This window comes from Brassica rapa, chromosome A07, assembly GCF_000309985.2.
Source record: "Brassica rapa cultivar Chiifu-401-42 chromosome A07, CAAS_Brap_v3.01, whole genome shotgun sequence".
NCBI lineage: Eukaryota > Viridiplantae > Streptophyta > Magnoliopsida > Brassicales > Brassicaceae > Brassica > Brassica rapa.
In genome coordinates, this window is record NC_024801.2 from 9,853,439 (window position 1) to 9,971,747 (window position 118,309).

At 34.1% G+C, this 118,309-nt stretch overlaps 15 protein-coding genes, 1 long non-coding RNA gene and 1 pseudogene across 26 annotated transcripts; 12 read left to right on the forward strand and 5 right to left on the reverse strand.

The window, feature by feature from the left end:
• Positions 1–14,882: 14,882 nt before the first annotated feature.
• Positions 14,883–20,016, reverse strand: LOC103828764. 4 transcript variants are annotated; one of them, XM_033274242.1, is made up of 11 exons: positions 19,590–20,016; positions 17,880–18,402; positions 17,591–17,794; positions 17,430–17,519; positions 17,246–17,353; positions 16,919–17,167; positions 16,801–16,839; positions 16,420–16,719; positions 15,915–16,331; positions 15,544–15,834; positions 15,288–15,467 (listed from the first exon to the last, which is right to left on the reverse strand). In XM_033274242.1, the coding sequence occupies exons 2-10, from the start codon at positions 18,390–18,392 to the stop codon at positions 15,550–15,552; spliced, it is 2,205 nt and encodes a 734-aa protein (XP_033130133.1). In that variant the 5' UTR covers positions 18,393–18,402; positions 19,590–20,016; the 3' UTR covers positions 15,288–15,467; positions 15,544–15,549. The 4 variants fall into 4 exon arrangements, with proteins under 4 accessions (XP_033130130.1, XP_033130131.1, XP_033130133.1 ...); XM_033274241.1 differs by having other exon boundaries at positions 15,288–15,470; positions 19,590–20,014; XM_033274239.1 differs by having other exon boundaries at positions 14,883–15,834; positions 19,590–20,014.
• Positions 20,017–29,573: 9,557 nt separating this feature from the next.
• LOC103828766 (ethylene-responsive transcription factor ERF098) lies at positions 29,574–30,254 on the forward strand. The gene has a single exon (XM_009104400.3). It carries the CDS (start codon positions 29,651–29,653, stop codon positions 30,068–30,070), a length of 420 nt encoding a protein of 139 aa, XP_009102648.1. The 5' UTR covers positions 29,574–29,650; the 3' UTR covers positions 30,071–30,254.
• Positions 30,255–31,553: 1,299 nt separating this feature from the next.
• LOC103828767 (ethylene-responsive transcription factor ERF095) lies at positions 31,554–32,141 on the reverse strand. The gene has a single exon (XM_009104401.3). It carries the CDS (start codon positions 32,087–32,089, stop codon positions 31,673–31,675), a length of 417 nt encoding a protein of 138 aa, XP_009102649.1. The 5' UTR covers positions 32,090–32,141; the 3' UTR covers positions 31,554–31,672.
• Positions 32,142–46,663: 14,522 nt separating this feature from the next.
• Positions 46,664–48,398, forward strand: LOC103828768 (transcription factor bHLH34). The gene is made up of 5 exons (XM_009104402.2): positions 46,664–46,894; positions 47,053–47,367; positions 47,515–47,592; positions 47,686–47,848; positions 47,932–48,398. Exons 1-5 carry the CDS (start codon positions 46,836–46,838, stop codon positions 48,187–48,189), a joined length of 873 nt encoding a protein of 290 aa, XP_009102650.1. The 5' UTR covers positions 46,664–46,835; the 3' UTR covers positions 48,190–48,398.
• Positions 48,399–49,142: 744 nt separating this feature from the next.
• On the reverse strand, positions 49,143–50,407 carry LOC103828769 (CASP-like protein 5B3). Its single transcript, XM_009104404.3, has 3 exons — positions 50,018–50,407; positions 49,646–49,778; positions 49,143–49,561 (listed from the first exon to the last, which is right to left on the reverse strand). The coding sequence occupies exons 1-3, from the start codon at positions 50,149–50,151 to the stop codon at positions 49,364–49,366; spliced, it is 465 nt and encodes a 154-aa protein (XP_009102652.1). The 5' UTR covers positions 50,152–50,407; the 3' UTR covers positions 49,143–49,363.
• A 472-nt stretch (positions 50,408–50,879) lies between these two features.
• On the forward strand, positions 50,880–53,719 carry LOC103828770 (putative F-box protein At4g10190). The gene has a single exon (XM_009104405.3). It carries the CDS (start codon positions 52,441–52,443, stop codon positions 53,659–53,661), a length of 1,221 nt encoding a protein of 406 aa, XP_009102653.1. The 5' UTR covers positions 50,880–52,440; the 3' UTR covers positions 53,662–53,719.
• Positions 53,720–53,875: 156 nt separating this feature from the next.
• Positions 53,876–60,083, reverse strand: LOC103828771. Of its 2 annotated transcripts, none has more exons than XM_009104407.3 (6): positions 59,817–60,083; positions 59,591–59,730; positions 54,873–55,038; positions 54,546–54,644; positions 54,348–54,446; positions 53,876–54,266 (listed from the first exon to the last, which is right to left on the reverse strand). In XM_009104407.3, exons 2-6 carry the CDS (start codon positions 59,707–59,709, stop codon positions 54,096–54,098), a joined length of 654 nt encoding a protein of 217 aa, XP_009102655.1. In that variant the 5' UTR covers positions 59,710–59,730; positions 59,817–60,083; the 3' UTR covers positions 53,876–54,095. The 2 variants fall into 2 exon arrangements, with proteins under 2 accessions (XP_009102655.1, XP_009102654.1); XM_009104406.3 differs by having other exon boundaries at positions 59,591–59,743.
• A 262-nt stretch (positions 60,084–60,345) lies between these two features.
• Positions 60,346–62,530, forward strand: LOC103828772. 2 transcript variants are annotated; one of them, XM_033274244.1, is made up of 6 exons: positions 60,415–60,542; positions 61,165–61,214; positions 61,451–61,603; positions 61,683–61,902; positions 61,984–62,046; positions 62,135–62,530. In XM_033274244.1, exons 3-6 carry the CDS (start codon positions 61,491–61,493, stop codon positions 62,270–62,272), a joined length of 534 nt encoding a protein of 177 aa, XP_033130135.1. In that variant the 5' UTR covers positions 60,415–60,542; positions 61,165–61,214; positions 61,451–61,490; the 3' UTR covers positions 62,273–62,530. The 2 variants fall into 2 exon arrangements, with proteins under 2 accessions (XP_009102656.1, XP_033130135.1); XM_009104408.3 differs by lacking the exon at positions 61,165–61,214 and having other exon boundaries at positions 60,346–60,542.
• Positions 62,531–64,051: 1,521 nt separating this feature from the next.
• Positions 64,052–67,712, reverse strand: LOC103828773. 6 transcript variants are annotated; one of them, XR_625395.2, is made up of 8 exons: positions 65,737–67,709; positions 65,540–65,653; positions 65,388–65,465; positions 65,134–65,300; positions 64,971–65,039; positions 64,702–64,749; positions 64,544–64,629; positions 64,052–64,456 (listed from the first exon to the last, which is right to left on the reverse strand). It is a non-coding gene; the product is annotated as an uncharacterized LOC103828773 (long non-coding RNA). The 6 variants fall into 6 exon arrangements; XR_004448973.1 differs by having other exon boundaries at positions 64,971–65,300; XR_004448971.1 differs by having other exon boundaries at positions 64,702–65,300; positions 65,737–67,707.
• Positions 67,713–69,300: 1,588 nt separating this feature from the next.
• Positions 69,301–70,080, forward strand: LOC103828774 (uncharacterized protein At4g14450, chloroplastic). Its single transcript, XM_018652811.2, has one exon. It carries the CDS (start codon positions 69,505–69,507, stop codon positions 69,826–69,828), a length of 324 nt encoding a protein of 107 aa, XP_018508327.1. The 5' UTR covers positions 69,301–69,504; the 3' UTR covers positions 69,829–70,080.
• Positions 70,081–70,444: 364 nt separating this feature from the next.
• LOC103828776 lies at positions 70,445–76,000 on the forward strand. The gene has a single exon (XM_009104411.3). It carries the CDS (start codon positions 74,330–74,332, stop codon positions 75,812–75,814), a length of 1,485 nt encoding a protein of 494 aa, XP_009102659.1. The 5' UTR covers positions 70,445–74,329; the 3' UTR covers positions 75,815–76,000.
• Positions 76,001–76,481: 481 nt separating this feature from the next.
• LOC103828891 lies at positions 76,482–87,567 on the forward strand (annotated as a pseudogene).
• Positions 87,568–93,399: 5,832 nt separating this feature from the next.
• Positions 93,400–96,206, forward strand: LOC103828778 (bystin). The gene is made up of 11 exons (XM_009104413.3): positions 93,400–93,644; positions 94,040–94,267; positions 94,345–94,471; positions 94,547–94,598; positions 94,677–95,004; positions 95,094–95,173; positions 95,256–95,303; positions 95,374–95,520; positions 95,589–95,661; positions 95,749–95,827; positions 95,924–96,206. Exons 1-11 carry the CDS (start codon positions 93,528–93,530, stop codon positions 95,998–96,000), a joined length of 1,356 nt encoding a protein of 451 aa, XP_009102661.3. The 5' UTR covers positions 93,400–93,527; the 3' UTR covers positions 96,001–96,206.
• Positions 96,207–99,327: 3,121 nt separating this feature from the next.
• Positions 99,328–101,349, forward strand: LOC103828779 (spermidine-binding periplasmic protein SpuE). Its single transcript, XM_009104414.3, has 5 exons — positions 99,328–99,765; positions 99,839–100,081; positions 100,166–100,483; positions 100,563–100,724; positions 100,804–101,349. The coding sequence occupies exons 1-5, from the start codon at positions 99,373–99,375 to the stop codon at positions 101,236–101,238; spliced, it is 1,551 nt and encodes a 516-aa protein (XP_009102662.1). The 5' UTR covers positions 99,328–99,372; the 3' UTR covers positions 101,239–101,349.
• Positions 101,350–110,522: 9,173 nt separating this feature from the next.
• LOC103828780 (ubiquitin-NEDD8-like protein RUB1) lies at positions 110,523–111,654 on the forward strand. Its single transcript, XM_009104415.3, has 3 exons — positions 110,523–110,792; positions 110,957–111,216; positions 111,357–111,654. The coding sequence occupies exons 1-3, from the start codon at positions 110,700–110,702 to the stop codon at positions 111,472–111,474; spliced, it is 471 nt and encodes a 156-aa protein (XP_009102663.1). The 5' UTR covers positions 110,523–110,699; the 3' UTR covers positions 111,475–111,654.
• Positions 111,655–111,731: 77 nt separating this feature from the next.
• Positions 111,732–112,428, forward strand: LOC103828781. Its single transcript, XM_009104416.3, has one exon. The coding sequence runs from the start codon at positions 111,955–111,957 to the stop codon at positions 112,171–112,173; it is 219 nt and encodes a 72-aa protein (XP_009102664.1). The 5' UTR covers positions 111,732–111,954; the 3' UTR covers positions 112,174–112,428.
• A 1,071-nt stretch (positions 112,429–113,499) lies between these two features.
• On the forward strand, positions 113,500–114,460 carry LOC103828782 (photosystem I reaction center subunit III, chloroplastic). The gene is made up of 2 exons (XM_009104417.1): positions 113,500–113,916; positions 114,020–114,460. Exons 1-2 carry the CDS (start codon positions 113,573–113,575, stop codon positions 114,327–114,329), a joined length of 654 nt encoding a protein of 217 aa, XP_009102665.1. The 5' UTR covers positions 113,500–113,572; the 3' UTR covers positions 114,330–114,460.
• Positions 114,461–118,309: the final 3,849 nt, after the last annotated feature.

Here is a 118,309-nt window from a genome sequence, read left to right on the forward strand (position 1 = left end):
TGCCTACCAGAAATAGTATAAATTAAATAGATATAATTTAATGTTGTAATACTATACTTCCATATGTTAAATATTTAAATATTTATCGATCTTAACTTTTAAAATTATAAAGATTTATCTTAAAATAACAAAAATTATATTATCTAACAATGATTAATCTTTACTACCTTAAACCAATGAAAACAAATTTTAAACTATATAGTTTATTTTAAAAATTAAAAAAAAAACTAAATGCTTAATTATTTACTCGATAATATAAATCTATGAAGCGAGAAAAATTTAATTTTTTAAAAAAATTTCTAAATTTGTGAAATGTTAAAATATCTTTGAATATAACAATAAACAATATTTTACTAATCTATATATATATATATATATAGTTACGATTTTAATAATGAAATATCAATTCAAAAAAAAATATATATATATATATATAAGAAGATACAAATACATATGAAAGTTTAAAACAATCTATTCAATAAAAAAAAATATACCGTAAACTTATTGTGTTTTAAAAATTGATAGACACGTATATTATAATATATATATACCAATTTAGAATTAAAAATAAAATATTTATATAAAAATAAATGAAAATAAAAACCTGCGCGGTTGCACGGGTCGAGATCTAGTTACACCTAAACCTGATATAAATATTTGGTGTTCCAAAAATATCCAAAAGGTGAGAATAAAACAAGGTAAAATCTATTTGAGTTTTTTTGGTTTACATATGTAATCAAATCCAATTACCATGTATCACTATATTTGCCTCCACGAGCTGAAACCAATAAATATGAGAACTAGATTTTGACCCGCTTTTTCGATTAATTTTGAATTTTTTGTTTTTTTTTATAATTTTTATTTGTAATTAATATAAATATAACAGAATAAATAATTTTTGGTAACTCTATTAAATATGTCAAGTTGCATAACTATACACTTGTGCCATATGCATTTTAGAATTTTTTTTTAAAAAAAAATTCTAAAGTTTGCAACATATTATATTTTCTTAGTAATTACCTAGCATAATTAGTCAAGAATATTCGTACAAAAAAATCCGATTCGAAATCGACCCGAAGTCAAAATCACATGCTCTATTATACGTGGCCTATATACTCGTACGATTCTTAAAGTGTTGTCTCCAGAAACCAATATCAGACCAAACCCGCACATAAACCGAAAACAATTTTTAAAAATGTTTGAAAAAATTAATTTTTAATATCTGATAGGTTAATTATAAAACCCAAGACATGAAACCAAAGAACTAAATAATAGCTAGAAGTAGGGGTCAGCGTTCGGGTACCCGTTCGGGTTCGGGTCGAGTATTTTGGATTTTGGGATATTTCGGTATAGAGCTATAGAACCCGTTCGGGTATTTCTGTACTTCGGGTCGGATTCAGATATTTTTAGTTCGAGTTTGGTTATTTCGGATCGGGTGCTCCTTGTGGAAAGGATCTCATACCCTTTGAGTCTTCCCTTGCTATATCTCATTGGAATTCTAGTTCTATATCCAGATTTTATGATTTCAAGTGAAGCTTGTTCATGGGTCTGCTCTCTCATTTACCATTTCTATATATCACTATGTTTATCTCAATCCATTACACCTAAACCTGATATAAATATTTGGTGTTCCAAAAATATACAAAAGGTGAGAATAAAACAAGGTAAAATCTATTTGAGTTTTTTGGTTTACATATGTAATCAAATCCAATTACCATGTATCACTATATTTGCCTCCACGAGCTGAAATCAATAAATTCAATGAGAAACTAGATTTTGACCCGCGTTTTCAATTAATTTTGATTTTTTTTTTGTTTTTTTATAATTTTTATTTGTAATTAATATAAATATAATAGAATAGATATTTTTTGGTAACTCTATTAAATATGTCAAGTTGCATAACTATACACTTGTGCCATATGCATTTTAAAAATTATTTTAAATTTTTTTTTCTAAAGTTTGCAACATATTATATTTTCTTAGTAATTACTTAGCATAATTAGTCAAGAATATTCGTACAAAAAAAATCTGACTCGAAATCGACCCGAAGTCAAAATCACATGCTCTATTATACGTGGCCTATATACTCGTACGATTCCTAAATTGTTATCTCCAGAAACCAATATCAGACCGAACCCGCACATAAACCGAAAACAATTTTTAAAAATGTTTGAAAAAATTAATTATTAATATCTGATAAGTTAATTATAAAACCCAAGACATGAAACCAAAGAACTAAATAGCTAGAACTAGGGGTCGGCGTTCGGGTACCCATTCGGGTTCGGGTCGGGGTATTTTAGATTTTCGGGTATTTTGGTATAGAGGTATAGAACCCGTTCGGGTATTTCTGTACTTTGGGTCGGGTTCGGGTATTTTTATTTCGAGTTTGGTTATTTCTGATCGGGTGCTCCTTGTGGAAAGGATCTCATACCCTTTGAGTCTTCCCTTGCTATATCTCATTGGAATTTTAGTTCTATATCCAGATTTTATGATTTCAAGTGAAGCTTGTTCACGGGTCTGCTCTCTCATTTACCATTTCTATATATCACTATGTTTATCTCAATCCATTACACCTAAACCTGATATAAATATTTGGTGTTCCAAAAATATCCAAAAGGTGAGAATAAAACAAGGTAAAATCTATTTGAGTTTTTTGGTTTACATATGTAATCAAATCCAATTACCACGTATCACTATATTTGCCTCCACGAGCTGAAACCAATAAATTCAATGAGAACTAGATTTTGATCCGTCCTTTCAATTAATTTTGATTTGTTTTTTATTTTTTTTGTAATTTTTTTTTGTAATTAATATAAATTTAATAGAATAGATAATTTTTGGTAACTTTATTAAATATGTCGAGTTGCATAACTATACACTTGTGCCATATGCATTTCAGAAATTATTTTTAAACTTTTTTTTCTAAAGTTTGCAACATATTATATTTTCTTAGTAATTACCAAGCATAATTAGTCAAGAATACTCGTACAAAAAAATCCGACTCGAAATCGACCCGAAGTCAAAGTCACATGCTCTATTATACATGGCATATATACTCATACGATTCTTAAAGTGTTATCTCCAAAAACCAATATTAGACCGAACCCGCACGTAAAACCGAAAACAATTTTGTGAAAACGTTTAAAAAAAATAATTTTTAATATCTGATAGGTTAATTATAAAACCCAAGACATGAAACCAAAGAACTAAATAATAGCTAGAAGTAGGGGTTGGCGTCCGGGTACCCGTTCAGATCGGATTCGGGTATTTTTAGTTCGAGTTTGGTTATTTCGGATCGGGTTTGAATATTTAGATTTTGAAAAAAAAAATTAAATTTTTCATTTCTCAAATTTCTTGTATTTAAAAATATAACTTTCACTTAACTAGTTTTTATTTTATTTTTAATAGATTGAATGGTTAATAGATTGGACATAACATTTTGAAACTAAAAAATACATTAATTTGGTTATTGTTTTTAAATTTTGGATGTAACTTTTTGTTATCTTTAATTCTATGTACATCATATGAACTTAAAGTATGTGTAGTATCAATATAAATATTTTATATAAAATGAGAGCTGTAAACTAGAAATATATGGTTAATTATACATTTGTTCGGTTATCTTCGGATATCCATTCGGGTTCGGATATTACCCGTTCGGGTTCGGATATCTAATCTCTCCTATTCAATACACGTTTTGATAATTTACTACTTCGGTTTAGGTTTTTCGGATCGAGTTCAGGTGCGGTTTTGGATATAGGGTAAAGTGCTCACCCCTAGCTAGAAAATCTATATTATAATAGTTAAGTTTTTGCTCACTCCTCAGCGCGCCATGTCAGCGTTTTGTAGGCTCCACTTTTAAAAAGAGTGAAAAAATGTCAAGTCCTTGGCTCGAACCCGAGTTATTGAGATATAAACACCAACATTTATACCACTAAGCTAAATGATACTTTATACATTGATGGCCGAACCTAATATATATTAATGAAGGTCGGAAGCCCTTGATTCTTCGGCTTCCTCTGAGGGTCGGGCCTACAAGTGTGTTAAGGGTTTCATTTTTAAATGAGATTAATCACGTTATATGAAAAAAAACTCAAGTTTGCAACAATTATAGTTTTCCCATATTGTAAAATATTGTCGTTTAACATGAGTTTCAGTTATTTTCATCATTCTCTTAAACAAGTCTAAGTTACAGAGTTGCGCCGTCTGTCTGTTCGTAATCTATTTTTTTCACCGGTGAACTCTTCATGTCCACATCTTAAATCGCTTGATCATAAATGTTCATGTAGACCATAAATATATGATTCTCATCTTTGATGAATCCAATCTGCATCTCCACAAAACTCATTGATTCCTCTTAGATTTAATCATCTTCTGGAAAATATTTCTCTCTGCTTTTCCAGTTCGTCAAACCGGCATTCGTTGCTCAACCTTCGAGTCTCTCCGTCTTGGTCGTAGTAGTCAGCGCATAGCCTCTGGCTTCCTCGCTTCTGGGATTCCCTGATGTTCAAGAAAGACAGGGAGTTTGTGGGAATCACGGTTCTCTTTCTTGATGAAGGTAAGTTAATCTTCGATCTATCACACATATTTAACATATTTTTTTAATTGATTTCCTGATTCTTTGTTGAATAATATTATTTGAAGATTTTGTGATTCATGGGTTTACTCCCGTCGGACGTGCTAATCATTACATGCCATCTTTGAAAGCAGGTTCCATTGTGAAAGTCGATCGTTTTGAGGTTGTTAGGTGTTCAAGCATGTACAAGATAACTGATAATCCACTCCTCATTCGTTTCATCTCACTAACCATTACTGATGAATTCATCACGGATGCTCCTGAGATCAATCTCCAGTCAAGATTAGACTGTTCGACAATCTCCATGTGATTGCGAACACAAACCTAGAACTCTCAGTTATACTATCATACTGCATCTGGGTTTATATTATGTTTCCATATCATAACTGATACTTAAACTCGCAGATGTAGTTGGGAAAATCCGTTCTGTCCAGGGATCTGACCTGACCAAAGAAACAACTCGAGTCGTTATCTTTTTCCTCATTGATCCGTAAGAAACAATCAACACATAATTTCCTTTATATTACTGTCTATATTATGCTAACATCAATCATCAAAAATATTTTCTACCCAAGATTTGTGGTCGTCTATTTATTTCTCTTACTTATCAATCTAATTTTACACAATTCTTTATTTTACAGCTTAAAAAAACCTACAATAACCTCTCAAAAAAAGACGAATCACAAATGATCACTTCTCTTTTTGTCTAATCTTACAAAAAAACTTCAAAACAAATATACCAAACAATCAACTCAACTAAAACTCAACGATACATACATTGACCCAGCTAAACAAATACAAACTACACGGCCAACTATTTAACAATTTACAAACTTACTTTCACAAATGCTTACGAAGACGACAACAAGATCAATGAAATTACCTAAACAAAAAAACAGAGTAAGTTACAAACTCTAATAAAGACAACTAACAATAATTTTTGTTTACATATTACAACCACACAAGGAGATACAAGAGACAATCCCAACATACACAAAGGCGACAACAACATCTCCACCTACTCACTCCTCTTGTCTTATGAAAATAACTTACATGCTCAATATCAACATGCCAATGCTATTATCTTTTTATGAGAAATGCATATATTCATTTAAAATCCATTAAAGCTCAAATACTAATTGTCACTCATTTTATAGTTATTTTTACAGGTCTTCATGTATTTATTTTAAAGATCCGGTAAAAACAACAAGTTTAAAAAATAAAATAAAAACATATAACCAGCATAATAAGAATAAAAAAATTATTACTTAATACACACAACTAAACTGGAGAAAAAAATATCCAGAAACAAAAGGTACTCTCAACAACCTTAATATAATTTATGTAATCTCAACAGTACAAGTAACAAATTAAAAAGACAAACAAACAATAAGTCTCAGTGACACATCAAACAACACCACGAACTATATCAATCACATTACTAACACAGTTTAGTCTTTCATGAGTAGAGAACAGTGCATACGCATTTCATCATCACAACTCTAACCCTATAACAATAAAAAACTTGAAAAACAATGATCAACCCAAAACGCAAAATTCACAGTTACAATCCCTAACAAATATTGAGATGAAACAAAAAGTATGTCCACAACTCCGCGCTTGCGTGGAGGCAATACCCCTAGTTGGTTGTAATGTTTTGGAAAGAATAAATACTTTGGGTCTCACGTGTTGGTAAAAGATCTATAAGTGAGTGGTAAATGTATTCTAAAGAATTAATAGGGGAACTATATTTGAGTGGGTTAATATGATTACTTACCATGTTATTCGTTGTTGGTCGACTATCTTTTATTTTCTCACTTAAATACATCTTTCTTACGGTAGAGATGGTTCCGAAAATTTTGGAAGTAAAGTAAAGGTTACAAAAAAAAAATATATATATATATATATTAATAATAAATAATATATACGGCAGTTTTTATAATAATCTGGTGGTTAGTGTTTCAATAAAATTAGAAACAGTTGTATAAAGAGAGTAATAAGTTGCTATTTAAATAAAATAAAAAATAGGTGGACATAACATTTATCAATAGATCATGATCCTATTTTAATAATATAGATGTGGTCCACGTATAATAACAAAAGGTGTGGGGAAACAGAGGAATCTATAACTCACGCTATATTCGATTGCCCTCCAGCTCTGCAAGTATGGTCCTTATCGGCAACTCCTATAAACCCAAGGATATTTCCATTGTCAAGCGTCTACACAAACATGGACTATCTATTCTGGAGGAAGAATAATATCATAGAAATAGACCGAGACAAGGATCTTTATCCCTGGATAATATAGTATATTTGGAAGGCTCGCAATGATAAATTTTTCAGGGAAATAAACAGAGATCTTCTGGAACTAGTTCGATACATAGAAAGTGAATGTCAAGCCTGGTTTAATGCAAATGAGATGATACCGACAGCAGTCCAGGCTAGCAATAGTGAGGAAAACCAAGTCTTAAGCTTGGGTAATATTTGCCTATTAGATGGATCTTGGACAACTTCTGATCGCTTTAGTGGATGTGGATGAGTTTGGATGGATAGTGGGGAGAACATACAACTTATGAGAACACGGAACTTCAGTCGATGTGAATCAGCATTGCATTCGGAGGTAGAAGCACTGCCCTGGGCGATGGAGAATATGCTTCAACACTCGCCATGCAAGAGCTTTGGAACAGACTGCAGAGAGCTGATTGCAATGATAAAGAAACCCAAGGAGTGGCCAAGCTTCGCGACAGAATTGGAGAAGATAGAGACGCTGCAGATTTGTTTTCCGGACTTCAAAATCATCCATGTGCCATAAGTGCGCAATCAGTTTTCGGATTTTTTAGCTAAGACTGCTAGGACATTTCGTAGAGAGTTACTTTTTATTGGTTATTCTATTCCGATCTGGTTATCCAGATCACCTCAAGTTTGAGTAATAGAATGGCCGTTCGACGTTAAAAAAAAAAATTTCTTTCCTTGGTAAGTTTTTTTTGCTGGAAATTTCATATTTTTCTGTCTCTTAACAACCTTTCGTTCTTAAAGCGTTTAGTTTTATCAATATCTTTGATTTTTGATTTTTTTTTAAAAAGGGTGCATCTCATGCACGCACTTTCTTTCCATGTTTTTTTTATAGAAACTTTGTAAAACATTTGTTGTTATATGCACGTATTCTTTTCTTGTAGTGAAAGAGGTCGAAGGGAATGAATATATATATGTTTCTACTAGAAGGTGTTAGTTTAATTGGAAAAGATTTTGGTTATTGTTTCCACTTTATTTCCATGTTTACTCGAGTTAATTTATCTTATCAATTATATTTTGAACAATTTTTGACGTAATAATATTATATGCTCAGTTATATTAATTGTAAATATAACTTAGATCATACAAAAGATTTATTATCTCTCACACACACACACACATATATATATATATATATATATGTGGAAAAATTTCATAAAAATATTCTAACTAAATTTCGATAAATTTGTTAATACGTAAACGTTTTTGCTACTCAGTTTAATAGACCAACTAATAATTTTGCTCATTTCAATATACTAACTTTTAAAATTGTGCTTGTTTTAATACTTGAACAATGTTTATTTTGAATCAAAAATATTGTTAAGTTTATTTAAAAAAAATATTGTTAAGTTTATTTAAAAAAAATAAAAATATCTCAAATTTAAAAAAATCTGAAAATTCTAAAAACAATCCTAGTTTTGTTTTAAATTATATGAATAATAGAAACTAAATCGTGGATAACCTTACACTTTTAAATTTAGTTTTATATATTTTAAATATCAAATTTAATTTATTTTCTGAAACCTAATACTAATTTATTTTTTCATTCAAGATTAAGTTCTTCTGAATTTTAAAATTACATCCAAAATTTATGTATTTATATTTCTATATTTTAAATTAAATTAGAAATTTAAGTTTTTTTTCAATTTGAGAGATTTTTTTTAATTTTGTTTCAAACTTATCAATATTTTGATCAAAATAAACATAGCTGAGTACTAAATCAACACATTTTAAAAGTTAATGTACTAAAATGAACAAAATAATTATTTGTGTTATTAAATTGGGTAGTTAAAAAAATTCTAATATATTTAAGAATTTATCAAATTTTAGTTTGAATATTTTACATATATATAATCCTTCTAAATACACATAAACAAATAAACTTATTTTTTAACACCACAATTTTTTATCCAAATATAATTTTTAGATGCATAGCCGAATAATATCCGTATATTGCATATGCATGCTGCATTCAAATACAAAAGTGAACTAGATTTTGACCCGCGCTTTCAAAGCGCGGGTTTATTTTTGTTTTTTTTTGTTTTTTTTTTAATTGACAAATATTTAGTAAATGTCACATTTTCATATATTTTTGTTTTATTTTATAAAAGACTTAAAATTTTTATCTTTATTTATCGTATTTCATTTTAAATGACTATTTATGTTTAAAAATTAAACTTTATTTTTTTTAATGAATTAAGTTGGTATAACTCTGATAAATTAATTTTATTATGGGGTTAATATTTTAATTAAAAAATTATATACTTTTAATAAAGATTTATACTTTTCAATAAAAAAATTCAATTATTTTTATGAATGCTTAAATTATATTAAGAAAATAAAAAAATAATAATTAAGAATAGTTGAAAAAAATTATTTTAACTTGGACTCAATGGCCCAAAGGAAAAAAAAGTGAGAATTGAATCTGATTTTTTAATAGGCCCAAATGGCCCAAGAGAAATTTGATTTGGGCTGGATCCAAAAATAATGACCCAATATAGATTTGTTATTAATATTACTTAATTGTACTTAATGAAACATGCAATGTTAGTGAATGAAACATGCCCCTAAGGTAATTATGACAATAGGATCCTTTAATAGTATAGATGGCTTAAGTAAATTGCAAACAGAGTGGCTTAAAACGCATTTAGTCATAGGAAGGTAAGTTTTATAATGGCATTGTAAACACATTACAAAATCAGTACAGTGACTTTAACCAATTGGCCCCAGCCCAGCATTCTGCCAATCTATTAAAACTAATAACAAGAAATTTCCGCTAGAAAAAAAAAAACAACAAGAAATTTAAACAAATTATTCTTGAACTGCTGATGAATGCGACAGATCCAACGAGGGACGATGCCCCCCCTTTTTTTACTATCGTCAACAACGATGTCAGTTGCTTTATATTCAACGCACTTTGTTACAATGCTTTTGCGTGATGCTTTTCATCTACTTTCAGGCATTTTTATTACAATAATAATATATCCCAAAAATACCAAGGTTTATGCGTGAATAGAAAAAAATTACATTCTTCAAATAGTATTTTAAGACGTTGTGGTTGGTTATATAACTAATGAAAACAAATAATGATGCAAGGATATACGTCTGTGACAGTATATATTTATATATAATACCACTTCTTTATTTATTACTGAATATTAATATTTGTTCAACAGACGTGACGAAGTTTGGGAGCGTCTTACGCGCTTCTCAACAACAAGAAATGGACCTTGGTTCATGATTGGAGATTTTAATGAAATAATATGTCACAATGAGAAAGAAGGAGGAAGACGACGCCCTGATAGTTCATTCCTCCCTTTTAAGCAGATGCTTCATGATTGTGGGATGCTAGAGTTTCCTTTCACGGGGGACATGCTCTCTTGGGTGGGGAAGCGAGCAGGCGGATCAACTGTTCGATGTCGCTTAGACAGAGCAGTAGGAAATGCAGATTGGCATGAAAAGTTTCCTCACTCGGCGGTGAAGTATATGCGGTTATGGGGATCGGATCATCGTCCGATTCTGGCAGACATTCTTATAAAGCCGATGAGAAGATCAAAAAAGTTCAAGTTTGACAAAAGATGGCTGGATAATGAGGAGTTAAGGCAAGTTATCCTTGAGGGATGGAAATCTCCTGATCTTCCTCCCAATGCAACGATTATGGAACATATTTCCAGTTGCAGAAAAGCTTTGAGTGAGTGGCGGAACCAACATAATGTCAACTCGGCGAAATTAGTGGAGGAGCTTAAAGAAAAAGTGGAGGGTTTATATGCAGATGATAATGCCACAACTGAAGAAATTGCAGCAGCTTTGAAGGAACTCTCTGATGCTCTTAAAGCCGAAGAAATGTTCTGGAAACAGAAAAGTCGGGTGTTCTGGCTGAGAGAAGGAGATAGAAACACAAAATTCTTTCATGCCTTGACAAAGCAGAGAAGGGCAAGAAATAAGATCACACAGCTCTTAGATGAGAATGGGAATATTGTTGAGGATGAAGAAGGACTAGCTGCCATTGCTACTAGTTACTTTAGACAGATTTTTGAATCATCAAATCCAGAGGACATTGAAGAGGCACTAGCTCAAGTTCCTTCCACGATCACTGGTGCAATGAATGACAATCTTATCGCCCCGGTCACTGAATGGGAGGTCAAATTAGCGCTTTTTGCTATGCATCCAGAAAAGGCCCCTGGACCAGATGGGATGACTGCGCTTTTCTATCAAAAATTTTGGGATATAGTAAAGGAGGATTTAACTCTAATGGTTAATCAATTCCTTTTTGAGGGAACAATGGCGAGTGGACTGAATGATACAAATATATGCCTCATCCCGAAGATAACAAAGCCTAAAGCGATGGCTCAGTTCAGGCCCATTAGTTTGTGTAACGTCAGCTACAAGATAATCTCTAAGGTCTTATGTCAAAGATTAAAGAAAGTGTTACCAGGCCTGATATCGGAAACCCAGTCAGCCTTTGTTGCTGGGAGACAGATCTCAGACAACATTATGATCGCACAAGAGATGTTCCACGCTCTGAGGACTAAACCAAGTGGGCGCAATAAGAGGATGGCCATTAAAACAGACATGAGCAAAGCATATGATAGGATGGAATGGTCTTTTATTGAAGCTGTCATGCGCAAGATGGGCTTCTCAGAAATTTGGATTGCCTGGATAATGAGATGCATTTCGTCGGTGAAATATAAGGTCCTCATGAATGGAGAGCCAAGGGGAAATATTGTTCCAGGCAGAGGTCTACGTCAAGGAGATCCTTTGTCTCCTTTCATTTTTATTTTATGCACGGAAGCGCTCGCTAGCCTTCTCAATCATGCAGAGAGCCAAGGGAAGATAACGGGGATGCGTGTTACACGCGCGTGTCCATCGGTGTCCCACCTTCTTTTTGCTGATGATAGCCTTTTCTTCTGTAAGGCGGAGCCCCGTGAATGTGAAGAAGTAATGAAAGTAGTCAGGAAATATGGCAAAGCGTCAGGCCAATGTATCAACTTTGATAAATCGTCCTTACTCTTTGGTAAGCGGATTACTGCAACAAGTAGACAAGAGATTAAAGATGTGTTGGGAATTCAAAACGAAGGTGGAATGGGTACTTATCTAGGGATTCCGGAAGACATCAGTGGCTCTAAGTGCAAACTTTTTGCGTTTCTGAAGGATAAGCTGATGCATAGAGTGAACGGATGGACAGGTAGATGGCTCTCAAAAGGAGGAAAAGAAGTGTTGATTAAATCTATTCTTCTAGCTCTTCCGACATACGTAATGTCTACTTTCCTGCTCCCTTTGGAGATATGTGAAAACCTTGCAAGTGCCATTGCTAAATTCTGGTGGAGTTCAAACCCACCAAAAAGAGGGATCCACTGGGCGAAATGGGAAAAAGTCTGTTTACCAAGAGAAGAGGGTGGAATGGGATTTCGTATGATCCATGAGTTCAACTTGGCATTATTGGCAAAACAATTATGGAGACTAGTTCAATTCCCAGACTCATTGGTGGCCAGGGTTCTAAGGGGAAGATACTATAAGATGAGCTCACCTCTCAGAGTAATCTCTGCTAGTAACCCATCGTATGTGTGGTCTAGCATTAGTGCTGCGCGAAAGTTGCTTCTAACGGGAATCAGACAGAAGATACATTCAGGCTATGAAGTCAAGGTATGGGAAGATCCATGGATTCCAACGATCCCAGCAAGACCAGCTCTCCCTATAGCGCCGGTAATGCATCCTAATATGAGAGTTAGTGATTTCATTGATCCGGAAACGAAAGAGTGGGATGTTGGTCTTTTGGAGAGTTATGTCAATCCAGAGGACATACCACTTATAAGGAGTTTGGCCACAAGTTCAGCACATCGTCGTGATACATTCTGTTGGAATTACACAAGGAATGGCCAATACACGGTTAAATCTGGATATTGGGTGGCTCAGAATGTGTTAATGACAGAGGGGGAAAAGTAAGTCCTAGAACCGAGTATCACAAAGCTTCAAGCCTTTGCTTGGAAGATAAAAGCACCTTCGAAGATATGTCATCTTATATGGCAGCTATTAACTGGTTATGTGGCAGTAACGAGGAATTTAGCAAGACGTAATATGAGATGTGATAACTACTGCCCAAGATGTGGAGAGCTAGAAGAATCTGTAACACATGCTATTTTCGAGTGTCCGCCAGCTCTACAAGTCTGGTCCTTATCATCAACTCCGTCTAGCCCAGGTCTATTCCCAGTACCAAGTATTTACGCAAATATGGATTACCTATTTTGGAGAAAAAACAGCATTATCGAGCCGGAGCAGGACAGGGATCCTTATCCCTGGATAATTTGGTACATTTGGAAGGCTAGGAACGAGAAACTTTTCAGGGGAATAGACAGAGATCCTTTGGAGCTGGTTCGACATGCAGAGAGTGAATGTCAAGCCTGGTTTAATGCGAATGAAGTGGCACGAATTGTGGTACAAGAAGGCCTTCCTGAGGAGCCCCAAGTCATAAGCTTGGGTAATATTTGCTTGGTAGATGGATCTTGGACAGCCTCTGCTCAGTATAGTGGATGTGGATGGGTCTGGTTCGATAGTGGAGGAAACATTCAATTGTTGGGGACAAGAAATTTCGATCGACGGGAATCAGCTCTGCATTCGGAAGTTGAAGCACTGCGGTGGGCAATGGAGAACATGCTTCAACACTCAACTTGCCAGAATTTTGGGACAGATTGCAAGGAGCTGATAGCAATGATAAAGGATCCTCATGCCTGGCCTAGCTTTGCGACAGAATTGGAAAGGATAGAGACGCTGCTGATTTGCTTTCCGGACTTCGACATCATTCATGTTCCACGAGCGCGCAATCAGTTTTCAGATTTTTTAGCTAAGACTGCTAGATCCTTCCATAGGAAGTTACATTTTATTGGTTGTTCTGTTCCGGTCTGGTTACCCAGTCCATCTCAAGTTTGAGTAATAGAATGGCCGTTTGACGTCAAAAAAAAAAAAAAAAAAAAAAAATATTTGTTCAACAATGGCCAATCGGATACATATCTGGATTGGCAATGATAATACTGACACGAACTGGTACATAATAACTTATAAGTTCTCTTAAATCCGAATCTATTATTTGCAATATTGTATGAAACACTTGGGTTGGGGTTTTGAATTGAGGGTGGCCGTCGACGTTTCTAATAATTAAGATGGCTTTGTTTTTTAGTACCATTGGTCATAGAATGAAAAGGTTATTTGCTTGTCTAAAGAATTGAATTTAGCCCTAGAAAAGCGAGAACTGGCATCGTTTGACCAAGATTAACTTTATATCATGATGTAGGTATATCACAAAAGGCACTTTAATAACATCCACATCGACCAAGTTACCAATTCCAAGTCATGTTTAGACTTATATTAGTCGTAATCAATTTCATACTAATTGTCAATAAATTTAACTGAAACCCATGGTTAAAGAAGTCAGTATAAGATTGGAGTATTTAACTCCCCCCTCCCCTCCCCCCCCAATCCCCACCGTCGAGTCTATACTTTTCTAGCACTTTAATTACGTGACTATTTCTTAGTAAAAAATGTACATAACTATTTTCCTTCTAATACAGTAACAAACAGCAAACTAGTGATATAGAGGATTGACATCAATTGAATTATCTCCCATTTAAAAGATACGCAAAAACTTTTTTTGTTGTCAACCTAAACTAAACCCATTGTTCTAAAAACCGGTGTAGGCTGTAGTTACGCACCCGCTTAGCCAGCAACCGGGTCTTATATCCAAAACGTTTTTTTAATAAATTTGATTTATAATATTTAAATCGGTTTAAACTGTTTAATCAGTTAAAATTGGTATAAATTAGTATAAATCTGTTAAATTTAACTATAATGTTAGTATATATTCACAAGTTAGTCTAATTTCTTTTGTTTTGTATATCTAATTTTGATAATTCATCAAAATAATTGTACTGCCTAAAATTAAAATATTTTGTATAAATGCAATATATCACTACAAGAAAAATGCTCATTGTTAGCGCGGGTTATATGCTATGTTAGAGTTTTGATAGCGAATTCACAACTGCTGTGTATACGGCAGCCATCATAGGTAGGCCCCCTACAATAGCGTTTTTCTTTGATGCTACGAAATGTACGTTTACGATAGCATTAATTAGCTGATGTTATTAATGAATCTACGGCACAGTTATTTTTTGTTACAAATTGATTATGATACGTATTGTGTGCCATGGTAGCAACGTCTACAATAGCAATAGCTTATTTTGGTAATTGCTGTGGATAAGTGCTATACTAAAGTTTTTAATAGCTTAGAAATATATTATGATAGTTTACATTATATGAAATATTTAATGCTATGCTTTACAAGCATAACTGTTTTTTTTTAGCTATTGTTATTTTGTCCACGAGCTATGAATTTGCATTTTCGAAAATTTGTAATAAAAAAAGCAGAAACTTCATAACAAACTAACACAATCATAAAATAAGTTTGACATACATAAGTCATTACACATAAGTGTTACTGATGCAGTTCTAAAACACAAACCAAAGTCATAAGCAATAATATCATACATCAAGTTCATTAGCCTAGCTTAAACACTAGCTAAATCTGGACCTAAGTTCTTCATTCCCTCAGCTGCTGCAACAATGAAAACTCTGATCAGTTATGCAATTACATATGCAGGTTTAAACACACAAAACAGAATACTTACAGCAGCTTAAAATATGACCAATTTATCAATTGGCCATGCAATTGATGAACCGTGTGCATCTTTCAAACTCTCTATTTCATCTGATTTCCTCCAAACTTCGGCATCATCTACGAGCACTGCATCTACCCACACTCTAGCTGCTTTCGGACCCAAGCGCACAAAGTGGACCAGTTGAGTTGGGTCTGTTGAATGGATACGACCTTCAGCAACAACTTGTTTCCTCTCACCAATGTCCATCAATTTGCACTTCTGATTCTGTTTCATTGTCTGAGATCCATGCTTAAGCTGACACTTTACAATAGACATGCACACAATTCAAAACACAGATATTAATATGAGCAGATGATTGAACATATAAGTTAAAAATTTACCTGATCAGTTGCAGGAGACTCGTCAGTATGAATTGATGTTGTTGCTCCTGATTTTGCACCTTTTCTACCACTTGTATCAGTAGGCGACTTATAACCAACCGATGTAACTTTCATACCCGTAGGAGATTGTCCTCTTGTTGCTTCTGGTGGATTGTCAAAGACAACTTTGCTAGCAGGCCATGACATAAAAGAATGTAAGCAGTCCTCCAGGTAGGAATGATCCATCGTAGGCCTCCATAAATATGTTCCATGCTCATGTACAACATCCAAGAATACTTTAACTGCTTTAGGTCCTAGAGGAAGTCCATTAACCAATGCTTTTGGTTCTTTTGTCTGCCAACGCCCTTCACCAACAACTACACTGTCATCAGACAAATCCAGAAGTTTGCATTTGTTGAGAGAATTTGCTCTTGAGCCCTATCAAACACATTCAGAAAAAAGAAGTTATCATAGGCGAAATCATGACCTTATTAACTATGTAACTGCAAGAATGAAAAAAATTTACCAGTGGTGCAATGTCTTCATGTTCAAGCCCCAGACCTAGTTCCACGCATTTTTTCTTCGGCCATGCAATAATATGACCAACAGCTTCCTTAATTGTGCACATGTTAGTCGCAGGTCTCCAGAGGAATGCTTCAGGTTCAGTAGCTTCATCAACCAAGACTTTAACATCATTAGGACCTAATCGACTGTCATTCACTATGGCTTCAGGGTCAGAAGAAATGATACGACCCTCAGCAACGTTTCCATCTTCATCAGCCCAGTCAATGAGAAGACACTTCTTTTGTGGTATCTTGTTCACACTCTGTTAAATGTTCAGTTGTTAAAGTATAAGAGTAGTGTAAAGTAGAAAAAAAATGCCATTGATCTCATATAAATTGCTTACTCTTGCAGCCGAGTTTTCCCCCACTTCATTGTCATCTCTCTGTAACATAAACCCAACACAAAGCTTATTATTATGTGATAAGCACTTATCTTTATGTATTCTTGGAGATGTAACTAACCTGGTTTTTTACTTTCGCAAGTTCAGACTGTAGTTCATTAACCTTTTGCATAAGATGAATTTGTGTCTGTTGCATTTCAGAAATTGACTTCTGGTTGACATTGAAGCAAGCTAATTTCGTCTTACTAATATTCCTCCCCATTGCTCTCATACGACCAGGATTATCAGGTCCTAAGACCTGGATGAGCGTATCTTCATCCAGATTTTTTCTACTCTGACTACCACCCTTAACAATCTCAGCTGCCTTTTGCTGTATACCACATTACAATTAACAGAAAAAGTTATAAGATTGTTTTAATAGGAGGAACAGATTATGTTATAAACTTACAATCTTCTCGGCAGCATTTGTGTTGATGGGAGTTCCATCTTTTCTTGTACGTGACCTCACCCAGACTTTAAGTCTCGACACTTCAGATTTGTCTTCAGAACTATTTTTCTGTTGCAAAATTATATGTCAACAGCCTTGTCTACAGATAAAAAAATGAAACCAAAATCTAAGATAATATGCTTACCATCTCTTCTGCTAGTCTAACCATTCCCTTTCTACTACAAGTGTGAGGAATCTGTTTGCTTCTCCTCTCTTTGTAGCTATCACTCAGAACCTATCATTTCGTAATAACGATCTTATTAATCTAGTTAGTAATAACGATCTTATTCATTTAAGAATTTATACCTTGAATTCTTGGCTTGTTTTTAGCTTCACAAATTTGCGCCACTCAATTGGATGAACATTTTTAGGTCTGAGATTCATCCTTTGTTGGTTATTTTCAGCTTCATTGATTTGGGTAACAAGACGTGACTTGGATGATCTCCACAAGGCTCCCATCTGCTTAAGAACTGCAACCCTTTGGTGGTCCTCATCAAGTTCAAACCTTGCCTGCACACGTAGTTAGCCAACCAATAATCAATAACTTGATGTCTGTTCAGAAATATATATGCTGTTATCGTTTAGAAATTGTCACCTGGACTGATTTCCAAAGCACTGTCTTCACTTCTTCAGTAATTTTTTTCCAATTTTCAACTGTAACAGGCACGTGCTCCCTTACCAACGGACCCAAATATGAAGATAACTTGACTGAACCAGGACCATAAGCTTCTCCCATAAAAGTGAAATCGACATGAACTCTGGTATTTGGATCTTTGGCTAGGTCTCTCATCATTGTTGGACCACGCTTTCTCTTACGGGAGGTTCCACCTTCAGCCTCTTGAGTATGTTCTATCTCACCTTCAGGCTCGTCGCCATTATGTTGCTCTGGTGGACGCTCCTCTTCCTGTTGTTGTTCCTCCTCATGTTCCTCTTCCGGTTCTCGTTCCTCCACATGTTCCTCTTCCTGTTCCTGTTGCTGCCCACGTTCCTCTTCATGTTCTTCTTCATGTGTTTGGATAGTACAAACGAACTCAACTTCGTCATCATCTGCCTTTTTTGACTTCTTTGCTTGTCTCCTTCCACGTTTAGTCTGCTTTGCACGTCCCATCTTAATTCACCTGAAATATAATAAGAAATACATAGTTAACTTCATACTCAACAGAACACTGAAACAATCACACAACAAGAAACAACCAAACAAGCAGACAATGACCAAGCAAGTACCCGTGTGAACATTAGTCTTCCACCTTGATGCCTTGCATTTAGGACACTTATCGAGCTTCTTGAACCTCTTTCTGAATAGGCAGCAGTCGTTGCCACAAGCATGGATCTTCTCGTAGCCCATGTCAAATGATTTCAAGAACTTCTTCACGTCATAGAGTGATGTGTGCAAGACATTTTCTTCAGGTAACATGTCTGGCAAGGTCTCTAGCAAATCATTGAAGCTCTTGTCAGACCATCCATTCTGAGTCTTCAATCTGAACAACGAAACAATTGCAGATAACTTGCTATGGCTTGAACAGCTCGGATACAATGGTGTTTCAGCGTCAGCTAGCTTTGCCAAGAACTCATCTTCTTTCTTGTTCTCTCCCTCTGCCATATCAGATAGATTCCCCATACCAGCTAACTCTTCATCAAAACACTCAGCAGCTCTGAACAACCCATAGATCTCATCGTTCCACTCACTTCCTTTGCTTTCATCAGCAACCTCTGTGTTCAACTCTCCATGTAGATACCAATCAGCCCGCATCTTATAACCCTCCTCCATACCCCTAGTAACAAGATGATCAAGTACCACACTTGCTGAATGTCGAACTATGTTACGGCAGTCAATACACGGACATACAATAACATCAACCCCTCCCATTGCTGAAGCCACATCCCGGACAAACTTTGAAGCCCCTCTCTCATATCCAGGATCAACTCTGCCATTAACAATCAAAAGAAAAACAAAATTAAACAAGTTAAGTCAGTAATCACCAAATGAAACATGAGATACACGCTTAAGCTCATTACCTGTTTAGATGTACCCAAGCTTTGTCCATAATGCTGTGTTCGAACCTAAGTTGAAACCTTTTGTAACAAAACGAACTTATAACATAACACATAAGAGTCAGAGGATGTAATGATATAGCAAAAATATTCAGAGCATGAAACGATACCAACCAAATAAAAAGATAACTGGAATAAAACAGGAAATCAAAGCAACCAACATATCAAAGCAACCAAGAAATTAAAGCAAAAAAATAAAACTTCGATTTCAGCTTAACACTGACAGAGATATCAAAATTGTGACTTCCTATACCTAAGAGATGTAGAACAGGAGTTGAATCGGAGCTGGGAGAAGCAGCGATGAAGGAGAGTGATGGAGAATCGAGGAGGAGATGGAGAATCGAGGAGGAGATGGAGAATCAGAGATGGAGAATCAAGGCGGAGATGGAGAATCGAGGCGGAGATGGAGAACCGGAGATGGAGAATCGAGACAGAGATGGAAATAGAGAGAGAACGAGAGAGAAGGAGATGGAGAATCCAGATTGATTTCTCTTAGAGTTTTGTCGAGAAAGGGGGAAAATGAGAGAGAAGAGAGGGAACCCCGATTAGAGAGAGGGAAAACAGAAAATATTAGCTAATTTTTACTAAGTGTTTCGTGGAAAAGCTAATTTTAGCTTCCCGCTTAGCAAAACTCTATCATAGCATTAATATAATGCTAACCTATACTAAAAAAAAAATTCATTCATCAACGACAGCAGTTCAGTGAAACGTGCTATAACAATGTGCTATGAATAGCAACTTTTTTTGTAGTGTATATATATATATATATATATATATAATAAATTAATAATTTGTTAAAAGCCAAAGTCTCGCCTAATCGTCGATCCGCCTAATCAGTAGTCCTCTACAAGGTGCTTATCACCACCTATCAATTTTTTGAACATTGATAAAATGTATAAGACCATGAGTTGGCAATCCAAACCTAAAGAAAAAATAGAGTTCACTAATATAAACATTAACTGTGTCAAATAACCGATGATACAATAAATGATACATAACTATAAAGATGGTCGGCCATGAGATTTTATGGGATGTTTGCGATTTAGCGAAGATTTTAATAAATGTTTATTTCTACAAATTTAATAATTTATTATAAGTAATTTTTTTCAACATTTTTGAAAGTTATAGGTCAATATTTTACTTAGTTATGTCCACAAATGCAGAGCCGGCTCAACACTGCTAGGGATTCTAGGGCAAAAAAATTTTTTTACTCTCTAAAATTTATATAGAAATAATGTTTAAAATATTTTTAAAATTTAATCAATAATATTTTGTATATTTTGTAATGAGAATAAAACTATATATATATATCAAATAATTTTAGACTTTTTTCAATTTTATTTATTGTATTTATAATTTTTTATATATATAAAAATATAGATTTATAAAAAATTGGGCCATTTATTTATCATTATACGGAGGACACGGGCTCGGACCCATGGCGTTCGCACCACTTTTTCCCCTTGTAAACCGGCCCTGCACAAACGGTACTGATAAAATTACAACATAACTTTAGTCCCAAAATCATAACAATCGACTAATTTCCCCGATATACATGACATCATCAAAGAGGTTTCTATTATTATTTATTTATTTTTAATTAAATGTTTTTTATCAACTAAAAGGTTTTTAATTATTATTCTGTGTGAAAGTAACGTAGATAAACTTATGCTTTGGCATCTAGCCATCTACCACCTCCATAAATAAAGTATCTACATCATCCTTATAGCAAACCTATTTCAGAACCGAGCACCCATCCAAATATTTTACGACCATACTTTTGATATCTAAGTTTGGATGTCACTAGCACATATCATAGTACTTACCTCTCCGACTGACAATTGCTAGGTTTAGGAAAATTCGCCAGACAATGCTTTTTATTTTAATTTCTTTGCTGAAATGATAATTTAGTTCCTAATTACACGTGCATCAAGTTGAAGAATTATTGAACACAAAATTGTATAACAAAATGTGGATTCCTCATAAATATCAGGAATTACCAAAATTTAGTTTTATTTTTGAGAAACTACAATTTTTTTTGTTATAACTACCAATTTATTGGTGTTATTTACAATCCACTCTCAATACTTTTGTACTCCCTCCCTTTTTTAGATATTCTATATATTTCATCATTGTATTATCTTATATTATCAATCAAATACATACTTCCCATTCGAAATCATCATTTTATATATTTTCTTAGATTTATTCTTATAAATGTTATCAAAACCGTAATTCTAAGTGGATTTTGATGTCCACCAGATGTTATATTTGGGACCTAATGATTTATGTTTATAGACTTACGACAAATAGTACCAAAGGTTAGTAACTACCAATTAATACTATAAATCAACTGCAGCTTTATATTATAAACAAAATTTTGGTCAACAAGTGACACGGATTAAATATGACATTGTTGTGTATGCTGTACTATGATAGAAAAAAAACAAAGATAGGTCCGGAATCAGAACTCGTGTAACATCAACTGCAAAGTTTGAACAAAATCTAATATTCCAATTTTGGCAAATCAGAATCTCATCCCTAATTAAAAAGATTAAGGAAAAAGAGACATGTCATATATTAGGTAAAAGGAATTAAAAAGATTAAGGAAAAAAGAGACATGCCATATATTAGGTAAAAGGAATACAAACATAATCAGACATATAAACATTGATTTGACCTTTACAGATATACAGCTATATGATATACAGGGGAAATAATAAACATATCTGTAAACCAGTCGTTTGAATAGTCTAAGCATTATTTATTCTGTTATCTTCTTCTTCTTCTTCTTTTTTTTTTTTGTAATCCCAAAATTATACTGTTAGCAACGAAACCACAGCTTCCGACAGATTACATCACAAATAACTATTACACTTACAATGACTTCCGTATCTGTTTGGTTATGTTTACGAAAATACGAGCAAAGATATATTTTTATGTACAACGTTACTCATGAGTTACACCAAATTTAGTAAAAACCTGCTATTAAATCATTTATTTAATTTTATATTTATATTTAGATATACAAGTTTTTACTGCTAAGAGATTTGGAGCACAATCTCATAATACTTTCAGACCCCAAAACCATTTCATGTTATATAAGTTTCGTCACATTCATCATTCAAACCGAAGACCTCCGACACAGTAGCCAAAATATTTTCATATTATATTAATGATCTCTGGTAGATACATGTATTCATTCCTTTCACTACAAGAAGAATGCATGCATATAACAACAAAAATTATACAACAAAATTGAGGAAGAGGTGACGACGACGTTACAACGAGAAAATAGTCGTTGTAAACTCGCTGTAACTTTATGAAATATAATTTCATCGTAAAATACATGTTAGATTACGAGGAATTAACGAGTTCAAAGTCGTTATAAATTAACGAATAATTTCTGCAACATATTTTACAATTCATTAACGATGAATGAACGAGCAAAAGTAATATGGTAGGTGGAAACGTATTTGTTGTGTTCTTTACTTAACATATTTTCTAGTAAATTAGTTGTTATATAGATTTAAAAGAACGGAATTTTATTATATATATATATATATGAATAAGAAAGGAAAACACGTATAGCAATGTAGTAATTTAGGTTACATAATAAGTTTAGGTTACAAACGTGGTTTAGGTTATGAAATTAGTCTAGGTTATGGAATTAGTACAGTTAACTTGCGTAATTAGCTAGCTAATCTTTTTGCTGCCTTTTTCTTTTTTGAATTTTTTTGTAGATGACTCCTAACAAATACAGAACTGTTTGTATTCTTGTGAGACGTCAAACATGAGACATGTTGGTGCATATACTTCCTTGGGTCCTTCTTCAGCTCCAGAAGTCATCTCTGAAACTCAGTCTCATACTCAGTTTCAGACAGCTCCACAATAGAAAAAAAGCTTGTTATTTTTTTAGTCAAAGGTTTTGTTACAATCACTCTCTTATATTTGAGAGAGTGTATTTGGTTTGATCATAACCAGAAATAATAGACTCGGTTTAACATAACCGGACTATACAATCATCATATCTAATACCCCTCCTCAAGATGGCATGTATATGTTTGAAAATGCCACGCTTTAGCTCTTGGCTGGAACTTATGTCGATTTTTTGAAGAAGTAGACACGTAACAAAGACACCCAAAGTACGTATGCATGTATATTCAGGTTGCTTAGAAGTAAGCATTTGATAAGGATATTTATCTTGCAGTAAAGGTGAAGGAAGACGATTGATCAAGAAGACTGCAGTGAGAACACAATCTGACCAGTATTCAAGAAGAATCTTCACCTAAAACATCAAAGAGCAAGCTACATTCACTATATGTTGATGTTTTCTTTCAACAACTGAGTTCTGTTCTAGAGTCTCTGGACAGGAATGGAAAGATTTGATCCCTTTTTCCATGTAAAAAATAGTAAAACGCAACTCAGGTGCATTGTCAGACCTTACTCCTTTGACTGTTGTCTGATACTGTGTTTCCACCATTTTTATGAAGTCGGGAAACAAAGTAAGAACTTCATCTTTGGTATGCATAAGATAAATCCAAGCGACTCTTGTGTGATCATTCAAAATGGTCAAGAATTATCTATAGCCTTCAGTAGAGGTTACGGAGAAGGGTCCCCAAGTATCAATATGTAATAGATCAAACGGTTTGATACTCATATTATTTGTAGAAGGAAAGGAAAGATGCTTCTGTTTGGCAAAGGGGAAAATAGCACAAAGAAAAGATGTTTTATTTCTTTGAGGGATCCCTAATACATTCGAGATTGAATCAATCTTTTGAATAGCAGGATGCCCTAATCTATTATGCCACAAGCCAGAAACAAGAATAACATTAGCATAGAAACTTGACGGTCTTGTAAAGAGCTCCCCAACAGATGCTTCATCCAGAATGTATAGGTTTGAGATTTCTTCACCCTGACCAATCATCAACCCCCTGGAAAGATCCTGAATCATACAAGATCCACTGTCAAAAGTAACTCTATAACCCAAGTCTCTTGTCATTTGACTGACACTGATGAGGTTTAATCTGAAATCCGGGATATATAGGACATTATTCAAGATCAAACTCTCATTTATTTGAACTTTACCAATACCAATTATCTTGACTCCCAAACCAGTTGGTAAGGTTACTAATTGATTAAGAGTCTCAGATAAACTAAGATATTTGTTTTTGTCATGACAAACATGATGAGTTGCCTCACTATCAATAATCCAAGATTCAGAAGATAACATATTTCCAGTAGCTAGCAATACGCCCACAAACAATAGAGTGTTTGTAGAAAGAGCCATACTCGAAAGTGTAGTGATAGAACTACCAGAAGTAGAAGCCACATTTGTAGTGTCTTTAGATAGCTGTAACTGAGTATTGAAATACTCAATATCTCCCTGAATATGATCTTTAGACAATGATTTCATCATGCCCGCAGCAATAGAGTCATTAATATTATCAGATAGAGTCATGTTTGCTACCACAGGTTTCATTGGATTGGTTTGTTTCTCTGCAGCAGCCAATCGTGTAGACTTGAAACCCGGTGGGAAGCCATGAATCTTGTAAAACTTATCCATAGTGTGTCCCGAATAACCACAATGGGAATACATTGGCCTGTTGGAACGATGAGACTGTGTTGACTGAGCAGCATTGATCGAGGCAGAGGGAGTCTCAGCTGCTACATGAAACGTAGAAGCATTAGAGATGGGATTAATATTCCTCTGGCTGTGATCCTGATCAAGAAGGTTATACACTTCAGAAAGGTCAGGGACATTCTTCTTCATGGTGATCTGACTTCTGGCATTAGAATAGGAATCATTCAACCCAGCTAGAAGTTTAATGATCTTAGCATGCTCTGTCTTAGTATACATCGCTTTGCAACAATCACAGTTTTTACAAGTTTTCACACAATCTGCTCCATCAAGCTCATCCTAAAGAGTCTTCAGCTTCGTATAATAAGATGATAAATCCATAGATCCTTGATGAAGAGACAAATCTGTTGTGTGAGATGATAAGATCTTGGCAAATTTGTGATGCGAAAACGTGTTGAGAGATCTTTTCAAATTTCAGAGGCATCATTAAACCTGAGAATACTTCCATAGATTTGCTTCGTTACAGAGTTAAGGATAAGATTTAACCATACTATTCCAACGAAACCAGATTCGATAATGGGGATGATTCTCCGATGGACTTGGTAACGATCCATCAACAAATGACAACTTGTTCTTCGCATCTAAAGCAATAGTGATCGCAAGAATCCAAGTACTATAGTTGGTACCGTTGAGTACCTCAGAGATAATAGATGATCCATGATTATCGCCACTCCCACTCGTAAGAAATTATGGCGAATACTGGATCCCATCGAAGTGGAATATTCATCAGAATGGATGAAGGAGGCGGAATGATCGGATCGGGAACAGTCGGCGCCAGAACAGGTCGTCGATCAGCTCGTCGGGCCGGATTCGTCGTCTTCGTCGCTTGAGTAGAGATACGAACACCTCGACGCAAAGATTGACGAAGGGTAACCATTTTTGATGACGATAAAGCTCGATTTTGACGGAATAATCAAAACCACGAGCATAAGAAATGATCGATCGGAGGAAAACCGATGAATCAAGGTCAAAGAAGGAGATTTAGATGTATTGAACCCCGAACAAATGCCAGTCACTTTCTGGTATATTTTTTAACTGTATACAATTTATTAATAATTTGTGTAATTTCTTATATTTCTCTTCTTTTGTAGGTTTGGAGTCGACGATAGAGTGGCCGGAGCGTTTCCGTGTCCATCAAAGACTACTTTGTCGAGCCTCATTCCAATTGGAGTCTGACACTCAAGCACATTAGAACGATGTGGTTTAAATCTTTTGCAGTAAGTTATTTTTTAAAAATTAATTTAAATCTATTTTCCTAACAAGAGATAATTTTAATCTTAATTTTCTTCCAAGAAAAAATGGCAGTCCGTCGGCCTTTAATGATAAACGCGAAGACACCACCCTTAGCATACACCATCTCTTACTGAAAGTTTGTTTGGCAGTAAAAAGGCGATGACGCGAAACCCACATTCATCACGAAAGAGGTATGGGATTGCCTCATCCGCTACTGGGCCACCCCCACCCACTCGATCCGAGTGGTAGCACAGTGCTCCATTTCCTGTATGATGAGAGGTCCGGATGGACATTTTCCAATGCCTCAGACATCCGTCCAGACACACACCACACTGGTGTCTGTTTACAGATTGCAAGTGATTTAAGTGGATTTTGTTCTTAATCAGATTCTTACTTCAATTAATTTAACTTTTAATATATTTTTAGGCTGCAAAGAAATTAAAGGAGAACTACCATCTCTTTCCCCGGCTGTTCGAGGCTACACACAAGACACAGACCGAAGCTTTTGTGAATCGTAGGCCTAAAAAGATCCACAACCATGTGCATGCCGTTTCCCAAATCAAAGAACGTTAGACTGTTGCATCACGTTAGACCTAGCTGACGCAACAGTCTCTGAATGGGTTGTCCATCCGATTGTCCACACAAGAGGGGGACAAGATTTTCAAAGAGGTAAAATGCAATTTTTTTCTATCTATATTATTTATTAATTTTCATCTAGTCTTAATTTTTTTTTTCATTTTCAAGGTTTTCCGTAATAAGGATAGTTGATTGTAATAGGATCTGTAAACAATGTCCCTAGCGAAACATAATCTAATTCGCAGAGACGATATGAGGAAACCTTTAAGATCCAGGCTAGTTTGATAATGACAAAGCTTGCTTAGAATCTGTGGAGGGTCTTCTTGACTTCACCATTGGAAACCTGGAGATGCAATATATGTTTGAGCTTGAGCACCACAACTTCAAAATTTAAGATCCACCAGACCTCTCCACAGAAGAGGAGGCGGATTTTGAGTGAAAAACCGACATCACCAGCTCGGAGCTCTTCTATGACATCAACCTCAACCATTAGTTAGCTATTTTTTATTTTCATAATTATTTTTGGCTTTGTAATATAATTTCAAATAATTTTATTTTTTTGTTTTAAATTTATTTTTAATTTAAATATTATAAAAATTATTTTAATATTAATAAAATCATAATATATATTTTTTAAAAAAAGTACACATGAATCGATATAATTTTCTAGTTAGACTTACGAAAAATTAACTAGCCTAGAGATGTTAATTCCTCATAACTATTACGACGAATTAACAAGGCAGTTGTTGTTAGTTTGTGTAACATTTACGACGATTTAACAAGTCCTATGTTTTTATTTAAATTTTAACGATGACATAACAGCAATATGTGTTGTTTATTCGTCGTAAATATTATATTTACAAAATGAACAAATTAATACGATATTTACCTTTACGGTGAATATTTATATCCCTTTTACGACGAAACATTAACTCGTAAATATATGTCTACCTTACAATGAATCGGCACATGACATTTACGACGAAATTGATTCTTCTAAGTGTTATGACGAATTCACTATCAAATGATCTCTTGCGTCCACCAGTTTACAACGATCACCGTTAACGACAAATTAAGCTGTTGTTAGCCTTGTTTTTTCTTGTAGTGTTTGTTTTCTTTTTAAATAGTGTAAAAATATATTAGCTGAAATACAAGCTAATCTTCAAAATCATAGAAATTTTTTTATTTTATATAATAATCTGTAGAAATGAAAATTTTATTTCCCAAACTCCATAGTATTTCATATAAAGATTTTTAATGCTAACTTCAAACTAAGTTTATTTGTATAAAAACTTCTAATCTACAGAAATAACATAAAAACTTCCAATCTAACTTTATTTTAATGGATTAAACACTCTATCTGCAATACTTGTAAAACAAATCGCTGAGGGTAAATATTTAGTCTAAGAGTTTTTATCCAAACCAAATTTAGTTGAAAAACTTTAGCATTAAAATTAAAAATATAATAAAATTATGTAAAAATTTAATGACTCGAAATTATAAAATTCACACTTCAAAAATATTGTTCAAATAGATGAACTAGATTGATTTAAAATCCATGTTACATATAATACAATCTGATACTGTTTTCTAAATTACATGCTTTTTGAATCTGAACCGAACCCGATTTCTTATGCAAATCTAGCTCATCTATTTTCATAATCAGTTTGAAGTACTAATTTGCAATTTGAAATTGTTAACTTTTACATATTTTATTGGATTTTGGATTTTTAATGTTAAAATTCCCAACTAAATTTGGTTAAAAATCTTACCATTGCTGCAGACAGATAAACTAATCCATTAAATAAAATTAATTTGAGAGATTACGTTAAATATTTAGTTTAATAGTTTTGAATCCGAAACAAACTTATGATTTTAGCATTAAAATATTTCGTACAACTATTAAACCATCAAAAATTAATTTAATAATATGTAGTTTTGTAGCAATAAAAACTCGTTCACCTTATTTTTATCTCTTAAAATGTTAATTAAAGTTTCTTTCTACTGCAAATATTTCTAATTTTTTTTATGGTCTCTATCAAACTTGTAGCAAATTATAGCTTAAAACCATATTGGTTACATTTGTTTTAAAGCATTAAATTAGTATAAAAGCATAAATTCGAACATATATTGTTGTGTATATTTGCAAGAATTTGCGCTGTACATTTGTTATATGTTCAAGAAAATGTTAGCTTCTTTTGACATTAATCAAAATTTTAGTTTAAAATTTTCTTATAGGGATAAAGATTGTCATTTAATTTATTCATTATATTTTTTTATTGCATAACTCGTTAAAGAAATCTCGCCAGTCGTCATTGAATGCGTACGACTTACGGGCTTCGGTATATATGGTACTTACTTTGGTTAAAATAATCTGTATACTATGGACTCAGAATCTCGATGTTCGCGAACCTATTAAACCTAGCTAGCTATTGTGAAGATTTTCATTATCCTATAGTTTGGACCATCTATAGTACATAACTACGGGTATTTCTACATGAGTTTCTTCCAAGACTAACTAAATATCAGTTACATAAAAGAAATCAAATGTATCAAGAACAACCAAATATGGATCCGTCCAGCAGACGGAACCTTCCCGGAAAACAACACTTTATTATTAATCCATAAAATAGGAAAACAAGCAAATTAATAATAAAAGGGTATAAAAGGAAAGAACAGTCAACCCCAAGAATCGTCAAGCCACATGAAAACGAACGTCGATTCTGACTAGGCGAATATCCAGTCTTGTATATAAATATACACATACAATGAATCATCCATAGATCTCTTTACTAAACACATTTCTCACCCAACTCTTCAAAGCAACCAACTTGAACTACCAGAGACTACTTAGGACAAGTTTTATGGAGGGACCAAATAGGAGGAGCAACAGCCAACCACAAGATGACAAGCAAGCTCGCTTCCGAGGCGTACGGAGGAGGCCGTGGGGCAAATTTGCAGCAGAGATTCGAGACCCATCAAGGAACGGTGCCCGTCTTTGGCTCGGGACATTTGAGACCGCTGAGGATGCTGCACGGGCGTATGACAGAGCCGCCTTCAACCTTAGAGGTCATCTAGCTATACTTAACTTCCCTAATGAGTATTATTCGCGCATGGACGACTATGCGCTTCGCCCTCCTTATTCCTCTTCTTCTTCATCATCTTCGGGTTCAACTTCCACGGGCGTGAGTCGACAAAATCAAAGGGAAGTTTTTGAGTTTGAGTATTTGGACGGTAGAGTTCTTGAAGAACTTCTTGATTCAGAGGAAGGGAAGAAACGTTAGTTTTGTTTTCTTTATTTCATGTGGCGCTCTGGTGGCTTAGCAGCTTAGCTACGTGTATTATGTGCATGTATGTGCTTACTTATTACTTATTTTGGAATTTTGATAACGTGCTATACGGTCATAAATTGTAAGATAAGATGTATTTTGCGTTTCCATGAAATATGATTATTAGATGTTTAAAGTATATGCACTAGCTTATTACGTCCCTTAATTTGTAGGGGATATTGTTCTCTAATGAGATTTACATGCAGTTAATATTATATGATATATTTCAATAATATTGACGGCCCTATCGTATTACTTTATATAATTTGTAGACAGATTAGGTACAGTAATCCTATATGAAGCATTGATTAATACCTTTCAAAGAACATATCCTTCCCTTAAACACAAAATGGTCCATTAGTTTTTCGTAATTATTTAATTAGCGGGATTAACGTGATGAGATACTAGAATTGAAAGAATTTTATTTGACTAACTATATCATGAGAGTGTAATTACCTTTTTGTAACGCATTTTGAGAAATCTCTACGTTTTCATTTGTTTGATTTGGTTCAGTATAGATACTACCAACAGAAAAATAAAAGTTCGTGCTGTGTAAATGAAGAAAAAAACATGAATTGTTGATACACATACTCAATTATCAAATCTTTTGAGAATAGTGAAATAGTCAATGGATGAGTGAGTGATCTAATGAAGGTCCAGAAATAGTTAGATAGTACACCAATACAGCATGGACCATGCATATGAGAATCTAGTTCACAAACAAAATAAGTTTAACGTGACAACGTCATCAAGGAAGAAATTCTACTAAAAAGCAAGGTTAATATTCAAAGTTGCTTCTTGATTTGAAAAATTATGAATTGGTATATTTTTGTAGTTATCTTAAATCAGCATTCTTATACTGTTTTAAATATTCAGAATATCGATTTTTGAAAAAAAATAAATAAATATAAGTTCAATTCACTATCATGAATTACTGATAGTGACTACGTATTATCATCTCAATTCACACAATAGTAATATTGTAGTTTATATTAATGTGGTGAGTCCAGATGGCGATATGTAGTCGCTTAAGTTAAACCAACTAACAATTAACAAAAAAATACACAATGATGATCTACCTAGTAAAGTGGGCCAAATTTTATTTAAGTTGGTAAAACAAAATCATATTATAGATGAATAATAAAAAGCAAACAAAATTGGATTTGCTTTTTATTCAGTGGCGGAGGCAGAGAATAATATTGTTGGGGGCATCTACACTAAACTAAAATATTTACAGTGGGGGCATATGGATTGGGATTAATAACTTACACTAATTTCTTAAATTTTGTTGGGTTCAATGGCCCCCACCTTGTTCTATGTGGCTCCGCCACTGTTTTTATTATTTGTCAAACTACAATATTACTATTGTGTGAATCGAGATGATAATATTCACCATCCCAGCATATAAAATCTCTATATTATCCAAAGTCCAAACATATGATAAAACTGTTACTTATTTGGATATATTAATGTGAGTAAGTGAATATAGTATTAAGACATTGGGAAGAAGAAAACAAAAGAAGTGACAAATTGATCTAAAAAAAAAAAAAAATTGATCTAATTAACAGTTGCGTTATACCAAACATCCTGGTTATAACTCTCTCCACACTCTAGAAGCTCTTCCAACAAACTATCGTCTAAATACTCAAACTCAATCACTTCCTTCCCGCCACCACCGTCTCTTTCACTAAACTCTGACGACGAAGAAGCCACCGCATTCTCGCCACCACCACTTGGACCATCCCTCATCATTGGGTACTCATGAGGGAAATTGAGAATGGCCTTGTGGCCTCTCATAGAAAAAGCGGCTCTATCGTAGGCCCGAGCCGCATCTTCCCCTGTGTTAAACGTCCCGAGCCAGACACGAGCTCCGTGGTTAGCCGAGTCACGTATCTCCGCAGCATATTTCCCCCATGGACGCTTTCGTACACCTCTGTATTTCACCTGATTCGTGTTAGAAGCTCTGTGTTCCATAAGTTTAGTTTTAAGTTATATTTGTTTGCATGTACATGTGTTTGATGGTAGTCGATAATTTATACGTGGAGGTAACGTGACTATTGAGAATCAATTGGATTTTATTTTAAAACACGTGCGGGTGGTCAGTGGTCAAAAGCCTCCTATTAGTAAATAAAAAGTTCAATTATGGGGGTAAACTGTATCATTAAAATATGTACGTGCTATTGTCATAGTAAATTAAATTATTAAGGTTGTCAAACAAATAAAACTTTTGGGGCAGAGCTGCGTCCAGTATAGTTTCTGATAACATGAGGGGCTATAACAAAAATATTTAAATTGCGAGTGAAGTCCATTGAATCTAGATGGTCAAGGTGACGGCTAAATTGAAGAAAAAGTATTTTGTGACAACGGACCAAGATTGATTTCAGCCTCTCACTTTTTTCCGGTCACATTTGTTTATTTTTTTCATTTAATGTTCACGTGCCAACTCTGACCACACGTGTTGATGATTCTAGTTTTTTTTTTAATTTCAGTTTGACCATCACCAAATGTATAGAAAGGTATGAATCTTATCAAAATGAAACATACTAAAACATAACTATATCTAAACCCGTAGTATAATATATATATGTTTTTTACATTTTTAACTATTATTTAAAAGCAATGACGTACCCTTACATAATCTCCTTTTTAACACAACCTTATAATAAGGTTAGTCTTCTACAGAATTAAACCATGAGTTTTCTACCATTTTAGCATGAGTACTTTACCTTTTTACAATATATGATTTAATCATCTAGTAAAAGTATCTATCGCTAAAATTTAATTTTGGTGGATAACTTTGAAATCCTCTTTTGCGAGTGGAAGGTATGAAGCTCATGGGTCTCCCAAAGCATTGTCCCTTACAAACTTTTTTTTTGTGCTATGAACGTTGATATCATATTAACGAAATGTCAGGTGGATACAAAAGAGTAAACCTATTTATACATACTTCCATGGCAAAACAAGAATAAAAACATGGAAAGCCAAAATCATAGATGGCAAAAGAGTGACACAAAGATCATCTTAGCCAACTAGGCATGAGATTCTTGAAACTCCCTTACAAACTTCTCCCAGTAAGTAGGTAGATTCTTGAAACTCCATACTGTCAGTTTTGGGCTAAAAGAATCTTCAACTATTTAATTAGACATATTATTTGTTAATTTTATGTTGACTATATTAGATTCTGATAACTTTAGTCACACTTAAAATTCTGTAACAAGTGTAAGTGTGAAACAGAAAGATTTAAAATCCGTTTAGCTTTTGTGGTTACGAGTTGAAAACTCCCATACCACATTATGTATAAGATGACAAGTCCTAAATTCACGAAGAGTTGGAATTGATGGATCATATTGTGATGATAGACTAAAATTTCAATGGATTTTGCTCGTATATATATATATATATATATAGGCATAGAGCATTGTAGAGCTAGGTAATTAGAAGATGCGGCGTTTGAAAACGCCAACGAACGTTTTGTTTTTCCAAACTTCCAAGTGTCAAGAAACTTAAAAACATCAATGATTCGTTTATTCTTCCACATTGATCAGCGATGATCACATTGCTTCACTTGCCTATCCTATCTTTTGATTGGCCGTTTTCCCACTTTGTGTTTTTATTCTTCCTTTTACCAAAGTTAGATTTTTGTTCCTTGTCAAGTGGCCACTCTTTTCAAGCCTTAGACTTTAGACCAAACAAGACATTTAGTTTGGCCTTGTATGGAGTGTGTGGATATTGCTCACTCTAGAAAACAGACAAAACTAAACAAGAATAAAACTTCTTCCATTTTATGTCTTGACGTTGTTTACATTTTTACTACAATTCCTAATTTGTTTTAATTATACAGCGAAACCAGCCCTGAGTTAAATGAGGCAAAATAATACAGCGAAAATTCCATGATAACCTATGGCTGGAAACATAGTCTATAAATTTGATAGTATGTTTGAAATGGTTTAGTTTAGAATTCGAAATGATTCCAGATATTTCAATAACCTTCAGATCTAATAATCGATCTCTGTTTAAAAAAAGAAATAAACTTAGCGATCTTTTTTTTTTACTTAAGGCATATATTATAGAAGAAGAATAAAATGTTTTACAAGCATATTGCTATAGTTAATCCCACAATTAAATCCGTACTTAGTCAAAACCCATAATTAAGATCAGGTAGTTAAAAGGATAATTTGGTGAAGTTTGCTTTCCAGGAAGTCGAAGGGTCCTTATGAATGGTCCATGGTGTTTATCACCTCCGTTATAAGCCATCTCTGCATGAGGAAGGATGAGAGCGAAGGCGACGAGGAACGGAAGCTGAGGATTCTGTCCTTTATCAGTCGATTCAAGGAAGCGATGATCTCATTCTCTGTGAGAAAGCGCTGATTGTGCAATCGTTGATTTCTCTCTCGCCATAATAGGTAGATCACAGCCTGCCAGCATAATAAGATGAGGCGCTTGGCATGTCTGTTCCCTGATAAAGCCAACATTTGAGTTACCGTATCCTGCCATGATCGGGAGGGCGTAGTCGAGCACCTCCGAGAAATCTCCGACCAGATTCTATAGGAGTAAGGGCACTGGAAATACAGATGGTCTCTAGATTCTGGCCCCAAGTTACAGAGCAAGCAGGTACCATCAACAGGCAGCCCCCAAGCCAGAAGAAGATCGCGTGTAGGACATCTGTTCAACATAAACAGCCAAGCCAGAAAATTGTGCTTTGGGATTCCTCCTTTAGTCCATACCACACTCACCCAAGGTACCTGTGCTTCTGCTCCTTTAATCTCCCAATATATCTGTGCAGTTTTATATCTCTTAGACCTCACTCCATTGACAATCCACTCATAGCTGTCCTCCATCCCTTTGTGCAGCACCAGTGTTGTTAGGAATGTTTGCACCTGTACCATCGCTTCAGATCGAGCTCTTGGAAGTACCCAGGTTTCAGACCTATAGAGATCTGATAGAGTAACATCAAGGGGGATATCCTGTCTTGAAGCCCTGTCTTGTGAGAAGTAGTCTTGTAATGATCCAAAGGGGGACCAGTGGTCTGTCCAGAAGCGACAAGTTGCTCCATTGCCTACACGCATTTTGATCCAGGTATACACTTCTCCACGCATCTTGATTAGTTTATTTGCTAGCCAAGAATTATTAACACTGGTTTTCACAGTCCAGTAGTTAGATAGCGAACCTTGTAGCACCTCTGAAGTGAACCAAACCACCCACACTGACCCACCTTGAAAGAACAGCATCCAAATTAACTTGATACAGCAGGCCCGATTCCAAGCGCCTAAGTCCTTGATTCCTAGTCCTCCAGCGTCTTTGCTCCTAGTAACCACTTCCCATGATACTTTTGCAGTGTGATGCCCTTCAATAGATCCTTTCCATAAGAACATGCCACATAGAGAGTTGATTCGCGCAATGCAAGTCTTAGGAAGCAGAAAGTTTGAACACCAAAAGTTTGTGATCCCAGCAATAACCGTTTTAATTAAGAGTAGCCGTCCCGCAAAGGAGAGTGTCTTGACCGTCCAGGAGTTAAACTTAGCTTTTACTTGCTGTATCAGGATCTCGCAGTTAGCTAGTGTGAGCTTCTTTGTGCACAACGGGACTCCAAGATAACAGACAGGTAGGATCCCATTCGGCATGCCTGTAGAAGCTTTGATGGTGTCCAATTCCTGCTGAGATAGGCCAGACGCAAAGAAGGAGCTCTTTTGTATACTAACCGCAAGACCAGAACGAAGCTCAAATTCCTTTAGGACCTGGAGGACATTCTGTACAGAGTCTATAGATCCGTCAGTAAAGATCAGAAGGTCATCCGCGAAACATAAATGGGTGAGTCTTGAAGAGGAACATCTCTGGTGATATTTGATCTTTAGCTCTGAGGCTGCACGGTTGAGCATAACGGAGAGGACATTCATTGCAATAACAAACAAATACGGGGAAAGGGGATCTCCTTGACGCAGTCCACGGCTCCCTTTGAAGTATCCATGAACCATCCCATTATACCCAACAGTGAAGTTTGTGGAACACACGCATGCTTTCAGCCAGTCAATGAGGAGAGGAGGCAGGTGTAATCCGTGAAGGCAGTTGAAGAGAAACTCCCAGGAGATTGTGTCAAAAGCCTTTGCTATATCCACCTTAATGGTGATTCTTTTCGGTCCCTGTCTCCTATGGTATCCATTCACAAGTTCCCCCGCCAAGGTAGTGTTTTCCACAATCAGTCTATCTTTTACGAACGCTGTTTGGTTTGGAACAATCAGAGTAGGGAGGATGGGCTTAAGACGCCTGACTAGTAGTCTTGCGACTACTTTGTACAAGGTATTAAGACAGCTGACTGGTCGGTACTCAGAGATAAGGGATGCTCCAGGAAATTTTGGGACAAGGGTCAGAATAGATGAGTTGGTGGAAGACGGCATGAAAGAGTGACGGAAGAAATGCGATACCGCCTCTACAACTTCCTGACCGAGGAAGCTCCAAGAAGACTTGTAGAATGCTGAGGTTAGACCATCAGGGCCAGGAGCCTTATTTGGGTTCAGCTTAAACATGAGGGTGGTAATCTCTTCATAAGTCGGCAAGGCAGTAAGGGCAGGCAGCAGTGCTGAAGGAGGAGTAAAAGATAAAAGCAACCCAAACCAAGCTGGAGAGGAGTGGAGCTGCGGCACAACCAGAACATCAGGACCTAGAATGTTGCGAAAATACGATATAGCGTGAAGGCTCATCAGGTGTGGGTCCGAGAGGATAACTCCTGACGTCAGAACAAACGAACGAATGGAGTTGTAGCTGCACCGAGTCTGGAAAATCCTAAAGAAATAGGCAGTATTCTGATCCCCTTCTAACAGCCAGTTGATCCTCGATTTCTGCCTGAAGTAACTTTCTTCAATGTCCCTCAAGAACACCCAGTTCTCATGCACTCGTCGTTCTTCTTCAAAGGTAGTAGTGGAAGGATCGTTGAGAGCTTGCACCTGCACAGACTGTAACAAACTGTTAGCTTCTAAAACTCTCACTTGAATATTAGAGTAATTTTCTCTATTCAGTTGTTTTAACACTCCCTTTACACTCTTTTGCTTCCAGCTCAGTTTAGTGAGATTAAGTGCCAAGCTTCCGGTCAGACTCCATGTCTCATTTACCAGTTGGTGATAAGAGGGGTGGCGGGTGAGGTAATTGAAGAAACGGAAGGGTTTGGTACCAGCAAGGGGGAGGGGGTGAGCTAGGTCTAGAACACAAGGGCTATGGTCAGAGAAGAGAGGAGGGTGGAATGTCGCAGAACAGTTGGGGAAGAGAGAGATGACGTTGGAGTTTACTAGCAGACGGTCTAGCTTTTTGGCTATTGGGCTCTCAGGGCAGTGGTTACTCCAAGAGTACAGCGGTCCTTGGAAGCGAAGATCAAAGACTTCCATCTGCATCAAACAATCTTTAAATTCTTGCATCTGTGGAGTAGTGACACTTACTTCAGAGAGGGAGTGTTCCGAAGGGTTAAGAATCTCATTGAAGTCACCTCCAAGGATCCAAAGCTGCAGGTGTAGCTGATGAGATTGCCAAATGTACAGGAGCTCCACCCACAGATCAATCCTCTCTGCTCTTAAGTTTGAGGCATAAACTGCCGTGAAGTTGAAGGGAGGGGTAGCTGGGAGCGTGACTTCACAGGTAAGAGTTTGCCTTGATTGATGCAGTATCCTGACACGGACATCATCTTTCCAAATAACGACTATTCTACCATCCTCGTCGGAGGCATGGTTAGTTGCAAACTTCCATCCACGACAAAGTTTATCCAAGAGAGAGATAACATTCTGATCTTTAATATGGGTTTCTAATAGGATACCGAATGAAGGGTTATGAGTTTGAAGCCAATCACAAAAAGGGGTATGCTTGGCCGGGACATTTAGTCCTCGGACATTCCAAAAAAATATCTTAGTACACATTAAGAAGGGGGAGCAGACTCTCTCGTAGGTTGAGAGGAGTCCAAAAAGGCCAAAAGGGAGAAATGGTTAGAGGTTAAAGGGTAAATAGGTGGTTTTAAAGAAGAGGTTAAAAGGCTAAGAGAATTAGGTGGGGACAAAGATGGGTCAGAACGAGACCTCTTCAGTGAAGGTTGGTAAGTAGGACTAGGGATATTAAGAGAGGGTTGCTTTGTTAAGGGAGAGGTGATAGGGGATAAGGTTGCCAGGGTTTTTATCTTAGTAAATCTGGAAGGTTTAGAGGGTGAGGTAAATTTGGGAGGAGAGGCCAGGACAGTATTATTTAAGGAAAGAGGTGGGTCTAGTTCAGCGGGGGAGGAAGAGGTAGAGGGTAACGTTGGTGGAGGAACGGTTAGAGATGGAGAGAGTGGGTCTGCAAAGGGAGCCAAGGGAGTAAAGCCAGGAGAATTCACTCCAGTTGCATCTCCAGTAACTTTTATTGGGATGGTTTTTGGGCGATAATAAGGAACAGATGGTGTTTTTGAGGGATTTTTGGCTGGTGTTTTGGAGGTAGAAGTCTTGGATGGAGTTTTGGAAGGAGGAATGATTGGAGGGTTTTTTTGTGGTAAAGGGATTAGGAGGCAGTTTTTGGCTATATGACCCATCTCCTTGCAATGGGAACAGGTTGGAGGAAGCCAAGGGTAGGAGACAGTGACTTCAACAACCTCCCCTGATTGCCGAGTGAATTCAACAACGTCAGGTAAGGCCTTGGTTAAATCCACTTCAACCTTAGCATGTGAGAGGGAGAGACTAACAAGGTTTTTTGTGAAATCATCCGTTTCCTTAGGTTCACCAACAAGACCTGCTACCAAACTGAGCCCATCCTGATGCCTAAGATCCAGTGGAATGCCAGTTAAGTGAGCCCATATCTGGATCGACTTGAAGGAGGGAGATTTAGTTGAGTGAGTTGATGTCCACTGCTCGGTATGGAACATCGAATCTCCTACATACCAGTAGCCTTTTTCCAATATTTTTTCCTTCAAGTAGTCACTAGTGATGCGAACTAGGAGACTGCGGGAGGCCGGGTTGTTATGTATTTCCAGTCTAGTACCTTTGCCCCACATGTGGTTTAACACACTTTGGATTTGACTGTAGGGCGGAGGTCGACCATTGAAAATACAAACAATGAAGTCCTTGTGCAATGCGGCTCCTTTCTGAAAGACTTCATCAGGGATTAGTACCGTTGGTCTACCTGTAGCTGAGGTGGTAGCAGGTGCTAATCGTTTCAAGGATTTATCTTCAAACCTACGGATTTTTTCAACAAGAGTTGGAAAGGAATGGGCCTTGGGTTGAGTACCAGATTGAGTAGGTGCTGAGGCGGGATTGGGTTCAGCGGTTACAGGGTTTGGAGGTAAAGTGGCAGATACACGATTTGTATCTGTCGCATTTGAATGGTGGTGGTTGGACGAGTTGGCAGTGGATAAGTGAGTAGGTGAGATGGCTTTGTTGGTTTGCAAAGGAGAGCTAGTCTTGGGTGGCAAGACAGTAAGATTCACAGTAGAGTTGGAGTGAGCATCTGTTACAGATCCAGCAACAGTAGTTTCAGATCTGGGACTTGGAACAGAGCCAGAGACAATTTCCAACTCCATTTCAGTGTCAGCAGTAAGTGAAGGGCCAGCAACAGAGGGCTGTTGGGCAGTTTGGTTAGAGTGAGAGAAGGGAGAAGATTCAGTCGAGAGAACTGAACCTCTAGTTCGGTTGAGGCGCTTAGAGGAGGTGGTAGGGGAGAGGACGGGGAATAGCTCTAAGGAAAGGGTAGGGGTCGGGTCAGGCGGGTCGGGGGGGATGAGATTTCTCTTATCACCGGTGGAAGAAGACGACGGAGGCGAGGCGGAAGCGAGGCGGCTTAAATCCCACGGGTTCGACATAGGGAACTGAGCTAGAGAGCTTTTGGCTTTTGTGCTGCAATTTTTTTTTGGTTTTTTCACTGTAATATATGAATGTGTTTGATATTTTTATATCAGAAACATCTGAAGTAGAATTTCCTAATAAATGACTTAACAGACAATCAATTCATCATTTGGGGAAATAAAATTAACGTCATAACCATTCTTTATATGGTTAATTTATTGGTTGAATGGTTCATCCGATATAGTCTTATTTCCAGTTAAAAAAAAGGAGAAATTGTTTTTTTAGGCCACAAAATAATAATTATGTTCTATTAGGCAAATTTCTTTTTTGTACCATATTTTCCTCTAATATTTTTTAGTATTTTCCAAAATAAATCAAATAAATAGTTTTATAAATAATTTTAAAAAAAAAAAATAGTAACTACTGATGAAATACCTATATCAACAACATATTGGTATTTTTTCCAATTCTGAAAATGTTTAAATCATAATTTTATATTTTGTTCTACAAAAAGTAGAATTGACATTCTACATAGTAGAAAATGTAATCCACTTTTTTCATTGAATCTAATATGTTTAGAATACGTGATCTACGTAAATAATTATAATATAAAAATATTTGAAAAACACATTTCACGCTTAACTTATCGTTCTAAAATCTGTAGAATCTGGAATCTACACATTGCTATAAATCGAAAATCTGCAGAAATCAGAATCCACACATTACTATAAATCTAAAACTAGTAGAAATCAATTTTAAACATGTTTACTGTGTTCTACATATTACAAAACATATTCTATGGATAAGGATAATCAGTTCCAAAAATACAGGAAGACAATATTTGGAAATATTCAATTTTCTTAAATTTATTAAATCATTAAAAAAATCGTGATTTATAAAATCTGTTTTTAAATTAAAAAAAAAATTAAAATATCGATTTGGAAACTTTTTCTCACGTCATCTTCTTCTCCCCTTTGTTCTTCAAAGAGAAGAGAAAAAAGGGTTTGATTGATTAGAAATCGAGTTTTAAGAGTTTAGCTCATGTTTGTTCGGTTCAAATAAAGTCGGAATCAAACCGGATTTAACCGACGAAAACCATGAAATCGATTGGGAAGACTTACATGGGCACGAGATCGATCGATCCAGAAGACGCGACTGATCAATCGAAGTGGGATTGAGCTTCTGCGATCGACTGACCTGGGCTTGGTCGATCAGCATATGCTCCACATATTTTATCGTTGTTCTGGATATATTTACGAAGATCGACCGGTTCAGATCGAATGGTTTCTTATGGGATTGATCGATCCATTTGAGAAAAAAACCTTCATACTTTAGGCTTTGGGGGGGGGGGGGGGTTTAATATTTTTATAATTATTTTAGTTAAAAATTATATTTCAATTTTAAACAATTGTTTTATTAATTGTTAATTGAAATTAATGGCACTATTACCATTTTGAAAATATTTAGTCTAATAGGACATAAAGTATATGAGATTAGCCTAATAAGACATAATTATCATTTTTTGGCCTAAAAAAAATTATCTCAAAAAAAAGAATATAGCAACAATGATTTTTTTTGTAACACATATCAAAAGTGATTAAATTGGTGTTGAATGATGATAATTGTTACGTTGACCGCATTGAAACAAAAACGATAATGCATTTAACTAACACTCGGACGCACAGCTTTAAATAGTTTAAGCAACTCTACATTCATTCATTTCCACAATAGTGCATCAAAAGAGTTAGGAAAAAGAGAATCAAATGTATAAAAAAAAAACAATTGAAAAGAATAAAACTCAAATAGTGTAGAAAGAAAATCGGACCAACCTATACATCAAAACGTAATGCTATTACACCTTTTTGAATAAAGCATTCCAAGACGGAAACGATTCTCTTAACCCAACCAAATATCATTTGGCTAATGCGTGGTTTTACAAAAGCCCCTCATATATATTTTTATTTTTTTTCAATTTAATACAACTATAGTATTCTATCGTGTTGTCTTCTCATATAAACCAACGTATTTTTAAAATTCGATATGTTTTTGTTGAAGTGAACTTGAAGTAGCTTAGGAAACAAGCTACCACTTTCTTATGAGATTAGGAAAGTAATAAGTTAGAGTTATCTATAAGAGTAGTTTCCTAATGAGTTTAGGAACTTGAGTTTATATATAAGGATATGCAAGAGTGTTGCATAACTTGTGAGTTGAGAGAGCTTTAGTTTTGAGTTATTTTCTAAAGCATTGAGTGAGTTATAATAAAAGAGTTTGAGTTTGAGATTAAGTGTTTGATTCAATAATTGGTATCAGAGCCACTATTGATTCAAAACCTTACTTACGATAATGGGAGAGATTGTTGCTACCAGCAAAACAAAGATTGGATCATCGTCGATCCAATGTCCGATGCTTACTGATACAAACTACACGGTCTGGACAATGCGTATGAAGGTGGCGCTTAAAGTTCATAAGGTCTGGGAGACCATTGAACCAGGAGAAGAAGAAGGAGAGAAGAGTGATATAGCAAGAGCCCTTCTCTTTCAGTCGATACCAGAATCATTAATATTACAAGTAGGAAACCTAGATACTTCTAAAGCTGTTTGGGACGCGATAAAGTCAAGACATATAGGAGCTGACCGAGTAAAAGAGGCACGGCTACAAACCTTAATGAATGAATTCAATCGGTTGAAGATGAAGGAAACAGATTCCATTGATAGTTTTGTGGGAAAACTCTCGGAGATATCAACCAAGTCAGCCTCTCTCGGTGAGAACATTGAAGAACCAAAGCTGGTTAAGAAGTTTCTGAGTAGTCTACCTCGAAAGAAGTATATACATATTATCGCAGCACTTGAGCAAGTGCTTGACCTAAACAATACAAACTTCGAAGACATTGTGGGAAGGTTGAAAGCCTATGAAGAAAGAATTTATGATGATGAAGATGAGAAACAAGAAGACCAGGGTCAAGATAAGCTTATGTACACAGACTCACAGCCACAACATGAGAGAAACGAGTCCTGGAGAGGTAGAGGAAGAGGTGGCCGATGGGGAAATCGTGGACGAGGTCGCGGAAGGTTTGGATACCAACAGAATGGTTATCAACAAAACGGCTACCAACAGAATGGTTATGGATATTATCGACAAGAAAGAGATGCATCAAAGGTTGAATGCTTCCGGTGTGATAAAATAGGGCACTTCGCCCAAAACTGTCCTGATCGACTGTTAAAACTACAAGAGACACAAGAGGTTGAAGACAAAACTCAAGAAGCAGAAGAGTTGATGATGCAAGAAGTAGTGTTTCTCAACGAACGAAACTGCACACCAAGTAAATTCGAGTCAAACTTGGCAGTAGAGAATCAGTGGTACTTAGATAATGGGGCTAGCAATCACATGACAGGAAACCGCACCTACTTCTCAAAACTTGATCAGAGGATAACAGGAAAAGTAAAGTTCGGAGACGATTCAAAGATTGATATAAAAGGCAAAGGCTCGATACTATTTACCACAAGGAATGGTGAACGAAAGATACTATCCGACGTTTACTATATACCTGACCTTAAGAGCAACATCATAAGCTTAGGCCAAGCCACTGAATCAGGATGTGAAGTTAGGATGAAAGAAGATAAGTTATATTTATATGATCGAGACAACAAGCTGTTGATAAAGGCAAAAAGGTCAAGAAACAGGTTATACAAGGTGATTATGGAAGTTGAGAACGTCAGGTGTCTACAGACGATACAGCTTAAAGAATCAACGAAGTGGCATGCACGTTTGGGGCATATTGGTCTAAACAATATGAAGACAATGATGGCCAAGAAGCTCGTCGCAGGTTTGCCAAAATTTTCAATAGAAAAGGAAACATGTGTTTCTTGCTTGAGAGGCAAGCAAATTCGGAAATCTTTTCCGCAAGCAAGTTCTTACAGAGCAACAAGTGTATTAGAGCTTATACATGGAGATCTATGTGGTCCTATAACGCCACCTACAGCTGGAAGAAATAGATATGTGTTTGTATTAATCGATGATCACTCGAGGTATATGTGGACCATTCTAATGAGAGAAAAAAGTGAAGCTTTCACTAAGTTTCAGCGGTTTAAAAGCATAGTAGAACAAGAAGCTGGTACAACGATCAAGACATTTAGAACCGATAGAGGAGGAGAGTTCACGTCAAGAGAGTTCAACGATTTCTGCGTGGAATCAGGGATTAAACGTCATCTAACTGCACCATATTCTCCACAACAGAATGGAGTGGTCGAGAGAAGGAACAGAACGTTGCTTGAGATGACTCGGAGCATTTTAAAACACATGAACATTCCTAATTGGCTTTGGGGAGAAGCGGTTCGACACGCAACATATCTTATCAACAGAGTGTCAACGAGAACTCTAGAAGGTCTCGTACCATACGAGTGTTACAAAGGAAAGAAGCCCAACATCGATCATCTGAGAGTTTTCGGTTGCATTGGATATGTGAAGATTGACCAGGTTCACCTTAAGAAATTGGACGATCGTTCCAGAGCTCTGGTTCATTTAGGAACAGAACCCGGTTCCAAAGCGTATAGGTTACTTGATCCAGCAACACGAAGAGTAGTGGTAAGTCGTGATGAGGAAAGAGGATGGAAGTGGAGTGAAACAGAGAAAACAGGGGAAACAGAGTCGGAACTTATAGACTTTGGTTTCAAGATGCTTGGAGATCAAGCTACACAGGACGATGAAGGAGAGAATCATGAGGCAACTAAAGTCGAAGAAAACGATGAAAGTCCTATGGAGGAGAGTACAATACCATTAAGACGTTCTACTCGAATAAGTCACATACCAAAATATCTAGAGGATTATGAGCTATTATGCGAAGAGGAAGGATTCGAAACCCTATGTGAAGTTGAGTATGAGCATATGTTACTTCTTGTCAATGAAGAACCCTGGAGCTATGAAGAAGCACGTGATCTAAAGGTATGGCGAGATGCTTGTGATGACGAGATTGAATCTATTGTCAAAAACAATACTTGGACGCTAGTTGATCTTCCTCCAACATGTAAGGCAATCGGATTAAAATGGGTTTTCAAGATAAAAAAGAATTCTGATGGAAGCATAAATAAGTTTAAAGCGAGACTTGTGGCTAAGGGATACATACAGAAGCATGGCATTGATTTTGAAGAGGTTTTTGCCCCAGTAGCTAGAATAGAGACAGTACGTTTAATTATTGGAATGGCTGCATCACACAACTGGGAATTGCATCATCTAGATGTGAAAACAGCATTTCTCCACGGAGAATTGAAAGAAGAGGTTTATGTTTCACAACCGGAAGGGTATGAAATCAAGGGAAGTGAGACTAAGGTATATCGACTAAAGAAGGCACTATATGGCTTGCGACAAGCCCCAAGAGCTTGGAACGAAAAACTAAACTCCGTAATGCAGGATCTCAAGTTTGTAAGGTGTCTAAAGGAACCATCACTCTATCGGAAGGAGAAGAAAGGTGATCTATTGGTCGTAGCTGTATACGTTGATGATTTACTCATCACTGGGTCAAAGATAGAGATGATACTCGAGTTTAAAAGGGATATGGCAAAAAGATTCGAGATGAGCGATCTCGGACGTCTAAGTTACTACCTCGGAATAGAGGTGAAGCAACGAGAAGGAGGCATCGTGCTCAGTCAAGAAAGATATGCCGCTAAAATACTTGAAGAAGCCGGCTTAAAAGGATGCAATGCGGTACACATACCAATGGATGCAGGGTTAAAGCTAAGCAAAGCAGAGGAGGAACGTGGAGTTGACGAAAGAGACTATAGAAGAAATATTGGTTGCCTCCGGTATCTGATACATACGAGACCCGATCTTGCTTATAGTGTTGGTGTACTGAGTCGTTATATGCATGCACCGAAGGAGTCACACCGAGTCGCACTTAAACAAGTATTGAGGTACCTTCAAGGAACATTAGGCTATGGTCTTGAGTTTAAATCACGTTCAGAGAAAGGGCTTATAGGCTATAGTGATAGTAGCTATAACGTCGATCCAGATGACGGCAAGAGCACGACTGGACACGTTTTTTACCTTGGCGGAAACCCCATTACCTGGTGTTCTCAAAAGCAAGAGATCGTGGCCTTATCATCATGTGAGGCAGAGTACATGGCCGGAACAGAGACAGCTAAACAAGGTGTGTGGTTGCAGGAACTCCTTGAAGAGATATATGGGCGGACAGGTGATAAAGTGGTGATACGTATAGACAATAAATCTGCAATTGCGCTAGCTAAGAATCCGGTCTTTCACGGTCGCAGTAAACACATTCATACACGATTCCACTTTATAAGAGAGTGCGTTGAGAAGAATCTGGTGAGTGTTGAGCATGTAGCCGGTGTGAAGCAGAAAGCCGATATATTAACAAAAGCTCTTGGGAGAATCAAGTTTAAGGAGATGAGAGATCTAATTGGAATTCAAGATGTGTCAAATGGAGACTTCAAGATCAAGGGGGTGAATGTTGAAGTGAACTTGAAGTAGCTTAGGAAACAAGCTACCACTTTCTTATGAGATTAGGAAAGTAATAAGTTAGAGTTATCTATAAGAGTAGTTTCCTAATGAGTTTAGGAACTTGAGTTTATATATAAGGATATGCAAGAGTGTTGCATAACTTGTGAGTTGAGAGAGCTTTAGTTTTGAGTTATTTTCTAAAGCATTGAGTGAGTTATAATAAAAGAGTTTGAGTTTGAGATTAAGTGTTTGATTCAATAGTTTTTTCTTATCCCAAAGGATACGATTGGCTGAAAAATTCTTTCCATTTAAAAAAAAAATATATATATTTTCTGATAACAAAGTCAGAATATTTACACGTCACTTGAGATTTTTCTGATTTACATTTCTCTACACATATACACAGTATCATCTATCATCTCTTTAGGGATACAGTTTTGTTGTGCGTCTCTCTCCTGACTATTTGCAGATTCTGCATTCAATCTCTAATGTATCAATCAAACGAAGACGACGACGATTTCCTCGCTGCCCTTTGGTTCGATCAAAGGTTCCTCCTTTTTTTCTCATATTCAATATTTGATTGATTGTTCAATTGTGATGTGTTGGGTCTCTTAAAGTTTCCCACTTTCAAACCAATTCAGTATACACTAAGATAGTAATCACGAATATGTTTCTTAATCTGTTGTTTGCTCTTTGATTATGCAGCAACGGAGGTGAAGATCCTTACGCATTTATACAGACAGAACAGGGGAACCTCTTTCCGGAGTTCGGGTCATCATCTGGTGTGAATCTGCAGACAGAGCAAGAACAAGAACAAGTATGCAACAACAACAACATTGGAGCTCAGTTCGATTCTTTTAGTGGAAACAATGGTTTAGGCCCTTTTGGTGGAGTTCTCTATAGTAGCAGCATTGTGGAGAAGGAACAGGAGCTAGTGTGCTGCGGTGTAGTGGAAATCAATTCTTCGTCATCTGTTGGAGGTGTTAAGGAAGAGTTGGAGGAAGAATGCTCAAGAAAGAGGTAAAAGAACCTCTCTAAGATTCTGAATCCTCTGTATGGTGTTGTTTGGCAAAACTATTTGTTCAGATTGATTGTGATCTTGTTGTTTGGTTTATCTATAGGGAAAAAGTTAGTATACGTTGTCTGAATCTGATTATGTATGAACAGGGGACGAACTGGACCATGTAGCAAACCAGGAACCAAAGCCTGTCGTGAGAAAAAGAGAAGGGAAATGCTAAATGACAAGTATGTTTCATAGTTTTGCCTAATGTTTGTGTGTTTAGATGTTAGCTGCAGTCTCTGATAGAGAAGAACTTGGTTGTTTTTCTTTTTTTACAGGTTCATGGATTTGAGCTCTTTTCTGGAACCTACAAGAACTCCAAAGACTGATAAACCAGCTATACTAGATGATGCAATCCGGGTCGTGAACCAGCTCAGGGGTGAAGCTCATGAGCTTAAAGAAACCAACCAGAAGCTTCTAGAGGAGATCAAGACTCTCAAGGTTGGTTTCTCACTTTTGTCCTAAAGGCCTTATGGTCATTGAACTATGATGGACTTATCTTGTTTTAATTGTGTATGGAATAGGCGGAGAAGAATGAGCTAAGGGAAGAGAAGCTGGTGCTGAAGGCTGATAAAGAAAAGATGGAGCAACAGTTGAAATCTATGGCGGCGGTTCCATCGCCTGGGTTCATGCCTTCTCATCCAGCAGCTTTCCATCAAAACAAAATGGCCGTTTACGCGAGTTACGGTTACTATCCAAACATGCCAATGATGCCATACTTACTGCCACCCTCGCAGCGTGATACGTCTCAAGATCAGCAAAACTGCTCTTTTGCTGCTTGATCTTCTCTATGTTGGCATCATACTATGAAAATCACTTTGGAATTTTTGGTTTCATGCAGATGATTCTTTAAGTTTTTCAGTGGGGGATAGAGAATGTTATGGTTCTTTCTTCCAATTGTTACTTAGGTTCTATTTTTGAATAAAATGTCTGAGAAACTTTTTTGTACGATTATTATTGATCATTGTCAAGTATTACAAAATGGTTTTAACCGTTTTAAGAATCCAGGAATGAATGGAACAAGCCTCTATTTCCAAGTGATCTAAAGTATCTTGCACATGAGTTGCTAGATCGTCTCCTATGGGAGAATATTGTTGTTACAAAAACAAAATTGCCAATTCCTAATTGTATCAGTAAGAAGTTTGAGCTTTATGTCCCTTCTGTTGGTTGAGTAGAGTGTTTTTGTTGCATAGGATAGTGGAGCAATCTGGTAATACAGGTAGTGAAATTTTAGGAAAATTTTCTAGTCTCTTGATCAAATAAAACAAAGTTCGAAATAGATAAATAAAAAGTATGTTACCAAATGTAGAGCAATCTGATAATACAGGTAGTGGAATTAAATATGAGAAAACAGTACTACAAAGATGTGGTCCAAGTGGGTCCCACTAGACGCATCTTTGCCACTTGAGTTGTAAACTCATTTTAATTCCCAGCCGTTGGATCTTTACCATCTTTTTTAGCTTCAAAGCAAAGGCAAACGACCACAAACCAACCGCATTTGTTTTGTTTACATGTTTGTATCATACTTTTGTTTGATTCAAATGTAACCTTGTCAATATATAGCATCTTTTATGATTATGAAATTTTGGGTTTGTGGATCCATGCATCTCTTACAATAAGGTCAAAACAGGTGTTATTTTATTTTGGATAGTAGATGAACTGAACATGACTTGATCTATTTCATTACCATTATCCATAAACTTTACAGACACAACGGAAAAAGGAGAAGCATTTAAGCTCAACGAAAAAATCTGTTAATTCACATAAACGCTATATGTTTGGTAACATCAAAACTTACAATCAATCTCAAACAAATGAGAAAATAAGCTGTGACTAAAAAGACACCAGTAAATCAAGTATACACTGAAGAGTTAAGTAATCGGTTCTATTAACAATACAAAGAATCAAAAATCTAAAAAGAGTGTATTGTGTAACAAGTATATATGTGGGGTATAACTACACAGAAGAAGCAAGTAACCAAAGAGTGGTAAGTGAAGAAACGGAGATTGAGATCCAAGAAAGGAAAGCTAAAGTGACAGAGAGTTGATACCTCCAACACTCTGCTTCAAAACTGCAGCTTCCTAAATCCCCAAAGTATAAAACCATGACCCCTGCAGAGGACGAGGCTCCCGCTAGAGACAATGTCGCTGTTACCTGAAACCCGAACACAAAAGATTGTCTACAGTTTCGAATCTTTGATCATTCATTTGTAATGAGAGAAAGAGAGAGGGGCTTTACCCAATCTCCAACTACAAAGAGGCTGACGAAGACCGGGCTAAGAAGCGTTTTCTTTCTCACTAAAGCGAAGGTGTCTAGTATCGCAAGACCGAAACTCCATATGACTTGCAAACCCATTGCTGCGATTAGGTAGCTACAAACCAAAGTGTGAGAACAAAAGAAAGGGTAACGAAAAAGTTCACAGCTTAATGTAAGATCGTAACACAATCAAAGATTCAACATCTGAAAGCACACAGCTACAAGATCTTCAAGGTAGCCTAACAATGTTAGAGATTCTAAAGGAAGCAACTTTCTCAGGACCGGATCTTAAAATCTTCCCTAAAATATCAAACCCACACTAAATCAATAACTCAATAGAGTGGAGTGTTTTACCAGAAGGCAGTGTAGTTGAAGAATGAACCGGAAGAGACCATGTAAGAAATGGAGGCAGCAGCGAAAACACACTGTGAGATTCTCAAGACAAGACCAGTGAAAGTCCCTGGTGTTCCAGGGATATCTACTATCATTTCCCTCTTCCCCCCAATTCAAGACGACCCAAGTCGTCAAAATAAAGTCTTTCTTTACTTCTCCTCTGATTCTGGAAAGCTCAGGCGATTTTTCCGGCGAGACAAAATAAAAAAAGATGGAAGTTTTTTTTTTGCAGTTTTCGGGGTACGAGATTGAAGGATCAGAGGAGTAGAATCTGGGAAAATTGAAGACTTTTTTTTATTTTTTGCTGTTTTTTATTTTCAACAGAAAGGGCACATAGAGAGGTATGGCGAAGAAGAACAAATGCGCATTTATTTTTGTTTAATGGAGGGTGGAAAATTTTAATAAATAGTTTAGCTAATGGTGAAAGTGATGGACAAATTTATGGCGTTTCTTTAATTCATTCATTCATCTTTAAACTTTTGCATTGTTGCAAGTTACACTTTTTTCTTTTGAGAAAATTATATATTTTTCAAAGTTTGGTTAAGTATTTTCACTTTTTATTAAAGTTCATATTTGCACTTTACATTTCCGAATGTGATATCCTGGAAAAAAAATTGTTAGAAAAAAAAATCATGTTAGTTACGACTAATCCATAAGATTAAACTATTATAGAAACACGTTTTCTGATGTAGTTACTATAAATTATCTAGTTATAAATAAATATTGTCATATAAATAGTTATAAATCTATACTATTAAAACATAATAATTCATGTTTTTGCTTTAACCACAAATTCAATTTTATCTAAAATACCTCTATTTTTAGAAAAGGAATACTTTTATTAATATCATTTTAGTTTTTTCTTTTTCTTTTTATTTTAGGTCTATAACGACAAATATAGTCCAAACAATGAAGATTATTCACTAATTAAAATGTTCAGATTGGAAAACTCATTTATATAATTTGAAAAACATTATACACAAATGCAATTCAATCTTAAATATAGCCCACAAAATAAAAAATATATATATTTAACAGTCATACTTTATTATATTATACACATAAAATTCATTAAAACTATATCTTTTTGAAAATCCATTATAGACAAAAGATACTTTTATTATACACAAATCAGGTGAAAAGCAACTTTAACCACATGTGTTTATTTTTGAAACATAATTATTCAAAATTACAATATAACAATGTATTACAACATATCAAAGTTGTATCAAATTCAACCTATCATTTTCTGAAAAATTAGATTCACTTATTTATCGTGTGTTTGTTTATTTTAAATTTTGTTAGATTCAAATTATTTTTATAAAAATTATCTTCAACTGGTTAATAACGAATTTTGGGTTCTTACCAAATTTTATTAACTTTTAATTAACAATTTTCATTAAATATGAACTGTATTATACACAACCTGTCAGATCTACATTTTTGAAATACGGATCAAAAACTAGTTATTAACTTATTATTTGATAGAATACATAAACTAATGTAATTATTTGTGACATTTAGAATTTCTACGAAAATACGGTCAAATCACGATTTTAATAAAAATCAATAGATAAACACTAAGATTTTTTCGTTTAATTTTAAAAAAAAACATGACTCATTTAGTTTTCAAAAACAAAATGATGCAATTTAAATTGTATATTAACATTGACAGACCAATATGATGAAAAAGTTGTAAAATATTTTCTTTTGAGTATTTCTGTTTTTATTATGTCGAACAACTTTTACTCAGTTAGTATATGCCCAACTTTACTTAATAATAAATCAAGTTATAAAATGATTAGATCACCATGTTGAAACATCACTATAATTTTAGATAGTATGGCCCAGTTTCAGTCAGTTTTAATTTTGAATTCTTTATTAGCTTTGTTGAGTATGATTTATATAGCCACTGTAGAGAGAAACAATCCAACGACCAAAACAAAAAAAAAAATCCTACGACCAAATGCCTTGATGAAGCTTAAATAGTCGTTGAACCAACTACGACAATTGTGTGATATACGCAAGCTACAACCATTTTATAAATATTTGTACGATAGTTTTATGATGAATATATATATATATGTCAGTCAGTGACTGTTATTCATCATCAAACCATCGTACCCGTATTTATTCAAATGAGAATCGGCTAGATAAACATGAATAAAGATCTACACTAGGTAAATGAGAATCTGTGATATATATGTAACATGAATCGGCTAGATAAGTGAGAATCTGTGATATATATGTATCATTATCTAAACTTATAACTTGACATTATCCTAATAATACAAACACAACGCTCACTAGGTTTTCTGCAACCGATTTGAAAGTTCTGAGCCACGGTCTCATCTCCAAGTTATCTGAAAACCCTGTGCTTAAAGATGATGAGGATGATGAGACTCTGGTTAAAGATGATGACGAGGTGGGGAAGATCAGTGATGGCAGTAACAGAAAATAATAGGACAGTGTATCTTCCCGAGGACATGCTTGTGGAGATACTCTCTAGGGTTCCAGAGGCTTCTCTGGCACGGTTCCGATCTACCTCAAAAGAATGGAACGCTCTTATCAAAAAAGAAAGGAAACTTGACTACAAGTCTCTTGTTGTCATATTAATTGATCGTAGGGTTTATTTAGCTAGGCTTGATCTGCACGGCATTCAAGACGACAACGTTGTCAATCTAATAAGTCATTTCAGCTTCAATGATCCTCTTTCCACTTCTTCGAAAGAAGTCGGTATACGCCAGGTCTTCCACTGCGACGGCCTACTGCTATGCACCACCATGGACAATAGATTGGTGGTTTGGAATCCATGTTCAGGGGAAACCAGTAGGATGATCAAACCGTTAAATTCCTACTCTCGGTATGACACCTACGCTCTCGGTAAATCCTCGAACAACAAGTACAAAATCTTGAGAGTGCATCATCATGGACCTGGTTACTTGGAACCATGCCTTGTTGATTACGAAATCTATGACTTCACATCTAATTCGTGGAGGGTAGTTGGTAAGACTAGAGAGTGGTCCATTCCACATATGTGGCGAGGTGGAACGTCTGTGAATGGAAATACTTACTGGCTTACTTTTACTTTTAGGCAAAACGGTCCAAGGTCGAGGGATACGTTACGATGTTTTGATTTTTCAACAGAGAGGTTTGGACCTGTGTCTCTTCCGGGTGATCCTCGTTCTTATTATGTCTTTGCTTTATCAGTGACTAGAGAAGAGCAAAAACTTTGTCTCTTAACTTCTTCTCGTGATGAGGTATACGATATAGATGTATGGATAGGAACTAAGATTAAAAGTACCGGAGACATGTCATGGAGTAAACTCCTAACAGTGGAACGAACCCAACGCTGCCAGTTCATTACGCTTCGTACTGGGATGAGTTTCTTGGCCGATCGGGAGAATAAAGTTTTAGTGCATCCCACTAAATATAAGATCTCTAGTAACTGCTTATTACACATTTTGGGAGAGGATAAATACAGACAAGTGGACCTTCATGATGTAGGATTTAAATGCTCACTTCCTGTCCAGTATGGTCCAACTTTGGTTCAAATCCAACAAGGTTCTTTGGGGGTAGGCACATGGAAAGCACCAATAACGTGACTTGTAATTGGCAGACTAGTTTATGCATTGTTATCCAAGTTTTCATGATATTTGATAAATTATAATGTTAGTCTTCCTACTTCATAATTAGTTCCCGTACCTTTCCCAACTTTACGTACATTAGTTACCAGAAAGAAAGAAAGAAAGAAAGGATACTTTTGTATAATTTAATTATTATAATTGGTTAGCCTCGTGCATATCTTCGATCACCATGTATACTAATCACCCCTGCTTCCAAATAGATTATTACAGAATCGCTAGTCAGGAGTGAAATAAAACAAGCTGGAATAAATTCTGAAAGAGAGAGAGAGAGCTAATGTTTGTTCCTTAGCCAAAATATGACTCGATATTTAAATCAACTAATCAACACATAAAGACAAAGTGAATCACATGAAATCTGCAAAGGAAGGTAACATATAGAAATTGGAATAATTCTAGTCAGTTTTAACTTTGGATTCCTTTTTGGCTTTGCTGAGTTTGTGCTTCATTGTCACGAAAAAGAGCAATGCTCCTACTATGGCCAACGCCTTGATGAAGCTTAAGAGGCGACGAAAAAACTCGTTACCTCCGAACAAGGCAGGGTTTGTAACGGCGTGATCCGCAAGCTACACAAAACGTACATTATACTCAGTCCTCAAAAAGATCCGTAGTCTAAAATTAGTACACATGGGTCTCAAGAAACGCACCTCACGGAATTTCGATACGGCTTGCTCAATTTGCTGCTCGTCAAAGTTTGACTTGTATAAATTGTGTGCCGCATCATACGACATAGTTTCGTTTAGGACCTAAACAAAAAAACAAACCAGGAGACAAAATAAGGAAAAAAATGAGACTTGAAAGAAAAATTAATGGCTGAAAAGGAACATAAAAATGTTGTTATATACCCTTTTGAACTTGAGGTAAAACAGTCCCAACTCTTCAACGTCGATGCGATGGTTGTAGAAATCATGATGTATCATTGTTGCAATGCCTTGTTGTAAAAGCTATATAAACCACAAGGAAACGGATCAATTTGGGCATAAAATCAAGAGATCTATAACTATATAAGCGATGCAGCTCAAAATAAAAGGAACTACATAGTATTACGAGTCTTAACTATTTTTTTTTCTTTTTTTTTTAATCAAAACTGTTTTATATATTTAAGTAGTGACCTTGTTCTAGTTAGAGTTGGTTCTAGGGGTTCAAGTTTTTATTATAAGAGCAAACTGTACCAAGAGGAAAGCTCCAAAGAAGCTGCCATAGATGAAGATAAGTCCACCAAGAGTCTTCACTATGATACTAACTGCCATAAGATGCTTAATCTGATCTCCTGAATAGCCTAACTTCGGTCTCCAGTAATCCTCTGTTCCTTCCCAATTGGATCTGAGCTCCATGTAACTAAATATAACAAAGAACAAAAAGTCCCACTAATTAAGTTTAGGGTTTTTAGTAATTAAACCCCTCAACTAAAGATGAATCGTAAAAAAAACTTTCAACTAAAAATCCTGTGAAATAAACCTTCAACTTTAGTTCCGTTAATATATGTTACCCTCCGTCTAAAAAACCGTGACAGAGGGTGACATATTTTAACGGTTTATAAGTTGAGGGTTTATAATGTTGAAAACTTAGTTGAGGGTTTTTTTTACGATTCGAAAATAGTTGAGGGGTTTTATCACTAAAGGTCATTAAAAGGTTTCTAAGTTATTTATTATCCATTTATACATTGTTTTAGATTGATTTGTAAGCCTTTAAAACTAATATATATTTTTAATACATTAATATATTATAAAATTAATTTATACATCTTAAATTAATAATTTTCAACACGATTTACAACTTATTATAACTTCAAAATATTAAATTATTTGATATTTGGCAATAGTGATATAAAAAAAATTGTGTATATCATCATTTTCAAATATCAAATAATTGAAAATTTCTAAGTTATATTAAGTCTTAAGTAGTGTTGAGGATAATTCATCCATGAAGTCAATCTTTTTATTTGGAGTATGACGTACTTTTTCTTATTTTCATGATTTTCGTCATCAGGCTCATACTTTCCTATTTTCCTATATTGTTCTTGATTTATTGTATTACTTTATGTTTCAAATATATTATTGATCAAGAAAATAAAAATATAATGTAGTTATTCAGAAATCAATGAGAATAAAAATAATCATGCATTATTTTGGAGGGGGGGGGAGAAGTATGAGCCGGATGACAGAAATCATGAAAATAGGAAAAAGTGCGTCATATTCTAAATAGAAAGATTGACTTCATGGATGAATTATCTCGACACTACTTAAGACTTAATATAACTTAGAAACTATAAATTATTTCATATTTGACAATGACGATATAAACACACAAATTTTTTTATATCACTATTGCCAAATATCAAATAATTTAATATTCCAAAGTTATAATAAGTTGTAAGTAGTGTTAAAAATTATTAATTTAAGATGTATAAATTAGTATACAAATATATGAATGTATTAAAATTTATAAATTAGTTTTAAAGGCTTATAAATCTTAAAACAATGTATAAATGATAATAAATAATTTAATAACATTTAATGACTTTTAGTGATAAAACTCCTCAACTAAAGATGAATCGTAAGAAAAACCCTCAACTAAAAATCCAGTGAAATAAACCCTCAACTTATAAATCGTTAACATATGTCACCCTCTGTCACGGTTTTTTAGACGGAGGGTAACATATGTTAACGGAACTAAAGTTGAGGGTTTATTTCACAGGATTTTTAGTTGAGGGTTTTTTTTACGATTCATCTTTAGTTGAGGGATTTAATTACTAAAAACCCAAATAATCTGATACAGGGAATGCTATAAGTAAGACACGTCACTGGACACGTCAGCTAAATGAAAGAGAGCAACAAGAAGTATAAAAACAGAAGAAGCTTTTGCTTGGAGAATTATCGAAAAAGATCAAAAAGTTTGTTAGAGTCTTCTTCTTCCTTTTCTCTGTGGTTACTGTGATTTTCCTGTGAATTTTCTAGGAAAATCCCTCAATTGTTGTTCTAGAACTGTTTCTTCTTCTAAGTTCTTCACACATTGAGAGTTGGTTTGGCGTTTTATGAACGTGATTCCAAAGTTACTATTCATCATCTTCTCCAATACAGATTCTCTGTATCAGTGGTATCAGAGCCGTCGCGTGACTCGCGTCCTCGGATCGATGGTAGAGCTCGGTGATTTTGTCAAAGCTTGGTGATCGGAATCATGGCAGAGACTAGATCGCAAGAGTTGTTGGCGCCTGAGTCGGAATTGAGTCTTCAGCAACTTCTGGAAAGATTGCGCCTCCGTTACGAACGTGCAAGTTACGCTGAGCATCGTAATCTCCAACCGGCGTCTGCTGTAACTATGTTCAACAATCAAGAATCTGTTCCAGCATCGACGGTTAGCGAAGCTCCGATCAAAAAGCGAACAAAGAAGATCCGTCGGATAATATCGCGTGAAGAGATTGACGATCGAAGGTTCAAGGGGATATGTGTGTTCTGCGACAAACCGGAAACTCCGGAGCACTATCACAAGAACGCAAGACTTTTCATGATAGATGGTGATGAAGATCAACTCTCCTGTGATAAAGATTCGCACCAAGATACTGAGTCACTTGAAGTATATTCGTCGGCTTCGATTCCTGAAAGCGATTCAAACCAAGACGTTGAAGCAGATTCTGTTTCTCAGCTTGAGGAGTTCGAAAAAGAGGTATCAGCATTCTCTTTGGAACCAAGCCTTAGTGTAGATCAACGTCAGTCTATGTTGCTTCAGAACATTGGCTCTCAGCTACTAGTCAATGGTTCACACTGTGTTAGTGTTTGGCTTGCTCCAAAAATAGAAGAATCCTTCATTTTAGATGTGGAGCTGGGGGTTCAGTTGATACAAAAGGCAGTAGAAGCTACTGATTTCGTTGAGCACCACTTGTTTGATCAATTGTCTCTAAGACAGCTCAAGAGTCAAAAGGACTGGACTTTCAAGTACAAACTCAAGAAAAGAAGCCAGCATTTCAGTGACAAGGTTTGTACAGAGAAGGAAGAGCTTCAGGTGGTTGTTAGGGACAGTATCAATGATGGTTTTGGATGGGATCACTTCGGCGGTTATTATGAAGAGATGCTAAGAGTTTGTGCTACTGAAGTTGAAGAGCTTGTAACCCTGAAATATTCCAAAACATGGAGGTTTAAGTTCAGGAAGAACAAGCCAGCCATTGCTTTATGTGGAGAGCAGGAAGAAGACAAGTGGGAGCATTTAAATGGAAACATGCCTTCTGGTTTTGATTGCAGTATGTGTGTTGTGTATATGCTATCTGACTTGCAAGCTACGTTAGAAGGATGTAGGGTTACGGATAGGCTGCGGAACTTCTATACGCAGAGGTGGCAGAGGGTTGCTGTGAGAGGGAGATGTGATAGTCCGCAGAAGCTTATGGCGTTCTATGAATTGGTGCAGAGTTCTTGGTTCCCTAAAATCTTTTGTGTGTCCAATGGAACTGGTTCTTTTACAATATGGCATCGCTGGAGGTGCAAGGCAGCCTCTACTTCATATGAAACGAAAGAAGCAGAAAAGTTGAAGCCACTGACTGAGTTGATTGCAGATAAAATAAAGATAGTTTGTCCAGACGAGGGAAGAGTTGGTCGTATTGATTCAAGCGTGTGTACTACTGTGGTTGAAGAACGTGTGCTCCTGAAATTGTATAAATCTTGGCAATTCAAGTTCAGAAGCATGTTTCAAGTTCAATTCACAGACGAGATAGAGACCATCAAATGGACAGGTTGTCTACTTCGGTTGCAGCAGAAGAGAGTCTTTATTCTTTGGAACGGTCAGTTTGTGCTTACGGCCCTCCAAACAGACCATGAGGCGGTAGAATGTGTCAACGGGCGTCAACTACGTTCCTTGAATATATTGCTCGTGTTGATGTTGCTGGAAATGGAAAATGCAAAGAAGTGTGGAAGAAAAGTGCAGAGAAGAATCAAGCAAGACAAACTTCTCAAGTCTTGGAGATTCAAGTTCAGAGGCAAGATGGAGACTATCAAATGTACAGATCGTCTCATTGATCTATGGAAACTGAGCGTTTTAACTCTGTCGGCAGTCAGCTTGATCATTTTAAATGAGAGTTGTCTCATTGAGAAGCTGCTATAAGAATATTAGAAAAATTGCAGGCTGATTCTGAAAGTTGCAGTGGAATTTGATGTTTCATGGCCAGCGAAGAGAGTGTGTTCTTGAGCTTCATTTCAGGGTGTTGGCTGTGGCTAAGCTGCTGAACTTCTGTACCAAGAGGTGGCTAGTGGGTATTGTGAGATGGAGATTTCTCTGAGAACGTATTGCCATGCCACAACAAACAGTTTCTGAGTTTCAAGCTAACCTTGTGATCAAGGTTTTTTGAAGGGGAAGGATTTGATACAGGGAATGCTATAAGTAAGACACGTCACTGGACACGTCAGCTAAATGAAAGAGAGCAACAAGAAGTATAAAAACAGAAGAAGCTTTCACTTGGAGAATTATAGAAAAAGATCAAAAAGTTTGTTAGAGTCTTCTTCTTCCTTTTCTCTGTGGTTACTGTGATTTTCCTGTGAATTTTCTAGGAAAATCCCTCAATTGTTGTTCTAGAACTGTTTCTTCTTCTAAGTTCTTCACACATTGAGAGTTGGTTTGGCGTTTTATGAACGTGATTCCAAAGTTACTATTCATCATCTTCTCCAATACAGATTCTCTGTATCATAATCAATAACTGAGAGGAGCATCTGATATTACTAGGAATCTCACATAGGAAATGAGTTACGATCTAAATAATATATAAAGGACACTTGTGACCTAGTCCACCATCTATCATAAAGAAGAATAAAATTTCAAAGCATCTTGCAACGTTTCTTATGGATTCTTGAAATCCTGCGAATTATAAGTAAAGATAGTGAAAACAGAGGAGGTGGTAGATGAGTCTTACTCATGCCAAGCAGAGAAGAAGAATGATGAGGCAAAGAGAGCTCTTCCAATAGTTTCGACATAAGGGAAAGTAGCAACTTTTCCTCCTAAGTTGTTCACTTTTCTCTGCACAAAATCCATCTCCGATGCTTACTGTGTACCCTACAAAAATAAGCTGGACGAAAGAGGATGAAAATGAGGAAAAGAAGTTGGGAACGTTCGACGATTGTGTTGAAAGGAAGTCTTACTCTTTGTTCTTTAACTAGCGTATGGAGGAGGAATTTGAAGACAAAGCCAAAATAAAAATTGGTGATAAAATGATGATTTACTAGAGAAATTGCAAGTCGGTCTTCTTCTTGAGAAGAATATTAAAAAATGCACGTTCTAAGCGCTTAAAGTAAACTTAAGAATAATTAACTGTTAACACGATAACAAGAAAAAGTGAATCTTTCTTGTAGGTTTTTAATTCGGAAATTGTAAGGTGGCCAAAGAAGATACTTAAGGACCCGTGATGTGCATAGTAAAATGTATTGACAGGTGGAATTATGTTTCTACGGTGCACCATTAATCAATGCCTCATTCTTTACATTTCTATATAATTGGTGTGTTATCACGAAAAAAAGCAAGACACTATAAGAAAAAAACTATTTAAATCCAACATAGTAATTCCAATTCGAACACATACAAACAACGGCTGTAACAGCTCTCGACACTTATTTTACGTATTCGACACTTGGCTACATAGCATGCAAGACTTAAACACTGGATAGACGACACTTGTTATAACAATTCACACCAGACCAAATCATTCGCAATTCCTTACGTGCAAAAAGAGTTGATAGATGGAAACAACTCATACAAGGATTTTGTGAAAACATAAGTAGAGAGACTGCGAAGAGGTAGTCAAAGAGGAAATTAAGTTCAAGGGAGAAGAACACTGCCGGTAAAATCCACATAATCATCTATCTAAGAAGGTGATATTTACTTCTTTGATTTTTGTTTGTTATTCTTTGTTTGTTATTTTATTACAATCTTGTTTAATCTAGTTTGGTAACAAGATAGATCTCATTTAAACCCACATGATTACATTAATATCACAACTGTGCATGGTCTTCTTAATTTATCACAAGAATTATGAGTCATGGCAGACAAGACACCTACTAATCTTATTCTATCACAAACCTCTTTCGTTGAAGATGGGGTTATTGACTTATATGCGAGCAAATTAGTTGTCATGTGAATGCCAATGGATCCAATCATGTCAGTATTATATTTAAGGGTGCTATTATCCTAAACAACTGTGTTATGCAACACACATCTCTATCATATAATTATTTTTGATTAGTGTTTTTGTGTAAACGTTGACTTCAAAAACACCCAAATCATGATTCTCAATTTCTCTAAGATGTAAAACACGTGTAGATCATTTTATAATGAACATATTAGGCCTTTAATTTGTTAAAGACGAGCCGGTCTGCGTCAATAGTGGTGTTTGTTTATTACGACTTAGTAGCTAAACCAACTTCCTCGCCAATGGATGCCTCTATTTTCCATTCATCTCTATTATTCTTCTCAACTTATAAACTTTCTATTTAGTTGCTTTTTCTTCACTAAAGATTCATCAAAGCCTAGACTTTTTGGAGCAAGTAAGTATCTCTTCACCTTAATCAACACCTCAATTCTTGTTTCTTCTAGTGAAAAATAATAAATGAGAAAAAAATTACTTTTAGAAAAAATAAAACCAGTTTGTTTCTAGAGTTCTTGGCTTAACAAATGATTCTCATAAAGATTCTTATATATATATATATATATATATATATATATCCTCTCTATGATGATTTTGAAGTGTTTTTTTTCCTGTTTTTGACCGCTACTTAATCAGATTTCATAGCCAAAATTGACATCAAGAACACAATCCGAGGATGTCAAACGTCAAGAACATGATGTGCACAACCTTAACAAGGTCAATGCCAGCAATTGCATTCTTCGGTAGAATGGCATTTGCCCTTGTCTTTATCATCTCGGCTATCCAAGAGTAAGAAAATTAAAGTAATCCCTCACAATATTTGAATCAAGAAAGCTTGACCTTTATGTTACGTACCTGATGATCTCAGCTATGCTGATCATTTTGGTGGCGGTGGCGGGCCGCTAGAGAAGGCGGTGGGACCAGCAGTAAATGTGATGACCAAATATGGCTCTAAGGTTCTCACGTTTTACACGGGAATGCAAGTGGTCGCATTCGATGTAAGACTCTTAGAGTTTTCACTCATAACCGCAAAGGGAACTGCAGCTTTGTGGTTCATCTTTGGACAATCTATGCCTGCTTACTTCTTGGTAAAACCATATATTTCCATCTTGAATTTTATTTATTTTGTTTACAAGATTCTGATCTATAAAATTGTTCTATTGATTCAGCTCGCAACACAAATGCTCTCAACTGTTATTCCTTTCCCTACAAACTTGAACGACTTCACTCAGGTTAGTAATTAGATTTGACGCCTCGTAAATCCACACATATTGGTCTTATGTGATCAATTGATTAACAAATATTGTGATTGGTTTGCAGAACTTGACGTTAATGGGTGCGTTGCTCTATTACATTGGATTAAAACATAGTATCGACAACCTCGAGGAGGGAGAGAAGAGCAAGGAGAAGGAGAAAGAAGATGACAAGCCCTCCACTTCCAAATCCAAAGCAAACTAAAATGTGATTTCACAAAGTCATTTGCTTTGTTTCGGTAGTGGTTATTGCCTCTCTCTTTGGTTTCGTCATTGGCTCTCCTTTTCGTCCCCCGAGCGCGTTGTTGAATATGGTATTTTGCCTTCTTTTTTGGTTAAGCAGACGACTCTCTTTGATATCAGTTTTCGATCGAATGCTTTGTCTTTTGTTATGTTTCCTGGTTCCTGTATTGGATTGTTCAGCTATGAAACGTAGGGTTGATATGGTTATATCCATCAACGACATTTTATTGGCTATAGAAAATAGGAAATCCCACGTTCAGGGTTGAGCACAGTACCACTAATGACGTGCTTTCAAGTAAGCGTATCAAAGTCGCTGACCAATGAAAATGGTAGTAAACAATTTCACAACATCAAAATCATCCATCTTTAGACTAAAGACACTAGGAACACAAGAAGGGAGATAGAACTCTAAACAAAAGCTCTATCTCTAATCAAAACATCTAATACAAAGGTATTTGTGGATAATTGGGGTTTTTAGTATATTAGATTGGATATCAATCGTAGTCATTTAATGATTTGACTAAACGTGTTCTCTAAACCAGAAAAACGTACACGAAATATGTCGCTTTAATCAAAGAAGAATTGACATAAAGGACTGATAAATGATCACGTATACAGCTACAGGCTTACTTTCAAGAAGTTTGAAAATTTCCGTGTTGAACTTTATATAGATATACTAGGGTCGGCCCGTCCTTCGGACGGGATGTTAAAATTGAACAAATTTTGAAATGGTTATTGTTTGATTAAGATAAAATTTGTATATATTGGTTAGTTTTAACATGTTTTAGTAAATTTTTATAGAAAATGTAGTAATGATGTTGCCATAAATCCGAGTTTTTGATAAATATAAAATAAGAGTAGTATGTCCGGGAAAGATATATAATATTTTAAAAATTACATCGGATATAGCAGAAGAACTTGTCCCCTTCAATGCTTTCGATGTGTTTTCGTTCACTGAGAGAAATGAGGCAACCAAATTTGCAATGCAAAACACGACAGATAGTAACTGCAATTAGATTTGGTCTATTATGTTAAGTGTTAAGAAAATTTAAAGATAGTTCTATTGTAAATATTAAAAAATAATATAATAATAAATTCATACTTATATAAAATATTTATATATATAAATATTAATAATTTATAATTTTAATGGGATCATGTATTTACATAAAATTTTCTTAAAAAATAATATTATCTTATTATTTTATCGATTTATGTTAAATTTTACTAATCCAAAGTGGAACATGAAAAATTTATTAATTTATAAAAATTATTTATTTATATATTATTAATTTATAGAGGTTCTACTGTATTGCATATTCATTTCAAACCAACTTATCTATGTTGGAATATAACAAATTTTGCATTATTTATATAAAATATTAAAATGATGTGATATACAAATAGATGATATATTATTGTTTTTTAGAAAAAATGTATTTTATAATATAATTTAACTTATTAATTATATTATTTGCTATAAATTATGTTAAACTAATTATGATTAAAATGATATTTGAATTTAATATATATGACTGATTATAAAATATTTTAGACTATTAGCTTTATTAGTACCAAAAATATTAAAATTATTACCTACTACGAAATTACTTTGTTTTTTTTATTTAAACAGTTATAACTGAGGTGATCTAAAAATGTCACTGATTATTAAAATGTTTGTATTAAGTGTTGTATTAAAATATATGATTTAAGTAATTGGTAAATAAGAAATATGTTAAACTACAAAAAAAATAAAGATGGTGTTTTTATTCGTGGTGCTTTACTTGATTATGTGGTCTAATGAAAAGAAAGAAAACTCAACTATATACAACAAACAAAAAGAATTATGAAAAGAGGAAACGAAGAACCAGATGTATTAAATTTGAAAGAACCCAAAGTTTACAATTGCTAGATAACAAATATATGAGAATTATGTAGAATTTCCTATAAAGGTGGTAAGGAGCTTTCTCACCAGGGGTCCATCTAACCATGGTCCATTACATTTCTTGGAACTTCTGAGTTGGTTTTACTGCTCTTCCTACTCGAGTCCTTTGAGAAGGAGCATTCATCTCAAAGGTCAAACCCGAGTCTGAGACATCAAAACTACTACCAAAAAGATTCCTTTTAGCTTCATTAACCAATGAACCTGAGAGAGAAGTAAAGACGACAGCCAAATTAGTATCAGGCTCAAACATGTGAGTTGTGTTTGCGCTTTGAACAAATAAGGACTTACAGCCACACAAATCCAAGCTAAACCCTTTAGTCTTCACCATTGTGTATAGACGATGGTCTAATAGAATAGTGGAGCTTCCTGGACCACTGATAAAAGAAAGAACCATCAATATCATAAAGAAAGAACAATTGTTGTGGTTATCAACGTTGATTACTTACCTGTTCGTGTCAAGTTGCTTCAATCATCCACTGTTATGATTTGCTTGTCTAACACCAAATAAAAACAACAACAAATACTAAGATCATGTTCTTGTTAACCAAAAAATAAAACAAATCGTAGCTATTAGATAACTGAGACATCTAATATGAAATCATGCATCATTCAAATAACGGTATCTAATTGCTACCAATCAAATGTTTATAACTATAAGAAACTCATAAAACCAGTGCCTTTAAGAGGCTAGAGATGCAGAGTGGTAAATATACACCTTAAAAGCCTTCTGTTTTAGATCTGGAAGGGTAGCATTAGATTATTCATCAAGAGCATTGACAAAGCGCTAGTACCACAAAGCCAGCAACAGTAAGTTGTTTAGTGAACTACGAATCCAGAAAAATTATAATACAATCACAGATATTGGAAAATTGTAATACCTACAAAGTCAGGTGACAATTGGCTGTTCATATTCTGATTCATCACCTCTCTCCAGCCTAGGAAGAAGCACATGCCTTAACCAAACCGGAACCTCCGCTGCATCTCGCGCCGCCGCGAGAGATGTGGTCATCATCTCCAAAATTTTCACTTGTTGTCTCTACCGAGTCTGCCACAGAAAAACATTATAACCCAAATACAGAGCATATGTGTTTAAGCCACTGAAAATGAAAACCAAATCCGAAGTTTCATTTACCAGTGAACCTGAACGATCACTTTTGAACTGTTCATAGTGGTATCACGATTTGTCTTCATCACTTTCTCTCTCTTAACACTGTAAAAGTGAAACAACATCCTTCACAGGCAACATATTTCACAGTTAAAAAAAAACATGCAAAAGAGATTTACCTTGCTCTGCAGAGAAGGAGATGTTCATTTCACACGAATATCCTTCTACTTGTCCAAACACTCTTCCTGTGGGTATACATTCCTTCCATCCCCACGTATAAACTTCATGGCTCTCTATACCCAAACCAAAACAAATCAAATTTACAAAATTTGAAGCAGATCATGTGGTCAAGCTAACTAAACATCAAGAAAGCCACCTGTTACTGCCACATAATGAGCCCATCCAGCTTCAGCTTTCTGTACACAAATCTCTGGAAGCAGAGGAAACGGCTATGGAGACTCCTATAAAAGATGAACTCGACTAAAACTCATAACCATAGAACAATCAAATTAGAACACAATCATACGAAGAAAGGTTAGTGAAAAGCTTACACCGTGCTTCCCTGATGTGACATAGCTTTAACCTAGATCATCCGTCGAGCCCATGTGAAACGCAGTTAAGAATCTATCAGTTCTAACAAACGGTGTGAATTCAAACGGATTATCAGTACTATCTTTTAACAGGAAACCAAAACCTATGCTAAACAACAGGATCAATGCCATACCAAATCAATATTAATAATCACGATATGGCTCACATATAACAAAGAAGAAAAGGGAAAATTAAAATTAAAAAAAAAAAGATTAGATAAACGTGTTTAGGTCTACAGGAAACAATACCAAGAAGCATAAACAGCCTAGAGCTCATAAAAATAAGAACAATATGATGAATAAAAAATAACTCATAACGACTGATATACAAAAGAAATCAGAATGAATAACTCACGTTAACATCGACCATGAGCAGATCCATCCACATCAGCTCTCCACCACGCTTAACGTTCTTAGCCTCCCAGAATCGAAGCAGTCTCGCCTCCACAACGAATGAGCACCGCCCAGCCTTGAGATCGGAAAAAAAACCTTTGTCATAACCATTGAGAGAGGTGAGGGGTAAGATTTGAGAATGAGTGAGGTGTGAGATTACAAAAGTGTAGATAGAGCGATTCGCGTCGGTTAGATTGCTGCGTATTTATTCACGATCTAGCAGACGAACAGGCAAGAGGTAGATTCGTAGTGGGATGACGAATAAAGACGATTAAACCACAAAACACCGTTACAGAATCTGACGATCGAAGACGAACGAAGAACACGAAGGAGAATGTATCGATTGATTAGGGTTCCGTACATACTTGTGGGGTTATGGGCCGCAGAAGAAGCGTGTAACGAAGCCCACTGCGAAGGTTTAATGAAACGGTGAGGATCCGACGTGTCTACACCATAGAGCTCCTATTTCCACCCTGTCATCCGACGTGACTTCACGGGAGAGAGACAAAGCTTCTTTTATATATAAAGATAGTGCTTTGGAATTTATTTCTATATTTTTCTGAAGTAATCAAATGCAATTCCAAGTCCAAGAAAATATGTTCAACAATCTATTGCTGGAGAGGTCATATCAATGATATCGCCACATTACCTACCGACCTTATCACGTTTGACGTCAAGGATAATAGACATTAAATTTCTTGATGTTTCACTTTCATGATTTAATATTTAAGCCATAGTACTTGAGAAATCTTGAAGAATCTTGTGACTATTCTTTTCAGTACCGAGTCCGAGCCATATTGATTAATTACTCGGAAAAAATCATCTCTGTGTAAATGTTTTACTACACCTCTTGGTCTTTATCACTATTGTACCGACATTCTCTTACTGCCTTCATCTCAATTGATGCCGCGACAAAGGCGTAAATGCAAAGCTTCTCTTCTAGGTGATAAACCTAGAAGAATCTATCTCTTTTTGAAGGAGCGTAACAGCAGGATCTTCATTTCTTCTTCTATTGTCCATGTTCTCCGTTCTACTGCTGACTGAACTAGGCGCTACCGACTTCGATCATACCTATCAGTAAATGCAACGTCAATAAAAAAAAATTAAACTTTTTTTTTCATATATAAACAACAAAAAGTGAAAACTCTTTCATTTGAGAAACTTATTTGACATTTATCAAATTATTAAAAGAATAAAAATTTGTTATAAAGCAACTAATGTGGACGGCTTAATGTCTCCTTATATTTTCAGTATTTTTTTCTTTAGGGCAACATTATTGGAAGTCTCTTAAGGCATCCTTTAGGAGAAGAGGGTGAAAACCAAGGAAGAAAAAAAGAAAAAAACCTTTAATTAAAGATTATTTTTTATCTTCCAATGATCGAAAAAAAACAAAACAAGGGACTCTCTCCCTCTCTCTTTTCATCCCACCAATAATGTTGCTCTTATTACCTTCTTCTATTTCTTTGATATAATAAGTTGCTTAGTAACAACAATGTAAAACTGTTTAACTTTTAATATCACTACAAAAAAATCAGTGATAAATGTATGTACGTAGTCATTAGTCAATAAATTTGATTTTATTGATATGTTAAATAATTATTTGAATAACAATATGATAATCCATAGAAGATGAAATAATTTAGTCGATAGTGCAGTGCATAAAGTGATGCGGAAAATTTCACGAAAAAAGTCGCTTAATAACACTGTACTTCTCATGTGTGTCCACAATTGTATGGATCAAAAATGGGCCACAAGTGCAATACCTTGGCTAAATGGGAGTGAGTATATATGAATAGAATACTTTATTAAACACCAACTTGACCTATAAATAAAATAAATTAATAGTAATGAGAAACTGTCAAAATCTGGCGGTGGCATGAAGTATCAGTTAAACCAAGTCCATTTAGTGCTGGGTTCGCGGGTCAACCCGCCCCGACCCGCTCCGCCCCGCTGCGGGTTGAATCATTTTTTCGATTCAAAAACTCGACCCGCATAACCCGCAACCAAAAAATTTCATATCCGCACCCGCCCCGCCAAAACCCGCGGGTAACCCGCCAAACCTGCGGGTAATATTAATTATATTAAAAATAGTTATTTTAATTAAAAATGATTATTTTCTAATTATATAATAATTATTTTAATTAAAAATAATTACTTTTTTATTTATATAATAGTTATTTTTAAAAAATACTATTAAAATAATATATTTATAATTAAAATTATATAAATATTTATTGTATTTTTATATATTTTACGAAAAATGTTTTTTTTTTTGAAAAAAAAACTTTTTTATTTAATTTGCGGGTTAGCGGGTACCCGCGACTCAAATTCGGCTGATCCGCACCCGCCCCGCTCAAAATACTCTCGACCCGCACCCGCATCCGCGATTTCAAATTTTCAAATGGTTCGACCCGCACCCGCCCCGCGGCGGATCAAACGGGGCGGGACCCGCGGGCAATGATTAAAATTTCCAGCTCTAAGTCCATTGGATCCTAGTTACAGTGGTCCCACCTCTCAACGTCGGTTCTTTCGTTGCTTTCTCATGTTTCATCGTAATCATCCTCTTCTTTTTTTTTTCTCATGTGAATATGAGAAAAAGTCCTCAGAACAAAATAATAGTGTAAGAGTTGCACAAAAAAAAAAGTGTAATTGGTTTTACGTTAGACTTTGAGTAACAAATCAAATTTGACAAAAACAAACCTGATTGCGTTTTATCAAATCGTAAGAATCATCGAAAAATGTTACTATAAAATAAGATTATCATATTAGTAAATTAGGGGAAGAAAGTAAGAAACAAAGAATATTATTAGGTTGGAAAAATTAGAATTTAGAAGAAAGAAAAGAAACGTAGGACTGAGAAATCCAGCAAAGCCACAGAAAATAAAGTAGAAAAGTTAAACAAAACAGCTAAAGTCCTTCCTTTCATTATCTTTGACCATACCCAAACTGTGTGTACAGTCCACATAAACATACCACCTTTCTATGCATGACACACGCACACGCCTCTTTATATATATAACACACGCACACGAATCTTTAAGGCTCACATATCAAAACTCTATCTTCTCCCTCAGATCTTCACGGAAAAACCACAAATCTCATTCTAGCTTCCAAGTCGGTTATTTAGTTCTCTTCTTCAACACCCGTTTAGTTCGCTCTTTATGTCTACTACGATGAAGACACCGGTTTGCAGCTCTGGTTCTGGTAATCAGCGGCAGCCCAGTCGCTTACAAAAGCGACCTCCGGCGTTAAAGATAGTTCCTGCTCCGGCGAATAACTGGAAAACGGCTATTCCTCTCCTCTCGCCGCTAGCTCTTTCCCCAGACTCACCTGTCTACCAACCGTCGGTTGAGAATCCGACGAAAGCTGCTGCGGTTGTGCCTGCGGTAGAGAAAACGCCGGTTTTCAAGACGTGGCAGCATCCTGCGGCGCCGTTTTGTTACGAGACATCATCGACGTTTGTTCCACCGTTTGTACCTGTTTAGTTTTAGATCCAAAGGTTCAAAAAAGTACAGTTTCTTTTGGTCTTGTGTAGATCTAATGGCCCACATTTACGCGCTGTGGTTGGAACAACGCTATTTTAGTAATAGATAAATAAATTAAAAGAAATATTAAGTAACATGCGTCTGCTTATCGGCATGGTGCAACTGCAAAACGCATAGATAAGTTGGTCAAACGCATAGAAAAGTCTTATCCGTTCGTTTCCTTCTGCAATAATAGACTGTCTAATTTAATTACTGCGTATGTCTATGCGTATAAGAATACTACGTCGTTGAAATGTGCGAATACAACTAATGTGGACTGGCCGTACCTGAATATTGTGGGCCCTTAAGCAGGAATTTTTTTTTGGCCCACAAATTATTAATTTCAGGAAAAAGGTTTAAAATTCTATAGCTGGGTTTGAACCCACGACCTTAGAATAATAAAGGTCACGGTTACCAGCTGTGCTATAGGCAACTCATGCTACCAAATTGGCCCCTAAAATTATTAGTCTGAATTTTGGCCCCAAGCTGATGCTTGACCAGCCTATAGCCAGGCACTGCTCTGTGGTGGACACAATGATTTAGGTTACTAATTGTAAAATTATTTGATTGGCTAACGGTTTGGTAAAATAAACGATTTGATCGATTTACTGACTCGTGTGTGTGTAGTGTTTTGAAAATCTCACTAACACGAGCGTGCTTGGTGGGCTGGGCCTACTTTCTGAAAACCTCATTCATGGAAGTTTTTGCCAGTAGAATAAAAACTTCAGTAACAGAATTAGATCAATTAATGTTTTTTGTTGTCAAAAATAGTTCTTGAAGGAAAAACTTATCGCCCAAATCCAATTGGAATGTTGATCCAAAAAAAAACGAAGAAGAAAAAGCAAATACACAATAAAATATCTGGGCAAAAATCAATATAGTAGCCCAAAACAATGAAATAAGGTCAAAGCCCAAACCACTCAGTTGTAATAAGTCAAAACCCAAGACCAAAAAGCAATTGCTTCAATCTTCTAAATCCTTCACCAAAAACAAACTCTCATGGAAAGCTCTTTGGAGACTCATCCTTCACAGGTTATTCACTTTGCTTGTTTTTTTTCTTTGTTTCTGTTTCTATCCATTTCTCACTCTATACAGCTCACATTAAGAATAAAAAGTTATAGTTGAATAAAAATTCAGTAAAATCGATTAAATAAAGATCAATTCAGTTACAACAAAACATCAAAATTTCTACACTATGTGCTTCGGTTTTGATCTCAAATGCTCACCCTTGCATACTCTTTATACCACTCTTAACTTAATAATAAAAAAACGAGACGACAATGAAGCTTAAAATAGTTTTTATCAATCTTTTTGATATCCGTGAACCTTTTCAAGTGGATAACAAGAATATCTTGCAACTTTCATAACTCTAGCTTCTTGTTCCCTTGCTTGTGTTCTTTATAACCAGGAGACCACTACACATCAAATGACCGGAGAGGCTTTTCTGCTAAAGAAGCTTCAAAGCAAGATAACAAAGAGACTTCATTTTGCCATGTCTACCTCACCGTAAAACTTGACTTCAACCAGATCATTCAAGTAAAAGATGCCATAGCACGAAACGATTAAACATGATTATTTGATTAATAGTTTTGGGTGAAAAGTAATAATCTCATTGTCTTGACTGGACAGTAAATGTTGATGCTAAAAACACAAGCAAGCTAAACTTTTCTTCTTTTTCATTTTCAGCAAAAATCGATCAGAAAAAATGCATGCCTACTTATATATTTTCACACCGATAAGTAAGCAATCTTGGACCTCTTAGTTTAGTGATCTCCATTTGGGACGCCATATGAATTCATATTTTTAAAATAAAAAACAATCACACAAATATTAAGTCGAATTGATTCTTAATTAGGGGATTACTAGTTAGTACAAGAATATTAGTTTTGATAAAGTGGCACTCGTGGTGCATGTGACAAATGTCCAAATGGAAAACACCAAAATCTAAACCTAAAAATTGACTTATAATAATTATGTTAAGAGATGTGGGGCGAAAGTTGTTGGCTCACCACGCCCTGCAATTAGTCTTATCTATTTGTATTCTACAGTATCGCAAAAAAATGAAATCGTTATATTAAGATTATCCTATAGATTATATACTATTGCTTGTCAAGTATTGTGTGATCATCTGAAATTTCTATTCAACATCCTCATTTCAATTTACTAGGTCATATCAGGTACAATGGAACCACATAGTTTTGTCAGAAGTTTATATAAAAATCAATTTGATTAAATAACAACTTATTTGTGAGAAATTAGTGAGAAACTTAAAAACAAACAACAACAAAATATGACGTATCAATGCTTGGCGGCATGGTTAGTAACTAGTTAAAATAAAAAAAAATCAGTTTCTTCGAAATGATTCTTAATTAGTATTTTAGAACTCGACATTATTAGCCACCGAAAATTACACATAAAAAGACAAACATTTGATAGTCAAAAACATCATCGGTCTATGTCATGGAGTTATCAGATTATGGTCTATGTTTGTTGAGACTGTCATTTTCTTACTAATGGTGCGAGTTGTCAGGTATCGTGGGAGGAACGCGAGGTTGTAGTCTAGGTTCAGAAAGGTTTGCTCAAGGCTAGTTTTGAAAAGTTCATGTAAAAGAACGGAAAACTAGTTGATGATCAAAGGAGAAACTTATATGATTAATAGGTAGGTGTGTAGTTATTTGTTGTGATGGTGAATAACAATTTTAAGAAACATTATGCAAAATTGTTGCGATCGAAATGTCATCCGAAATTATTGATCAATCAAATATATTTGATGGAGAAGTATTTGATAATTAGAAAATTCCAGTGAGCTGGAAACCAATCTGTTATTTTCTCTCTTGTCTCTGTGTGCTTTGTCTCGTCTTAACATGAAGAATTTTAAGTCACCAACTCCTCCTCCACTCAACCAATCATCCTCCAAAAAACATTTATTTTTATTTCTAGTTAATTTAAATCGGAAACATCTCAAACACGATGAACATAATTTTCAAGTCCAAGAGAGCTAACACCGTGTTGAATAATGTCTCACTTTGATATGATATTAGATTTTCTTTCGCAAATTAGGTCAACTAATAAAATGGTGATGAAATGATAGAGAAAGAGTTGCGATTTTCTTTAGTTTGTGACTTGTGAGTGTCAAATTAGGTATTCTTTAGCCGACGAAAAATCTAAAGAGAACGGAGACAACAAGAAGAACATACATCGGTCAAACGTACTAGCTCTTTTGTAAATCAACTTTACAAGTGCTTTCTTGTTTCCAATGTTATGGTCTGAAGCTGTAATGATGTCACGCACACACCGCAACTATGCAAATATTCGAAAATTTTCATTCAGTTGAAAAAAAAAAAAAAAGAATAGATGTTAGAGTAAACTATTTTATCAAGATTCCATTATTCATGTTTTTGTTTTTAATTTTCATCATTTATTTTTGATTGAAGAAGAAGAATGTTCAATGCAGTCATTCCATCACTAAAGAAAGGGCCATTTCATATTTGTGTTATTAAAGAAGACGTATGAGACAGGACATAATTCAATTTATGTTAGCTCGCTGAAAAAAACAAATACAATCTTGAGAAAAAAAAACAATTTTAGTAGATAACTAATTTTTTATTAATAGTTTTATTATTATTATTATTTTTATTAATACAATATGTAATGTAGAACAATGAATGACCGATATCATTAGAAAAGGGTTGAATATCCTTTTTTGGGTCCTATCGTAATAATCACTAATCAGTACTTAAACATTTTTGTTTTGCTAATCAAGTATGTTGACTTCTTGTTTTTGTACAGTGACCAAAGAAAGTATATTGGTCGTTTGATTGATGGTCAAAACAGAGTCAATTATAATACTGTTTAGAAACTATTACAAGAGATTATCATAAACAAAATCGTAGATTGATACTCCATTAGGTTGTTGAAAAAAGATGTGAAAATCTGATATTTGAAGAAGTTGGAATTTCAGTAATTATGTAATGCCAAAACAAGAAAAACATTAGTGGAACAAGTACGACCTGCAATGCATCACTCCATTTCAAAAATAATAATAATTAATACCTCTCGTTAATAATAAAAAAAATCTCTCTCTCTATCTCTTCTACTCCACTTTTTTTCCCAGATTCAAAATCTCTCAACTTTCTCTCTCTACAAGAAGCTAGCGAGCTGGGACCAAAGTGTTAAGTTGCTCTCATTCAAGTCTCCTCCTCCTTCTTCTTCCTCATTTTTCCACTTTAGCCTCTCCAATACGCGCAAAAAGCAAATCAAAACACATCAAATGGTTGTGTCTTCCTTTTAAGCACCGCCCATAATCCCCAATGATTATCCCCTTTTCATGCGCGAATCCCCACCTCGTTTCTCGCCAAAGCTCAAACATTCCTTTTAATCTTTAACCCCTGAGAGAGAGGAAAGAAACAAACTTTATTCGATTCCCTCTCTCTCTGTTGCAAAGTCTCGATCTTTACTCGCGATGGTCGCAGAAGCTTGGCTAGTGAAGATGAGCACAAACCTCAAACACGCCCTCCTCCTCGAACCCTCCTCCAAAAAAGGAGCCCCTCCTCTCCCCAAACAAACAATCGGCATCCTTTCCTTCGAAGTAGCCAACGTCATGTCCAAAACAGTCCACCTCCACCGCTCCCTCTCCGACTCCGACCTCTCCAACCTCACATCCCACGTCTTCCCCTCCCCAGGAGTCTCAACCCTCGTCTCCTCCGACTCCAACCACCTCCTCGACCTCGCCGTCTCCGAGAAGCTCGACGACCTCAGCCGCGTGGCCAGCGTCGTCTCCAGGCTAGGCAAGAAGTGCACCGAGCCCGCTTTACAGGGCTTCGAGCACGTCTACGAGGACATAGTGAGCGGTGTTATCGATTTCAGGAAGGTGGGGTTCTTGGTCAAAGATATGGAGAGTATGGTTAAGAAGATGGAGAGGCTCGTCAACGCTACTTGTACTCTTTACTGCGAGATGGAAGTGATGAATGAGCTCGAGCAGGCGGTGGTGAAGCTTCGGAGAAGCGGACAGCATCAAGGGAGCGTTAAGGCCTTTGAGCAGAAGCTTATGTGGCAGAGACAGGACGTGAAGAGTCTTCGAGAGGCTTCTCTTTGGAACCAGACTTATGATAAGGTTGTTGAGATGTTGGCTAGGACTGTTTGCACGATCTACGGTAGGATTGAGAGTGTGTTTGGTGGGTTGGGTGTGAGAGGTAAAAAGGATTCGAGTTTGAAGAGGAGGGAAGCAGAAGGAGCGGATTTTAGTTTCCCTTGTGGGACTAATCCAGGGAGGATGTTCATGGAGTGTCTCCCTATGAATGTTTCTTCGAGGAGTCATGATGATGATGATGAAGAGGAGGAGGAGGCTCGTAGCATCACGTTTCCTAGAGGAATGAGGAGTAGTAAGTTCGGTTCCAAGAGCAGGTTAACGCAACACGCTTCACCTTCAACCGTTGGAGGATCTGCGTTATCATTACACTATGCGAATGTGGTTATAGTTGTGGAGAAGCTTCTCAAGTACCCTCATCTGATAGGAGAAGAAGCTAGAGACGATCTTTACCAAATGCTACCGACCAGTTTGAAAACATCCTTGAAGGCTAACCTCAGGTCATACTTGAAGAACGTTTCGATCTACGACGCTCCTCTAGCTCACGATTGGAAAGAGACTATAGACGGGATACTCTCCTGGCTTGCTCCGTTGGCTCACAACATGATCAGATGGCAGAGTGAGCGCAACTTTGAGCAGCATAACCAGATTGTGAAGAGGACTAATGTGCTTTTGCTTCAGACCTTGTACTTTGCTGATAGGGAGAAGACGGAAGCTGCCATTTGTAAACTTCTTGTCGGGTTGAACTACATTTGTCACTACGAACAGCAGCAGAACGCGTTGTTGGATTGTGCGAGTAGCTTTGATTATGAAGATTGTTTTGAGTGGCAGAGTCAATGCCAAGCAGCTTACTTGGACTAACATTTTGGTGTTGTTTTATAGATACATTTGTTTATGATTCAACACATTGTGAATATCTAAACTCTCTAGTCTTGTTTGCATACTTCAAAAAAAAAAAGTTTGTGGAATTGAGATTTCAGTTGTGACTTTGCTCCAATGGTTAGAATCATTGGTAAGCGATGATAAATGGATGTGAGATTCTTTGCAGATGGGGAAATAGAGCCAACTACCAAGAGAGAGAGGTTTGGTGAAGAAGGGCATTTAATCAGAGGGAGAGTGGGTAGAGAGTGTGCATTGATGATGTCTTATTGAACCACAGTTTTAAAAGCTATAACGACAGCCTCTCTTGTTTCCTTTCCTATCTTGTCAGTTGAGTTTGACAATGTAAACGCTTTTATAGTCATATATATATAAAACTGAACTCGTGTTCTGATTTCCTACAAAAGGGCACTTCCATGCTGCTGGCTAATGCATACCAGATTCTCAAGAGAGAAACAAACACACATTTGAGTGTAGGTGAAGATGTGAAATCTGAGCAGGCCTTGTACGCCTTCAAGGACTTAGAGAAAATGCTTTCAAATACGTCTTTAAGCAATTCCAAGTACTCTTTGAGGTCAACAATAATGCTCTTACAACCATTTCAAAAATGTTTGTTTAAAACTGGTCAACATAAATGCCTAAAATGAATTAATATTATCCCAGAAGACTCTTACAACCACCATTACTGACAAAAATTGATCACTTTACGGTTACTGAAGATATCTATCAAGTTGGTTAGGTACGGTCCATGAATCTTCTAAGCTCGTTTCTTGATATGTGAGAGAGTTAGATTGATCTTGTAAGTTGTAACTGTAATCTACAACGGACATGGTGAATTATTATTGCTCAAGAGGATAAAACCAAGGATTCCATAGAGTTTCACATTCCGTGAACTCACATATGTAACATCGTGAGATTCGTTTCTGAGTTAACTCGTGAGAGTCATTAGACTTTAAGGATTGATTCATTGAAGATTTTGGTGTATGATTCATCCGCAACAGGAATTGCCATATATCGAACTACGTACCAAACATATTTTCTCGATTACATATATAACAGATACCCTCGGAGTCATTCTCGAATTTAGATTTTGGTCTTTGTTATAAATGATGTTAAAGATTTTGTTACACATGCGACGTAATTTGGTTTTTAGTTAACTAGGTTTGCATAAAACCTTGCCGAATTGAACCAAAAATGCGAGTAGGTCCTATAATCAGTTAATTTGTTCTTTAGATATTTTACTGAACTGAAACAAATCGTTTGGTTAGAGCCTGGTTTAGTTTGGTTAGTTTCAGTTAAATTATAATTTTTTTTTGTGGACAACAGTTAAATTAGAATATATTCGTAAATATGACTTGAAATTTGGATATGATTTTTGGTTTTTGTTTGGTATAAACCGGTATGTTTCAGTTTGATTTTTTTTTTAAATAAAGAAAAAACTAACCGACTACAAAATCGAATCGAGAACCAATTTTTTATTTTAAAAAAAGTATGCTGATATGAACTAAAATTCTAACCGGATCTAGACCACAAATCAAAATTTTGGTTCGGCATATTCGATTTGATTTGTTAGTTTCCGAAACTTAGATGAATAGACCATCTATTTCTCCACGATAACTATCACATATCATCAGATCCCCACCAGACTATATATGTTCAACATTTTTTTCATAGAAATCTTAATCAGATTCAACCCAAATTGTCTTTTCCACCGGAAAGCATCAAATTTCTCTGCTGCATAAGCAAATATGCCAGAAACTGCAAGTCTGTGGCACATTATCCCGTCGGATCTATAATGGTGAGAGGTGTTGTCGGATTTACTACGATGGTGAGAGGCAACATGTGATGATGATTCAAGGCGACATAGCTTCCATCGGAGGAACTGGTTCCACTGTTTTTGTCCACGGCTGAGGTGGAGAGAATGTGGCATCGCCGACATGACAGAAATAGAACAGAAATGAATAGTCATAAGGAAGAGTTTGATCATGAGAGAAGATCAGTTTTCACCATCGCAATCGTTGAGAAGGAGAAGAAAGAAGCATGAGATGATCAACTTATATATATATATATATATATATTAGATTTTTGATTGGTTAAGTTTGATTTTAATTTTTTTGGTTAAGAGTAAACCGATTAAACCCTGTAAACCGATTTAAAACCACCATCCATGGGTAATTAAATTTTGAACTATTGATTCGTGGAAAAATAAGTTTGCAACTATTGAACTATAGCACGGGGTCATATATAGTTTCAGTTTCAAATGGATTGATTTTCTCGTTGTTATATATATATATATATATATATATTTGTGTGTATATATATTTTGTTTTTGGTTGGTTAAGTTGATTTTAATTTGTTTGGTTAAGAGTAAACCGATTAAACCTTGTAAACTGATTTAAAATCATCATGTATGGGTAATTAAATTTGAACTATTGATTCGTAGAGAAATAAATTTACAACTTTCAATTCATGGGGATTTAGCATGTGGTCATAGTTTGGTGGGGATTTGGTGCTATAAGATAGCGTAATCTACGAGTCTCCTGATCAATTAAAATTATTTCTGCTAAAAAGCTATGTCTATGTTGTATTAGTTGGGGATGCATTTTAACTCTATTTATTTTCCAGTTTCTTGTATTACGAGACATGGGGTTATGCAGTATGTTTGACTTCTAACGTATGAACAAAGATGACAAAACCTAGCAACTTGTGAATAATGGACCCAAGACCCTCGGTTAGGTATCTCGAGGCTACATAATTTAATTTGGGCGATGAAATGCATACAAAAACATACTTGTTTCTTACCATTTTTTGTTATATTTAATTTTTTACCATCGTTCATGTGTATATATAAGACTATACATCTAATCAATTAATTTAGAGTCTTAAATTTTATTTATTGTTGACAAGTCATAGTAAATCATAATAATCAATAAAATCTGTTCAGAAAAATTAATGATAAATAATCAAGTAAATCTGTTCATATTAATAATAAGTCATTTTAATTAGAAATTTGGTTACAACAAAATCTGTTCAGAAAAATTAATAAAACCCTATCAATTTTTTAATATTTTTATAATATAATGCATTATAATTTTCGTAATTAATAATGTAATTTTACTATAAATTAATGATAAATAAAATTTTATCATTCACCAAAATAAAATAAAAATTCTATGCTATTTTATAAATTTTATATTATAGTCTATATTATATTAAAGTAGACGTGCTCTATAATTAAATATGAAAAATATATTAAATTGGTAGATTAACATAATTTTTAAAGAAATGGTTTCATTTAAATAAATTATTATTCATCGTCAAATCGGGTTAAAATTCGTAAACTATGTAATATTGTATACAAAAACTAAAGTTATTAACATATGTTACACTTTTATATCTACAACTATATATTATCATTTTATTTTTTTTGAAATACACAGTAATATATTATCAAAAAAATAATTATATACATAATATAATACTCCCTCCGTTTCAAATTAGTTGTCGACATATACTAGAATTCTCGTTTCAAAATAAGTGTCGTTTTATAATTTAAATACAAAATTTATTGACATTATTCTCCAGTCTATTTGTTTTATAGGTTGAAATATGGTTAGGTGTATTAGTAATGATGTTTTAATTTTGAAAATATGTAAAATTAAATAGTTTATTAATCTGTGTGCATAAACCTAAAATGAAAAGTAAAATAAAACGGATGAAGTAATATATAACTAAAATTTAATTCATGTATTATTTCAAAAATATATTACTAGTAAATTTTGAATTTTTAATAATTACTTAAAAATATTAATGACAAATCTATTTTAATTATAAATTTAATACTTATTTTAACTATAACAAAATCTGTTGAGAAAATATAGAAAAGTTTATCAAAAATTCATATATATTTTAATAAAATATTGAATTAATTTTGTTTTGAAGAAATTTCAAATTTATTGATCTGATCAAAAAGCATGTTATATACATAAGTTGAATCTATGAGGTAACTAACTATACTCTATGGTTCGAATCCGTATTGTAGCCAAAATCAAAGCGTGATTTCAAACCATCTGCTAAGCATTCCTCCTAGCTTATGATCAGATGGGTATTTGAGGGATTAAATCCTATTCCTCATAGCCTTGTCCACAAGTCTTCTGATCTGATCAAAAATAATTTTGTAATTTTATAAATTTCTCTTGACCAAGTATATAGTTTTAAAAATAAATATTAAAAACTCAAAGTGAGAATATTCCAAGTTAACTCAGTTTTATGATCTTTTATTATTAAACTAAGATTTCAAAATATTATATTACTCTTGATTCTTACAACATATTCTTTTGTGTTACATTTCAAAAAAACTTATATTTTAGCATCTATGAGTTTTTCTTTTTGATTTTTTTTGGGATAATTTGAAAAATACTCTTGAAATTGTTCAAAATTTGAAAACTTCACCTTTTTTTCTGAAAACTACACTTTATTAAATGTGAAAAGACATTTTCATCCATATTATATATCTCAATAATTATAACATAATTTGAAATTAATAATGATTTTAATATTATAATTGTTTTTGTTAAATAATATTATAACTCTTTGCGTTTTATAACCAAAAGAACTCTATATAACCTTCATCAGTGAAAGCTTTTCCTAAACCAAATTAACTCGTTATATTATCTCAGAACCACCGTTTTCTTTTTATAATCAAGACACATTTTGCACTCGAGGTCTAAACCAAACTGAACAATCAAAACCAGATTCTAATTTTCTAAACCTAGGAGAACCATAAAAATCGAGATGATAAAGTTACACTGATCAACTTTATGTTTTTTCCAAAAAAAAAACAATATTCAGATATATTAAAAATATATTGTGTCGATAGTACAGAGTTTTTTTAAAAAATAAATCTTATTCTTGTTGAAATTTATTCTAAATATTAAATACTTTATGATTAAATATCAGGAGTGGATAATTTAGTATATTCATATATACAAAAGTGTATTTTAAAAAAAATACTGGTGTAATTTTCAAATTAAAATCTCGTATAGGTGTATTTCTCCAAATTTTCCAATATATTAATAATAACGAATAAGAAGCTTAAACAATAAGATTATAGAGTTATAAAATATATAACACTAAATATAAATCATATATTCCAAGTGTGTTTAATTAAAAATGTAATGTGATGGGAGTGTTCTAACTATTAAGCATTTCATGGGAACTTCAAAAAATGATTTTCCAAATTTAATAATATTGATCTAAATTAGTAGAACTAAAATCTTAAAACATATTTACATGTATATATAAATATAACACTGTTTAATTTAATTTTTCTATTACATATTGGTTAATTTATGAAATTTGGGCCTTTCTCATATTTTTTAAAAAATATTTAATAAATCAGAAAGCCCAACGTATTGTTGTTTTGCTTTCTCATACGAATATACAAATCTATTATGACCCAAATAAAATATACGCGTTTAAGTGTCTTTATTGTTCAAGTGAAACGACACAAGTCTATATAATTGTTTTTTATATGACTTTTTATTGATAGTTTTTCTAGACCCAAATATATATCTTCTTCTTCATTTCAGTCTCTCCAAATACCGGTTGTGTAAGTTGTTATGTTTTTTTTTTTTTGTATTTTCTTGAACAATACAAGTAGATCATGAAGAATAGGCTTAGATCTTATTTTGATGGAAGTTTATTTTCTATGCTTATATTTTCTAGAACATTAGGTCTAATAGATTTGTGAGATTGCAGATGATCTAACTAATGGAGACTTATTTTATTGTTATCAAATCATTTTCTTATATCTAAACATTAACTATGAAGATAGTATTATCATGTGTACTTAATACATCATCTCTTCCTGTTATCAACCAAGATTTTGATTATGAACATGCGGGAAAACAAGTGAAGGTGGCAGACAACAAAAACTTCATAACAAGTGAAGAGGCCGGGAAAATAGAAAGTCAAGAGCATTATAGGGCGATTCTCGCTATGTATAAAGAGCAGAAGAATGCCGTTGTTGCCAAGCATGATGAGGAGATTGAAATGAACCATATTCAAGCCAAATTGGAGTTACTTGACGAACTCATTGAGTTGTCAGCCCTGAAGTATGAGAAAGAATAGCTTAAAGTGAATATTAGGCTTGCACATGCGAAGGTGGATGATGTGAATGTTCCTAATATCGATTGGTTGAAGCTGGGTGAGCCAAACATGTATGCTTAACCCCTTGGCTTTCTAAATCTCTAAAACTTGGTCATCTATTTATGTTTTTGTTTATTCGACCTTAAGTTCAGAACTTATTTCGGATTTTACAACCGGTTTTACTTTAATTATATTCGGAGCTAAACCTAGACTTATTTTGTTTTTAAGTTAATTGCTTCTTTTTTTTTGCATATCTCACTTGATTTCTTTATGCTTTATTGTTGTGATTTTTGTTTGATTCGATTAGCTTGCTTGATTTATAAGTTAGTTTTAGTGTGCTATTTCAAGTAGGCAAGTACTATGAAGTCCTCGGCGAGCTGTTCTCGGGTGGACCAATATCTTTAAGAGCGGAGTCATCAGGAAGGCCAAAATTATCGGATTCCAGCTCTCGGTTTAACATGTCTTATTTTTTTGCGGCAAGCGGTCGGATGACTTGGTCAAGCCTCTGGTGAGCGATAATGGGTCTGCCGTGTCGGCCCTGTTAAGGCTTGGTAGAGTTTGTGTTTAGATTAAAATTTTTGTCTTTTCGTTTCTTGTTATTCTCTGTAATTCTGTTAAAAATTTTAAACCTTGGTAATAATATCTCTATATTTTTACTAAAAAAACTACTGGATTATATCCTTTAAATATATCCTCTATATGATAACTATAAAATGAAGTCCTAAATATATTATGTGAAACTAGCATTGACAAACTGATAAGAGCCTTGCAAAATAAACTCTTCGTTTTATTATGATTTCTTGTAAGAATATTTTCAAATTTCTATATACATAAACATGGAAATCCATGTAATATGCTCCACTGAATACTTTATTATTATCATACAATGTTAGTGTTCAACTCTTTGATATGATCATTCAACCGCAAGTACAATTTGTCACTAATCAACACACAAGGACCCACATTATAATAAAGAGATGCATTCGTAGATTGTTATTATTGATGGTTTATCCAATTTTGATGGTATGCATGATTATCTCTTGACATCTTTATGATTCCTTATACAGATCAAACCGTGATGTTAATACTCGTTCTTAGGAGTGCACTTTGGAGCAGAGCTGAGTTTGATGGGTTTGGTTTTGAGAACAGGATTTTGTTCGAAAAAGTTGGCCGGTCGGAGTTCAAAGCCGCTGGACAAGGTAGGCATTGTCGGAAAATCTTCTTGACATGGAACATGGTGGAATCCGACTGTGTACCACATCACTATATCTTTCTTCTCTATTTCCCTATTCCTGCAAAGTTTTATAAACAAAAGAATACTCATTAATTTACAAAATAATACTAAAATTTTACATAAAACTGTTATATGCATACAAGTTTGTATTGTTTTAATAAAGTAAATAAGGTATTTATGTTTCTGTAATTCCGAAAAAATAAATTATTGCATCAATCCCTTAGGATTAGGTTCGCTCTCAAGAAATGCATAGTTCGTATGTAACATGCTAATGCGTTAGCTTAGCGCATCTTTATACGAATTAAAGAGAGATGTAAGTTACCTTTGGGACCAGACGGCTAATGTGTCGTCGCCTTGGCTACGATCAGCGTAGAGACCGCTAGCCCAAACCTCCGACTTGTTATAGAGCGTGATCCACACGTTATAGTTGGTGAATGCTCCTCGAATCTGTGGGTAATCATCGTGGGCCATTAGTGTGCCTGAAACCCGCCCAGGAAATAAACGATATCCAACCTCATTGCCATGCTTCGTTAGCCGGTTAGGGTGTTAGATTCGGGTTTATTGTGGGCTTCCAACTCAAAACCAATTGGCAATTAGTGGATTGGCCCTAACCCTTTATATATTACTTAATGTCCCATTGATTTTTCAATGTGAGATATACATATCCCTTAATACCCCTCCTCGAGATGATGGCTCTTATCGGCCAGAAATCTCGGAACCTTTTTAAGACAGTTATACTCGGTCGAGCGAGTCAATTACGACCTATATACCCGGTCGGGTAGGGTTAATATTAATTAGGGGTTTAACTTATTAGGATCTGGGCTCTGATACCATGTTAGATTCGGGTTTATTATGGGCTTCCAACTCGCAGCGGAAGCGTGGTGGGCCCATAACCCACAGGTCCCAGGATCGTAACCTGGCTCTGATACCATGTTAGATTCGGGTTTATTATGGGCTTCCAACTCAAAACCAATTGGCAATTAGTGGATTGGCCCTAACCCTTTATATATTACTTAATGTCCCATTGATTTTTCAATGTGGGATATACATATCCCTTAATATACCCCTCTATGTTTTGTGAAATATCTATCTTTATAAGGACTAAAACCTTTAATCAACAAATAGACACGTTTGTTTGTTTTGCTAAATAACTATCTTTAGACACGTTTGTTTCAAGTGTAAGAGAGTGGAATTTTTGGCTATATAAAGTATAGAGAACCCTAGTCCATTAAATCACAAACAATGGCTCAACAGCCTCAACTTCACTTCCCCATCTTAATCTTTACTTCCATTTTCGTAATTTCATTTTCAAGCTTCATCCGGCCGCCTCATCCCTTTGATCCGTTAACTGAGAGCGAATTTAAACTTATCCGTAATGTCATCAAGAAAAAATACCCTGTTGGTCCGACACAGAGGTTCACCTTCCAGTACGTTGGTCTCAATGAGCCTGATAAGTCCGGAGTCTTGTCGTGGCATTTATCACTGCACCACAATGTCACACCACCGCCACGTCAGGCATTCGTCATAGCCCGAGAGAACAGAAAGACTCGAGAGATCGTCGTTGATTTTTCCGCTCGAGCCATTGTGTCGGACATAATCCGCGTAGGACATGGTAACCCTATGCTCACTATCGATGAGCAGGAAGTAGCCACCGAGCTTGTTCTAAAGTTTAAGCCGTTTCGTCAGTCCATCAGGAGACGGGGCTTGGAAGTGTCAGAGGTTGTAGTCACGTTCTCAACTATGGGATGGTTCGGTGAGAAAGACACCGACAGGCTTATAAAAATGATTCCATTTTACCTTAACGGGTCGGTGAACACGTATCTCCGACCTATTGAGGGAATGACAATAATAGTAAATCTTGAGAAAATGAAGGTAACGACGTTTAAGGACAGGTTCATGGGTCCTCTGCCGAAAGCTAATGGGACGGAATACCGATTCTCAAAGCTCAAGCCACCGTTTGGTCCGACACTTAGAAATAGCATCTTTTTGCAGCCAAACGGTCCAGGGTTCAAGATAGATGGACATGTTGTGAGGTAAATTGACTAACAACGATTTTACTAGTATTTGGCTATAAACTTATGCTATTTATAGAGAATAATAGTCAAAGATTTTCAGCTTAAATAGTAACAGCTTGTTAAAACTAGTGAAGTTACACTTATCTACTCTACTAAAATAGAGTCATTATTTTATTTTATTTTCCATCAGAATCATTATTTTATCTACCATAAAAATGAATAGACCATTAATTAAAAAAATAACAAAATATCCTAAATTTATGCATATATGATATTTTTCTAACAAAAAAAAATATAAATCCAAACAGTATCATTTCCGGTAAAGTCTAATCTATTTCCATTATGCAATTATTTTTTGATTCTTTACCATATTTTAGTCTAGGCCAGATTTTATATATTTTGGATAATTCATGTGGAAATTAAATAGTATAGCCGAGTTCTTTTAAAAATTATCATATTAAGTTTTTATAGATAACAAAATAAATAATAATTTGTTGGTTGTATCATTTCTATGCTTGATGTTTATAGTAAAAACAAAAACAAAAAACTAAAATATAATACACTAAATTAAAAATATTTTCAAAATATTATATTAGCTAATTTAAAATTTAGTCACACCAAAATATTTCAAGAATACAAACTTTTAAACAAAAAAATTAACCAATATATACAATTTTTAAAATAATGATTACATAAACAAAAATTGTTATAATATATATATATATATATATATATATATATATATATATTGGTATAATTTATTTTATATTTTAATTATTATATTAAAAACAAAAATATATTCGCACGTACGTTTTGCACTTATTACTTAGTCAAGTCGTTATAGATATATTTATAGGATGTTATGACTTTTGCTTCTTATTTGCTTTTTCGAATTATTTGCTTAGTAAATTTGATTAAAATAAATAAATATTCATTGTTATAATTTATAAACTAGTTTATATTCTTTTGAAATAGATGGGCAAACTGGGAATTTCACATATCATTCGACGTTAGAGCTGGTCTTATCATCTCTCTCGCATCAATTTTCGACATAGACATGAATAAATACAGGCAAGTCTTGTACAAAGGCCATTTGTCTGAAATGTATGTACCTTACATGGACCCAAGTGAGGATTGGTACTTCATCACTTACCTTGACTGTGGGGAATTCGGCTGCGGCCAGTCGGCAGTGTCCCTTGAGCCGTACACCGATTGTCCTGCAGATGCCGTTTTCTTTGATGGTACTTTTGCGGGTCAAGACGGAACTCCCACAAACATATCAAAAGCTATGTGCATTTTTGAAAAAATTGCTGGAGACATTATGTGGCGACATACCGAAGCAGAAGTTCCCGGCTTAGAAGTAATAATTAATATATCATTTTATGATTTATATATATATATATATATTTATAATATGAAAAGCATGATTTCTAGTTTCATAAATGTTGATGCAGATCACATAGGTAAGACCGGATGTAAGTCTTGTCGCCAGGATGGTGACGACCGTGGGGAACTATGACTACATAGTTGATTACGAGTTCAAACCTAGCGGTGCCATCAAAATGGAGGTAATGTCTTATGAAACTCTGTTTAGGTTAGGAAATACATTTTAAGTTATGAAAACTCTGGGATTTGATAACTTAGATGCTAAAGGTGAGTCACAAACACAGAAATATTCTTTGAAATAGTAATCAACAAAAATGAGTTTACCCTTTTTTATTTGATAAAACAATGTGATATATAAACGTAAACACAAAAATGTTTAAAAAATTTCAACACTGGTAAAATCAGATAATAATATTTAACTAGATTATTAGATCGATATTTCTACATTTGATATGCTCATGTGCCTAGGTTGGTTTAACCGGAGTTTTAGAAGTCAAACCGGTGGAATATGTTCACACATCGGAGATCAAAGAAGATGATATCCACGGGACAATTGTAGCGGACAACACCGTTGGAGTCAACCACGACCATTTTGTGACATACCGTCTTGATCTTGACATCGATGGTACGGAAAATTCCTTCGTCCGCACGGAACTTGTGACCAAGAGAACACCAAAATCTGTTAAGACACCGAGAAAAAGCTATTGGACAACGAATCGGAAGACTGTAAAAACCGAGGCAGAGGCTCGTGTGAAGCTAGGGCTGAGAGCGGAGGAGCTGATGGTGGTTAACCCTATGTTAGATTCGGGTTTATTATGGGCTTCCAACTCAAAACCAATTGGCAATTAGTGGATTGGCCCTAACCCTTTATATATTACTTAATGTCCCATTGATTTTTCAATGTGGGATATACATATCCCTTAATACCCCTCCTCGAGATGATGGCTCTTATCGGCCAGAAATCTCGGAACCTTTTTAAGACAGTTATACTCGGTCGAGCGAGTCAATTACGACCTATATACCCGGTCGGGTAGGGTTAATATTAATTAGGGGTTTAACTTATTAGGATCTGGGCTCTGATACCATGTTAGAATCGGGTTTATTATGGGCTTCCAACTCAAAACCAATTGGCAATTAGTGGATTGGCCCTAACCCTTTATATATTACTTAATGTCCCATTGATTTTCCAATGTGGGATACATATCCCTTAATACCCCTTCTCGAGATGATGGCTCTTATCGGCCAGAAATCTCGGAACTTTAAGACAGTTATACTCGGTCGAGCGAGTCAATTACGACCTATATACCCGGTCGGGTAGGGTTAATATTAATTAGGGGTTTAACTTATTATGATCTGGGCTCTGATACCATGTTAGATTCGGGTTTATTATGGGCTTCCAACTCAAAACCAATTGGCAATTAGTGGATTGGCCCTAACCCTTTATATATTACTTAATGTCCCATTGATTTTTCAATGTGGGATATACATATCCCTTAATAGGGTATTAGTTTTTTAGGTCTAACAAAATTAATTATATTATTTGTTTAAACATTAGTTGCTAACCACTAGAACTGACAAATATGTACGTCGATCTTGTTGAACCATGTACATGAAAGGGAACCATAAATTTTGTGCATGGGCTCTCTCAACTCACGGAAATTTCAATTTTTTTCTTATTGACAACACATGTTTGAAATGGTAACAGCATGTGTTCATTTTTTTTAATAAAGAACAGCATGTGTTCATGCACTGAATGCTTACCACAAACAGAAAGAAGTATATTGGCCTAAAAGTCGGGGTTTCGTTAAATTCCCCAGTTGCTTGGCTGGTTTAAAGGAAAATAAATTGCTTGTAGTTAAGAGCTCACTGACTTTTAAAATTTAAGTTTTTTTTTCGACGACTTTTGAGATATTTTTATGGTTATATTTGGGGTTAAAATGCGAAGTTCAAATTAATACAAATAACATTTTTACAACTAACTCAACACTAAAAGCAACATTTGAGCCGTTGGTATAGCCGAATTCTTAATGATGTGTCACATTATGCTATTGTATTCTACTATCTTTGTGTGTTTGATGGTTAAACGTCACATTTAGGCATTTACAAGATTTCTTGTATGATTTTGATTTTATAAATATTTTGAAAGTGGAATTGGAATAAGAGGAGTTTTTTGAAGTGTTTGGGAACTTTTTGTTTCTTTTTTCTTGGACCACTAAGTGTTTGGTAACTAAACGAGAATTTAAAAGGGGAGAAGAAAAGATTAGAGATGTGAATCAAATTATTGTGATAATATGAGTTATGCAGCATCATATATATGCATCTCCTTATATAAGACTTGATAACTCTTAATCCTATTAGTAATAACACTTTAGATATATCTTAATCTTTTTTGATAACCATAACTCGGTAATTCGGTAGGATTAGGATAACTTGTGTTTCAAGCTATTGTCAAATTAATCCAACATCCCCCCCCCTCCTAAGCTTGATCTGATCTTCACTCACGATATGCAATCCAAGGAAGCTCCTCATTTCCTTAAACCGAACTCTTCCCAATGCTTTTATAAGTATATCGGCCCTCTGTTCATTACCCGGAATGTGCTCGACTTCAACATGTTCATTCTCAACACATTCTCGAATAGAATGAAACTTTCGATGTATGTGGTTACTACGACAATGGAACACTGTATTCTTTGTAAGTGCAATAGCAGATTTGTTGTCAATTTTTACGGTCACCTTCTTGCTCACGACTTCACTCAAGAGTTCCTGAAGCCAAATCGCTTGTTTTGCAGCCTCCGTTGCTGCCATAAATTCAGCTTCACATGAGGATAACACCATAATCTCTTGTTTTTGAGAGCACCAGATTATTGGAATTTGAACAAGATAGAATATGTGTCCGGTCATACTATTGTCATCATCAATATCCATGTTGTGAAATCTATCACTATAGCCAACTAGTTCTCGCTTTGCTGATCGCATGAATCGCAGTCCCATAGTAGTAGTACCACATAAGTAACGTAACACTTGCTTTAAGGCCATGCCATGGGACTCTTTAGGGTCCTGCATATACCTGCTAAGTACTCTAACACTGAATGAAAGATCAGATCGTGTATTTAGTAGATAACGAATACATCATATGCTCCTTCTATAGTCTATCTTGTCAATGCTTCGCTCTTGTGATGCTTTAGACAGTCTTACACTAACGTCCATAGGTATATGAGTGAGGTTGCAGTTATGCATACCGGCTTCTTCGAGGATCTTCTGTGCGTATCTGTCTTGAGACAATACAATGCCGTCATCATGTTGAAGTACTTTGATACCTAGGTAGTATGTTAATTTATCTAAATCACTCATCTCAAACTTGCTCGCCATCTCCTTTTTGAACTCAATCGTTGATTGCAAATAAGATCTCGTAACGAGCAAGTCATCTACATATACACACACCATAAGAATACCCTTCTTATCTTCTATTTCATAAAGTGATGGTTCCTTCGAGCATCGATAGAACCCAAACTCTTGTAGAATTCGATTGAGCTTGATGTTCCATGCTCTAGAAGCATGTCTTAAACCATAAGGAGCTTTGTTCAGTTTATACACTTTATCTTCCTTTCCCTTGATGTCAAATCCTTCGGGTTGTGAAATCTAAACCTCTTCTTTTAACTCTCCATGCAGGAACGCCATTTTTACATCCAGATGGTGTATCTCCCAACCGTTCGACGCCGCAAGTGTAATGACCAATCTAATCGTTTCAACACGAGCTACCGGCATGAATACTTCATCGTACTCGATGCCATGTCATTGAATGTATCCTTTTGCTACTAGTCTCGCTTTGTATTTGCTGACACTACCATCTGTGTTCCTCTTTATCTTAACACCCACTTCAGCCTGATAGGTTTGAAACCTTTTGGTAAATCGACGAGGATCCATATTTTATTCTTTTCGATAAAAAATATCTTGTCTTTGCACGGATCAACCCAAACTTTCAGCTCTTTAGCTTCTGCAAAGTCACACGGTTAATTGTTTATAACCATCAGGGGTCTTTCACTCTTGGCTTTGGCTAGAAGGACATATTCCTCTAGATACAAAGGTTTTGTTGATACTCTGGCTGATCTTCTTAATTGTGGCTGAGTTGCTTCCTCTTCGTCTTTATCATCATCATCTTCTTTGTTTTCATTCTCATTATCATCACTGTTATTCTCGCTTTCAACTCGGGTATCTTTAAATTTTTCAGTGTTCATTAAAAACTAGTTCAATCTCGAATGAACTGGAGTTGTTGCCTTTCTCTGATTCATTTGTGGTCCAGCTCCATTGTTTCTCTTCATCGAAGTGCACATCAGGACTCATAATTATTTTCTTTCTTGAAGGATCAAGCAAACGATAAGCCTTTGTGCTCGGCTCTGTTCCTAAATATACCAAGACTTTAGATCGATAGTCAAGTTTCTTTTTTCCTGCAACCTTTGTTCTCGCGTAGCATACACAATCGAAGATCTTAAGATGTCTGAGATTTGGTCTTTTATTACGAAAGGCTTTGTACGGTGTATGTCTGATCAATGATCTGGTTGCAATCCTATTGATCAAATAGGTAGCATGCCTTACTCAGAAGTGGTGTCAAGCTTCACTTCATGTTTAAAGTGAAGTATCTGCGATGGTTCAAGACATGAGATTTGGATCTTGCTTTATAGATCCAAGCCGGAATATAGAAGAATTGGAGTTGCCATAAAGGTCAGTGTTCCAACAAGGTTCTGATCTTGTTTTATCTAAAGCTCTTCCTCGGATTTAATCCTAACAACTAGAGAACAAAATCTGGATATTGACAGCGGTTGAAGGCAAGAAGAACATATAAGCAGCCTCAATCAAATTGGGACGAAGATGGTCGGGATTCCGGTGAGTTTTTTGGCGCCACCGTTTCTTCCATGGATTATGGATTGAAGAAACGAAGCCACGCGTCGAGTACTTGTCAAACATGCTCTTCATCGCTATCTCTAAGATTACGGGTTTTGTTTGGGCTGAAATGTAATTGGGTCTGTTTGTAAAATTACTTTTTGGGCTTTTGATTTTATAAAACCAAAATCGTTGACAAAAAAAAAGCTCATTTGGTCGAAGCGGAATTGATTATCAAGTGTAGATCGCATTATCGATTCGATCGATCCCATAGATATTACGACATTTTAAAGGGTAATTGCACTGCATATCTACGTTTGAAACATTATTTAGTTGATTGGTAAGTGCACTGTTGACAAAAACATAATCCCCACCTTTACCCGTATCATTAGTATAGTTTAGGCATTTGCAGAACTTCTTAAAATTATTTATTTTTCCTGCTTCTTCTTTCTCTCCTCTTTATAAAAACTGTTTTCCTATATTAATCTGAATCTTAATTCAAGCTGGTGCATTATTTTAAATTCATTTTTTTAAAAAGATTGAATCAGATATTTAAATTTTCATGCTCATGCTTAACTAGTTTTGATTATTCTATAAAAGACTCACATTTATATAGTAACAACAATGATTTATATAGTATTATGACGAGTTTGTTTCATTATGTTTCTTATAAAAAAGTAAACATGTAACCAATAAAAGATTACCAAGTCATATTATGTTTTAGAAATAAAAAAAAGATAAAAAATAGTAATAATTAGCAAAAAAAACAGTTTTTTAGCATTGTTAAAATTGTCACTAAAATTCTAAACCCTAAATCCTAAACATTAAACCCTAAAGACCTCAACAAAATTCTAAATCCTAAACTCTAGGGTTTATGATTTACCCAAAATTTAAGGTTTATCCAATGGTTTAGGGTTTAGTATTTGGTATAGGGTTTAGGATTAGAGTTTGGTTTTAGGGTTTAAAACCTAGTGTCAAGAGTTTTAGGGTTTAGATTTAAAAGTTTTATTGACGATGTTTAGGGTTTAAGGTTTATTTACCGATGTTAACAACATAAAAAAAATCTTTTTTTCTGGCACTTAATATTGTTTTATGATTATCTATTATTTTTTACATAAATGGAATATAAATAACAATTTTTTATTGAATGTCATTTTAGAGATAAACACAAGAAAAACTCATATATTAAGGCATGACTGGTTTTCTCGTTAGTACTCACAAATGCAGTTTTTTGTGGTTGGTAGCGGTTGCTGGCATTTTACAACAATCATAGAAAACATAATAAATCGTTTCAAACAGCTCTGAACCTCTAAAATTTATAAGCTGATTTTATCTATCGTTTGCGGTTGCGGACGGTTACGGAAGAGTAAAATAATTATTTTTCAAAAAAACTATATAAATATAAAAAGAAAAATATACAATTGTAATTTTAAATTGAAATTATAGAAATACTAAAAGATATATGTATTATATTTTTATTTATATTATAAAATTTAAAACTTATATAATTTTTTAAATTAATAGTAGAATTTTATAAATATAAATTTAATATTGTTATAATAATATAGTTTTTAATGTTTTTAAAATTTATAAAATGTAAATATTTTTCATTTGTGTTTTGACCACTCAAAGCATGAATCTAAATAAGATAAAATGTCGTTTCGTCTGATAACATCTAACAGGGATATCTTCATATGAATAGCACTGCAGCCTACCTCTACACTACTCGGATATGGCAATGGGGCAAGTGCGTAATTTCACTTATCTTCCTCTGTCCAACCAGCCAATTAACTTATTTTCTGCATCGTTTCCTAATTAACTTTTGTTTTATGGTTTTCCAGCCAAATTGGCCCATTTTAAATACTCTTTTCCAATTAAACAGGGGTAAAATAGTAATTCCGTGGTCGTACTCTTACCTAACCTAATGTTTTAGAACTCGAGTTTCAGCAAAACCCCAACTGCTTCTCTATCTCGTGCCGTCTTCTGCAAAAAAAGAAAAGAAAAGAAGGGGTCCTTCTTCTCACAAGAAACAATGGCGAAGAAACGTGATAGAATAATCAACACACAGCCCTTTATCACCGATGACGCCTCCGTCGCTTCTTCCCGGAAGCGTTCAAAGGTTCCCAAAACCCATCAGCAACAGGAGAAGGTGACCGACTACAAACTTCTCACCATATCTTCGTCTTCTTATTGTATTCTCAAAGTTTAGACCTTTTTTTTAACTAAGAAGAAGCTGCTTCGATTTTTGTTGAAATATTCACTAGTCAGATTAATAAGATGGTTTACTAAAACAGAGAGACTCTTAATTAAAGTCTAGACCTTTTTTAATTAAGAAGAAGCTGCTTCTCTGTATTATTTTAGACCTTGTCTGATTTTTAAACCTTTGGTTATTGTAATAGAAGAAGCTTAGATAACTTCACAAGTAAATATGTTTCAGGTTAGATGTTGCAACGACATTGACAAGAGTTGTAAGAAGGTTTAAACATGTCTGCTTGTGTGTTTAGCAGCTTCATAGGATATAAAAATCTTTTTTTTTATCTGCAGTTGATTGAAGCTGGTATTAGCTCCAAGATCATGAAGGTCGCTCTTGCACAGCAAAAGGAGATTGCTGATGAAGAAAACGCCGAGAGGAACCCCAGTGGAGCCGTGTTTGCTGCTGCAGCCGCCAAGACTGCGGAAGAGGAGCAGAGAATCCTGGAGGAGGAGGATGAGAAAGATGATGATATCGACGCTTTTGATGGAAACTTCGAAGAAGATGATAGCTACCACCAAGTGAGCGAGAGCACCCTTTTTACTCTTCTTTTTTTTTGTTTTGAAAGTTTAAAATTCGAAATGTTTCCTTGTTTCAGGAGGAGATCAATGAGGACGACGAGAAGCTGTTTGAGTCATTCTTTGTTAAGGACGCCCCTCGTCAACGTACTCTTGCTGATATCATCATCAAGAAAATCAAAGACAACGATGCTGACTTAGCTGAAGGTTTGATACATGTCTCTTGATGTTTGACTCTATTCTTAAAGCTCATTCCTTTTTTTTTTATATCTATATATGCAGAAGAGCGTCCTGACCCTGAGTTGGACCCTAAAGTAACTAAATTATACAAAGGGTAATGTTCTCTTCTCTCCATTCCATATCTGTGTTGAAGCAGCGTTTCTCAAGATGATCTATCTGGTGATGCATGCAGTGTTGCCAAGATCATGAGTGAATACACGATTGGGAAAATGCCGAAAGCGTTTGTGCTGATTACTAAGATGGAGCGCTGGGAGGATGTGTTATACTTGACCGAGCCGGAGAAATGGTCGCCTAACGCTATGTATCAAGCAACCAGAATCTTTGCTCACCACTTGAAAAACAGCCAGATTCAGCGGTTTTACAGCTACGTGTTGCTTCCTCGAGTCAGAGAAGATATCAGAAAGAACAAGAGGCTGCATTTTGCTCTCTACCAGGCTTTGAAGAAGTCTCTCTACAAGCCTAGTGCTTTCAATAAAGGCATACTCTTCCCGCTTTGTAAGGTATGTATCTAGTCTTCCTCCTCTAGAGCAAATAATTGTTATAAAAAATGTTGCACTTCTCTTACACTTTGTTCCTTTTGAATTTGCAGTCTGGTACATGCAGTCTCAGAGAAGCTGTGATTATAGGGAGCATTCTCGAAAAGTGTTCTATCCCTATGCTTCACTCATGGTATGTGATTTTTTGCATAAATGGACCATCTTCTAAAATTTTCAGATTGTTATCACTAACGTGTGTTTTGCATTAACCACAGTGTTGCTTTGCTGAACTTGGCTGAGATGGAGTATTGTGGAACAACCAGGTAAAAAACTTGTACTACTCCTTTTAGACTTCTTCAACAGGATAGTTCTAAGAGATTTGTTATTATGCAGCTACTTTATAAAAACTCTTTTGGAGAAGAAGTATTGTATGCCGTATCGAGTACTAGATGCATTGGTTGCTCACTTCATGAGATTTGTGGATGAGATAAGAGTTATGCCTGTGATTTGGCACCAGTCTCTTCTTACTTTTGTGCAACGGTAACTTTCTTCTTTCACATAAACTTGTATACCTTTTTTTATAAGCTCATGTTTAATCTGATGTTTAGGTACAAGTATGAGCTACTAAAGGAAGACAAAGAGCATTTCCAAACTCTCCTCAAGAGGCAAAGGCACCATCTTGTAAGAACTTTTCTTCTAACTCTAAGAAAACTGAAAACCTATGTTTTGTAAATCTCTACTTAAGCAGCTTGTTAATGTTAATTGTAGGTTACTCCTGAGATCCTGAGAGAGCTTCAGGGTAGCAGAAACCGTGGAGAGAAAGAAGATGATCCTATGTTGACTAACTATATCCTTTTTTTTATATCTCTTCTTGGAAATTGCTTTTAATAGTGTGGTTAATTCATGTGATATATGCTATGTTATCTCCTTGACTGCAACTCACCTTCAGTTACAACTATCAACAACCCAATCAAAGAAGACAGGTTTGACATTCCAGAGGTGCCAATGGAAGAGGACTGATTCATTTCATTGTGTTTGGTTTTGGAAGAAAGAAAGACAACTCTAAAATTCCAGTTTTGTCATTGGTTATTTGCTTAGTTATACTGTAAGAAATGAACATCTTTCTATTAAGTGTAGTTTGAACCTTTAAACATGGTTTTACTCTTTTGTTGTAATCCAAAGTTCGTATTATTTTCTCGTCTCAGTGAGTAGTAGTATTTGGGTTATATGGCATTTGATAATTTCTTTCTCTGTAATATTCAACAAGTATTAGTCAAACGAGTTTGAAAACATATATAACCCTAGTCATAAAGAACATGTTAATACAAACTTTTAAATGGATTAACCTTCTTGATACCCATTTGATGAGCGAGACAAGAAGTAGATGTAAAGGTGGTGTTTTATTTAGGGCAATTGTCAATAATAGCACCTTTTTAAGTTTATGTCTCAAAAATAGCACTAGAAGGAGAAAGTCACAAAAATGACATTCATTAAAGGGTAAAATATCCCTAATACCCTTGGTTTAAAATTAAATAAACAAACAAAAATAAATAAAAATAAATAAAATAAAAATTAAAAAAATGAAAAAAAGATTTTTTTTTTATAGTTTCAGATTATATGTTTTCAGATTCGAAATTTTTACAATTTTTTTTTCGAATTTTTTTTTTTTTTTTTTTCAAATTTTCTTTTTATAATTTAAAAATACTTTTTAAAACTGTTTTTAAAATTTTTATTTTTTATTTTAATATTTTTTTTAAATAAAATTTTAAACCCTAATTCCAAAACCCCACCCCTTAACTCTAAACCCTAAGGTTTGGATTAATTAACCCAAGAGGTATAAATGTATATTTACCTCTTTAATGAAACTTATTTTTGTGACTTTAAACCTTGAGTGCTACTTTGGGAACATAAACTTGGTTTGGTGCTATCCTAGTCTTTTTCTCTTTTATTTATGGCCAAAGTTTGCATGGTTTCTTAATGATACATAGATTTTTGTTTTATCCTTTCTGTGACTGATGTCTCTGTCTCTGTTTAATGTAAGTTCTTCCGTCTTACCGCATTGCAATCTAAAGTTTGAAAGGTGATAATTTTTTTTTCACTCTTTTTACTTGATGTGCCTGTTAAACCGAGTCTAGATCTTTCAACTTACGTATGGAGCATTTAGCTTTTTTTTTTTTTTTGTGTGTGTAAATGACCATTAAGCATGTTAACATATCAGATCTTCCTAGGATGGCATTGTGTACCCTTTTTCTTTGAGGATTGATTGCATACAACGGCTTGGAAGATGATGCATTTTCAAACTGCTTTATCAAAGCAAAGATGTCTCCACCTCTTTTTCTTCAAAATGGTTACCGTTGAAGAATGACAGAACACAGTTGCGAGCTTTATCTTGAAGTAGGGGTGGGCACTTTACCCGATATTCAAAGTGGCACCCGAATCCGAACCGAAATTCAAACCGAAGTAGCAGAATATCCCGACGGGTATTGAATTAGGAAAAATTGGATATCCGAACCCGAACGGATAATATCTGAATCCGAATGGATATCCGAAAATAACCAAACATATGTATAATTAACCTTATATTTCTAGTTTACATCTCTCATTTTATATAGAATATTTATATTGATACTACACATATTTTAAGTTCATATGATTTACATACAATTACGGAGAAAATGATTTGCTTGCATGTCGAGCTTTTTATTCCAAGAATTAACAAAAACTTACATCAAAAATTTTAAAACAATAACCAAATTAATGTCTTTTTAGTTTCAAAATGTTATGTCGAAATCTATTTACCATTCAATCTATTAAAAATAAAAAAAATTAGTTAAGTGAAAGTTATATTTTTAAATACAAGAAACTTGAGAAATGAAAATTTAATTTTGTTTTTTCAAAATCTAAATATCTGAACCCGATCCGAAATAACCGAACCCGAACTAAAAATATCCGAACCCGACCCGAAGTACAGAAATATCCGAACGGGTTCTACACCTCTATACCGAAATACCCGAAAATCCAAAATATCTGATCCGAACCCGAACGGATACCCGAACGCCCACCCCTATGTGGAAGGTCCAAACATGTTGATGCTAAGGAGACACCAGGTTATGTGAACTGCCTTTTGGATGTGGAAGCTATAAATTAAGGAGAGATTCTCAAAGCTGTTGCTCTCGGTGAAGATGTCACAGAGGGGGAGGATGCAAGGGTATCCACATTATATTAGTATTTTACTGTAAGAAACGGCTCTCCACGTTAGAGGCTTTAACTTCCAAGGGTTGGCTGTGTGGGTTGTTCTCTCCCGTTGGCTAACGGTTTTAGCCTCTCCTTCTCTCGCAAGTGCTGGTGGTGTGGAAGTGGAACCAGTGTAGTTTCTACCGTGTTCTTTTCTCCTTCTCCGCTTGAGTTTGCGCGGTACTTTAATTAGCTTGAGAACTCTAAGAAGATTAGCTTTGGTTTTCATTGTCGAGATGTGGAGTGAAGTCTCTAGTTATGTGGTCATACAAATCAGAACCTTCATCATTGGCACCGGATCTTAGGTGCGGACCATCCCAGTGTCGCTTTTTTTTTGCCTCGTGCTTTCGGCGATAGATCTTGCCATTTATCTTCTGTGTGTATGTTTTTAATGCTTTAGGCTCGCAGAGGTAGCCTTAATGTGTGCTCTTTTTCTCGGGATTTGGTGTCGCCAACGCTAGTGTTTTTGTTTGTACCGCTTGGAAAATGAATTGCTTTTGGCGTCGAGTTTCCTTCACGATCAAGCTACATCCTTCTCAAGCTGCTACTGTGGATATCAGTTGGAATTGCAGTGTGAAGTAAAATGAACTTTGAACAAGGAGCACCCTTCAGCACCCTTCAGTGTATCTCAGAATTCCATCGAAGATTAGTATAGGTGAATTGTAATCCTAATTGTTTAACTTTGTCTTCTGTTTCCATATGTATTTTACAGATATGCTCCAAGATTTTATTAAATATCCCGAGTGTTAAAGAAAGAAAAAAGAAAACGATTCCCCACTCTATTGGAAAGTTTTAGGATGAAGTTTTTATCGTAATATAAGAACTGTTTCTTAACTTTAACTAAGAAAAACTAAGAACCGTCTAAAAAATAAATGGTCGGTTCTTAGTTTTTACTAGTTAAAAGTTAAAGGACCGTTCTTATATTATGCTAATAACCCACCCTAACAATTTCCCAATAAACATGCCGTATGCCCTTTAAGTCCCTTATACGTTCTGTCAATCCTCTTGTAATCCAAAACTTAACGAACGGTAGAAATCATGGTTGGGCCCATTTTAAGGCCCGTTAAAACTAATCCACCAAGCCTAATCGGTCAAGAATCAAGATTATAACTTATTAGAAGAAGACATTGAGTCGTTGGTTTTGTCGGAAGAGGACAAATGGCTACCGCGGCGTCTCTTTCCCTGAAACCGCCGGCGAGATTCTTATGCGGCGGAGAGCGGCGAAAGAGAACCGCAGCTGGATTCTCAGTCGCGCGAGCTTCTCAAGGAAACACGTTTCACGAGAGCATGGTTCGTCTCTCTGCCTCGACTGTGCTTATCCTCGGATTAAGCCTCCGCGTCTGCTCTCCGGCCTCCGCTAAATTACCTCCGCCAGTAATCTCGACTCATTCAGTTGCACAGGACGAAATCGACTCAGAAACTGTAGCGGTTGAAGAGGAAGAGAGAAGATTGGAAGCAGAGTTCGAAGCATACAAGGCTAAAGTCTACTCTCTGACCCTACCGCTAAAACTCATTGCCTTGCGTGGTTCCGTGCCGCCTTCATGGATCAAGGTTCATCTCTCTTCTCCCACTGTTATCATTTTGCATCTTAGCTTATTATTATAGTTTGAAATGTTTCGTTTAGGAGTTCATTAGCTCACAAGGGAAGAGAGTGAGGTTAAAGACGAGGTTCTTGGCCAATATTGAAGACATTTTCTTTGATCTATCGAAGAAGAAGCCTACTAACAAAGGGAAGTCAGTGTCTGCTGCTGATATGATCAGCCTTGGTGATTCTTGGCTTAGTTTTGCAATCAAGGAAAAGCTTATTGAGCCAATGAAAGGTGTAGAAGATCAAGATTGGTATAAAGGCTTGAGTGATAAATGGAAGGTGAGAATGTGTTTCATTGTCTCTAATCTTGGAGTGCTTTTTCTTTTTCTTTTTGGGGTTCATTCATGACTTAGAATGTCTCAGGTTTATCTCCGCAGGAACTATGCTGGAGAACAAGCTCCTGATGGTGAAACGTGGGCTGTTCCATACCGGTGGGGGAGCATGGTAATAGCATACAAGAAGAGCAAGTTTCAGCAGTATAAACTGGCTCCAATACAGGACTGGGAGGATCTGTGGCGACCTGAACTTGCAGGGAGGATCTCAATGGTGAATTCTCCTAGAGAGGTTGTTGGTGCTGTTCTCAAATACATGGGAGCATCATACAACACCACAGACCTGGATTCACAAGTTACTGGTGGAAAAATCGCTGTGGAGACAAATCTAGCATCGCTTATGAAACAGGTTTCGCAGAAACTCTTTATAATTTTTTGAGTAAAATGGAAAAAGTTTGGCTCATCTTTGCTTCACATTTTGCTCGCAGATTAGACTGTTTGACAGTAACAACTACTTAAAAGCTTTCAATGTAGGAGATGTCTGGGTCACCGTTGGTTGGAGCAGCGATGTTATCCCTGTCGCCAAACGTATGTCTAATGTTACAGTGATTGTTCCCAAGTCCGGTGCCACCTTATGGGCTGATCTATGGGTAAACATTCTTGATCTAAGTACCATATAACATATCTGGACACTAACCTGTGAAGCATCATTGTTTTTTTTTTCCAAAGGCAATTCCAGCTATACCTGACTCTGGTAAAGAAGCTGAAGCGCTAGGAGGACGAGCCCGAGGCCCATCTCCATTAATCCACCAGTGGATAGAGTTCTGCTTGCAACCCGCAAGATCATTACCCTTCACACGGGAAGTGATCCCCGGTGCGTCTCCTTCAGCTATTGAGGGTGGTCCCCTGGTTAGAGAACCCGAAGTAACAAAGAAAAGCAGAGCAAAACTGGACACGAACCTCGTCTTGGGTGTTCCTCCTCCAGAGATCTTGTCTAAGTGTGAGTTCTTGGAACCTTTACCAGAGGCTACGCTATTGGAATACAGGCTTCTGATCGATACTGTAAGGAAACAAAAACAAGGACATGGCCTTGTGGAGAAACTTGAGGACATTTTTTCGAGTTTTAGGACAAAGCTTCACTCACGGATGAAGAAAAACACTTGAAAGACTTGTCACAAAAAAAAGTGGATACATAATCATTTGTATGATTACATAGAGCAACCTCTGTCAAATTCTATTTTTATAATATAAAACCTGGTTAGTTTCTGACGTTAATAATTGTTTTAGTGAAAAAAAAAGTAAAAAGTCTCCAAACAGCTATAATGATATTATAAAAATATATATAAGCACAGATAACCAGGTACTTAAAAATTTGATGCTGAGGGCATCCCCGATCCACTCTATTTTCTCTTTTAAAATATAGTTTAAAGTAAAAATGTTTTAATAATACTCTATTTTCTACTTTATAATAGTATAAACCTATTTTTTACTTTATATATAGAGTAAATTTTTCATTTTTTGTTCATCACTCTATTTTTCACTCTTAAATAGAGTACCATTAGAGAAACATTCAACTCTATAATCTATTATAGAGTTACTCTATTTTAGAGAAAAAAATAAAATAAACCATTAGAAATTGACTTATGGCATGTTTATTGGGGGTTCTTAGCGTTATAAAAAAACCGTCTCTTAACTTTTAGCGTTATATAAGACGGTTTTTAACTTTTCTTAGAAACTCATCCTAAACCACCTCTCCCCCCCTTCCCACCAATAAACATGGCCTTACTTGGCTGGGAACATAATCGGAGCACGCACTCAGATCGGAGGCCTTCACGACCATTCTAGTTTTAGTGGACAAGTGACTTTTGAACATGAAATAACAACGAAAACTCAGGCAATGCTGCAAGTTGCACACCACTAACATTATGCAGAGTGTGGCTTCTTTTTTTAATTGCATTGTGGTTGTCTGTGTAAAGGCATAATGTGCTTACTTTTACACTTAGCATAAGATGTTTCAACGTTCTTTCCCAACCTATTATACTACTCTAAGTTGTAAATTTAGAAAGTTTCTGAAATCCTCTTTAATCAAGTGGTTTGACTAAATATTTATTAATGTTTCTACACCACCAGGTCTATGTTTCAATTTCTGAAAAAGTTAATTTATTAAACAATTATGCAGACTACGGAAGAAAAACTTATAAAGAATCTTCAACATGATACAAGTAAACCTGATCAGACGTGGATCTTCATAGGACGACTATGGTGATGCAGATAGACGTAGAAGCTAGATATGGTATTTTTGTTCCCCCAAATTTTCAACAAAAATTTGGTGCAAATTTTAGTGAACTAGATTATATTAGATTAATGATAAAGTAAGTTTTTTTTTGCTAAATGGTAAATATTCACTAATAAAGATGATAGTTTCTACAAGCTGCTTAAGCCGCAAAGAAAATAGAAAAAGACTTTTTGGAATATAATGAATGAATATCATTTTCAAGTTGCTTAAGTTTTTTTTTTTTTTTGGAAACTAAGTTGGTTCATATGTTTGAATATAACTGTTTAGGAATGGTATATGTAGTAGCCATGAATGTGAATAAGAATGGTTGGTTAATTTTCTTATGTCCAACTAAAATAGTCTTACTGAGCTTTATAAATAAAAGATAAATCTCAATGGCAAAAATTGTTAATTTAATTTGTTATGTTACTAAGGAAATGGTCCAATTATAATTTTTGTACAACAGATTCTTATGGAGCAATTATTTTTTAATTGATATAATTTATTTATAATTTTTATAAATATTTTTGACTATATGACATGTCTCAGTGACCTTCAATTTAGTTATTTTCATTTTGTTTCCTGCATTCATCGTTATTCATCTAATCATTCCAATTCCAAGAAAGAATAAATATTTGTTGAAAAAAGAAGAAGATGATTTATACAAAAAAAAAAGAAAAATTGTTTTTTAGATCAAAAAAATGATAACTATGTCCCTTTAGACTAATCTCATATATTTAGTCTCATTAGGCTAATTATTTTCAAAATGGCAATAATGCCCTTAAAATTGTAATTTTCAAATATAATAAATAATGAATTCGTTTTTTTTAAATCGATTTTTAAAAAAATATGAAAGTGAATATTCCCAAATATTTTGTTTTCATATTTTTAGGAACTGATTTTTTATCCGTAGAATACAGTTAATCTGTAGAAACCGGTTTCTACAGGTTTTAGAATTATAGAAATGTGTAGATTTTGATTTCTACATGTTTTAGATTTACAGTAAATATGTAGAAGTCGGTTTCTACGTGTTTTAAATGTATTCTAATGTGTAGATTTTGATTTCTAAAGATTTTAGATCGGTAGATTAAGCGCGGAATGTGTATTCTAAACATTTTTAGAATACTCTTATTTACGTAGATCACATATTCTAAACATTGTAGATTCAATGAAAAAAATGGATTTCATTTTCTACTTCGTAGAATGTCATTTCTACTTTATTTAGAACATAATCCGAAATTTATGATTTAAACTTTTTTTTAGAACTGAAAAAAATATCACTAAGTTCATATAAGTATTTTATCAATAGTTATCATTTTTTTTTAAAAAAATTGTTTGTAAAACTATTTATTAAATTTATTTTCAAAAATATTAAAGGTATTATAGATAAAACTTGCACAAAATAGATATTAGTGTTAAAGGACATAATTATCATTTTTTTGGTGTAAAAAAATAATTTTCCCAAAAAAAAAGAAAATTGTTTTTAAGAAAGTTCGGAATCCTTACTAATAAAAGGAACCTTTTGAAGCTCCATAGAGCGTCCACATCAGCAAAAAAAACTTCTCTCAAAAGATGACACGTGGCATAAAATATAGTTTTACACTTTAATATTACTAATTTTCGCAAATTATAAATAATATGTAAACATACATCATAAAAAATAGAAAAACTACATTAAACATAAGTAAGATTACCATTTTTCACTTGAAAAAAAGACGGCTTATCTCCATAATGTAACATTACCATTTTATAAAAAAAAAAAACATTATATATAATTTCGAAAATAATAAATATATGTAAACATACAACATAAAAAATGGAAATACTACATTAAACATATGTAAGATTACCATTTTACATTTTTAATTTAAAAAATAATAATACCTTACTAATAAAAGGAACCTTTTGAAGCTCCATAGAGCGTCCACATCAGCAAAAAAAACTTCTCTCAAAAGATGACACGTGGCATAAAATATAGTTTTACACTTTAATATTACTAATTTTCGCAAATTATAAATAATATGTAAACATACATCATAAAAAATAGAAAAACTACATTAAACATAAGTAAGATTACCATTTTTCACTTGAAAAAAAGACGGCTTATCTCCATAATGTAACATTACCATTTTATAAAAAAAAAAAACATTATATATAATTTCGAAAATAATAAATATATGTAAACATACAACATAAAAAATGGAAATACTACATTAAACATATGTAAGATTACCATTTTACATTTTTAATTTAAAAAATAATAATATGTAAGCATACAACATAAAAAATAGAAAAACTACATTAAACATATGTAAGATTACCATTTTTCACTAAAAAAAGACGGTTTATCTCCATAATGTAAAATTACTATTTTGCAAAAAAAACATTATATATAATTTCGAAAATAATAAATAATATGTAAACATACAACATAAAAAAATGGAAATACTACATTAAACATATGTAAGATTACCATTTTATATTTAAAAATAACAATAATATGTAAACATACAACATAAAAAAATGGAAAAACTACATTAAACATATGTAAGATTTCCATTTTTCACTAAAAAAAAGCGGCTTATCTCCATAATGTAACATTACCATTTTATAAAAAAAGAAAAAAAACATAGAGCGTCCACATCAGCAAAAAAAACTTCTCTCAAAAGATGTTACGTGGCATAAAATATAGTTTTACACTTTAATATTACTAATTTTCGCAAATTATAAATAATATGTAAACATACATCATAAAAAATATAAAAACTACATTAAACATAAGTAAGATTACCATTTTTCACTTGAAAAAAAGACGGCTTATCTCCATAATGTAACATTACCATTTTATTAAAAAAAAAACATTATATATAATTTCGAAAATAATAAATATATGTAAACATACAACATAAAAAATGGAAATACTACATTAAACATATGTAAGATTACCATTTTACATTTTTAATTTAAAAAAAAATAATATGTAAACATACAACATAAAAAATCCTTACTAATAAAAGGAACCTTTTGAAGCTCCATAGAGCGTCCACATCAGCAAAAAAAACTTCTCTCAAAAGATGACACGTGGCATAAAATATAGTTTTACACTTTAATATTACTAATTTTCGCAAATTATAAATAATATGTAAACATACATCATAAAAAATAGAAAAACTACATTAAACATAAGTAAGATTACCATTTTTCACTTGAAAAAAAGACGGCTTATCTCCATAATGTAACATTACCATTTTATAAAAAAAAAAAAATTATATATAATTTCGAAAATAATAAATATATGTAAACATACAACATAAAAAATGGAAATACTACATTAAACATATGTAAGATTACCATTTTACATTTTTAATTTAAAAAATAATAATATGTAAGCATACAACATAAAAAAATAGAAAAACTACATTAAACATATGTAAGATTACCATTTTTCACCAAAAAAAGACGGTTTATCTCCATAATGTAAAATTACTATTTTGCAAAAAAAACATTATATATAATTTCGAAAATAATAAATAATATGTAAACATACAACATAAAAAAAATGGAAATACTACATTAAACATATGTAAGATTACCATTTTATATTTAAAAATAACAATAATATGTAAACATACAACATAAAAAAATGGAAAAACTACATTAAACATATGTAAGATTTCCATTTTTCACTAAAAAAAAACGGCTTATCTCCATAATGTAACAATACCATTTTATAAAAAAAGAAAAAAAACATAAATATAACTATTTGACTATTTGTCCAAGTTCTTCTATTAAACATTGCCGTTTTACATTAAAAATGTAAAAATACATTAAGATTTAAACATCTATCTTAAAATATAAAATATAGATATTAACTAAATATAAAGTATAAGAAAGAGAAATACTCAATATATATAAAAATAAATAATAAGTAAATATTATAAATATATAAATGTACGAATTATATATACAATAATAAGTACATGCACATTTTTTTAAAAATGGAAAGAGTACATTAAATATTAAACATCTATTTAAAATGTAAAATATAGATATTAAGTAAATAAAAAGTATAAGAAAAAGAAATACACAACTTAAAAACCCTTACTAATAAAATGGACATTTTGAGGCTCCATAGAGCGTCCACATCAGCAAAAAAAAATTCTCCCAAAAGATGACACGTGACATAAAAATACTAAGAATAACTTTCAAAACAGAGTTAGAGAACAAGTATGCGGTGATGACAATTTGAATAGTAAAATATAAAATATAGACCATTATAGATATTAACTAAATATAATATCTTAAATAACAAATTTTATTAAAAAACGGGTTATCTTCATAATGTAACATTACCATTTTATAAAAAAAAAAAAAAAAACATAAATATAACTATTTGACTATTTGTCAAAGTTCTTCTATTAAACATTGCCGTTTTACATTAAAAATGGGAAAATACGTAAAGATTTAAACATCTATCTTAAAATATAAAATATAGACATTAACTAAATATAAAGTATAAGAAAGAGAAATACTCAATATATAGAAAAATAAAAAATAAGTAAATATTATAAATATATAAATATACAAATTATATATACAATAATAAGTAAATGCACAATTTTTAAAAAATGGAAAGAGTACATTAAATATTAAACATCTATCTTAAAATGTAAAATATAGATATTAAGTAAATAGAAAGTATAAGAAAAGGAAATACACAATTTAAAAAAATGGAAAAATTACATTAGTATTTAAACATCTATCTTTAAATGTAAGTCAATCTTAAAATATAAAATTATTTGTAAATAGAAAGTATAAGAAATAGAAATACACAATATAAAGAAAAATATATAATATAAGTAAATACCAAATTAAAAAAAAAGGGAAATTACATTAAGATTTAAAAATATATATTAAAATTTAAAATATAGATATTACGTAAATAAAAAGTATAACAAATGGAAATATACAATTTAAAAAAAAGGGAAAACGTACATTAAGATTTAAACATCTATCTTAAAATGTAAAATAGAGATATTAAGTAAATAAAAAGTACAAGAAATGGAAATACATATACAGGAAAATAAATAATAAGTAAATAATATAAATATATAATATATGAATTATATATATAATAATAAGTAAATACACAATTTTTTTAAAAATGGAAAAAGTTCATCAAGCATTAAACATCTATCTTAAAATGTAAAATATATAATATAAGTAAATACACAATTTAAAAAATGGAAAAACTACATTAATATTTAAATATCTATTTTAAAATATAAAATATAGATATTACGTAAATAAAAATATAAGAAATGGAAATAAACATTTTTAAAAATGGAAAAAGTATATTAAGATTTAAGCATCTATATTAAAATGTATTTCTATCTTAAAATGGTAGTAAATTATATAAAAATGGAAATACCACATTAAACAAAAAAAATGTATAGTTTTACATCAAGAAAGTCCCTATAAAACTCATTATTCCATCCACATCAACCTCACACTATTAAGGAAAATTTCAAAGCACTCGAGCAAAAAAATGGTTTCACCATCAACTCTTGCCGTTCCAGAAACCTTTAATGACCTTGAATGAGATTTTTTTATAACAACAAACTTTTTGTTAGGTGGATTCATTGTTGGGAAACCCGCAACTTCCAAAAGCCAAACTTATTCATGGGAATTGAATTGCTTTTCATAGACTCAAAGGTATTCTTACAAATTTAAATTAATCTAATCCATAATTTTATTATTAATATTCATACTAACTCTTTCATGATTAAACCATTTCAGTTAATAACCATTCAAACGTTTATCCCGAAACACTTCCTTCCTCGCCGAATCAGGTATTGGTTCATGTTGGTTTAGTATTGTTTTTGGTTTACTAACCGGTTTAGGATGGTCCTATTGTAAATATAATTTAAGTTGGTTTAGCATATATTATGTTTAAAATAACTTAAATTAAATAATAATAATATTATGCTTAAAATATAATTTTAGAGAGTTTTCAAATATAGTTTACAGAACATTATAGGTGATGAATTTAATTTATTAAATTCGTTTATTACTTAAAACTAAGTTTTTTTAAAAACGTACTGAGTTATAAATATCAATGATGGATTGGTGAGTATAACATGAAGACAAAAATATAAATATCTGATTTTTAAGATAAGAAATTCAGCTTTTATTCAGATACTCAATATATAATATCTTAAATTATTTTTTAAAAACATATACATAATTTTTATATATATATATTAATCTTCCAAACTTAAACTATTATATTATATATGAATAATGTTTTTAAATAAAAATAATTTCTGATTTAAAAAAAAATAAAAACAACAAATGGTTATTTTCAAATAATGGATGTAATTTACATTATACTATCATTTAACAAGTATTAGATACGTTTTGATATATCATTATTTTCTATTTCCAGAAAACAATAAATTGTTAAACATCAATATCATCTAGGTTAAGTATACGAACAACACAAATTCAAACATCACAAAAAATATTTACATAACCATTATAATACAATAATTTAATCAAAAAATACAATTAAAAAATATTAAAAAAATAGTTATATACTTAATATTTGAAAATAAATGATATTTTGCTAAAATTGTACTTACCTGGCCAAGGAGATCGACCATTTTTTTACGGATCGATCGAATGTTGAGCATGTGGTCGATCCGAAAATACTCTGCAGTTTAATAAAATCTCTAAAACATTTATTCCAACACTCAAAAGATAGTTTTGGTAAATATGATAACTAGATAGCCAATAAAATTACAAAAACAATATTTAAATAGTAAAAATATGTTAATTTAACGTGTTAAAATTTAAAAATAAATTTTAATTATGACATGCATTTTAACATTTATATAAATATATATCATAGCCTAAATATAAATAATTTAACAACTTAAATTAGAAAAAAATAAAAATCCCGGGCGTAGCCCGGGTTAATCCCTAGGTGAGGAAGATATTTAAAATAACCATGAAGCAAATATATAAAATATATAAATAACTTCCTTCCTCGCCAAATCAGGTATTGGTTCATGTTGGTTTAGTATTGTTTTTGGTTTATTAACCAGTTTAGGATGGTCCTATTGTAAATATAATTTAAGTTGGTTTAGCATATATTATGCTTAAAATAACTTAAATTAAATAATAGTAATATTATGCTTAAAATATAATTTTAGAGAGTTTTCAAATATAGTTTACAGAACATTATAGGTGATGAATTTAATTTATTAAATTCGTTTATTACTTAAAACTAAGTTTTTTAAAAACATACTGAGTTATAAATATGAGTAAAACATGAAGACAAAAATATAAATATTTGATTTTCAAGATAAGAAATTCAGCTTTTATTCAGTTACTCAATATATAATATCTTAAATTTTTTTTTAAATATACATAATTTATATATGTAAATTAATCTTCCAAACTTAAACTAATATATTATATATGATTAATATGAATAATGTTTTTAAATAAAAATAATTTCTGATTTAAAAAAAATAAAAACAACAAATGGTTATTTTCAAATAATGGATGTAATTTATATTATACTATCATTTAACAAGTATTAGATACTTTTTGATATATCATTATTTTCTATTTCCAGAAAACAATAAATTGTTAAACATCAATATCATCTAGGTTAAGTATACGAACAACACAAATTCAAACATCACAAAAAATATTTACATAAACATTATAATACAATAATTTAATCAAAAATACAATTAAAAAAAACAATATTCAAAAGAAAAGTTATATACTTAATATTTGAAAATCAAAGATATTTTTGCTAAAATTTTACTTACCTGGCCAAGGAGATCGTCCATCTTTTTACGGATCAATAGATTGTTGAGCATGTGGTCGAACCGAAAATACTCTACAGTTTAATTAAATATCTAAAACATTTATTCAAATACTCAACAAATAGTTTTGCTAAATATGATAACTAGATAGCCAACAAAATTACAAAAAATATTTAAACAGTAAAAAATATGTTACTTTAACGTGTTAAAATTCAAAAATAAATTTTAATTATAACATGCATCTTAACATTTATATAAATATATATCATAACCTAAATATAAATAATTTAACAACTTAAATTAGAAAAAAAAAAAATCCCGGGCGTAGCCCGGGTTAATCCCTAGTAAGAAGAAATAGCGTAGACCAAACGCGTATCACGAAATCTGTGGATTTTATTCCAAATCCTTCAAAACTATTCCAATTATTTATTTTATATATAAAGATACTCACAAAGCGAGAGATAAGAGAAATCAAATCAAAAAGAGAATTTAAGCAAGAAAAGAAAATGCAGATCTTCGTCAAAACCCTGACGGGGAAAACGATAACCCTAGAGGTTGAAAGCAGCGACACCATCGACAATGTCAAATCCAAAATCCAGGTCAGGTCTCTCTTATTCCACTCACTCTTAGCGTTTTCGCTGCCTCGATTGATCGAAGTTGAAGATTCTTAGATCAGCTTCTCTTAATTGCTTTGTGAGATTTATAAAAACTGAATTAAGATTCTTGATTCTGATTAGTATGGATTCTTGATTGTTGTAAACAGGACAAAGAAGGAATACCGCCGGATCAACAGAGGCTGATATTCGCTGGGAAGCAACTAGAAGATGGTAGAACCCTTGCGGACTACAACATCCAGAAAGAGTCAACGCTTCACTTGGTCTTGAGGCTTAGGGGTGGCACCATGATCAAGGTCAAGACTCTCACTGGCAAAGAAATCGAGATTGATATCGAACCTACCGACACCATTGATCGCATCAAGGAGCGTGTTGAGGAGAAAGAAGGCATCCCTCCTGTTCAACAGAGGTTATATTTACTTTCTTATCTTCTTTGCCATTTGTTGATTATACTCTGCGTGCAAGCTTATAATCTAACATATAACACTGATTTACATGAGTATTTTGGTGGATGCTTATCATTCTCTCATGGTGGATTGTTTTTGGCAGGCTCATCTACGCTGGAAAACAGCTAGCTGATGACAAGACGGCAAAAGACTACAACATCGAGGGAGGCTCTGTTCTGCATCTGGTTCTTGCCCTTAGGGGTGGTTTTGGTCTTCTCTAGAAGTTAGCTCTTTCTCTTTTTCTTTTCTATGATTAATAAAAAAGGTGAATGCGATTTGGGTTTGATGCTTTACTGTTTTAGTGGGTTTGGAATCTATGTACCAATAATCTGTTCAGTGTCGATGATACATGATTACATATAGTTTTTTCTTAATTTGGATTGGTTATTTTTGATAGAATATATTACTGCGAGTTGGGTTGGACCAGGCTCTAGTTGAAGAATAATAAATATAAAAAATTGACAGAACTATATTCACTAGGTAAGCATTTATTCATCTTCCCCACATAAGAAGTGACCGTTGATATTCGAACGTTAAGCTTTACAGACATAAACGTTTTGAAAGAATCGGATGCTTCCAGCGACTCCCTACGAAATCATATATTTATATTTTAAGTCGATAAAGAATCAAACAAACCAAGACTCCAAGAAACACATTCAAACCAGAGAAAGAAAGTAGAAAACTAGTTCTCAAGATCTCTGATGGGTTTGGTGGTGGTTATATCTCTTCCTCTGATTTTCTTCTGTCTTCTTCTTGGATTCGGTTGCTATTTCCTCGGCAAAACTCGCGGCCGTCGTGAGATTCAAACAAATCCTCAGGTGTACGGTGCTCCTGCCCCACCTCCCGGTGCAACCATCTCTGCCGCCTCCTCTCCGCCGTTGTTTCCTCACGCCAAGCCCGACAGTTCACACAACGTCTGATTTTCCATCTCCCTATCTCTATTGGAAGATGATTTTGCTTGATCTATTGTGAATTGCTGTATCTTTTCTTTTTCTCTAGCGTTCTTGAGAATATGTTTCTTTCTTGATTTGTGTATATTTCTTATGTAAACTAGAGAGCTTTGATGTCATTAAGAATGTTTAACGAGTGGTATGGACCGTATGGTTTCAAGTATTTGATAACAGTGTAATCAGCCAATAATAATTTCGAATATAGATATATGATGTTTCTGCAAAGACGAGGAGTCCCATTTTAGATTTAGACCAAAGAAGCAACACTTCAAACTTATGCTGTTTCTGCAAAGACCAGAGTTACCATTTTAGATTTAGACCAAAGAAGCAACACTTCAAACTTGTGCTGTTTTAACGTAAGCAAAATCTTGATACTTAATAAATTTGGAAAATGGGTGAACTGCACTTAAGAGATGAGTTCCTGATTAAGGTGTTCTTAAGTTCCAATGTTATTTTTGATCTCAGGTAAAGATAGCTTACTAAAATAGATGGTTGTAACAGTTGAAGCAAATGTTAAGTCATTTGCAAACGATAGTATTCATATATGTATTGTCTGATTTGTAACCGGCTAAATGGTGGAATGATTTCTAATTCAACTGGCGTTAGCCAAACACAAATTTGTAACACTAGTGAAAAAATACCTCCAAAGATGCCTTTCTCAATTTAAATAAAAAATTGATTGGAGAGAAACACAAAACTGATATTTTATACCATGGGAGAGGAACACAAAACTGATATATTATATTTCTTACGTTTCAAAATAATTAATATTTTAGAAAAAAATGTTCCAAAAATATATTTTTATATTTTCAAAGTATTTTTAGACAATAATAACAACTATATACTTCGAAGAAATTAATTTTGTTTATTAATTGATTGGTTAAAAATTATGAGAAATATTTAAACACAAAATAGTGTATTTTTAATCAAAATTGAAATTTGTGTAAATTTTTTTAAAACATACATATCTTTGAAATGGTAGAAGTATAATAATGAGTTTTAGCTCGGGCATTCTTTCTTCATGATATGTGGTTGGCCAATCAAAACTTGATTGATTCAGAACTATACAATACGTTTCTTTATTTTTGTCGACATATGTATATTCTTACTGTTTTGTGTATATGTAATAATGATAAAAGATAAGTTGTGTAGTCCACATATCTGATGAGAGAAATACAAAATCAGCGGGAAAATCTCTTATCCATGACTTGTAACTTCACCACCACTAACAACACGCCACATCATCACCACGAGACCTCTTCTCTTATCTTTCTCTCCCAAAACATAATCTATTTCTCTTCTCCCCCACTCTACAGAATCTTAAGCTCATCTCTCTATCCACCCTAAGAACTTCGAAATCCTAAGAGCCATGTCGCTCACGATCCCGTCGAACCTCGTCCTCAACAAGTCTCTCGCCCAATGCGTACCTAAATCCGCCGCGAGATTCGTCTGCTCCGATGACAAATCCGCGACGCAGCAACATCAGTCCATGAAGGCTTTATCCGCGGCGGTCGCTCTCTCTTCCATCCTCCTCTCAGCTCCGATGCCAGCCGTCGCTGATATCTCGGGCTTGACCCCTTGCAAGGAGTCGAAACAGTTCGCCAAGAGGGAGAAGCAACAGATCAAGAAGCTGGAATCATCTCTTAAGCTCTACGCTCCTGAAAGTGCCCCTGCTCTTGCTCTTAACGCTCAGATCGAAAAGACCAAGCGCAGGTCCGTTGTTACTACCAATGAGCTTTATGATAAACTTAAATTGAATTGAGTTGTGGAGGAGTTTGTTTTCTTTCTGATTTCTTGAAAACTGTTTTGTTGTTAGGTTCGACAACTATGGAAAGTACGGGCTCCTCTGCGGTGCAGACGGGCTACCACATTTGATAGTGAACGGAGACCAGCGGCATTGGGGAGAGTTCATAACTCCAGGGCTTCTCTTCCTCTACATTGCTGGATGGATCGGGTGGGTCGGGAGAAGCTACTTGATAGCGATCAGTGATGAGAAGAAACCAGCGATGAAAGAGATCATTATCGATGTTCCATTGGCTAGTCGTCTCGTCTTCCGTGGTTTCATTTGGCCCGTTGCTGCTTACAGAGCGTTACTCAATGGTGATCTCATCGCCAAGGATGTCTAGATACAAACCTGTGTATTTGATCTTTTGTTATCGCTCTTGTGTTTGCCATTGTATGTATTATTCAATCTCTTGTTAACTCTGCTTATCTCTGCAATATTGAAAAAAATATATATTCTGATTTGGATTCCGAAGATTGAGAATGTTAAAATGTTGAGAATCCTACAGTGAGAAGATGAGAAGAAACCAAAAGCTATTGACTGACAAAGAGACATTGGTTTGACCCATGCTAATGAATTTGAATCCGGACTGTGACACGTCCAAGGCATTGGTATAATAAACCAATAATGTTTGATTTGTTCTGATGGTAAAAGTAGTTCAAACGATGCAGATTCAAGCAGAACAAGTGCAGATCAAACGGATTAGGTATGCGAGATGTAGATCAAACAAATCATACAATTTATTATAATTATGAATGCCAAAAGTAGGTCAAAAATACAGATTATGTATTTAAATAATTAAAATTACATCAAAATATCAACGAAAAACTCTCTACCATCAGAAGTAAGATTTTTGAAACGGTAATTTCTCATCAAAATTGTTTGATCGTATAATTCAATAAATATTCGTTGTCGGTTAGGAGTCTATTTAAAATGGTCTCCGCTCTATAAATTTACAAAATTTTCAATCATTTTATTTATATTTAACTATTTGAAAACATACAAAAAGCTTATTAGCTAATTATTCATGCCAACGTTTCTGCATGAAGATTTATATATTTTTCATGGGAAAATATTGTGTTTTGTCGGCGATTAGACGTCATACCTACAAATTTAAAATGACACAAATAATATCTAAGGTAAAAACTACATCTATAAAATTAGTTTTATTATTTTAGTTGATTAATACAAAATCATATTAATTTTTAAATGATTATTAAAATATATTTTATTAATACTTAATGTATATTTTTTTTCTAAATAAGTATTCTCATATATATATATATATATATACATATATTAAATACAAACAAATAAAGACGAGGAATGGATCCATTTTAAGAGTTGACTAGTATTGTTTCCCATGCTATGCATGGACACATTTTATTTTTAATATAAAATATAATACAAAAAAATTAAATTGCTTTAAAGTATATGAGTATTGTAAATATATGGGTTTTGTTAATATAAAAATATATGTGTTTCTTATATGATTGTTTAAGTATAATTTCTTTTATCAAATATGATTAAACAGTAATTATAAAATAAATATATATATATATATATATATATATATATATATATATATTTTTTGTTAAAAATGTACACATTAAAAAATTGTGTAAATAATTTTCACAATAAAATCAACAAACATCATGCAATAAGAAAAAAAAAAAAAGAACATCAGTATACTAATTACTGTTCTTTTTTTACCGGCAAACATTTATCTTCTATAAAATCTTCCCAAAACGTAACAAAGAATAGTGAAGTGAGATCAAACAAAAATTAATAGTTTCATAGACGGAAAAAGGGCCTATTTCAAACGATGCAGATTCAAGCAGAACAAGTGCAGATCAAACGGATTAGGTATGCGAGATGTAGATCAAACAAATCATACAATTTATTATAATTATGAATGCCAAAAGTAGGTCAAAAATACAGATTATGTATTTAAATAATTAAAATTACATCAAAATATCAACGAAAAACTCTCTACCATCAGAAGTAAGATTTTTGAAACGGTAATTTCTCATCAAAATTGTTTGATCGTATAATTCAATAAATATTCGTTGTCCGTTAGGAGTCTATTTAAAATGGTCTCCGCTCTATAAATTTACAAAATTTTCAATCATTTTATTTATATTTAACTATTTGAAAACATACAAAAAGCTTATTAGCTAATTATTCATGCCAATGTTTCTGCATGAAGATTTATATATTTTTCATGGGAAAATATTGTGTTTTGTCGGCGATTAGACGTCATACCTACAAATTTAAAATGACACAAATAATATATAAGGTAAAAACTACATCTATAAAATTAGTTTTATTATTTTAGTTGATTAATACAAAATCATATTAATTTTTAAATGATTATTAAAATATATTTTATTAATACTTAATGTATATTTTTTTTCTAAATAAGTATTCTCATATATATATATATATACATATATTAAATACAAACAAATAAAGACGAGGAATGGATCCATTTTAAGAGTTGACTAGTATTGTTTCCCATGCTATGCATGGACACATTTTATTTTTAATATAAAATATAATACAAAAAAATTAAATTGCTTTAAAGTATATGAGTATTGTAAATATATGGGTTTTGTTAATATAAAAATATATGTGTTTCTTATATGATTGTTTAAGTATAATTTCTTTTATCAAATATGATTAAACAGTAATTATAAAATAAATATATATATATATATATATATATATATATATATATTTTTTTTTTTGTTAAAAATGTACACATTAAAAAATTGTGTAATTAATTTTCACAATAAAATCAACAAACATCATGCAATAAGAAAAAAAAAAAAACATCAGTATACTAATTACTGTTCTTTTTTACCGGCAAACATTTATCTTCTATAAAATCTTCCCAAAACGTAACAAAGAATAGTGAAGTGAGATCAAACAAAAATTAATAGTTTCATAGACGGAAAAAGGGCCTATTTCAACATGAACTTTACCCGTCGTGCCTATTCTTTTCCGAACTTTGTAGTAGTGCATTTTCCATACTGAACTAAGCAAAAATTTAAATATACAGCATGAACTTTAATGCATCGTGCCTTTTTTTTTGCAGCAGCAAACGACTATTCTATTACTCAAACTTGAGGTGGTCTAGGTAACCAGACCAGAATAGAACAACCAATAAAACATAGAGATCTATGAAAAGAACGTGCATTCTTAGCTAGCGAATTTGTATTCTCATTTTGCATCTTTGGTAAATAGCTGATCTTGAATCTCATCGTACCTTTTCATTCCCGGAATTTTAGTAGTGTATATTCTATACTGAACTAAAGAAAAATTAAAAAATACAGCATGAACTCTTAAAATCGTGCTTCTATATATATTGACCATCAAAGGTGTTAGTCATCCGTTAATTTATCAAAACAACATCATTTTGGATAACATCTGTAAACCAAAATAACTTTCTTGTATAAATTGTGTAAACATTAATATATATATTTAGTTTAATCCAATAAATGTTATCAAATTTTTATTCTTTTAGTTTTATCAAATAAATATATAATTACTTATGTTTTTAAATTCACCTTTACAAATTATTATTTTAAAGTTTAAATTATTTATTATTAATTCAAATATTTACTTTATGCTTGTCCACCAGTGTGAGAGTTTGAATCTCCCAAAAAATAAGTTTTAACTTTACAGAATTTATCCAAGATAACGTGTTTTGATAAATTAATGGATCACTAACACCATTGACGGTCAATATATAAGCACGATTTTGAGAGTTTATGTAGTATTTTTAATTTTTAATTTTATAGAATTCATCCAAAATAATGTCGTTTTGATAAATTAACGGATGACTAACACCTTTGACGATCAATATATATAGAAGCACGATTTTAAGAGTTCATGTAGTATTTTTTGAATTTTTATTTAGTTCGGTATGGAATATGCACTACTAAAAGTTGGGTAATGAAAAGGCACGATGCATTAATGTTCATGTAGTATATTTATTTTTTTGTTTAGTTCAGTATAGAATACGCACTACTACAAACTGCGGGAAGGAATATGCACGACGGGTAAAGTTCATGTTGAAATAGGCCCATTTTCCTTTCATAGACAAATTCTTATTGAATCTATCCACATCCATGCAATACAAAAATATATAAAATAATTTTTAATTAATTTAATTTAAAAAAATCATGTATTGGTTAAAAAAAGAGTCGTGGAACTGTCTTTTAACAAAACACCTACAAAAATAGAGTAAACTGCAGAACATGCACTTGAACTATCTTTTAACATAAAAAGACAAAAAGAAGTAATATAAATGCAATT

Excerpts from the sequence above, each read along its gene's own strand:
- LOC103828767 (XM_009104401.3), bottom strand. The coding sequence starts at position 32,089 with ATGGAACACAGAGCTTCTAACACGAATCAGGTGAAATACAGAGGTGTA.
- LOC103828766 (XM_009104400.3), top strand. The coding sequence starts at position 29,651 with ATGGAGGGACCAAATAGGAGGAGCAACAGCCAACCACAAGATGACAAG.
- LOC103828782 (XM_009104417.1), top strand. The coding sequence starts at position 113,573 with ATGTCGCTCACGATCCCGTCGAACCTCGTCCTCAACAAGTCTCTCGCC. Across the intron at positions 113,917-114,019 it reads ATCGAAAAGACCAAGCGCAG|GTTCGACAACTATGGAAAGT; the intron begins GTCCGTTGTTAC and ends TTTTGTTGTTAG.
- LOC103828779 (XM_009104414.3), top strand. The coding sequence starts at position 99,373 with ATGGCTACCGCGGCGTCTCTTTCCCTGAAACCGCCGGCGAGATTCTTA. Across the intron at positions 99,766-99,838 it reads TGCCGCCTTCATGGATCAAG|GAGTTCATTAGCTCACAAGG; the intron begins GTTCATCTCTCT and ends TGTTTCGTTTAG. Across the intron at positions 100,082-100,165 it reads GCTTGAGTGATAAATGGAAG|GTTTATCTCCGCAGGAACTA; the intron begins GTGAGAATGTGT and ends AGAATGTCTCAG.
- LOC103828776 (XM_009104411.3), top strand. The coding sequence starts at position 74,330 with ATGGTCGCAGAAGCTTGGCTAGTGAAGATGAGCACAAACCTCAAACAC.
- LOC103828772 (XM_009104408.3), top strand. The coding sequence starts at position 61,491 with ATGTCAAACGTCAAGAACATGATGTGCACAACCTTAACAAGGTCAATG. Across the intron at positions 61,604-61,682 it reads ATCATCTCGGCTATCCAAGA|CTATGCTGATCATTTTGGTG; the intron begins GTAAGAAAATTA and ends TGATGATCTCAG. Across the intron at positions 62,047-62,134 it reads ACTTGAACGACTTCACTCAG|AACTTGACGTTAATGGGTGC; the intron begins GTTAGTAATTAG and ends ATTGGTTTGCAG.
- LOC103828780 (XM_009104415.3), top strand. The coding sequence starts at position 110,700 with ATGCAGATCTTCGTCAAAACCCTGACGGGGAAAACGATAACCCTAGAG. Across the intron at positions 110,793-110,956 it reads ATGTCAAATCCAAAATCCAG|GACAAAGAAGGAATACCGCC; the intron begins GTCAGGTCTCTC and ends TGTTGTAAACAG. Across the intron at positions 111,217-111,356 it reads ATCCCTCCTGTTCAACAGAG|GCTCATCTACGCTGGAAAAC; the intron begins GTTATATTTACT and ends TGTTTTTGGCAG.
- LOC103828770 (XM_009104405.3), top strand. The coding sequence starts at position 52,441 with ATGATGAGGATGATGAGACTCTGGTTAAAGATGATGACGAGGTGGGGA.
- LOC103828764 (XM_033274239.1), bottom strand. The coding sequence starts at position 18,392 with ATGGGACGTGCAAAGCAGACTAAACGTGGAAGGAGACAAGCAAAGAAG. Across the intron at positions 17,795-17,879 it reads TGCTTTGGAAATCAGTCCAG|GCAAGGTTTGAACTTGATGA; the intron begins GTGACAATTTCT and ends CTACGTGTGCAG. Across the intron at positions 17,354-17,429 it reads TTAGACTAGCAGAAGAGATG|AAAAATAGTTCTGAAGACAA; the intron begins GTAAGCATATTA and ends ATTTTGCAACAG.
- LOC103828768 (XM_009104402.2), top strand. The coding sequence starts at position 46,836 with ATGTATCAATCAAACGAAGACGACGACGATTTCCTCGCTGCCCTTTGG. Across the intron at positions 46,895-47,052 it reads GCCCTTTGGTTCGATCAAAG|CAACGGAGGTGAAGATCCTT; the intron begins GTTCCTCCTTTT and ends TTGATTATGCAG. Across the intron at positions 47,368-47,514 it reads GAAGAATGCTCAAGAAAGAG|GGGACGAACTGGACCATGTA; the intron begins GTAAAAGAACCT and ends ATGTATGAACAG.
- LOC103828774 (XM_018652811.2), top strand. The coding sequence starts at position 69,505 with ATGTCTACTACGATGAAGACACCGGTTTGCAGCTCTGGTTCTGGTAAT.
- LOC103828781 (XM_009104416.3), top strand. The coding sequence starts at position 111,955 with ATGGGTTTGGTGGTGGTTATATCTCTTCCTCTGATTTTCTTCTGTCTT.
- LOC103828778 (XM_009104413.3), top strand. The coding sequence starts at position 93,528 with ATGGCGAAGAAACGTGATAGAATAATCAACACACAGCCCTTTATCACC. Across the intron at positions 94,268-94,344 it reads AAGATGATAGCTACCACCAA|GAGGAGATCAATGAGGACGA; the intron begins GTGAGCGAGAGC and ends TCCTTGTTTCAG. Across the intron at positions 95,521-95,588 it reads CTTCTTACTTTTGTGCAACG|GTACAAGTATGAGCTACTAA; the intron begins GTAACTTTCTTC and ends TCTGATGTTTAG.
- LOC103828769 (XM_009104404.3), bottom strand. The coding sequence starts at position 50,151 with ATGATAGTAGATATCCCTGGAACACCAGGGACTTTCACTGGTCTTGTC. Across the intron at positions 49,779-50,017 it reads TTCAACTACACTGCCTTCTG|CTACCTAATCGCAGCAATGG; the intron begins GTAAAACACTCC and ends TTTGGTTTGTAG. Across the intron at positions 49,562-49,645 it reads TCTTTGTAGTTGGAGATTGG|GTAACAGCGACATTGTCTCT; the intron begins GTAAAGCCCCTC and ends TTCGGGTTTCAG.
- LOC103828771 (XM_009104407.3), bottom strand. The coding sequence starts at position 59,709 with ATGGATTTTGTGCAGAGAAAAGTGAACAACTTAGGAGGAAAAGTTGCT. Across the intron at positions 55,039-59,590 it reads TTCTTCTCTGCTTGGCATGA|TTACATGGAGCTCAGATCCA; the intron begins GTAAGACTCATC and ends TGTTATATTTAG. Across the intron at positions 54,447-54,545 it reads TTTACCTCAAGTTCAAAAGG|GTCCTAAACGAAACTATGTC; the intron begins GTATATAACAAC and ends TTTTTTGTTTAG.